Source organism: Larus michahellis, chromosome 8 (genome assembly GCF_964199755.1).
Source record: "Larus michahellis chromosome 8, bLarMic1.1, whole genome shotgun sequence".
Lineage (NCBI taxonomy): Eukaryota > Metazoa > Chordata > Aves > Charadriiformes > Laridae > Larus > Larus michahellis.
The window spans coordinates 18,000,971-18,136,995 of record NC_133903.1 but is presented as its reverse complement, the minus strand read 5'-3'; the positions used below and the strand labels follow the sequence as shown (position 1 = coordinate 18,136,995).

Below are 136,025 nucleotides of genomic sequence, written 5' to 3'. Positions count from 1 at the left end.
TCTCAAAATGTTTATCTTGGGAATAAAATACATCTTTTATGCGTGCAGTCGGCACCGGGGGGGTGGAGCTAATCTTAAAATCCATGTCTCTGTTCCGCCTTCAGCCATGGCTCTGGTACGGGCTTTGGCACCTGTGAATGCAGAGAGCAGGCCTGCTTCTGCCGTCTGGCAGCAGATCCTCCTGTCTTAACATGGGGGATGCAATTAAACTTTCCCTGTGCGCAAACGTAGCTTGATAGAGAAGTTTCCTATTTTTATTGCCAAAAAAACCAAGCCTACTGCTGAGCTGCATTGCACACAATTTCCTTGAGCCGCTGGGTGAGTGGTGGAGAGGGGAATTCAAGGAGGAAGCGTTGGGAAAGCCCGGTTCTCCCTGTAGAACGGCTCATTACATGTCCCTGATGTGTGTTTATGCCTGCGCGGCCTGCGGGAGGCTGATGGTGAGCTCGGGTAGTTGTCTCCTTGCTTTCAGGCATTCTGCAAATGCTGTGATACGAGGGCAGGTGTCCCCCTGTGAATGAGGGGAGTGGGAGGGTGTTTCCATGGGCACTGCCAAAGGACGGGGCTAATGCCTCAGCTCTCCCAGCGCAAGCACACCTGGTATAGGTAGGTACGTGTGCTGCTGTCTCAGAAACCTTGCAGGTGGAAAAATGTGCTCTTATTTCAGAAATAAAATGAAAACCTCCCTTAGCACAAAGCAGTGCATTAAAAGATCTCAGCAAATGGGGTTATTTTGCCTCCACTTCCATTCAGCGCCGGAGAGCTGCACCTCTCCTGCTTGTGTTTCAAGCTGGAAACAAGGCTGTCCAGTTGAAACTCCAGGGTGGACTAAGAGTGGTGTTAGTGGTCTAAATTCAGCTCTACGTAAAGTGGTGAGTACCCTAGTTCATTCAGGGTCCTGCTTTGTCTTTTGCTCAAATACTTTAAACTTTTCACAGGGAACTGCCTGTAGTAAGGGTTTCATCAGAAAGCTTCTACCCAATTCGCAAGCTCACCCTGCCTTTTCCGTAGCTTACAAGAGAGGGCAGGATCACAATCCACAGGCCAAAAGCTGCCTTTGGAAATCCATACGGAACAGAAACCTCATGCAAACCGGAATGAAAAAAAAAACTTCACAAAACAGTACTTGAAAACTGCATAGTTTTTCCTCTCTATGTATTGCATTTATTTTGCGATTTACTTTCCTCGCTAAAGCAGCCCCTCTCACCACGCTAATATTAATACTGCATGAAGTAAAAGTAACTTGTTTTTCTAGAGCTTTTTAAAGAGGGAAGGGTGGGTATTGTCAGAATTTCAGTGTTTGTTTGCAGTGACACACGATTTCCCCATTAATGGAGATAACTACCTGTCGTTAAAGATAACCAGTCTCAATTTCAAGCACGTCACAAACACACCTCCCCAGAGTACAGGTTCTAAAGTATAGGTACGCGCAGGTGCTGGGAAACCACCTTATGACCACCCTGGACTGAATGGATCTCAGCAGCTAAGCTGTCCTGGGTGTGAAGACAGCTCCAAACCTAACGTAGCTTTTAGTCTAGGTCAGGTTCTAAACCAGAGTATCTCTGTTTTCTCCACTCAGTGGAGGTCAGCCAAGCTTACCATTTTTTTGCTGTGGTCCTATATTTTTCTGAGTACCACGAAAGGAATGTGCATGCTGATGTCTAGGTCTAATACTAGCTCCACCTTGGTCTTGAACGTGAAGCTCGGCCCAGCTCTGAAAATTCTGGCGTGAACACAATTAACAAGTATTTGATGCTTTACCTGTAATTGGATTTTTTTTTGTTGTGGAAAAATAATGGTTACTAATTTGAATTTGCCTATGGGAACTTACTGGCAATCTTACAAGTTACATACTGGCTCTTCTCTTTCTGATTAACTTATCTCCCTTCTTCCTCTTCTATGCCCATATCTGTAAAACTGGATGGAAGTAAAAAATATATTTCTATAACGTATAGCTGTTCCTATCTGAAAATATGTCTAAGCCAACACAAATCAGTCAGGAGAAACTGTCCTTGGGAAGGTGTGTGAAAATTTTCTCTTCTTTTTACCTTTGCACTTTCCTTAGGGGTATCTTGGGTGGGAAGGAAACGAATAAAGCAGGTAAAAAGGCAGCAACTGAAAGAGTTTGGAGGGGTAGAGGGTGCTATGGGTGGAGAAAGGAGCATTTTAAAAAGGGTCTTTCCATATAGTACTCGCTTCAGGAGGGGAGGCTGAGGTTGGAAAGCTTGGTGACAAAATTATGTGCTATGGTTCTATCTAGTGCTAGCTGTAGTCTTGGCATAAGGGGGAGAATGGTTCGCGTTAGATGAGGTTGGGCAGGTGTACAGCTCACATGTCGCAGCACGTACTAAACAGAATAAAATTAATTTTGTATTTTAAAGCACAATGGTCTTGAGAGGAACATTTAGCTTGGGGCCAGGGAGTCCTACTTGAAACACCATAGTCTTTTCATCTTCAGTGCGGTGAGCAAAGCAGAGGAGATTCTCAGCAGCAGCAAACCAGGCTGTGGGCTCAGCAGTGGGATAGCTGCAGTAGCATTTCAGGCTCTCCAGAATTGCTTCCAAATTGAGTTTGTTCTGTGAGCGACTCCTTTCATCGCCACTGTAGCAGGGGCTGAACTTTAGAAATTGGGCAAACATGAGGACAAAGACAAGAAGCAAATTACCTTGCTGTTAAAAATGGCAATAATTTCTCATATGATGCTACAGCACAGCTTCAGTGGTCTGAACCCTTTGAAGTCGTGTTGGGTTTGTGACTACCATTAGTCCGTCCCCCACAGCGCAGGTGTGACTGCTGCAAATACTTGTTACTGAGATATTCCATGTTCATTTTTTCAGTGCAAATGAAAAAAAAAAAGATAATGCAGTTTTTAAAAGGTTTGTACTACATATGTTACGTGGCAATAAGAGTAGCTGCAGTAGCTGCAGGTTTTTGTAAGGTTAATTTGAAGCATTTGGGTTGGTGACTTCTGGGATTAGTGAAGTTCCACTCGTCGGAAGGATTTAGGTTTCTGTGTCTCTATTTATTGCACATGCAGCAATCTGTCAAGGGGAGGACGCCTCGAGATGGATCTTAAGTGCTTACATGGGTATGTAGTGTGTATCTGTCAGGGAGAACAGCTTTGGTGATGTTCACAAGAACAGACTGACTCAAAAGCCGTGTAGTACTTCATGGGTTTTTAAGCGCTCTGCAGTGTAATCCAATGAATAACATAGTGGCCAACTGGTGATTCTGTTTTGGCAAATGCCCTCAGATATTAACAGGCATAACAAAGGAATTAAAAACGAAAAGGGCTTGGAACAAAAATCTGCTAACTCAGCACTGCTCCTGAGAGTGAATACTGCTGGGATGTGTGCAAATTGACCATTTAAGCCAAACAGTCTAAGGAAATTGGTGCCGAGGTTAGATTTTTGACTCACTGAGCTTAAGTAGGACCATTTCTAGAATAAACTGCAAACAGCATTTCCAAACTTTCTGAAATGTCACAGGAAGAAAAGCAAGAAAAAGCCTTTTGAAAAAACATAATTGTTATTCAAGAAATATGAAAAATTTTAGAAGCAGAAATAAGCATTCTCACAAAATGCATTTCTCATAAATGCATTCGTCTCCGTTCCTATTTTCAGAACTTCAGATATAAGTGATGACTGTACCATGTTTACCTTTCTCCAACTACGTGCTCTGAAAAAGGAGGTCAAAAGAAAATTTATTGCAACTCTACCTTTATAAACTCAGGTCCCTGTATCTATAAAGCTAATACACTTGTAAGTAATTTTAAGTAGTTTGATAACCTGCCGGAAAATACGGATATATGGAATTGGTACTGTTATGCCTCATAGCCCGCAGGAATCAGTCAGTCACTCATTCCATCACGGAACGTGACATTTACACTCCATTCAAGGAAGTAAATATGAAAAGCAATTTGCATTTTGCATTAAAGGGATACATAGCAAGTAGCTGTCGGGTGAGCTCGGTGAGATTGAAATGACAGGTTCCCGAAAGAAGAGATGCCCTACAGGTCAGTATGGATGTGTGACTGCCCGTGCCAGGGGTGTCTGTGTGACAGTAGGCTACGGACCTGGGAACAGGGGGCTTTGCTTGAAGAGACTTTGACTCTTTCCCAGTTAGAACAAGATGCATTCGGAACAGGATCTTTGAGCAAATATTCCAGGCTTTATTATCTTGTTGAACCAGTCTGCCCACACTTGAAATGAGTTATATGCTTTAAGAGGGAACAATGGTTTTATTGTTACCACATACTTACTGATAGGCAATATGGAGAATTACCATGGAAATATAACATCTAACATCTGGTTTTGTCATAGGGGTAAAAGAAACATAACCAGAATACCAGTGTACCATTCAGACTGGGTGGCCATTAGGGTCTGCAGAAGAGCATCCTTTATCTGTGTCTTTATTCCTATTTGTAGTGAAGAAACACCACTTCTTCTCAGCACTATGCGACACATCTCATTTGATTCCTAGTCAGTACATCTAACCAAGTTTTAAACTCTGGAACAAGGCTCTAACTTAATGGTTTTTCACCATGGGGTTCAGTTACTTCCACGGGGCAAGATTATGTGGCAAATGTTTCTGTCAGGAGGCTTCTATTTGTTCTTGGCATCTGCATTTCCACCAGAAAACAGGGATCAGCAAGCTGAAAACAGCTAAAAATTGTTTATCATGTAATAATATATGTATTAGAACCCAGTGGAATGCAGATGTTGAAGATATTTAGGACTTGAGACAGCAAATGAAGAGATATCACAGAAATATCCAGGATATTAATTCAGATCAGTAAAGTTGAAGATCTCTTTAGAATTCAGTAGAATTTGAGGTAGAAAAAAATGTGTGCATTCAATGGTAATGGGGCTGCACTGAAATCATCCCTGACACTCTGGGATACTCTAAAACTTACCACGAAAAACCACGTTGTGGACGGCTGTCCAGTATAGCTGTAATTAAAAACTAGCTCCCAAGGTGGAGGTCCTCTTTGTTTTGCAAGACAAGATTGTGAATTCACTATGGAATGAGCATTAGTATTGCTCGAGGAGCTCTCTCTGGAAGTGGCATTCCCTGCTGACAGTCTGCAAGGGTCAACTGTCCTTGTCATTGAACGAGGCGACATGGCTTGCGTAGGTGATGAGCTGTACTGATTTTAAAACCATATGCTTTATGGCTACAGCAGAGTTTAGTCAGGGAGATAAAATAGTAAAACTGAACTGCAAATTAGAACTGCAGTTGGACGTTATAGCCATCTCTGATCCATGATTTGCGTGTGACCCTGAGCTCAGCGTTTCACCTTGGATAAAATACTCTCCGTGCTCTACTCTACCCAGCTGTTGAGATAAGTGTAATCCTGTTTTTTCACCTAGCAGGGATATTGTGAGACTTTACTTTGATAGCCACTGAAGAAAAACCCTATCCTTTAAATAATGGAAAGCATTTTATTTCATGATATGAATTTGTATCACCGTATGAATAGCTTCAGTTGATACCTGTGTGTGTGAGACTTGTGTAGTTCCAAAGCATGTAGTTCCAAAACATGGACAGCCAGCTAGATTAACACTGGAGTTTCCACATGAGGTGAAAACATAAGAATTTAAATATTTCTGCATTTCCTAGTGCTGGGCATCCTGCTGTAGAGTTCAGATAGGGAGATACTTGACTCATTTTATGGATGAGCTCTCTGACTACTTTAAACAGTTAATGTACGTAACAATTATAAGCTTTACTTTATACATCTTGCTTAAATTGGGATTCAACAAGCTGTTGAATAATTTATGCACAGTTGTTCAGCAGTAACTGGAACAAAGCTTTCTAAAAGATACACTGTCCTTCAAACACATCAATTATTTTTACCTGCAAACAACTTTTCTCTTCTGCTAACTCTCATCAGCAGCTGCTTTTGGTCTGCCACTGCAGAGGTGTGTTTAAAATCCTTATATGAAGCAAAAAAAGAAGAAATAAGGGGAAATGGATTGCTGCACAATGGTGAGGTTTCACTCCCAGAAGCAGAGGAGATGGCTTTATCTCAGCTGATTGAGCAGACTTCAAGTGAGGAAACTTGCTACAAGAGGGCTAAGGTTTTGCCAATCTGTATGACCAGGCACATTCTTTGCGCTGATGGTTGTGTAACGTTTGTGAAAGGTTTTTGACATGAAAAACATTAATGACTGTTCCTCTTCCAGTGGAGAGATGGGGGAACCCTTTGAACTACAGTTTTCAATAAGGCTTGACAGAAATGCAATAAAACAGCCCTTTGATTTGCAGTCTATGTCTTAGATGTTTAGACAAGGTATCACAACACCTCGCTTCTGTGGGGTAAGGCTTACTCACTAGGTGCTCCAAAGCATCCTCCCTTTGGCTTCTGCCCAGTGAGAATCTTCTCCAGCCATCATCTGAGTTTGTAGAAACCCGAGAAACCAGACATGCTATGCAACATAACCAGGGAGAACAAAATGGGACAGAAAAACACAGGGGTTTTTTTGTCATTACTGCCTTATATGCTTGATCTCCAGCAATAAAAAAACCAAAAAAAAAACAAAAAAAAAAACCACCAAAAAGAACCCATGCTTATAAAGTTTAACAAAATCATACCACTTTAATCCCAGCAATCTACTTTAACAACAGATTTGGGCAAATAAATTCCAGGCTTGGAAATTATGGTCCTTACAGTACAGCTAATGTACGTAACAATCATAAACTTTATACATCTTGCTTAAGTTGGGATAAAGATTCAGGTTGCAAAATTTGAGATAAATTATCTGATGCTGATGTTGTAAATGTTGTATAATTCATTACTTTAGCATAGCAAATATATCTTTTGTTAGATGATTCACTGCTGCTAAAGAAAATGTTTTGCTTTTATTATTTCACAATAACATTTACCACATTGTTGGTTAACTGAGAACAGAGAACATACTGTTTCCCATGAAGAGGTCTCGAAAAGAAAACTTGAATCCATTGCTTTCAATCTCTAAGGTTATTTTCATCATACTAGCACAGAGAATACTCTTGCAATACTCAGAACAGGTGATCTTCTCTAGATACAGAAAAGAACTGAGTATTGCACGGCATTTTGTGTAGACTTTTTCTTTTCTTCCTACCTGGAGTAGGGATGAGAGGATCTGAGAGTTGTGAATTGCAATTGAAAATCTTATGTTCGATTCAAATATTCTGCGATAAGTCAATCAAATAACGTTATTTTTTAGCAGGTTGCATCTTCATGGCCCATTGGCTCCCTACAAATATGTGTCCTTCTAAGCAAGCCAGCGGGGGGAGGGGGGGAGGCATGGAAAAGTACATCAGTATATGGTATACCTACCCAGAAAGCAGGGAGCCTCATCATCAATCTATTTCTAGACTAAAAATATATGAAATAGTATTTTCAACCAGCTTGTCAGCTATCAGCACATAGAGTTCTCCCAGTAAACATCTATGTTGCCTGGTGCCTAAGAACTAATTAGGTACAAGTATCGTGTCGTTGCTTACTGGAAATGTGTCATGTGGATAACGTGCATGTTATCCTTTGGAACTGGAATGTCCATTCTATAGAGTTTTGGGATGAAGTACACAGATAAAATACTGGTGTAGGGAAAGGAGTGGCCCTAAAATTAACTTGAAAAGTTGGGGAAAACACGATCAATAAAATTACAAATAGGTTCCTAGCTATCTTAGGTATATCACCACAATTCAGGGTATTTGCAAGTGGAATCAAGGAACCACAGGCTCTTTGCTCTGTGTAAACCTATCTTAGGAATGGTGTTCAGAGGCCCATCATAAGCCAGAAGCGAGGTTCCTTTCCCTTCCTGTGGCCCTATTTCCCAGCCTCCTCTTCCTCAAATTCTGAAAGCAAATCAAAGACAGACAGTAATTAATGCTGCAGTAGAGGGAGTTCTCAGGTCCTGCCTGATTTCTTAGGTGTCTGTATGTACCCAAAGATACTCTTGCATGTATATGCATTTAGCTGTTTTGAAGAAACATCCATTTAGCCAGGTTTTTTTTGAGGCTAAGCTGTCTTGCTGACATATCTCAGAATAGAATAAGGCATTTTATTTCTGCCCCAAATGACGGAAGAGTCCCTTTAAAGTGCCACAGAATGATAGGATGTCATTTGCAAAAAAAACATTATGCCAGAAAAAATCATTTTTTGTCTCTCAACAGATATTGGCCAAGTCCATCACTGCAACTTCCCTGGCAGCCACCAAATTGGAGGGACCAAACATAGAAGCTATGGAAAGGACCACAGATTTAGTTCCAGTGACTTGGAAAACAAGCATGAGGCACGTGATGCAAGGGTGAGCAAGCCTGAAGCTGATCTTGCCTCTGTGGCTTTCAGAGCTAAATATCCCTGCTGTGCTGACCTGCCCTCTGTGTGTTTCTCCAGGCCTCCCAAAAAATCAGCAGCAAGTTCTTAGCTCCAAAGAGCCCTTCTTGCCTAAGCTCGCTCAGGGTGGATGCCAGATGATGTTTTATGGAGAGGATTCCCAGGAGGAGACTCTGTCCTGCTTTAGGTCAACGTGGAGTGTCCTTTTCACTCAGCAAAAGGAAAGCATGCCCAAAGTGGGATGAGATGGCCTAGACAGAAATTAATAAGCTTTCTTATAACTTAGAAGACACGCAAAGGAGACTTCTCTCAGTAAAATGGCTGCCTTCAATGGAATCAGTGTTTTACCTCATGTTTTTCAAAACCTTAGGGCCACTTGTATATTTCTGGAACATGCAATTTTATTTAACTAAGAGGAAATACTAAGGCCAGAAAAACACTGGGAGTTGGCCTGTCTCCCCAGTAAAAAGTGATAGGAAATGGCCTCAAGTTGTGCCAGGGGAGGTCTAGGGTGGATATTAGGAAAAATTTCTGTGCCAAAAGGGTTGTCAAGCATTGGAACAGGCTGCCCAGGGAAGTGGTGGAGTTGCCATCCCTGGAGGTATTTAAAAGACGGCTAGACATGCTGCTGAGGGACATGGGTTACTGCTGGGTTTGGCAGTGTTAGGTTGATGGTCGGATGGTTGGACTCAATGATCTTAAAGTCCCTTCCAACCTAGATGATCCTGATTCTGTTTTGCCCTCACTCTAAGTAAACTGTTTTGTTAACTTTAGCATCTTTGTTGTTTCATAGGTCAAGAACATGAAGGCAGAACACTGCAGTGCAAATACCTTGAGCTTGAGCAAGAACTATTTTTCACCACCACAGGTACCAGTTATTTTCTGCCTTTGAAATATTTGGGGTCATTCTGCACTAGTGATAAAGGCAAAGCAGATAAGATGTTGCTAAGGAAGAAAAGACCTTGGGCCATCAAAGAAAACAAAATGTGCTATATCAGCCTGTAGATAGCAAAAAGACATGAGGAACCTAACTCAGGAAAACTGGGACGTTGCCTTAAAACTGCAAGTTTGCTGATTGTTACAAAGTGTTGAAAATAAAAAGTATGTGTCCTTTAGGTGAACTTTGTTCATTATAATGTGAAAACCACACCTCCAGATCTTAAGCTATACACCTCCTAGATGAGATCCCTTCTCACTGAGCATGTGTAGTAATTTAGGAACGTAATGTATCTTTAGTTCAAAGTGAGAACACAAGTAGCCAGTAGGAGTTTATTGTGAAATCATGAGCCGCCAATGATAAGTATAGTATGCTAATTAGTTGGGTTTTGTGAGATATAAAAGCTTATAACGTATAAGCTGAGGTGTGCTAGCTTTGTGGAGTTTCCACTTAGCACCCATCTCTGTGCAGACACGAAATAAACATATATCTCACCTCGGTGAGGTTTTTGCACACCGGGTCAAGAACACAGATTTGGGACAACACTAGAGAATGTGTCGCTTTTTCAGTCAGAGACGACAACTCCTTCACCAACCTTTCAACTCGGGCACGCTGAGGAAGTAACTCATGTTCTGAGGGCTGCTCTTCCCGCACTCCTTTCACGTACCCTGCGGGAAGAAAGGAAATTCATTTTGCCTAATACCGTAAACTCATTTTAAAATACAGAGTTTTGGAGCCGCCGCTAGTGCACGCTATTCCCCATCGCGACCAGTTTTTAAAACGATATTTAACCTGGAGCCTATCGCTGCTCTACTCCCCACCCCCCCCTCGCGGGTCCCCTCAGAGCGCGGCGCCGCCAGGGGGCGCCCCGCCTCCTTCCCGCTGCCGGCCCCACAAGATGGCGGCGGCCGGCGCGGCGCTGGCCCTGGGACTGGCCCTGGCCGCGGCGGTGCTGGCGACCGTGCTGCGGCGGCGGCGGGCGACGGCAGCGGGTGACGGCGGCGGACGGGTGTGCGTGGCGGTGTTGGGCGACCTGGGCCGCAGCCCGCGAATGCAGTACCACGCGCTCTCGCTGGCCCGGCACGGACGCGGCGTCGACCTGCTGGGCTACCTCCGTGAGTGAGGGCGGGCGGCTCCTTCCCCACCCTCAGAGGGGACGGCGAGCCCGGTTCGAGCGGCGGCGGGGGTCGGGGCCGGGGGGGTCGCTTCTCTGACGAGTCTCTCCCTTCTGGCAGAGAGCAGGCCGCACGGCGACGTGCTGCGGAGCGGGGAGATACGGCTGGTGCCCGTGGCGGAGCTGCGGGGGCTGCGAGGTGGGTGCCCGTGTGCGGGGTAGGGCGAGGGAAAAAGGGGAAACGGGATATATGTGGAAAAAATAAACAACCCGAAGGGGGTTCGGGCCTCCTTGCCGCGGGGGACGGTGCTCCGGAGGGGTGTGCTGGCTCAGCATCCTCGGTGCCTGCTTTAAACACTTCCCGATGTAGTATCAGAGCACATAAATGCAGTTATGATGCAGGCTGAAACAGAGAGTTTTGAAAAATTTAATTTTTTTTTTTTTAACCTTCCGTGTATGTATATCCATATCTTCCCCCCCTTTCTTTCTATTGCAAAACATAGAGTGGGTTTTTGTAGGAATTGTGACATGTTTGCTAAAACTGGGTTTCCTTTTTTGCAATGTACTGTTATTTCAAACCTTTCTCTGCAGAGCTGGCTGGTTCTGGATGAGGCCCACGCTTCTGGGGAGCTGTAACATTCATACCAGGTCTTTCTGTTGTTTTGCAGTTGGTCCGAAGCTTTTCCAGTATGTCGTAAAAGTCATTGTGCAGGCAATACAATTACTGTACACGATGCTAAAGATAGATAAGCCATCCTATATTCTTCTTCAGGTATGTTTTGTGTTGGAACTAATATTAATAAAAATAAATAGTACTACATGACAGGGCATTTGTAGCAGTCTCGGACATTGTTGTAATTATTTGAGAACTATAAATGGCCTAATCAATGTTGTAAACCTATATCAAACTATTTATTTGGCTCTGAACTTGGTTTTTTTTTTTTCTGTTATCAACTTATGTTTGTTCTTCCTCTTAATTATTGAGCTTTTGAACTTCATTGGCCTGGATAGTAGTAAAGGATAAATCCTAACAGAAATGCTAGTGTGTTTATTGTAGGGGAATATCGATCCTGATCCAACAGTAAAATTTGAAGTGCCTACCAATCATAGGACAAACTGGCAGTTCTATAGCTGGTGGAAACAGAATTGTCTTTGTTCATTAAGAGCCTTTAAAACGATGTAATTTTAATCATTTGATTTTCTTTTTTGATAGCTGGTAGTGTTTGTCACTTGATCACAGTCTTATGCTATTTTTATTTGTTGTATTTATTGAACAGAATCCTCCAGGCTTACCTGCTATAGCTGTTGCCTGGGTAGCATGTCTTTTCTGGAGAAGCAAACTGATAATTGATTGGCACAACTATGGATATACTATAATGAGCCTGAATCATGGAAAAAATCACCCGCTAGTACAAATTGCAAAATGGTTTGTGTAGTAATTTCTTCTTGTTTTTATAAATCATGTCGCTTTACAGAATTCTGAAGAATGGAAACTAGTGTGGAGAATATGATCAGGGAAGGGCTTTTTCCGTGAAGGAATTCTGGATTTTGCTGTGTTAAACTGCTTTCTATTTCAGAAAGCGCATTCTGTAAAACGCCTTAGTTATACACGTAGGAAGGCGATTGATGAAGTAGTCAGGTTGCTTTTATGTGCATATGCAAATTCTAGTCTTTATTAGAATGACTTTTTATGTACTGGGGTTTTTTATTCGCTAATGGCGCTTTGCACTCCAGCTCATCTTTAGAGGTCTGTTTCTTGCTGTATCTAATTGGTTACCTGTAGGTAGAGGTTTTAAAGGCTTTTGAGTGTGCTGTTCTTAGGTCTTAGAGGATAAGGGAGTTGTGCTGTATCCCTTCTCATACAGTGATATTGCTTCAGTATAAGGAGTCAATCAATAACTGATAATTAAATTTCAGCTACAGGGGGTGGTTGGGTTTCATTCGATTTTGTTTGTTTTTTAATTAGCATGGGCGCTGGTGGGCAGTTGTTGTTTGGCTAATGCAATTGCCTGCCTGTGGTTTCTAACTAAGATTTAATTTTTGTCAGGTATGAAAAGCTTTTTGGGCGTTTGTCTGACTATAACTTGTGTGTTACTAATGCAATGAAAGAAGATCTGTGGGTGAATTGCAACATAAAGTAAGTCACATACCTCTGACAAATTAGTATGTGTGTGTGTGAAATAAAATGAAAAATGATGATTCTGGATTCAGAGGAGTCTTACAAAAGCAACTTTCCTGAGCCCATCCATCACCACTGAAACACGTTAGCTCAGTTTTTTAAATGAGCTAGTGGAGTGTGGGCATTCAATAATTTTCATTACCCTTCATAATTAACACCCCGCTGACTAGAAGGTGACAGTCCAGGTGTTCTGGAAGTTTGCGGCCAAGCTGCCTGTAGAATCGGAATGGGGCAGACATCGCAGTGGTTTTTAACAATTAATCTGCTCTGCAGATTGTTCTTTTGCAGTTGGAGGGCTTTAAGATCAAAGTTGCTCAGGAACAGTTATGAAGTAAGTTCAGAAATCAGGACAATGATGTCTGCAGTGTTTACAGTTGCATTACACCCCTTGAATATTCACACAAGGAGGGGGTTCTTTGTTAGAGGATTGATATGTCCACCTTGGGTATTCCAGCAAACTTCAGGAATACAGAAAGTTGTAAGAGTCAAAAAATTAATTATTTTGCCGTATTGATTTACTTAATTACTTTCTGCATTACATTGTCGTAGCCTGTAACAGTACCATACACATTTTGTTACCTCTATTTTTTATTTAACTTGTGAATTTATTTCATTACAGGGCAGTAACGCTGTATGACAAGCCAGCTTCTTATTTTAAGGAAACACCATTAGAACTTCAGCATCGTTTGTACATGAAACTTGCCAAAGACTATGAGCCTTTTAAACCACGGTATGTGTAAGTAAAGCATGCAGTTATGGTGCTTATTTGAACGACATAAAGTTATTGCACTTAGTTACCAGAAATACTTTTGCATGGGGTCACAAGTTACTGAACATCAGCAGGCGGGGTGGTCCCTGTGTGCTCTCAGCCAGCAGCTGATGCTGTGGAAGCTTTCACGGTCGCTAGGAGAGGCCAGAATGAGTGAAATCGTTGAACTGGGCTAACACAGTGCTTGGTGTGTGAACTAACAGAAGTGTTTTATCTTTAAAGAAGTTGGCATAAGTACTGAGGCAATCTGTAATAGAATATCTCCAGGGTGCAACTCAGCAGTTGTCTAGTTCCCGTTGGAACTAGGTGACAGTGATTGGATGCTTCGTTAATAGCATCCCTTCATTTCACTTACTGCGGAGAGCTATCAAGATTTTGGTCTGTGTTAAGCATTCCTCTCTGTCTATGTGCAGGATGTCTCCTACAGTAGATAGCTTTGGCAGGGTGTTACTTTGTCAAAGTAATGCTTGAAAAAGAAATGAAGGCCATACTGTGCAGCAGTTTCTTTTCCGAAATGTCCACCATAGAATTATAGGTTTTGAGGTTAATTGAATGAATGTACTGTTGGCCTCCATGCCCTACTCTATGTTTCAGACAGAGCTGGAAAGAGAGGCTATTTTCTCAACTTATTCAGGAAAACACTTTGTTAGAAGGTGGAATTGTGCCTGTAGCAGTAGTGTCACTAGGCTCTTGGTAGCAATAAGAAAGATGAAAAATGGTCTCTCTTATGATCGGGTATCTCTGCCGCTCAGTACTGTAATGTCTGTGTTTCTAGAGAAGTTGAGCAGCAAATCTGAAACAAAGTGTTTGGAAATTCATGCCAGTTAAGCATAGTATTTCCTTCTGTGTTTGTTGTCTGTGTTTGTGTAGTCCGTACTCAGAAAATTCTGTTTCCGTAGTACAGAGGCTGTCAGTTCGAATGCTCAGAGGTCTGCCTTTACTGAAATGGATGAAAAAAATGGACACGTGATAAAAACCAGAGGACGGCCGGCTCTTCTGATCAGCAGCACAAGCTGGACAGGTTTGGAAACAAATTGTTTTATTTTTAATAATTAACCTCTGCTTAACAAAAGATAAAACGGGGGCTGTTTATACTTCCTCACTCCTGACATGCTATGGAGGCATGCTTACATCATCAGTGGCAGAGTTACTTTTTTCCTTCATTTGGCTGGAAGAATTTAAAGACGAGTTATATATGATAGGGTGGTTAAAAAGGAACGACTTTTAAAGTTGTATTTTAATTATAGAGATCCAGTCTAGAGGCTCAGCTTCAAGAATGATAAAAGAGATTTCCTGCTTCTTTTTTTAACTTTAATTCTAGACATACTATCTCGCGTGGTGGTGTAAAACAGACAGGGCAGTGTAAAACAGGGCAATTTCCACTTAATTCTGTAGCTTTAGAAACTAGACATTTTTAACTTGGTAGCTTTGAGGATGTGCAGTACTTCTGGCTTGTTTGTCTGCCATGTCGCCAGTGAGGGGGACAAATAAGTGCTGTGTGGGGTTAGAGACTTTTATTTATGAAAATAGTTACAGGGGATTTTTAATGGGAAAGCATGGTCCAGACTTAAATCATGTAGGTGAAGGTGAAGAAAATCTTGATTGTTGTTATTGGAAGACTATAATTCATTATAAATGGTAGAAATATGAATGTCCCTAATAAAGCTTTCTCTTTCAGAGGATGAAGACTTTTCAGTCCTTCTAAAAGCTTTAGAAGGTAGGTATGAAGGAATTTGTCTCCCCTATTCAAAGGGGAATGGTTGTATTCTGAACGGTTATGAAGGGTTTTGCTAAAGAGCAGTGCTTCCATATTGAAGTGACAGTGCAGGTGTCTGATTAATTAGCAGTGGTTTAAGAGTAGTAGTTGAAATGCAGAAGTGCAACATCTTGATTCAATTAGAGTAGTTGTCAGGGAGAACTCTAGTTCTAACTAGCTTGTAAATCTCATTTCTATTTTCTGAGCTATTACATATACTCTGTAGGCATCTGAAACAGGAAAGGAGGGAATACGCGTTGTCTTATGTTGTAGACTTTGCAGCTGCTAAATTGATATATTGAAACAGCTGATACAGTGTAGTAGAACAAATGCTTCATGAATAGAGCATTTTAAACAGACGAGAATTTATTTCTATAGAAGTCTGTCAATTTTAACTTTGCTAAATTTACTACTATTTTACTAGGTGTATGCTTGTAAAGAAATTACGTGAAGTAGGAAGCTAAATGATTAATACACTGCAACTGTTCTTAAACCAAGCATCTGTATATTTGTCAACTCTAAATGGTTTTTTGTCTTCTCCAGATTATGAGCGCTATATCAATGAAGGAGCAAAGCTTCCATCTTTAGTATGTGTGATAACAGGTAATAGTTTTTTTGCGTTAGAATTCTCTCAGTGCTGATACAGAAGACTTCATTTTCACTTTTGTTTTATGCTGACTCTTCTGTTGGTGGTGATGAGAGAGGACGGACTGTTGTCTTTATGTCTGGTTATAAGAGCAGTGATTTAGAGTTGGACTCTCACAGCCATATAATCATGGCACATAAAGAGGAGAAGCTCTCGGCCTGCCTGTGTAGTAGAGCTGTGCGTTACTCCCATGTTCTAAAAAATGTAAGCTCAACGTTGAGATGCTGCAGCAAAAAAACCTTAAAATCTGATCTTTGGAGTGTTAAGCAGAAAGGTTTTTATGTAGTGCTGGAAAAGAGGACCTACCCATTCAAACAAGATTTTGCCAAAAAGTTGTGTAGGCAGAATTAGTGCTGTTTGGTTAACTTGCTCATTAAGAGCAAACTACAACTTAGTGTGATTTTTTTTTTTTTTATTTTTTTTTTTTCTTTTGAAGGGCCGACTGTGCTGATGAAATTTGTCGTTATTTCTTGGGTTATCTTGGCTGTAGACAAAAGGCAGGTGAAGACTGTGGGATGTTGATGGCAGGCTCTTTTGAATACTGGGTAAACAAGATGACTAGGTTCACATTGCTTTCAAGGGGACTTCAGTCTTTTATGTGTCTTTATGGAGATTGTGCGTGGTATCTTTTTTGATGTACCTGATGCAGCAGGAGTTTGTCAGCCGTACAGTAGGATGCACAGACTATTTGCAGTCATCTTGATAAAAAAGACTATACCTCTTCCTGTTTTAAACAGGTAAAGGACCTCTGAAAGACTACTACAATGGACTGATAAATAAACTGCACTTTAAGCATATCCAGATCTGTACGCCATGGCTTGAAGCTGAGGATTACCCTCTTTTGCTTGGTAAATAATGGATTATGAAATAGGCTTGAGAATGTGTGAAAAACAACTTATTAAAGCTGGAGAGAGCTGATACGGATTTTGCACAGGAGCTAGTAGAATATAGTAAGCGAATTAAGTTGCTGGTTAGTGACGGTATACATGTATATTGTTCATGGTTTTCACTCATGCCAGCAAAATTGCTAAATTTCCCTAACTAGAATTTTTCACTGTTATCCCAAGGAGTCAGCATAGTATCTGTGTTGCTGTTTTAGCCTGGTTTTTGTACTCTTCGTTTCTTCTGACTGCGCTGAAAAAAAGCGTGCCTGTGCATGTTCCAGTTTACCTTCAGGGTCACTTCAGCAAATGAAATCATCGAGTTTTTTGGCTGAGCGACCAAGAGTGGCTGAAATTCTAAATTAATATGTCCTTGGAATAGTATTCCCTCAGCATGTTCATTGTATTAGCATAACGTGTGAGTAAGCTTAATAAAGTAGTAAAATACATATTCAACTGGATCTGCATTCTGCAGGGTTAGAGTCCGCCAATTTATATGGTTGCAAAACACTGTGTTTATTTGGTACTTTTAAAGTAATGAATATAATGTCTATAAAATCACACTGTAATTTCTCTGTTGTGAAATCACTTAACTGGAAGAGGTCGCTAGTGAGCCACACAGCATATCCTGTCTGAATTGTGGTGGAGTTTTTTCCTGTGCACTTACCCATTCTTAGCAGAGGAAGAGGCAGAAAGGCTGTTTTAAGATATGTGAAATTTTAAAATTGCCTTCAATTTCCTATGCGCTCATCTGGTATGTTTCTAAAGCTTGACTAATTTTAGTCACAAAATACATTGCGCTGCTGTTTTTTTTTCCCCCTGAGTGCTTGAAAATGAGTCAGTCTGGATGGTGTTGAAAATAGCTCGTTTTTAGCTTGGGCTACCCAAAGTAGTACATAAATAGAAAGGTTTACAGTAAGACTAGAAGAGCTGCTGTCAGAGAATTCAGCTTCTTGTCTCTTTTGTTTGCTTTTCAGGCTCAGCAGACCTGGGGGTGTGTCTCCATAAATCATCCAGTGGTTTGGATTTACCCATGAAGGTGGTAGATATGTTTGGCTGTTGTTTACCTGTGTGTGCAATATATTTTGATTGGTAAGAGCTTGCTTATTCTGATACAGTTTAAGGGGGTCATATAAAACAGTATTCTTACAAAGCAAGAGTTTAACAGCTTCTCCATGTATCAAATGAGATTCCAGTATTATGCCATAATAACTTTTTTTTTTAATTCAGTCAGATAACTTAGAAATCAAGGTTGTTTTACTTGAGGTCAGTTAAAAAATTAACACTAGTTTCTACAAAGTTGGGAGCGTTTAATGCAACCAATTGCCTTAAAAACCCACCCTGTAATCCTTTATTTCCATATATTCAATGTAAAGAAAGCTTCCTTCTGCATGGAGATGCCTGTGTTCTGGCAAGGGGTGAGTGTATGTATAGTCAGCCTTACAATTTACAGTCTTCTGGGGAAACGGTAGCTTTTATAAGTAACATTATTTGTGAAGATCTCATGAACTAGATCGTGGACAGATCTTCCTTGCAGGTTAATTCTAACGTAGATCATTGCCCTGATTTTTAATGTCCAGATGAGTGGCACTGTGGGGGTTGATGCTGGCTGGACACCAGGTGCCCATCAAAGCTGCTCTATCACTCCCCCATCTCAGCAGGACAGGGTAGAGAAAAGTATAACGAAAGGCTCATGGGTTGAGATAAAGACAGGGAGAGATCATTCACCAATTACCGTCATGGGCAAAACAGACCTGACTTGGGGAAATTAATTTAATTTATTACCAATCAAATCAGAGTAGAATAATGAGAAATAAAAGCAAATCTTAAAACACCTTCCCTCCACCCTTCCGTTCCCCTTGGGCTCAGCTTCGCTCCTGATTTCTCCACCTCCTCCCCGACAGTGGCACAGGGGGCCGGGGAATGGGGGTTGTGGTCAGTTCATCGCACATTGTCTCAGCTGCTCCTTCCCCCTCAGGGGGAGGACTCCTCACACTCTTGCCCTGCTCCAGTGTGGGGTGCCTCCCATGGAAGACAGTTCTCCACAAACTTCTCCAACATGAGTCCTTTGCATGGGCTGCAGTTCTTCACAAACTGCTCGATCATGGGCCCTTGTCACGGGGTCCAGTCCTTCGGGAGCGGACTGTTCCAGCGTGGGTCCCCCACAGACTCACAAGTCTTGCCAGCAAAGCTGCTCCAGGTGTGGGCTCTTCTCTCCATGGGGCCACAGCCTTCTTCGGGCAGCCCTCTGCTCTGGTGTGGGGTCGTCCACGGGCTGCAGGTGGATCTCTGCTCTGCCACGGACCTCCATGGGCTGCAGGGGGAGAGCCTGCCTCACCATAGTCTTCCCACAGGCTGCAGGAGAATCCCTGCTCCGGTGCGTGGAGCACCTCCATCCCCTCCTGCTTCACTGACCTTGGTGTCTGCAGGGTTGCTGCTGTCATGTATTCTTACTTCTCTCTCCGGCTGCAATTGCTGTTGCACAGTTTGTTTTTTTTCCCCTTCTTAAATACATTATCCCAGAGGTGCTGCCACTGTCACTGATGGGCTCAGCCTTGGCCAGCAGTGAGTCCGTCTGGGAGCCAGCTGGCATTGGCTCTGTCAGACATGGAGGAAGGTTCTAGCAGCTTCTCACGGAAGCCACCCCTGCAGCCCTCCCCTGCTACCAAAACCTGGCCACATAAACCTAATACAGGCACGAAGACAGAATGAGGGCCCTTTTGTACTCTAATGGTAGATTTTGATAGTCTGACATAGAAGGGAGAAACAATCTTTAAAACGTTTAAAGCTGCCCCCTTCATTGCATTTTGTCCGATAGGAAGCTGATATCTAGACATCCAGGATCATAATGTTACAGATATCCCAGCACGGTCTCTTCACATGTCACTGTGCAACTTTTTAAATGTGTATGTGCCACTCGCTGCTTTTTGTCTCACGTTGTCTTCTGTGCCTTTTGTTCACAGTTTACATGAACTTGTGAAACACGATGAGAATGGCCTGATATTCAGGGACTCGAATGAACTTGCAGAACAACTAAAGGTAAAAGCTTGACTGATTTTTTTTTTTTTTTTTTTTTTTTCCCCCCAGTAGCTATAACCACAAAGGTGCTGCCACAGGTGCATATCATCTCCGCATTTTGCACTCTCAGAAGATACTGCTTTGCCTGGTGAACGTTATTGGCCTCAATTCTATTTGAATACGAATCTGAAGCTGGCAAGAACACTTTAAATATTGTCATCGTTCACTATTTATAGGGCCAGGCCAAAGAGCGCTCTCTTACTGCAACATTGTACTTGGGGGTTAGTGTTGGGGAGGCTAGAATGAGCCTAAAATGTAATATGATGGTATTTTTCTGTTTGTTTTTTTTTTTTTTCTTTTTTTAACTTACAGATGCTTTTCCTGGGGTTTCCTACACTGGAAGGCAAACTTCACAGCTTCAGAAAAAACCTCCGTGCATCCAAGCAACTGCGCTGGGACGAGAGTTGGGACCAGACTGTTCTTCCTTTGCTTGGACAGAATGAATGACTTTTTGTGGGGGAGGACGGTGTCAAAAAAGCTAACACATTCCTGGAGCTGCATAGATTTGATAAACAGTGAATAAACACTTTCTATTGGCTATAATTGCAGTTTTGAACTACTTTGTCTTGAAACAAGTGTTGGGACACGCCTCTTCCTTTACAATTTGAGCTTCTCGTGTGCGTAAGAACAGTGCTGAAGGTGCAGCCGAGGCTGTTCGTTGTGTTCCAGCAGTGTAAGTCTTGAGGGAAGGCGTGGTTCCTGCGCTGAAGAGCTTGAGCCGTGCCCAGCGGACTGCCTGTCCTTCCTTAGCACTTGGGATGGATCGTCAGAAAGTGGGAGGGAGGTTTAGTTAATCAGGAGTAAAATCTGTTACCTGTGCTGCTTAAAGGTCACTTTTTGGTGAAGATACTTGAATACCTATATAAACTATTACCAGGAGTGCTGCTCTACAGTAAGCGCTTCAGTAGGTGATTTGGGCTGGTCTTCTCACAATCGGGAGACGCCTTTTATTTGCATTGTTTTATTTGAACTGAGGATACAGTGGGGGGTTTTATTTTTTCAACCAGTTAATATTCTTGGCTAGTCTTCCCTAGATGCGTGCTGAATATCCTCTGGTATGATTTTAGTGAGACAGAACCGTTTCATTTCAAAGTTGTTTTTCTTTCTACAGTGTGTGCAAGAATGTGAAAGCACAGCCACAGGTATGTGACATTTTATTGAATACTTAAAGGAAAATAGGCATTTCCATGAGCGTTGTCCTTGTACTGAAGTGAATACACCCATTTACCTTGATAAAGGACATAAAATTTATCCCTTTTTGAACAGCTGAATAGAAAAGGGAAAAATAAAACCAAAACATATTATTAAAGTGCGTATGACTTAATAAAAGGGCATTTTGCTTTCCGAGTGCTCACTCAGGTATACCCTTCAGCTTTTTGTTGTTAATACCGGTATTCGTATGCAGACCTAATGCTTACAAGATGCTTTTTTCATCACCTTTTTGATCATAAAAAAGATGTCAGTCATTTAAGGAATAAACGTGCTTGGTTTTATCATGTGGTTACTGCTCTTCAGAGTTCTTAGTTCGGTGGTGGTAGGTGATTACAGTGGGTTCTGCACCAGCGTTTTTAAAGCCGCTTACTGAGTAATCATTTAATATCTGCTTTTGTCAAGCTAAACAGCCATTTGCTCATCTTGCCTCTCCCCTCCTGCCACCGTGGTTACGGTAGGCACTCTCTTGTGAAAAAAGATTGGTGACAGTGATCTGGTTCTGCTGGTGGAAAGGTGAAAATAAGAGTCCACGTTGCTTACTGCAGGAGTTTGGCAATTTCACTACTTTATTGACTGAAGAATGATCCATAAAGATTTAATTGCTGGTTTGTTGGTGTTTGGGTTTTTTTCCCTACTGTTTTCAAACAAAATCCTGTCCAGTAGTTTGGCCATTCCCCTTTGGCTATTGACGTGCATGTGGAGGTAAATTAGGCACTTCTCTAATTAAACAGTAATGCTGAAAGCTTTAGAGAGGTTTCTTCTTCCTATAATAGAATTTTTTAGATCAGAAATGAGCCATCTGTACAGAACTTCTGAGTGACTTGAAGAATTTTGTGTAAGGGGAGATGAAGGAGCTCCTGTTTGGGATGCTGGCATGTGTTTACTCAATAAATCGTACCTTTGAATTCTTACTTCTCAGCAAGAGGTAGCAAAAACCCGGGGTGGGGTTACTTCTCTATTTCCAATTTAATCCTAGCAGGCATGGCCTCCTTCAGCTTGACGAGTAAGACAATTCTTCATTTCAAGTTATCTATCGTCCGTTTTCTCTCCATTATTACAGGAGTGGGATAAAGTATTTGTTCACTTTCTTCTAAGTAGCTTTTAAAACAAGTTACAGAAAAGGAAGTCAGGGGAAGGAGCAGCACATTTGATTTTCTGCTTCAGGACCACGACTGTCCAACAGGAAAATCATTAACAGATTATGGGAAGCTTCAAAGAAGGCAATTCAATTCTTCCTCCTTGCAGTGTACATAGAGCATTGCTACAGAATACAATTGTTTTTGCGTTTTCTGGCCAGTCTGAGAGGATGAGTTCTAAACAGCTAGCTGTGAAATTCATTTTGTGATGGAAATGGAAATCAATTCTGATTTTTGTCATCGCTGCAGACTAAAGATGCACCTGATTTACAGCAGAGACTATTACCTCCTCTTACTTGAGACACTATCTACTATATTCACGGTAGGTATTACTCATTTTTAAGATGACCCTTACTGGAAGTATGCAAGTATATACAGACAAGTATAAAAACCAGAGTAGACAATTACAGCTGGTTTTAATATTAAAAAATATTTATTGCTATGAAACATTGTCTTGCTCCCTTGTCAGTGTGAGATACTCATCTTGTGATCCTGAAGATGTGTCTCCATTATTTACAAATCAAAACACAGTTGAAAAAAACAAACAAAACAGTTCAATTCTGTTGTCTTCTACAGAATCAAAGTGCCGTACAATTAGGGCTTTTTTATTTTCTATTGCTTGAGGTTCACAGACACTTTTTGGGGCAGCAGCTTGCTTCCATGCATGCTGACAGTTACAGGAAGAAGCGTAACTCGCTTTGACAGTCTGTGCTTATAGTTGTATCCTCGGTGCCTCTCATGTACGTTTCCAGAATTCAAGATGATCTTGTTGCAAGGACGAGATGGCTCCTGTTGGTCTGAAAATTCTAATTATGTCATATTTGCCAAGTCTATATAAACAGCTGTAGAATAGTTACGTTTGGCTGCACGTCATAGAGAAAAATACTCTTGCTGTGGGCTGGAATAATCTGCCATCCGATCCCAACTTTATCTGTAAAGAGAAACATGGGGAATCGTATTTCTGCTTAATAAAAGGAAGGGCAAAAGATGCATGTCAAGCTCTGTAAGAAGAGATCTTTAGCATGCTGTTAAAGCAAGCTACAGGCAAATGCTTATCAGTATGTATTTTAAAAAACTAACAGTAATGCTTCTGCTATGCATTCAGCATAATTTTGTGAATTAACTAATTGCTGTAGACGATTGCTGTACAGCTGGTAGACAGCAGGAGACAGGCTTCTGAAGAGTGTATGAAGAAGAAATCCAAAATCCCTCCCTATTTTATTTAATCTCTCGATGGTTTTGTTAACCCTTAAAGAACAGATAAGATAAAGGTTTTAGGCTGCATCTCGAATGTTATCGCTGTGACAGCGCAGCACAGATGGCTTCTTTAAGCTTAACCCTGTTTTGGTTTCCTATCGCCACCACGCTTGCAATTCTTCTCAAGCTGGCACGAACAGATGTGAGCTGTGATAGACAGGATGGAGCTACATTCCAATCTCCTGACCAAATCCACGTGGAAAAGGTCTGCTTTTGGGCAGATCGCTCTTAAATCCAGCTCTAGGATAAAAAAAAATCTCACTATTGGACAACACCCATCACCAAAAAATGCTCCTGTTCATCTTTTCTAGGGATTAATTAATGGGGAAAGAGGCCAAAACTACTGATACACTTGATGAAAAAGGCACCTACCGAGTTCAGCCTGGAACAGGTGATACGTGTCTGGATTACGAACGGTGACAGCAATGTAGACCTCAGGAGCTTTTCTGGCCACTCTGCAAGCGGCGAGTTTTTGTAGCATACCAATAAGGGCTAAAATTATCTCTGGATCATATACCACGTCTGCACAAAAAGGAAAACATTCAGTGTTTATTAAGAACTGAGCAAAGAGCAGAATGAGAACTACAAAACAAAAATATCAAATACGCGTCTCGCAGGAGAATATGATTTTTGTAGTCAGGGGTTAAGAATTCCCAAGAAGAGATCTTGGAAAATGACTCTACTTTACGTGCTATGTGAAGCTGCCCTTGTCTCTACTATCAGCCCAAAATTGCTAAAAGTCGGTGCTCCTTTTTGTAAATGGATTGCCTGATAGTTTATTTAAGCCCATCCTAAGGGAGACAGCAAAAACATTGAGCGTTGGTACTCTGTCGTGACTGCCCTTGGCAGAACGAAATGGCATTGTTCAAAATCTGTATTTTAGAGGCTGATTGCGAAAGACTTGAACTGCAGCAAAGCAGAAACAGCACCGAAAGCTAAAACTGACCATTAAGGGGTACAAAATGTCAGCTTTTTACTAATTAGCACTGTGATTCAGAGATGTGTCAGCCTCCTGCTTGGGACTGATGTTCAAGAGGAGGTTGTTTACGCCACAGAGATGTCAAGGCGTGCGCGCGTACCGCTGACAGACAGACTGGTTGCTCTTCATGCAACGTTACCAGTAACAGCAAATAGTAGAGATATTTATAAATCCCCTTCTGTTTCGAATTGCTTTTCCTTCCTGAGTCCCGCTTGGGCTGGTTTGTGCATTCTCTGAGCGCTATAGTTGGCATTAGGTAACATACAGTGGCTTCATTTTACAGAATTTGCATATATAATGCATCGTGGGATACCTTTGATGGCAAAGACAGTATATTTTGTCATTTTTTCCCCCTGAATCCTTAGTATTTTTTCTTTTGCAAAGCCCCAGATCAGGGAGTAAAATCCTGTAAGCTACAGCTAAGAAATTTTACTATTGCTAGATTTTCCATTATTAGATTTTTTTTTTATAAACTCCCTCTAAATTTATATATAGGCAAGTTCCAAAAAATACTTGTTTGTGGAGGTTTTTTTTTTAAAAATATGTTGTCCCTCAAGAGAATGCCAAAATTGCCTGTTATTATTGATGAGGTTCTTCAAAGTGAGAGATTTATCGTTGTCATCTGTTTCTGAATTTAAAAGAAAAAATGCAGAAGGGAAAAATAATTTGCTTTTTGGCGTTATGTACGCAACTGCTGAGTATTGGAAAAAGACGTAACGGCGAAATGAACTGGGAGAAGATCCGTCGCTTCCAGCGATGGTAACTGGAGTAGGGCTGAGCGACTCCTGCACACAAATACCTCTGTGTCTCTCTCTCTGCCCTGCTCGTTCCCGCGTGACAGCGCACACTGAGGCATGATCAGAAAAATACCTGCCGCGATGACGACGTCAGGTTGAAGATCCAAGAGCTGTTTTTCTGTAACCGAGCCCCAGTCCAGTTCTGCAACAATGAGTCTGGGGTTTAGTTTTGGGTTTTGGTAATTCGTTGCTTCTTCCTCCTGGCCCTGGGGCTCTGTTTGGATATGACGGGTCTTTCCGGGCTCCAAGACGAAGCCATTCAAACGGATGTTTTCCGCCAGCTGCTGGAGAACAGCGGGGTGGCAGTCGCTGAATACATACGCCTTGGGATGGCAGGTTTTACAGATTGCAATTCCGGTGAAGCCAATCCCACTGCCCAGTTCCAAGACCGTCCTGAATGGTAATGGAGTAAAAGGAGGACTTACTAGGACTCTAAACTGAGTTAGGAAATCAAAACATTCTAAGTATATCTAAAGGTAAAATTAGTTACAGATTATTTCAATAACTTTTAAGTAAACCACCTACAATCAAATCTTTCTTTCAAATAACTGGGAGAGTTGAACACTGAAGATGGAATTGTAAGCATAAAAATGAATTACTTTTAAATATTGCTTTTGTGTATGGTACAAAGCATTTCCACCACAGGGATGAGATGCATTCCCACCTGCTTTTAGACCTCTACAGCATGGTTGTCCCCACCTAAACTGGTTGCCCAGTTCTTTTCATAGTCGGTGGAGAGAAACTGAGGCTTCAGCAGCACCGTTCCTTTCCTGGTGAGGTGGATATTTTAAATGAACTTAGCTGAATCTTTCCTCAGAAGTGCTTCTTCCTCTCGACTGCTTACATGCAAAGGCAAGAGGATGAGCTCAGATGTGCACACCTGCATGTCGATCATCTAAAGTCAGGTGAGGTGAATCCCATCATAGAATGGGTTGGAAGGGACCCTGAAGACCATCTCGTTCCATCTCGTGGGACACCTCCCACCACACCAGGTTGCTCCAAGCCCCATCCAACCTGCCCTTGAACACCTCCAGGGATGGGGCAGCCACAGATTCTCTGGGCAACCTGGGACAGGGGCTCACCACCCTCCCTTACAGCCAAGAATTTCTTCCTCAGATCTCATCTCAGTCTCCCCTCTTCCACTTTAAAGCCATTGCCCCTCGTCCCATGGCTGCCCTTCCTGATCCAGAGTCCCTCCCCAGCTTTCCTGGAGCCCCTTTAGGGACTGGAAGGGGCTCCAAGGTCTCCCCGGAGCCTTCTCTTCTCCAGGCTGAACCCCCCCAGCTCTCTCAGCCTGTCCTCACAGCAGAGGGGCTCCAGCCCTCCCAGCATCTCCGGGGCCCAAGTCATGGAGCGAAGCGCAGTGGTTAAAGTCACTGGCTAGATGGTGCGGTAGCCAAAATTTAAGAGCTTCCTTTGCAGAGCAGGTCAGACTGCCTGGTGTAATGGTTTTGATCTTAAAACCTGTCTTAAAATAACTACAAGGTTAGTCATTTCAGTTACTTGGGGGGGTAAATGTATATTATGAAGTTACAGTTGCGTAGCTCGCTCACAATTTGAAAATATCTTTCCCCATCCCTCTACCTGTGCCGCTGTCGTTACCTGTCCCTGAAAGCGCTGTTGTTCTCTATCGCCCATTGAGCCAGCTGAAGCGCAGCATCCCAGGTGATGAGCCCCGTGGTTCCTCCAGAGACGATGGCCACGCTCTCGGAAAGGGTGACGGGCTCTCCCGAGGGCTGGAGAGGACGCAGAAGACAAGAGAGAGACAGGTCAGCACGGACAACGGGGTTTACAGTTTATAATCACCTGGAAAAAGGTAGGATGCACTTTGGTTTTCTGGGGGGTTGCCTTTAACGCTGAATATTGCTTAGTTCAGATGATTAAAAGTGACTTATAACGATGTGGTGTTAGTTCTTACCAGCAAGTAGCTTTTGTAAGAGCGAGTGGATTCTTCTTCGTTTAAAATATCTGCCAGTGCGTCGTAGAGCTCATCCAGGGGTTCAGCTGCCGTAGCTTCATGCTGCGCGAGAGCGAGCGGGGCAGGTTCGGTACCAAATCCCCGTCAAACACAAAACGTACACACATTACGTCCCACTTCAATACATCCTTGGCTGTAATATTTTTACACTGAATGCTCTTTTTTCGCTAGTACAAATAATTCAGCTTGGCCCACAATGAAAAACCTGGCCATGTTTTCAAGAGGGGGGAAAAAAAAAAAAAAGTTGCAAGCAAGATGAAAAGTTAAGCACTACCTTTTTGATGAGTTCGGTTAGAAAAGATCTCCTGTACTTGGTGGAAGGGGGGTATTTTGCACACAGCGGGTGGCGAACGGTCTAAAACAAGAACAAGGAGTGAAACCAGTTACCGCGTGAGGATTTTATGGAAGGCAGAGAGGCGTTAATTGGCGCCGTGTGTCACGAAACGCATTGCGACTCATCCTGCAGCTAAAAGAAGTGATGCTGAGCCAGAAAATAAAATCTAGTGATTTCTGACGGGTTTGTTATTTTACAGCTCTGTGGCAGCAAACGCATTTTTTCACTTTTCAGCAAGTAAATAGCAAAACCGCATGGAAAAAGAGTCCGGTTTAGCGCTATTTTGCTTTTCCCTCCTCTCTCTCTTCTTTTCGGTTTGCAGCCTTATTTGCAATTTCCCATCCCCGTGCAAAGGGGAAGCCCCGTGAGGGCTGGTGCCTTCCCACGGCCACTGGGACCAACTGGGATCGACCGGGATCACCCCCGGCATCGCCGCCTCCTTGCCCCTTGGAGCAGGAGCAGGGCTGACTCGCTGTGTGGCATGAAAGAGCACCTGGGGCTTGATTTCAAGGCAAAGAACAGGTAAATAACAGGATGCGAAGGAAATCTGCTGTTCTGCTCGAGCACACTGGAAAACTGTGACACCGGGTCACTTATCTTTGTAATTATGAGCAAAACCAATTGCTTAAGGTAGGCGAGGTGGTGGTCCCAGGCTGCTGCCACAACACCACGCCACCCCGCCCCCCCTTACCTTGTGTAGAATATCCAGGAGCAGGGAGGAATCCGGTGAAATCCGTAGGTTTTGTTCCAGTTCCTAAAAAAAAAAAAAAAAAAAAAGAAGGTGAAATAAAGCTGAGGCTTCCTCAGACCTGAGGGCGGCCGCCTGCTCCCTGCCGGGCCGTACCACATCGTACCGGCCAGGGGAAGGAGCGGAGCTGCCGGGCCGCCAGGAAGCGGCGCTGGAAGCGGGTCGCCAACCCCGGCTGGGCCATGGCCCCGCGGGTCGAACGTCCCCGGCCTGGTGGCCACCCCGCGGAGGGGCGGGCGGGGGCTCGAACCCGCGACCCTCCCGTTGACAGCGCGTTGTGCTGCCGGCAGTACCCACAGGCCTCCTCTGCCCAGCCCGCTCAGGGTGATGACGCACGCGGACGTCACTGCCGCGTGCGGCGGCGAAGGACAGGGCGCCCGCGGGCCGCAGTGGGAGGGGGTCCGGGCCCGGCGGCGCCATGAGCGGCTACAGCGAGGACGAGCGGCTGCGGCTGCAGCAGCTCCGCGCCCTGCGGCGGCGCTGGCTGCGGGACCAGGAGCTGAGCGAGCGGGAGCCCGTCCTGCCGCGGCGGCAGCTGGGGCCCGTGGCCGCCTTCTGGGAGCGCTTCCTGCAGCCCGGGGGGCTCTGGCGGCAGCAGGTGAGGGGGGGACCGGGGGGACACGCACGGCCCCGGCCCCCCCAGGCCTGACGCGCCTCCCCGTGTTCCCCCCCGCAGGTGTTCAAGGCCTATGAGACCGGCGGCTTCGTCTTTACGCGGGTCCTTGTCCCCGCCTGGATCATCCTCTACTGCCTCAAGTACCACGTCATGGTGCGTGCGGCCTCGGGGGGGCAGCGGGGGGTCACGGGAAGGGGAGGAAATCGGGGGTTAAAAAGCCGTCTCGTAGAGGGGACGCTGACTCCACAAGTAGTCGCCCGAGGGGTTGTCTTCTTCAGGAAGAAATCCTTGGCTGTGGGGGTGGTGAGCCCCTGTCCCAGGTTGCCCAGAGAAGCTGTGGCTGCCCCATCCCTGGAGGTGTTCAAGGGCAGGTTGGACGGGGCTTGGAGCAACGTGGTGTGGTGGGAGGTGTCCCTGCCCAGGGCAGGGGGTGGCACTGGGTGATCTTTAAGGTCCCTTCCAACCCAGACCATTCCATGGTTCTGTGAACATGCTGGTTATGCATCTGCTGGTGGCTTCACACTGCCTAGTCACTGCTTCTTGGGTGGCACAAGCATAGATATTATTCGTGATGTTTTCTGGCAGAAACCAGAAGTTCTTTACGCTGAGGGTGGTTTGACACTGGCCCAGGTTGCCCAGAGAGGTGGTGGAGGCCCCATCCCTGGAGACATTCAAGGCCAGGCTTGATGAGACTCTGAGCAGCCTGATCTAGTTGAAGGTGTCCCTGCTCACTGCAGGGGGGTTGGACTAGATGGCCTTTAGAGGTCCCTTCCAACCCACCAGATTCTGTATTTCTATATTTCTATTCTATATTAACCAGCTTTGGCTGTGCTGCCTCCCGTGAGCCGGAAAGCTGTGTCTTAATTGTTGCTTTCCTGGAGGAAGGGTGACCCTGGGGATAACCAAGCTGCAGTGGCGGCTGGTGTGGGGAAGGGGAATGGCCAATAGAATCATAGAATTGCTGAGGTTGGAAGGGACCTTTAAGATCATCAAGTCCAACCATTAACCCACCCTGAAAAAAAACACTTCTAAACCATGTCCCTAAGTGCCACATCTACCCTTTTTTTAAACACCTCCAGGGATGGTGAATCCACCACCTCCCTGGGCAGCCTTTTCCAATGTTTAATAACACTTTCAGTGAAAAAATGTTTCCTAATATCCAATCTAAACCTCCCCTGACATAACTTGAACCTATTTCCTCTTGTCCTATCACTTGTCACCAGGGAGAAGAGGTCAGCCCCCATCTCTCTACAACCTCCTTTCAGGTAGTTGTAGAGGGTGATAAGGTCTCCCCTCAGCCTCCTCTTCTCCAGGCTAAACCTCCCCAGCTCCCTCAGTCGTTCCTCATAAGGTTTGTCCTCCAGACCCCTCACCAGCTTTGTAGCCCTTCTCTGGACACGCTCCAACACCTCAATGTCCTTCTTGTAGTGAGAGGCCCAAAACTGAACGCAGTACTCGAGGTGGGGCCTCACCGGTGCCGAGTACAGGGGGATGATCGTTTCCCTAGTCTGGCTCACCACACTATTCCTGATACAGGCTAGTATACGCTGACCACGGGACAGACCTTCCACTGCTACAGCCTTGTCTGGCTTGGGAGGTGTAATTTTATTAGCCTCAGGTGTTTCTTTAACTGGTGGGAAGAACCCGGCCCAGTGAGCCTGGTACTCAGTAGAGCTTGTGTTTTAGAATTGTTTTCCCCATTTTGGAACTCCTTTGTATTTCATCTGTGTAACACTCCTTTTTCTTTACCCCATCCCTTTCTTCTCTCCCCCCCCGTCTTTCAGAAAACGCCGCACGGTGTTGTTATGTCAAATCCACGGATATTCCCAGTAAGTCTATTAATACTTGTTTTGTCTTCCAGCTCGGTAAAGCAGGCAGAAAAAAGGGGTGACTTGGAGCGAAGCGTGGGTTTGTGCAGTAGCTGTGCAGGGAGAATTTCTAGAAGGATGAGCTTGGCACCGTGGGCAGGCTGCCCTGGAAAAGCACAGTTACAGTATTTTTGAGCAGTTTTCTTATCCTTAGAGCAGACAGTCCCTGTTTTGGGGGTACCTCCCTCTAGAGCAGCGAAGTTTTGAGTACCGGGCTGACAGCACTGCCCATCCTGGGTGGAAAAGGCAAACGTTTCCCTTACGGGATCTCCGGAAGCGACTGGAGCAGGTTCCCGCTGTGGAGAAGTGCACACAGACTGCTCGGGGAAGCTTTCCCGTTTGGTTCTCGCTTGGCTCCTTGTGCCCAATTTCACGGGGAGCTGAAGCGCTGGGTCCCTCGGGGCGTGCAGTGCTGGTGGAAGCCGTGGCTGCACGCTCCCGCTCCCCCGGAAAGGGGCAAGCCCAGCTGCGTGCCCGTCATGGCTTCGCTAAGGACAGGGTGAAGGCAGGCGTTAATTACTGCGCGTCTTCGCAAAGGGGTTTGGGTGTTCGGTGCCTCTGGGAAAGCATGGAATGACAGGAGCAGAGGTTGTCAGGAGTTGGGAGGAGTTTGGCGCTGAGCATTGTCAGTTCTGGCCACATGAGCTTGATCCCCGGTGTCCCTGAAGCTCTCCCACAGCCAGGTGTTCCCAAAGAGACAGAGTTATGCCACCCCCAGCTCGAGCTTTGGTTTGTGAAGTGGAGGGTGTCAGATTGTTTGGTCTTTACTGGTTTTTGGGCTGCTCCGAGCCGTTACTCGTTGCTTGGTGTAGCAAGTCGGTGGGCAAATACTCTCCTAGAAGTTCAGCTCTGCTGTTTCTACCAGTTGCACATTTTTTTGCATAACAAAACTGTACTTTTATCTAAAATAAAATTATAAAGAGTTCCATCCCTAACAACTGCTTAGCAACGTACTGAAGGCCAAACTCCGCGTCTCTGACGTCAGCCTAGTTACTCAGTCCAGTTAGGCCAGCTCAGTAGGCCAAGACAGCGCCTGAAGCTGTAACACACAGCAGTTGGGCATCAGACTGATTTATTTTTTTTTTGAGGGATTACGTAGCTTGTCACGGGCTGCAGGCCGTGGGTTTGGAGACTCGCTTAAAGCTGTGCTGAAGGTGCAGCGCTGCAAGTCTGATATATGTTTTTAAAACAATATGGTCTCTTAAACGTTCAACTGCTGTTCTGCAGCCGAGAAGAAAAGGGTAAAGCAAGCACAGATTTTGGATAATTTGGCTGTGGTGATGTTTCAGCATCCTGGGAAATGTTGAGCGAATGAGAGCGTTTGGAGTAATAAGATTATTTTTTTTTTTTTAATTGGGAAGTGGGGACAGTTCCAGCTTAATTGAAGGATTGTGCTGTGTGAAGGGAGAGTCTGGGTGTAGGGGAACACGCTCACCATCTCTCTCATTCCATCAGGGGGACAGAATTTTAGAGACGGGAGAAATTATTCCACCCCTGAAAGAAGAACCCGGTGAGCACCACTGATGGCTAAAAGCTGATTTCCTCCTTCGGCGCACAAGGCGAGAACTGCGAACTGCTTTCTCTCTTCTATAAAGGAGTCTTTATTCTGCATCGCCTCGGCTTTTCTGTCGTTTACTTTCTCCTTAGTTCCCATTATGCCAGTTGCTACTCACATGGGAGTTTCTTTTGCCTTCAGTGAGCATTGTTGGTGGTATTAATGGTGATTACTGGTGCTCTCCGACTCCCCTTCCTCAACGTTTTACCTGGCCTGACAGGATCTGGCAGCGGGACAGTGTGGGCCCCATAGCAGTAACGGGAGAGATGCTCCAGATCCCCGGGGATGGTGGAACAGTCTGCTCAAAGGAAGGGCGTCATGGCGAGCTCCCACACAGCGGCTGTCCTCTTCCAGTCATGCAGACCCTTTTCTACCCACCAGTTCTGGCAGAGACTTCCAGTGAAAATTAAGGGGGATGGCCTGTGTCATCCCACTTCTCTGCCAAGACAGGGTAGCAGAAGTGGCACTGCTGCCAAAAATTCCTTGTTGTTTGCCCTTTAGCACTTCCTTCTCTGCCCTTTCCGAGTTGGAGTCTTCCTGCCCCACGTAACCAGGGTGCTTTGTACTGGGGAAAACTGGCCTCTTGACGAGCAGGGAGTCGATGATCCTTATGGATCCCTTCCAAGTCCAGATACTCTATGATTCTGAGTATTTTGGTGGCTACTTTGGGGCTCGAAAGGGTTAAACCAGCAATCCAAAGGGTAACCTGAGGCACATAAGGGGAGGGGCTGGGATGGAAGCCCCTCATGGAACCATGTGTGACCAGTATAATCGGTTTTTGGGATGTCAAGGTGCCTGGCAGGAGCCCCTCTGCTGTCTGTTGGGGGGCAGCCGCGGCAGGGACTCGCACCAGCAGGGCCACGGCCAGCACAGGGGTAAAAACTCCCCTGCAGGTGAAGGTGATCAGGGAGGCCATGGACCCCACATTGAGCACCCACGCTCAGCCCGCAGCCCCCAGGTGCCTGCTGGGCCCGGGTGCCCCCCAGGCCCTCACCAGGTCCGCCTCTGTCTCTTTCCTCGGGTAAGAGGCAGCTCAGGGTGGGACGGCCGGTGGGGAATAAAGTGGAGGGGCAGCTCTGGGCTGTGAGAAGGCAATGGGATCCTCCTGGTCATCACTGGGGGGCTCTGGAGGGGGACACTGGGGAAGCTCAAGGGTCCCTGGGGGAGCTGGAGAGTCGGCGGGAGCTGTTGGGGGGCAGTAGAAAGTCGAGGGGGAGACTGGGGAGTCGATGGGGGCTATTAAGGGTTATCAGGGGGCAGTGGGGCTAGTAGAGGGGTTGTGGGGGCCACAGGAGGACTGAGACCTGCGCTTGCTTCCCACCACCATGGGGGTCCCTGCCCCATGGCCATGGGGGTCCCTGTTACTACCTCTGCCCTACGGTGTGTCAGTCCCTCCAGGGCGGAGATCCCCCGGAGCGCTCCTCCCCCAAAACTACGGCACCCCGAAGCGAAGCTTTGCCTGCACCAACTTGCTGCTGCTCAGCCTGGCCGACCACGACGCCAACGCCGACAGGGATGCTGCCCCTGGCCCCCGCCACCGCACGCCTTGCCCCAAGGATAAGGCCGAGCCCACTGCCCCGCCCCCCCCCGGTGAGTGAGTGACCACTGGGGGCACTCCCAACCCCGCTAATGGGAGACTGGCCGTGGTACCCCACATCTCCAAGGTCCCCCTGCAGGACTTCTGCAATGCTTGTGAGGAACTGGGGACTACGACACCTCCTGCGGACACCCCACACCCATGGGGATACCCCCAGGGCTCCCAGATTCCCCCAAGGAAGCCCTGACGCTTCTCCCTCCTCCTCTAGTGAGCGTTCTGTCACCTCCCACTCCCAGGAAAGACTGGGGGGATAAGTGACTTCAGATTCGTAAGTTCCCAACAGCGCGGACTAAGGTGAGATAAATCTCCAGGTCCGTATAGAAACATTTATTAGCTTCCCAAAATGGTTAGTATAGGTCTCAACAAGTCCACGGTAATTGGTGAGGTGTATAACAAATGATGGCAAATGGTGAGGTGTGCGTCGTGTTACTTAACAGCAGGTGTAGGACAACTTATGGCAAGTGGTACTTAAGGTCATTACTTCACAACTCCAAGAGAAAAGACAAACCGAGGGACAGAGAAAGGAAAAGACAGAGATAAAGAGATCACCGGTCCTGGTTCCAGCGTCTTTTTCAGGGAATCTTCCCAGGCATAATCTTCTTCTCTCTTGGAAAAATCTTCCCAGGTACGGTCTTCTCTCTTGAGAAGAATCTTCCCAGGCACTATCTTCTTCTCTTTCTTCTTGATTCCCCCCTAGGGGCACTTATTTTCCCCTTTTACGTTTGCTGAATTAGCACGGTCCGCCCCCCTTGCCGAGGACAGCCTCGTCTGAGGTTTCTCCCTTCTCCCAGGTGACGTGTAGCATGATTTGGGCGGAGAGACGAGTGCTGTAGTCATACGTGTTTACCATGATCTCTATAATCTTCATTAGCATATGCAGGGTGTGCACTTTCATATGCATTTCGTGGAGAATGAAGCAAAGGTCACTCATCGGACACAATGGCCTCGAGAACTGAGAACTAGCGAGCTCGCCACACGAGTGGCAGAACTATCCTGTCTTGACAAGACAGCTCTCCCACACTTTCAGGCGCCAGAAGGGTGAGCCTTATCAGTTCTTTGAAAGCCGGGCCTGCATTATTTATTTCCTTGCGAGCGTTTGAGGCATTCCATTGAGGGCTTGGAGGGCCTCCTGCCCCTCCGCAGGGAATTTACAGGCCGTCTCTTACAGGTTCCCACGGGACTGTAGGGAACCCGTAATACCCCCAGAGTCCCATGGACATCCCCACACCCCTAGAGCCACCCTGATGCCCCACGTCCCTACGATGTGGGTCCCAGGTGGCTGTTCTAGGCCACAGACTCAGTCCCATGTCTTGAGGCCATGTGTGGGTCAGCTTGTGGGGCCCCAGGCTCACCTGTGGGTTTTAGAGCAGATAACACTCCCTGAGTAGGGGGAACAGAGACCTCTCCCTCAGGTGGGGAGGGGTTTGAGTGTCAGGAGCCCACCAAAAAAAGACTAAGCAGAGAACACGGAACGTGTCCTGGCGCCGTTACGGCAGGTGCGTCCATCGCCCCGTCTCGCCCGTCCTGCTGAAGGCGACGGCTTGTGGCACGCAGCGAGCAGGAGGGCCGCCCGGCCGCTGGGAGACACCGTGCTGCTGACGGCCGATGTGCTCCTCAAATACAGCGTGGCTGCTGCCCCGGGAGCTCTGCACCTCAGTTACACCTCTGCAGTTCTTTGAGTCTTATTTCCCTCTTGCACTCAACATGGGTGATTCATTATCATAGAATCATAGAACGTGTTGGGTTGGAAGGGACCTCTAAAGGCCATCTAGTCCAACCCCCCTGCAGTGAGCAGGGACACCTTCAACTAGATCAGGTTGCTCAGAGCCTCATCAAACCTGGCCTTGGATGTCTCCAGGGATGGGGCCTCCACCATCTCATTATCTTGACAATGGAATCGAGTCTTTTGGGTTCCCTTAAATCCGTGTTTTACACACACACGTACACCATGTACATGCAGGAGTACATCTTCTATCCAGCTTTCTTTTGAGATACCTACTTGCTGAAAAGATATCACTCTGATCAGCGATAGATACGCATATACGTGTTATTTATTTAGCCAGGAGTTACATTTCTTTGCACCCATCTTGTTGCAAAAAGCCTTCCATTACAACAGCTCAAGGACACATGGAGGAAGACCTCCTCCCAAAGAGGTGATGGACCCTATGCCCAGCCCTTTGGAGAGCCATCAGGACCTCCTTGTTCCTCAGCTGCAAAGGAGAGGGTTGAGGGTTGAGAAAAGAGTCACTTGCTGGTCCCAAGCTGGGGTAAACTGGAGGCTGAGCAGGAGGTAAATGCTTGTTAAAAGCTTGGTGTCTCGGGAAACAAGGACAGGGAGATCCTCGGGTGGTTGAACACAGTAGCCCTTCCTCTCTTTCTCCCCTGCTGCGCCTTGAGCAGGAGCTGCTGGTTCTGGCACTGGCTGCAAGAAGTTGGCCAAGAAGCCTCCCTGTGCATCCCCTGGTCCTCGTCGACCCTGGGCGTGCCATCCTTCATGCTTGGTGAGCTGGGTCTGCACCAGGCCAGCTCCCAGTTGCTCCCACCCCCGGGGGGTATCCCGTTGCGTACCAGCTCAACGTCAGAGCCAGGCGAGCTCGCTTACCAGAGGAGGAGACGCTGAGGGTATGGAGCTATCTCAGCACCCACCTCTGTCTACGATGACATACAGTAGAACCTGTGAGGATTCACGTGACATTTGCTTGTCGGATCCTGACTGCGCAAGTCCATGGGGCCGGACAGGCTGCGGCCTGGGGCACTGGGAGAACTGGCTGATGCTCTTGCAGAGCTGCTCTCCATCAGGTTTGAAAAGTCGTGGAGAACGGAGGAGAGCCTTTGTGACAGGAAAGCTGGGGAGGGACTCTGGATCAGGGAGGGGAGCCATGGGACGAGGGGGACCGGTTTTAAACTGGAAGAGGGGAGACTGAGATGAGATCTGAGGAAGAAATTCTTGGCTGTGAGGGTGGTGAGCCCCTGGCCCAGGTTGCCCAGAGAAACTGTGGCTGCCCCGTCCCTGGAGGTGTTCAAGGGCAGGTTGGAGGGGGCTTGGAGCAACCTGGTGTGGTGGGAGGTGTCCCTGCCCAGGGCAGGGGGTGGAACTAGATGATCTTTAAGGTCCCTTCCAACCCAAACTATTCTGTGATTCTATGACTGGAGGAAAGCCAAGTTTTGCACCGTCATCAAAAAAGGCTCAGGATGACCCAGGCAGCTACAGGCCAGCCATCTTCACTTCAGGCCCCAGGAAAAAACATGGAATGAGTCCTTGTGGAAGGCATGGCAGGTGGAAGAGAAGGTGGGGAACGGTCAGCATGGAGTTATAGTGCCTGAAAAATGTGATTGCTTTCTGTGATAAGATGACGAGGTTTGATCGGGGCAGAGGAGGATGACGTTCACCTTGCCTTCAGCGAGGCTGTCAGTGCTACTAAGGCATTCCTTTCCAGGAACGCAGCTCTCTGGAATATTGATGTGCCGGCCGAATGTTTGATTCTCTTTATAATCAATGACAGAAACAGGAACTTACCTGGAATAACTGGAATCCTCCGTCTTTCTCCGTTGCTCAGGGATGAAGACGTGATGGACAGTGCAATTTGCATGCCTCAGTCTCTACATCTGAAATTCGGTGATGTCAATCCCAGTTCATGTGACTTCCTAACAGAGCACGCTGGCATTCATCCAGTACTTGACATCGCTTTGTAGCTGGGCAAAGTGTTTTATACGTTTATTCTCCAAATACAGAGGGCCAAGCTGCTAATGTGATTTCAGCCAGGAACGCTGTGCCAGAAGAGCTGGATGTCAGCAGCTGGGTTTTTGTACCGTGTAGATACGATGCTGGAACCCTGCACACTTGTGTGCATTTGCGAGTCTGCACACTCCGTTCTTCACTCGGTGCTATGCAGTCATACTTCTCACGTCTCAATTAATAATAATCATATGCGTAACAAAAGGGGCTTAATTCAGTGGCGTGCAGTGACATTTTACGTGCTTTGAGGATCCTTCCTTGTCTCCAACCGCGGCTCAGTAAGGGTGAAGGTACTAAGGATGAAGATGTCCGATAGCTCTGGTGAGACGTGTCGCAGATTTGCGTGGACATCTCGGCCACCCTCGGGTACCTCACGTGGCACCAGGTACCATTGTGCCGGCGCTGAATGGTGTCCAAATGTGTCACTGTGAGCTGAGCGCCCAAGCTCCCGTTAGTTTAGACGGTGAGATGTCTTACTTGAAAGAGCCACCATGGTGTCACCAGCGGTTTCTTTCTAAGCCCAAATTCACCCTTTCCCCATTGGTACAAAGTCCAGTTGGAGGCCTGAACCTACCGGTGTTTCCCAGGGGTCAGTACTGGGTCCGGTCTTGTTCAATGTGTTCATCAACGACCTGGGTGAGGGGACAGAGGGCACCCTCAGCATGTTCACTGATGACACAAAGCTGGGGGGGTGGCTGACACACCAGAAGGCCATGCTGCCACCCAGGGAGACCTGGACAGGCTGGAGAGGAACCTATTGAAGTTCAACAAGGGGCAAGCGTAGTGTCCTATACCTTGGGCGGAATAAGCCCCTGCACCAGCACAGGTTAGGGGTTGACCTGCTGGAGAGCAGCTCTGCAGAGAGGGGGACCATGGAGTCCTGGTGGACAGCAAGTTGCCCATGAGGCAGCAATGTGCCCTTGTGGCCAAGAAGGCCAATGGTCTCCTGGGGAGAATTAAAAAGAGCGTGGCCAGCAGGTGGAGGGAGGTCATCCTCCCCCTCTGCTCTGCCCTGGTGGGGTCTCATCTGCAGTACTGGGTCCAGTTCTGGGTTCTCCAGTTCAAGAAGGACAAGGAACTACTGGAGAGAGTCCAGTGGAGGCTACGAAGATGCTGAGGGGCCTGGAGCACCTCTCTGCTGAGGAAAGGCTGAGAGACCTGGGGCTGTTCAGCCTGGAGAAGGGTAGACCGAGAGGGGATCTCGTCAATGCTCGTTGATATCTAAAGGGTGGGTGTCAGGAGGATGGGGCCAGACTCTTCTCAGTGGTGCCCAGTGACAGGACAAGGGGCAATGGGCACAAACTGGAACATGGGAAATTCTGTCTGAACATGAGGAAAAACTTTCCTGTGAGGGTGGCAGAGCCCTGCGATTCCCCCAGTCCAGGAAACCCGCCTGTGAGTGAGGGCAGCAGGGACTGCTCTTCCCCTGGTCCACCCCCGAAGAACAAAGGGAGAACTGCTTCTGCAGCCTCTCGAAAAGCTCTGTCTGCAAATAAATGCATCGATAATGACTAACAGTTACATCTTACAGGGAGATGACCAGAAGCAAAATCTACCCACTTGGCTTTTGGTCCCTGCATCCTCTTTACAGAAGACTGACGGGTCTCCCAAACGTGTTCGTACCATAACTGCCTGCACAGAAAGCCTCGGGTGCCCTTCGGGAAGGTCAGCCTGAAGATAAAATTTCCCTTAGTAAGCAGCTGTCCTTTTTCATTTAGCAACCATTAATGCCCCTTTCCAAGAGCGGTGCATGAACAACGCTGCCTTTGCTGGAACGACAACCCATTTATTTCGCATGTCTGTGTGCCGGGTTGGCTTGGCTTGTTCCCAGCTGGGATCCCCTCCCGCCCTGTTTTCACTTGTGACCCCGGGAGGGGAGCTTCCGTGCGCCCTGAGCTTGGCAGGTGCTGCACCCACTGCTCCCACTCCTCGTCCCAGTGGGGCGGGATGGTTTGAAGGTGCTTCTTAAACAGGTTGAGTCTGGCAGAGGGCTGGGATGTCCGTGAACTCAAAGCGGGGAGATGGAGATTTGATGCTGGACGGAGGAGCAGACCCCACCTGTACGTACCCGGTGGAGCAGCAACACCCAAGGGCTGCGGTCCATGGGGGAGAGCTTTGGGAAGGGCCACCCAGGCTCTCCTCCTCCCCGCCGGCATGGCTCCTTGCGCTCCCAAGCTGAACCACAGCTGCACATGTCCTCCAGGGCTCAAGCAACTCTGTGCCAGTTTCAGGTTTGCTTCATGTGCCGCCAGGTCATTAAGAGCTGTAATTAGGCAGGGTTCAGCGCTTCATTCCAAGGCGGCTGGGCTGTGGGAAGGGCAGGAAGCCCGGCTTTGCTCAGCCCCGGGCTTCTGATCTCTGCGCCGGGCACGCCCCAGCCCTAATCCTCCATCTCCTAACGCTGGCGTCTTCCCCGGGGCAGCAGATGGGACACACCCAGGGGTTCGTGTACCCCAAGAAGAAAAGGTCTTCTCCATCTGAGAGCTCAGAACCAACAATGTGCCCATGTGGCCAAGAAGGCCAATGGTCTCCTTGGGGGCATTAGAAAGAGCATGGCCAGCAGCCAGGTCATCCTCCTCTTCTACTCTGCCCTGGTGGGGCCACATCTGCAGTACTGGGTCCAGTTCTGGGCTCCCCAGTTCAAGAAGGACAGGGAACTGCTGGAGAGACTCCCGTGGAGGCCATGAAGATGACTGGGGACTGGAGCATCTCTCTGCTGAGGAAAGGCTGAGAGACCTGGGACTGTTTAGCCTGAAGAACCATAGAATCACAGAATGGTTTAGGTTGGAAGGGACCTTAAGGATCATCTCATTCCATCCCCCTGCCCTGGGCAGGGACACCTCCCACCACACCACGTTGCTCCAAGCCCCCTCCAACCTGGCCTTGAACACCTCCAGGGATGGGGCAGCCACAGCTTCTCTGGGCAACCTGGGACAGGGGCTCACCACCCTCACAGCCAAGGATTTCTTCCTCAGATCTCATCTCAGTCTCCCCTCTTGCAGTGTAAAACCATTCCCCCTCGTCCCATGGCTCCCCTCCCTGATCCAGAGTCCCTCCCCAGCTTTTCTGGAGCCCCTTTAGGGACTGGAAGGGGCTCCAAGGTCTCCCCGGAGCCTTCTCTTCTCCAGGCTGAACCCCCCCAGCTCTCTCAGCCTGTCCTCACAGCAGAGGGGCTCCAGCCCTCCCAGCATCTCCGGGGCCTCCTCTGGCCCTGCTCCAACAGCTCCGTGTCCTTCTTGTGCTGAGGACCCCAGAGCGGGACACTGGAGAAGACCGCGAGGGGATCTCATCAATGCTGATCGATAACTAAAACGTGGGTGTCAGGAGGATGGGGCCAGGCTCTTTTCAGTGGTGCCCGGGGACAGGACAAGAGGTAACGGGCACAAACTCGAGCATAGGAAGTTCCACCTAACCATGAGGAGGAACTTCTTTCCTGTGAGGGTGGCAGAGCCCTGGCACAGGCTGCCCAGAGAGGTGGTGGAGTCTCCTTCCAAACCCGCCTGGACGCGTTCCTGTGCCACCTGCTCTGGGTGACCCTGCTCTGGCAGGGGGCTGGAGTGGATGATCTCCGAGGGTCCTTCCCCCCGCCATGCCGTGGTGCTGTGACAACCCCTCCAGCCCCAGGCCCCGACTGACCCCTCGCGCGGGGCCCGCCAGCCCCGGCCCGGCCTGGACGTCCCCCGCCCGAAGGGGGGGCGCTATCCCCCCCCGCGCAAAGCACCCTGGGAGTTGTAGTCCTCGCCCTCCCCGCAGGGCCCCCCGCTACCGGCCGCCCCTCGCCGCATCCCTCCGCCGCTCCCGCCGGGGGACCCCCCGCTCTCGGCCGCGCCCCGGCCTCGAACCACCGCTCCCGGCGCGCCCCTCTCCGCCGCCGTCTTCCGCTTCCTCTGCCCGGCGCCCCTCGGGTCTTGTAGTCCCCCCGCCCTATTCACGACGCGCTCTGCGCTGTTTCCGTGCCGTAGCGCCCGCAGGCCGGAACGGGGCGCTACGCCACGGCGGCGGCGTAAGGGCGGGCGCAGGGACTCCGGGGCAGGCCGGGCTGCCGGCCGAGCGGGAGGAAGGCGCCGGCGGAGCGGCCGGGCGCCGCGGCGGGCGGGCAGGCGGGAGGGAGGGGGTGGAAGTTGCCCTGCCCGGGGGAAAGTGCGGGGCCGGGGCGGGGGGGGACGACAGCAGCAGCGCGGCCGTTTTCATCCCCAGGTAAGCGGCGGCGGGGGGAGGCGGGGACGGGCCGGCCGGGGCCTCCCGCCGCGGCTCCCAGCGGCGCCGCCGGCTTAGGGCTTTCCCGGCTGGAGCCTCCGGCTGGGCCCCGGCCTCCCCCGGGCCGCCCCGCACAACCTGTTGCTGGTGGGCCCCAGCCCGGCTGGCCGCGGGGGGGCGACGGGAGCCGGGCCTGGAGGCCGGGGAGGCGCGGGGGGGGGAGGGATACACATGGTGCCCGGGGTCCTGCTGCTGAGGGGGAACCCGGCGCCGGGGGTCCCGCTGCTGAGGGGGGACCTGGTGCCGGGGATCCCGCCGCGGGGCTCTGGGGCTGCTGGGGGGGTCGGTGAGGTGAGCCGGGGGCTGCGGCTGCCCCCCAAGTACCTCAGATCCCTTCCTCCGGGTAAACCTCGTCCCGCCTCAGTTTTAACCAACTGGAGGGTCCCCGGGGAGACGGGGGAGGCTTCGTGCACCCCCGCGCTGCAGTCGCTCCCCGGCCTGTCTCCGCTCAGGGTAGGGGCTGACCGAGCCTCCCGGTGCCGCTCGGGCAGGGCGGCATCGCTGTGGCGGTTAACGGGCACGGCTGAGGGCCGGCACGGGGCCACGGCAGAGCTCCCGGCAGAACCGGGGACCCCCGTCCTTCAGTCTGCGCTCCAACATGCAGCTTAGAAACCCGTCTGCTGGGGGCTAAGCGGGGTTTTGCGCAGAGTTTCTGAAGCATTTGCGAGTTTGCCCTTCGGAATTGGTTGGCTGGCTCTTGTGCTTGGTTCTCTGAAGCATCCTAAGGCTGTTTGGGCCCCGATGCCTTGCCAGGACCCCTGGATTTTACCGCACGTCAGCTCAGCTGCAGTTCTAAGTGTGTCAGCCTACCGACCCTGGATGCAGAAGCCTGTTAGAGCAGCTGGAAAAGGCTCTGTATGCTGGCCGGCCTCTCCATTTTCTCAGCAGCTCTCCTCTCCCCCCTGCGCCAGCTGCTGGGGTACAGCTCTTCCCTCCCAAGCACCGGGAACCGAATGTTTTGGGGTGGTCATCTGGTGAACTGTTGGGGGAGATGGAGTGATGCACGCGCTGCGTTTGAAATGTCAGATTGTTTCCTCCAAGCCCTTTTTCAGATCGAAATCTCCGCTGGCGCTCAGCACTCTGTTAGGCCTTCAGGCCCGGGATGCGGATGGGTGGTTTTTCATGGTCGGACAGAAGGTTATCTGAGAAGTGCTTACTGTATGTGGGCTGGGGCGTTCGTGCGGGAACAGTGGTGCACTGCTGTGGGACAGTCAGGAGGTACTGGAGACCAGGAGATGCATTTAGAGAGAGCCAAGGTGGAGATGGCTGATGGAGATAGGTTGCAGATCCCAGACTGTTGCCCTTGTCGATCTGAACACAGAGATCTTGCCATACTTTGCACATTGTCAACTGGGATGCTTAGGGACTTGTGCTTCAGGGCTGTACTCTGTGGGAGATGCCACCTTTCCTAATCTGGAGCAGATCCGTGGTAGGAGGGTGGCCGAGTGGCAGACGGGCCTCCTGAGATTCCTTGCTGTGGGGGTGGTGAGCCCCTGTCCCAGGTTGCCCAGAGAAGCTGTGGCTGCCCCATCCCTGGAGGTGTTCAAGGCCAGGTTGGAGGGGGCTTGGAGCAACCTGGTGTGGTGGGAGGTGTCCCTGCCCAGGGCAGGAGGTGGCACTGGGTGGGCTTTAAGGTCCCTTCCAACCCAAACCATTCTATGATGCTGTGAGTCTGCTGGTGGCTTTTGCATGGCCGTTTCTTGAGACCCACTGTCTGGCTTGTGCCCGTGCGTGAACCAGGACTGAGCTCTGCCTGAGGAAGGAGCTGCAGTAGCGTAACACATGCCAGAGAGTCATCATTCAAATTACCGTGATTTTATGTTCATGGGAATATTAACTAGTTTAAAGTTGCATCAGCTTCTGTTTGTGTCCCAGGCTTTAAGAGTTGGAGGCAGAAGGCAAGACCCAACATTGCTCCCTTCCCCAGCTGGGGTTGGAGGGCTGGAGAGGCTTTTGAAGGTTTGATGCGACTTGCTGTGTTTGCGAAGCCATATTGCTTTGGCAGGAAAGGATGCAGCTTCCTTGAACCTCGTGACTTGGTGCGTAAGGGAACCCGAGGCATGGGCCAGGCATAATGTCTTTTGAGTCAGAATAAATATTGAAAAACGAACCAAAACTGCTAAAGTTGCACATAAAAAAGGTTGGGCGTCCTGCCCAGGCTCGAAGCTGTCTCCCGGTAGCGGAAGGGCTGGGTGACCCCATGGAGGGGCCTGGATGGCCTTATGAGATGCACTGGTTACCCCTCCCTGGCTCTCCTGGGCGCCCTTTATCTTTGCTCTGGGCACCCTTTATCTTTTCTCTGAATACTGCTGGCTTTGCAGAGGGAAACAGCCTGGGCCCTGGTGCTGCCTCAGCCAGCTCAGCGCGATTGGCTTTATCTTGTGGAAAATGCGCTGCTTTCATCCGTCCTGGAGATTTTGTGGGAGCTTGCCAAGTTTGCAGCGGTTGCACGTGAGGCCTCAAGAGAGACCCAGGCAGTCCCTGGGCCGGCCGACGCGGCCGTGCTGATCTCCGCCAGCAGGGACCTCATCAGGTGAGGTGCAAGCGGGAGAAATGCTTTTTTCCTCCCATCTTCCCCCTTCATCTGAGGCTTTTGTTCATTTCTGGGTTTGTTCTGACCCTTTCTGTGAGCGGAGGGATCGGGGAAGGAACGGATCCTGTGGCATTTCTCCGAGTGAGGGTCTTTTCGAAGCAGGGGGAGGCTGGAGCGAAGGGCTGGGGCTGCCTGTGGTCAGACCTGAGGGCAGGGAGAGAGGAGGCTGGTTTGGAAAGCGTGTGTCGGAGCCCGGTGTCCTGCCGAGGCGGCTCTCTCCAGTGCTGGCAGGAAACTTGTGAACAGCCCATTTGCTGGAACGTGGGGCTCTGAGAAAGGTCATATACAGTGCAGCCTTGAGAAAGCTGCTTATGCGGGTGGGACAGGTGAGTCAGTGGCTTCCTCCTCGTTTTCCGTCATAATCCTACTCTTCAGAGCGAGATGTGCTGCCTGCCTGCTCCCCAGAAGCCTCCTGGATCTGCCCGCGTTTGCCTCAGCCGTGCTGGTTGCTGTTGGACCCTGCCAGAGCACGCAGCTCTTCCCAGGCCACCGTCACCCAGCCAGGCAGGGAGGAGCAGGATGGATGCTCCTACCAAATTTCTTTCGTGCTGTCATTGCTATTTGGAGTGCTGTCGCTCGCCTTGTATTTAGCAATGGCAGCTGAGGGAGCCAAGGAAGGCAGAAGGGCTGTTGCCTGAGCACGAGAAACGTTTAACTCTTGCCTTCGCAGCTCCCCGTGCATTGGCAGCTCTCAGGTTGGGCTGATAGGAAATGCCGGTGGCGTTCCCGAAATTTGCTTGTGTTTGGTCGCTTAGAGGATGAGGAGGGTTTTTGTGTGCCATTTCCTCTTGCTCTGGAAAAAATGCTGCTGCCCTGGTGCCTGGGCAGAAGGGAGAAGGGGGAGCCCTGGAAAGGAAATAAGATCCAAAGAAATGTGTCACCAGCAGAAAGAGCAATTGTTTTCCTGCATTTATATTGCAGAGCGTCGTCCTGTTCAGGCAGCCGATGTTTGACAGCCAAGATAATACATTTATATTGATGTAATTAGCGGGACGTGGAGTTTGCTGAATGGCTTGGGGGCAGCATGCTTTTCAGTCTAATTCCGGCAAATAGATCAGGGAGGATTGGAAAGCTGCCGTGGGTTGCTAGAATTGGCCCTTTGGGTTTCTGGAGGTTGAGTACATAACTGCTGATATTTCCTATTGTGCTGTACCCTGCCTCGTTGAAAAGAAAATAACTTGAGGGAACACGGGGCTATTTTTGCCAGCTTGAGATGATCAAGTTTGATTTCTAAAAACTGAAGCCGAGTCTTTAGGCTTGCACATTAAAAAGAGTATTGCAACCATATCTGTGTCCCTCTCCAAATGCATGCCTGTGCGCTTTGCCAGTGGTGTAAACTCTAATGTGTATTCATAAAAATAATAATAATTAAAAAAAAAGAAATAGCTTTTCTGTTCCTGCAATGCAGCCCTGTTTGTAGCAAGCCTAAACGCTGTGGGTCTGATCAGCATCGGCGTTAGAGGAAGTGGTGATTGCACTGTGGCAGTGGGGCCAGGCTGGTTTCTCGCCCCACTCTTGGGGTTAGCAGCCCTTACCCAAGCCGCAGGGTTATCAATACATGCTCTCTTCGGTAAAATAGAGATCGAGACATTACAAAAAGCTGTCGTCCCCCTCCGGTGATACTGCCCAGCTGCATTTCTAACATGGCACTGCCTGCGGCACCAAAGTTTCCCCTTCAGCATCTTGTTCCCAGCGCCAGCCCAGATGATTTTGGTTTACTGAGGATATCACAGGCAGCTTCCCAACTTGCGTTGTGTTGTGTTCCTCTGACAGCAGAAGGTCCTTCTGCTCACGTAACAAAAGGGTTTGCAGAGGAGCTAACTCTCAGACAGCTTTGCCAGGGCACAAGTTAACTCCCCCGTCTTTGTGCTGGTCCGTGGAAGTGGGAAGACATCACAAGGGTCCTTGTGTGCTGGGCCGTATCCTCCCCGCTGGGGCAGCTCTGCTCTCTGGCGAGGCTGCAGCACCAATTGTGGTCAAGGTCTTGCTCTCCAGCTTGTCCACATCGGTCACCTGCCCGCAAGACTCAGGCCAGTGGGCAGAGCTCGGACAGTCCTTGGAATTTCAGCACAGCCAAAAGGCTTTATTTTAAGCTGCTGGGTGTTAAGCGGTTTCTCTTCCTAGCCCATGCGTGTGCAACCACGTCTCCTGCAAGAAAAATGACGTGGTGTCACATAGATTGATGTAGGCATTTGTGGTCCTCTGTCCTCTGGTGTTTGTCTCCGTCTCTTTAGCTCTCGTAAGCCTTAAGCCTTTCCAGTGAGCAGGAGCGGCTCGACTGGGCGCCCTGGAGAAGCTGTGTGCCTGGAGTTCCCTACCTAGCCGGTGTTGTACAGACCCTTAGGCTAAAAGAATCAGGCTGGTCCTTTTGAACCTTAGTCACTCCCTTATTTACTTTTTGCTGGTCCCCCAGTGGCGTCTCTTGCACGCTCTGGAACATTTGCTAGTTTGATTCCATTAGTGGCACGTGCCCAGATGTCCACCACAGCTCGTCTTTTCCCCACTGCCTGGAAATCTCAGGGGTGCAGAGCGCTGGAAGAGAAAAGCTCTTTGTGAATTGACCATAACCTGCCCCAGGGGCATCGTGCCGCACCTGGTGGTGTGGCTGTGGGGAGAGCGGGCAAGGTGGCGGGGGCAGAACTGGGTCTGTGGCTCTTGCGGGCTGCTGCCGCGCTCCCAAAGAGGCTCAGCGATCACATTGTTCTGGCTGAATCCTTCTTTGCTTTATTGTGCCCTCCCCAGTCTAAAATAGAGAAAGTGAGAGAGCGCTGGTGAGCCAGACAGTTATGGATAAGGGTTCTTGTTGCCTCTGTCTGATAAAAGCCCGTCCCAAAGGAGACAGTGCTTTCGCAAAGTATAAATTTCATTAAAAGAGGTTGTTTGGAGAGCAGAGAATATGAAGGGGGAAGAGGAAATGTCTTGGGGGAGGGAGGTTTGCCAAGGCGAGTACTCAAACGCAATGCCTTCTGGGGGTGGGATGGGCACATTTGACATAATCAGAGGAATTTGTACTTTTGAATATCCAGTCGATGTAACTGCTAACGATGTCCTGGCCATGCGGAGTAATTAACATCTGTTTCTTCATTTGAACATTCAGGCAGTGTGCCCCTCCAGACGTCCCTGCGTTCACATCCAGACCCCTTGGGAGATCCTGCCCTGTTGCTAATTGTCGAGAGCTGTCCAGAATCCTTATCGTTAAGATCCCGCTGTGCTCCTGAGGTGTTGTGTTACCTGCTACGACGACAGCTCTTGCCAGAATGCTAAGCAGCAGCTGCCGTCAGGGAGAGTAAGGCCAGTGGTGGGAACAGAACTATAAAGTCACCGCCAAAGGTTCTGAAACCACAAGTGAAGAATCTGAGTCGACCCACAACAGAGTGGCTCCTGTCTCCAGGCGGGACCGAGCTCCAGCCCGTCGCCAGCTGGATGCCGCGGGAAGCACAGAGGCTTCTGAGAGCTCAAGTTCAAGTGGATGCTGATTGAGTGACCTAAAATGTGAGGTTGGTTGCGTGCGCTGGTGCGAGATGCTGCTCAGCCTGGAGTCTCAGCAGCCATTTATTCTTACGTGCCTGCCTTTCCTCTCTGTTCCCCAGCTTGGTGCAGCAGCCGCTCCTCTGAACAGACGGGGTGTGCAGAGACCGTCTAGCATGCTCCTCCAAGCGGGCCGCTCAGCCGGTGCCGACAGCAGCCGTTCGATTCCAGGGACACCAGGCTGACCTCCCACCAACTGGGACCTGCAGAGCAGAAACCGTGTTGGGTAAGAGGCTTTTCTGACTGCAGCGGGCTCTGTGCTGGGCTGGGAGGGGCTGAAAGGAAAAAAAGCTTTTCTCCTCTGGTTCGTAAGCACGGTTACCCCGCTTCTTGTCTCCCACGCCTGTCGTACTTGTCTTTCTTCCTTGTTTTGTTTCCTTCTTTGAGTGTTTCCCTCTCCTCAATGTCTGCGTGCGTGAAGGCCACGTGCTCTTATGGGTGGGGATACTGGTGTCCCCTGGTTTTCTCATGGCGAAGGAGAAACTGTAAGAGTGGAAGAGAAAATGTGGGGTCTTCCAGGACGTTGCAATCTTAAGCTGTGGAAACTGTGTGACTGTCCCAGGGTGTGTTTGAGGCAATGCAAGGGCAGGGAAATACATTAATCTGAGAAACTCTGCATTGCTTTGCCTGCAATAACCACAGTGCTGCGGCAGTTCCCAGCCCAGGACTGGGACAGGGAGATGACTGTGGTGTACCTTATGTGGCTGGGCTGCTTTCAGCCTGGAGATTCAGAGCCTGCTCTGCAGAGACAGGACAAGGTGGTGAGAAGCCAGTCTGAGCTTGTACCTTCAGGATACGCTTGCAGTGTCCACTGCAGGAGAGCATCTGATGGTGATGGTCTTGCGTTCAAATGAGCCAGGCTGATGTGGCCCTATCCAGGCCAGGGCTTTGGTTTAATTGAATGGACACTGGTGTGCTGTGTGTTGGCTGATCTGGTCTGCCTGGATGCATATGGGCGAGCTGGAGTCTCTGTGCAACTTTGGTGTCCAGCTTCAGCAGAAGGTCTGTAGGAATCTCTTACCGTTCGGGGTCAATGAAGCCAGGCTGTGAGCACGGTGGTCTTTGAGTGGTGGCTGTGACCAGGCAGATGTCAGCTGAGATTTGCGCCATGGCTAGCTCTCAACTGCGGGAGGGATGAAGTAACGTTCCTGCTCTTGGGTTGGTTTTGATGCAGCCTTGGAGTGTTTTGTAAATGCTACTTCAGGTGCGCAAAGCCCTTGTTCCCGTTGCCTGACCCTGCCATGCAGCATGCCTTAGCCAGCAGAGCCTGGTGGAGGGAAGGTTGGGGGTCTGAAGCACCACAGGAGGTTAAGGCAGCTGGATATGTCTTGCAAGGCATTTGAGAGTGACTCCTGTAACGTGATCTCCTCTCCATCTGCCTGTTCGGGTTGACGTGGGTTCAGGATGCAGCCAGCTGGTCTGGGTTGAGGCCAGCTCCGTCACTCTGCGGGGAGGTGTCTTGGATGGCCCATTAGGGCTGGCTTTGCCGTAGCAAAGGCAGCTTCATTCTCAAAGCATCTGCATTATGTTTCAGCCCTCTCATCTTGGAGTACAGCATTTTCCTCATGTGATCATTATATTTGTTCAAATAAATGCTCTCATGGGCAAATATTGCTTAAGGCGTTGTGTAATTGAACACATCCTACAGTTTCAGCTATATTGGTGTAGCAGAAGAGGAGCCGCTTGTGACGGAGACAGTAAGCCAGTATAGCTCCTCTGGTGAGGAAAGGGGAGTATCATAGTGTCACTGTCATATGTAACAGCGTCAGGCACTCTTATATATGTCACTTCAGTTGTACCAGGTGTTATTCCAGTCATATAATTTCAATTACAATACCGTCTCCTAACAGAAATAATAGCACGGCTAACGACATCAGCGTGCAGAAAGATTCATGGGTTTTTTCAGGATCACAGAATCGTAGAATTGCCTCGGTTGGAAGGGGCCTGTCAGATCATCAAGTCCAACCATCAACCCAACCCTGACAAAAACCATCACTAAACCGCGTCACCTGGATGGCCCAGGACAGTACGGGTGTAATGTGGAGGAGGAGAGGGGTGAGCAGTAACGTGTTGCTCCCCCATCAGGTTATCAAACTGAGCTGTGCTAAAAGAGAAACTGTCCCCTCTGGGTTTCACTCTCCCTGTCCCAGCTTCCCTGTGCTCTCCTGGTTCCCTGTGCTCGCGGAGAAGGCGGCAGCCTCTTGTGCAGTTCTCGGCAATTCTTAATGCTTTTATCTCCCGGTTGTTTCTGATGGAAATGCCAAATGCCACTGTTGTCTGTCAGGCGTATCCTACCTCTGCGCTTGCCTGAGGCCCAGCCAGAGACGTGGTGGTTTAAATCTAGGCCAGCTGGTTGGAAACTGGGACGTGGTGTCCAGTGAAGCTGGGAAAGTCCAAATGGCAGGAGGAGGCACCCAGGAACTGCTGCCGCTGTGAAGGGCCCTTGTGGCTCAGGACGGGGCAGTGTGGTGAAGGCTGGGAGCTCTGGCTAGCAAGGGGTGCAGCTGGATGTGACTTGGACGAATTGCATATTTACTGTCTGTCTAATCTGTGTTAGAATTAAAGCTTGTGGCTGGAGTGTCTGGGGACAGTGTGCTCAGGGGACATCGCCTCCACCTCCTGTCTCTGAGACACTGCTTTCCACGTCCGTGCCCTGGGTTTTCACTGGCTGTGAGACTCTGCTTCTTGGTGCAACTCTCTTCCCCTCCCTTCTGCAGTGGCCAGCTCTTCATCTGCTTATCTGTCAGCTTAGCATGATCTGAAGATACAATCCCTGATGACCTTTTGGGTATGACCTTGTGTTTGAGTGATGCCTGGGCACCTCTGGCCCTCTACAAATTCAGCTTGACGAGTGATTGGGAGGAACTTCATGGGTCATCAAGTCCAGTTCCTTACTGCTGAAGACAGTCATCTTGTGCAGGTCATGAACTTGTCCAGGAACTAATTGTTGGATCTAACTCTGTTTTTTTTTCCCCGGTGCTTCTGGAGCAGCTGGTCCAGAGATCTGCTCTTTGAAAGGTTAGAAACCCTCCTCTGGCTTCCAGTATCCAGTTTTCCTGGGCTGGTTTATTGTACTTGTGCCGTTGCAGAGTGTCATCTTGCAGATGAGAGATGACTTGCAAATTCTTTTCCTTCCCTGGTTCACTGGAACTTTATGTCCTGCACCAGTGGTGACTCCCGATGCAGATTTGTCCTGAGAAATGTGTTGAAAGCTACTTTGTTTTTCCGTTGCTTCTTTTTGGGAGGTTGGTTTTGCTGGGCCCATTTATTTAAGTGTTGTGCTTTTGAGCATTTTAAGTGCAGGTGGAGTTCTGAGCTGCACAGTTTGTGAACATTAGCGAGTACAGAAGAGCACTTTTTGCACTACTGTCACTTCTGTCGTCTTTTTTAACGTTTGTCCTTGCTACTTGTGCCGTCTTGCCCCTTCAGGAGAGAGAGATGTTGGCAGAAACAGTTGAATCAAGGTGAACCTGATAAAGCAATGTATTGAAGAGCCAGTGCCTGGCTTTTTCTCGTGGCTCTTATTCATGTTTATCTCTAGCTGTGAATGTGCAATAACAACAGTTCTGTTCTGCACAGGCTGGCACAGCCTCAGACAGGAAGATCTGCTGTTTACCAATCAACACTCTGCTGTAAGTGAGAAAGGGGAAAGAAATGTTTTATTGCTGCTGGGTAACCCAGAGTGTAGTTAAACCTTTCTGAAAAAAAAAAAAAAAAAAGAGGAAACTAAGAGCACATGTGTTACTCAAGATGCATTTTTTCTGGCAAGAGTCCCGTGTGTGTGTGTGTGTTCTTCCTGCAAAGCATCCCTGCTTATGCTGCTTCCCTTTAAATCCATAGCATATTGGTGGCAGGCAAGTAAAAGCTTCCTGTTTTCATAATGCAACCAGGCTCAGCAAGCAGTCTGTCGAGGTGATTTTTCAGCCTGGCGTGTTTTGTAGCTGGGGCAGCCTGTGAGCTGAGTAGGATGACAGAACTCTGCTACGGGGATTAGAAATACGAGGAGGAAAAGATCTGGAAATGAGATCCGCTGGTAAAGCTTCCCAAGGTTGGATGCTGTTGGCTTGTCTTGTTTTTGTTTCTTCCCCTTGTCTGTCTTTCTGTGGCATTACCGCGATGTTGCTAATGAGATGAGCCGTGCCAGCCCCCACACGCTTTTGTTAACGCTGCACTCAAAAGTCAGCCACAATTGGCCAGTAAACTGGAGGATACAAGCGGCTCGTTGCACTTCATTGAAGCAATGTTAATTGACTTAATGGAGCACCAGGGTTTCAGAGATTTGGTTGTGGGTTTGGTTTTTTGTTTGTTTTTTGAATGTGTGTGCATTCAGACCCTTCTTCGGCAGTGCCTTTGTTGCTATTTTCATGTTTATTCAGAAAAGGACCTTCCTGCTCTACAGCTGTTGATGGAGATGGATTTTGAAGTTCACCCTTATTTTGAAGAAACCTTCCTGTCCACTGCTTCTCCCTCTTTTTCTCCCTGTAGCCTGTAATTAAGGTGTTGGTTGCCCTTTCAGATCTGTATAATCTCCTCTCTCAAAGTGACCGTGATAGATTTCCAGTAGCTCACTGGATAATCTATCACTGGTTTACAGCGTCCTGTGCAAGGAAGAAGAGGAAACTTTTGTCAGACTTTGATGCTAGTTGCTTTGTGGCTAAGCTGCCTCTACAATAAATCTACTTTTCCTATCAATCTTTTGCTTCAGGCTTTGGACGCCTCTTCCTCTGCCTGCATACTTATGAAGAGTCAGTGCTGGGCATTAAATGCAGCTCAGCCCAACTTAGCTGCTGTGTATGAGTTTCTCCTCTGTTAAAGTTGAGCCAGAACCAGTTTCAAGGCAGCTGGAAGAAGGTAAAGATCCACAAGCTTGCCTTTGCATGTTAATGTCCGTGGCCAGAAAGATGTGCTGCTGTTCTGGACTTTGCTAAAGCGTAGCATGAAGCGTGAGGTCCTGCTCTGTGCTGGTCTAGGACTCCAGGTTAAATTATCTTGTTACGTCATTAACAGCCCATCTGGAAATCTGTTTCCAGGCAGCTAACTTCATCTAATGGTATCTCGGCAAGTAGCGCACCAATCTTGTTTCTCACTGTCATCTGGAAAACAGCTCATTTGCAGCTTCCAGTCCCTTAGATTTCCTCTAAGGCCAGAGCATCTGACTGGCCTCTCTCCTCTCAGCCCAGCTACCCCACGCCAAACATACAGGTGGGTAATTTTTACCCTTCTCCCCATTTCCCTCTCCTCCATTTGCGGTGCTTGTGCGCTGCCTGTCGCCCTAGTGCCTTGCGAACCTGAAGACCTCTTGGCCCTGGGAGGTGAGCGGTGCTTTCTGAGCCACAGGACTATGCCCCGAGTGGCACAGGGAGCTCCGTGGTCCAGCAGGAGTGTTGAAGAAGCCTCCCACGTCCCAGTTGAGCGCACCAACCGCTGGCCTGTCCTTCCTGTTATAGCTATGCCTCTGTCTGTCCTTGGAGGTACCTTCCCACCCCTCCCTGCCAGAAGCTTTGCGAGGAACAGGAACTTGCTGACACCTGAGTTTCCTGCCAAGACTGCAGCACTCGGGCTGCCCTGTAGTGCTGGCTTGGCAGGTGAGGACAGGAAGAAAGGGCAGGAAAACTTTGTTTCTTGTCACCAAGACAGGAGCTTCGTGCAAGGCGCCTGTTCAGCACAGAGCATCCCATTTTGCTCGGTGGCTTTACAACAGGGGTCCCGCGGGTGATCATGGAAGCTCTTGCTGCACTTTGAGCCGTAGACCTCTCGCTGGGTCAGTGTTTGGCATCCTGGATTTCAGTCTGTCCTGCATCTGTCTGAGGTGGATGGCTTGTTGCTTTTCTGTTCTTTCCCCCCTGCCTTGTGGAAGAAGAGAGATTGTTCACCCTTCCTCCCCAGGGGTTATTTCTTTTATCAGGGTCACCTCAGCCTGGTGAATACAAGTCACGCTCTGCTTGGAGCCCGTACCTGGCTTTGCACGTCCTCAGGTGCTGCCACCCTGCCTCGTGGAGCTGGGACCCTGCTGTCTATCACTGCTGTGCACTCAAATGCTTGAGCTTCTTTTCCTGGCGTGGTTGGCACGGCCCACCATCAGGCCTCCACTCTGCATCCTTCTTCAGTTATCCTGTGCCTGGCCTCTTCTGTGACTTTGTAACCTTCCTGCGCTGATGTGTCTTATGCTGTGTACCGTACCCATCCCTGCACGCTGTTCCCTGCTTGCCCCGGACCCCGTGAGCACGTGTCTCCTTCGGTGGTAGGTGGGGAGATCTCCTCCCGTGCATGGTGGCAAGATTAGTAGAGGGGCATGTCTTCATGATGAAGTGACAGGCTGAGAGAGTTGGGGGGGTTCAGCCTGGAGAAGAGAAGGCTCCGGGGAGACCTTGGAGCCCCTTCCAGTCCCTAATGGGGCTCCAGGAAAGCTGGGGAGGGACTCTGGATCAGGGAGGGCAGCCATGGGACGAGGGGGAGCAGTTTTACACTGCAAGAGGGGAGGTTGAGTTGAGATCTGAGGAAGAAATTGTTTGCTGTGAGGGTGGTGAGCCCCTGTCCCAGGTTGCCCAGAGAAGCTGTGGCTGCCCCATCCCTGGAGGTGTTCAAGGGCAGGTTGGAGGGGGCTTGGAGCAACGTGGTGTGGTGGGAGGTGTCCCTGCCCAGGGCAGGGGGTGGAATGAGATGATCTTTAAGGTCCCTTCCAATCCAGACCATTCTTGTGATTCTATGAAGTGGTCTCCTCCAGCTTGATGCCCCAAGCCAACCGCAGCTCCTCCAGCTGTGCTCATCTGCCCCTGAACTACTTTGTGTTTAGGATGTGTGAGTTCCATCCAGCAGTCCCCAGAGAGGAGGCTGCTCCTGCCAGGGGTGTGGGTGGGTACTGGACATCCAAAGCTCTTCGGGAACCCTCGTTTCTCCCAGCAAGCAGCAGCCTGCATGTGAGTGAGAGCAGAGAGCTCCTCCTTTGCTGTTGAGGGTGGTACCAGGTCCCAGCCTGTCTTAGTCAGCCCCCAGGCAGGGGAGCTCACTCAGCAGAGGGAAGAGAAGGGCTGGGACTTGCAGCTTCAATCCTAGAAGAAAGCCTCCTGCTATGTGGCTTCCTCTGGGCACAGCTTTTGAGGGATGTTTTTCCCTCAGGTATATGGCGTGTCTTCTCCTGGGCCAGCTGCTGGCCCAGCATCTTGATCAAGAGCTGTCTGGTGCGTGGGATGTCTGTGTTTTCATTCCTGGATCTTACCTGGAGCAAGGGAGTAGCTCAGAGGTGACTTTATTTATAGGCTGGGGGAGTGGAGGAGTTAATGAAGTGACAGAGTCTTGTCCCTGAGTCTGGGTGGCTGAGAACTAAGAGAGACCGGAAGACTCAGGCAGGAGCTGAGCTGGCTTGTGCCACATGGAGGAATAAATTAATAAGAAAAGGAGGATGGGGGATATCCCATCACGAGGAGGGGGCTCCTGCACGTGGGACCAACTGGGGCCAGTCTGCCTTACTGGCTTCCTCAGCGGGCTGGAGCAGCTCCAGGGACCTCTGTCTCGTCTTCCTGCTGCCTGCCAAAGGGAAGAGCTCGGGGAGGATCCTAGGAAAAGTTGATCCTGCAGCTTCCTAGATAGGTTGAAACACTTGGGCTAGTTGCTTTTTTTCTTTTTTTTTCTTTTTTTTTTTTTTTTTTTTTTCTCTCTTCAGAGCCAAAACCTACTTTGGAGCCAGAGGGAAGGAAAGGGGGTTGGGCAGCCCCAGATCCCCACCCTTCCTGCCTGTTTCGCTCTGGGTGGTGTGACAGAAGAGCTGGGGCCCAAAGGGTCAGACTGGTGGCGAGGAATAGGGTTTATCTGGAAGCATCCAGGCTGTCCTGGCAGCAGGAGGAACCTCCATGGGAAAGCTTTGCCATCCTGCACTCGCTCTAAGTGCCCGCTGCTCAGGGTGCCAGTGGGGCAATTTGAGGAAGGGTCTGCATCGCATCCGACAGATCAGGGCGAGTGGCTGTGAAGTGGCTTGGAGGTGGAAACATCAAATCTGGTTTTATTTTGGAAGCGATATTTTGGGAGCAGTTAAATAGTGTCGATTGAAACCCGGTAATTATTGCAGCTGCAAGGGGTGAAAAAACCAAAATCCAAACTCAGCATCTTGCTAAGGTGCTTAACTGTTAATTTCCATGAGCGAGATCCACCCTTCTCAAGACACTTCACACAATCTGTTCGCATTGTTGCTTCCTCTCGTGATTAGATAGGTGGAAGCAGCGCTTTATTAATTAGGAGGAAAATCCTGCTCCCTCCTGGCAAAGCAGAGCAGCTCTTGGCACTTTGCTCCCTTCCGCGGCTGAAGCCTCCCCGGTGGAGCACGGGCAATGTGCAGGGCATCTCCCTGCCCGGTGCGAGAAGCTCCTCAAAAATAAGGCTGTCTGCTTCCAGAGAGGCTTCGTTCTTTGTAGGCTTCTTTAACTGACCCCTTCCCTCGCTAGGGTGTAGTTTTCATTCTCACCTTTGCTTCTTGCAGGCTCTTCGTTTGCTTAGCATTGGCCAAAGGCGATTTCTGGCCCAGCGTGGCGAGCACGTACAGGCTTTGCATCCGGCTCTAACGCTGCCGCTCCTCCTGCTTTCGAACTGGTTCACCCTCTCCGCTCCTTGGGCCGACGTTCCCCCCTAAATATTGTTTATCGGCTGCTCTCACCTGGTGGCAGGGGTGACCCTGAAGAAAAGGATTTACTGCTTTGCCTGGAGAAATCCGATTTCACGCCACGCTTGCAGCCAAGCAGCCCACTTTGACCAGACAGTCTTGGAGATCGCTACGACTTAGCCGGGTTATCCTCCACCTATTTATAGATCCCTTCCTCTCCCCAGCTCCACCCACCCTGGGGTTTTACCGCACCGCTTTAAAACAAGACTCCCGGCCTCTCCTCTCCCCGGTGCAGACCTGGTGGAGGAGGATGGAGCAAGGCACGAGCACCACATTGGGAGCCAGCAGTAATGCGGGCAGCAGGCATGTCTCTCGCCTCTCGTGGTGAGCTAAAACTGGCGGTTCCGTGTGGAGGAGGAGGAAGCAAAGACGGGTGCTGCTTTTCCAGCTTGAGAATCAGCTGAGGAAGTGGTCTCGAACCAGCCTGTGGAATTGCTTTATTTGGCAGTTTAGCTCTGCTCAAGGCTATTAACTGACTGAGCATCCTGTCTTCTGTTTAGCCCAGCCTGCGGTGAGCTGCACGGGGCTGTGTTTCTACCCATCTTGCCTTTATTTATTTACTTTCTCGTGGTAGAACCCAAGTCTTGAAGTGAGAGACGGAGTCCGTTTTTCTAGCGGGTCTCGTAGTTGCAGCCCCCGCGCCTTTGCTGCCGCTGTGCTCGCTATGGGGGAGCCGTCAAGGGATGCGGCAGGAAAGGCAGAGAGGCCGTTGGTGTGGGACAACTGGTGTCTCCAGTTTGACTTAAGCTGGAGATACTTGGGAATACTCTTCCCCTCACATCACGTGGGTTTCATTTAGCCAGAAAATCAGATTAGTTACAAATTAACTGCTGGAATAGCAGGAAATGAGAGGGGAAGCGCCAGGGATCCATTTTGGCTGGATCTGCAAAAATCAGTGAAATCTTGCTGTTGGGCAGGTAGCGGGAAGCAAAGTGCGGAGATGCGATGGCTGACGCACAGCAGTTTGTCAAACCAATTAAAACGAGGAAATCGATGGAGGGAAAATTGTGTTCTTGGGCTTTTTTTTTTTTTTTTTTTCAGTTTTATTTTGTTAGTCGAGGCTTTGCAGGTTACAAAAAGACCACGGCAGAGCAGTTAACGTTCTCCAGCTAATGGCCTAATGCAGGCACGTTCCGGTATTAAGCTCGTAGCAAAACTGCACCTGCTCCTTGAGCAGCCGCATTTGAGAGTCTGTTATCTATCAAGGCCTTTCTTGATCCCTTAGAACAATCCTGGGATTGAAAAACTGTATTTTAGGAGTCTTTGTTTCAGCCTTTTTACTGCCCAAAGTAGTTTCTTCGCAAAGGTCTTTCTACGGTTCATTCATCTGTAAATCCTGGTGGGTAATTGAATAAGCTCAGCTGTGCTAATTTTTTCTTCTTCCTCCTTTCTTCTTTTTTGCTCTGTTAAATATTCCCTCAGTCCGTTCCTCCTGACACGCATCCAGATTGCCGTGCCTTTTTCCTTTAAGGAGAGACATGTGTAGCTTTAAACCTCTTTGAATACTAGAGGACACGGAGTGTTTCTGTGGTTTAACTGTGAGGATGCTCAAAGAGTAAATTCTGAAAAAGTAGGAAAGAGAGAAGGGAGAAAAGGAAGAACAGTCAAAGCCCCAAACCTGCTTCTGTGGGCAAGGGGATGCTCAGGATCAGCTAAAAATTGGTGTGAGCTGAAAGGAAGTACGTTATTGCACCGTCACAGAAAACATACTTGTGCAGATACCCAGTCTCTCTGCTTTCAGCTTTACTGTGGTGTTAGTGGGGAACGGGAAAAGAGGGATATTTTATTTTACGTACAAGAAAAATAAAATCTCACTGCATACAAGCCATCAAATTGTCCTCCTCATAGCCGAGGTAACTAAAAGCCTGGTGTGCCAGTCGGAGCCTGGAGCTTTCAGAATAACCTTTTTGTGTGTGTGTCATTCCCAAGGGCTGCTGGTTTGGGGTCCAAGGGAGACCTGCTTGTCCCCTTTTCTGCTGCTCTACTGTGGTGGCGAGGGCTTTCTGCTGGGCTCTGGTGTGCTCTCCTCCGCTGGTCAGGCTCTGCCCCAAGCCTGGGAACTCCAGGTGCTTAACTGGGGAGAGCCTCTTCTACAGCCCCCGTAACTCCCCGTCTCCAGGCAGCAAAAGCTGGATTCGGTGAAACGGCCCTTCCCATCCCAGTGAGTGCTGGGATGGGGGTCCTGGTCAGAGCATGTATTAATAGGCTGCTAAAAATGGAGGGTTGTTGCTTAAATCATACCTTATCTTTCTCTCTTTTTTTTTTTCTTTCCTTTTTTTCTCCCCTTTCTCTTTTGTTTGTTTTGTGTTTGTTTTTTTGTTTGTTTTTTTTTAACTCTTGATCAGAACCGACCTTCCTTTCTCCAGTGTGTTGGGATCTTTACAGCAGCCCATGCCGCAGCGCCTCGCCTGTTCCACCCGAACTGCCCGTGCCACTGGCTTGGACCTAACCTAGGATAAATCTCAGCGTGGCCGGGGGCGGGGGGGAACCATGGGGAGCTCTGCCTCATCGCTGGCCGCAGAGACGGAGTCGGACCATGGCTTCACTAGCACACCCTACCCGGGGCACCCAGCCGTGAGCTGGTATAGGAGTAGTCACAGTGGCCCCGTTTGGGAAAGTGCCCTTATAACGCGGCAGCATCAGCATTTACACCACCGGGTGCGAAGGTAAGGAGGAGGGGAAGGAGCCTGCTTACCTGCTTACCTCTCAGCTTGAATCCGGGATGGTGCGTTTGGGAAATAAGTTGCTTTGCATCCTATTGGGTGTCAGGTCCTTTCATTCAGAGGCTCAGTTCAATTCCTCCTGAAAGCTGGAGGCGAATTTCCACCGATTTGCGTGATGCCAAGCCATGTCCTTTTTACAGGGCTGCTGATGTCTCCTGCAGAATGGACTGCAGGATTCATCCCAGCTCTTCCTCACACACCTAAATTGGGAAGGTGGCTGCCTGGGAATGGGATCTCAGTTCCTTTAATGAGTTTGCCCTGTTCTTGTGGCTCCTCTTCTTTCCCACCGCCTCACTACACTGTAGGTGTCTGTCAGCCTGAAACCACGACAGTGTCACAGGCGGAGGATTGTCATTCCAGGTTGGGTGGTGATAAGTAGCAAGAATTTCTGAAGTCAAAAGAGCAAGAAAAGCTGTTTTCATGCAAAAGCAGTGAAATGCTTTTCAATACCAGATCCAGGGGAATGAAAGACACCAAAGCAGCGTTCCTCTGAAAAAGAGCTCAGTGTTTCCAGCCCTCTGTTTCTGTCCCTCCTTGATAAAATCAGCCCCTCAAATGTGTCTCTGAGGCATTGCCTCTGCCCCTTCCCCATCAGCCACTTGGCAGTGAGGAATTTTTCTTCATGTTGGAGGACTGGCGTCCTGCATTCAGTCTCTGACAGGTTGAGAGGTATGTCAAAAGCATCTAAAAATCCTCTGCCCGGGGGCTTGGCTACAGAGGCTGCCGTGTTTTGTGCTAATAATATTTGAGCCTTTGCCTAATGCCTGCTTTGTGTAGATTCCGGCCTGGTTGGGTGTTTGTACTTGCTTGAGTCTGTTTGGAGCCGCTAGTCTTTTAGGAATAGCTGCTTGCTTCTGAGTGTCCCCGAGCTGTTGTGGCTTTCCACTGGAGGCGTTTGCTGTGATGGCCATGTAGTATCTGTCGTGTAGTCCTCGTTTGGTTTTTTTTGTTGTACCTTTCTGCTGCCGCACATCCCAGCGAGGCTGCCTCAGGGTGTCTGGTGCACGACTCCGGGAGACCCCCGGGCAAACAACGTCCCGCTTTGCTCCTTTGTAGCCCTGTCTTGGGTTTCCTTGTTGAGCTGGTAACGGTGTGAAACCAATTAGCTGTTGTCTTTGCTCTCAGTCACGGACTCGAGTTCCTAGCAATGCCCAAGAGGCCTTTAAAAAGGCTGTTTTGTGCAGTTCACGGTGTCTGTTGCTGTGTGGACCAACCTTTGTGGCTGGCCCACGGTCCTGGTCGGTCATCTGTGCTGTGTAGGTTTGTCCCCTCTTGTTTAGAGGGATCCTGCCAACAGAGCTGAGTCCTTCCTGCGGGATTATTCCTTCCCCGCTGCTGGTTTGGCCTCTGTTGCCTTGAAGAGTTGGGGAAGGTGTGGGTGGCTCCCACCACGAGATGAATACCCCGGTGTGGCCGTATGCAGCCGGCGCTGGGGTTTAGGAGCTCCCAGTGCAAAGGTGGCACTGAAAAGGTTGTGTCTCTGCAGCCTCATGTTTGCCAGCTGAGACCCCTCGTGATTCTAAGTCTGTAGCTTGGAGAAGCTTGAGAAACCAAGTGAAATCTTGACATGTGGAAATAAATTTCCTGCAGAGCCAGCCTTCACGGTGGAGCGGATGTTGGGGCAAGAACAGGAACTGCCGGTCTCAGTGCAGATAAAGCCGGTGTCCTGTTAGGACAGGAGTGGTTTTTCTGATAATTATGTATTTCCCCTGCTAAAGGGAGAAGAGAACTCATCCTGGCTGAGTGCTGCATGGTTCCTGGAGACAGGAAAATCACTGGCCGTGATTTGCTGAGCAGTGAATTGCGTGGGAAGAACTCGCTTTAGGCAGCGATTATGGAAGTGGGTTCAAAAGACCTGCTGAGATCAGCCAGGCTGTCAGGCATCAAAGTACCCGCTGTTCCCATGGCGAGACGGGTGAAACAAGAGGGTGAAGAAGCAGCGGATGATTGATTTCCAGAGAGGAACAGATAAATATAGTCCTTTAAAAAATTAAGTAGATCAATAGAACAAGTCCAGGTAGGTAACCCTGCCTCTGAATATCCTCATCCCTGGAGTTGTGTTGGGTAGGAAGGAAGTGGAGTACTGGGGAGTCAATTTGAGGCTGGACAGGAGTTCTGGGATAGACTTTGCTTTTCCTGCTGATTTCCTGTCCCTGCCTGTGGCCGCCTTTGGAGCTGATAATGCTTTGGCCACTCTAGAGCGGCACAGAGCCAAGCCTGCTGTGCTCTGTCTCATGCCTCGGGGATGAACGCAGACCTCCCTTGGCAGGGAAACAGGGACGCGAGTACTTTCACGAGTGACTTTGGTCTGTACTTGGTGGGGGAATTCGGGGAGGCTTCCCTCATGGTTGGGTGGGAATAATCCATGCTGTTTGGCTTTTGAGATTCTAGAAGCTGAGAGGAGGCTGTGTTGTCTCCTGTGTTGTCTGGGTGAGGCTGGTGCTCTGGAGCTGCCTGTCTGCTGGAGACAGGTGGACAGGGAGGGAGAAGGAAAAAGGGCCTTAATGGCAGAAGCAGTAGTCTTGTGACATCCAGATTCGAGTCCCTGGTCTCTTCTGGGCCAGGCTGCACAGTCTCTTTCTATGTGTCAGCGTCGCACCTTTTAAACAGGAGCTCGTTCCTGCCTTCCCAAGCATGCCAGGAGGACATAGCTACTTGAAGACTGAAGGTACCGAGTGTTACGTGTGTGTTTGTTAGAGGGATCTTATTGCTGAAATCTCTGTTTAGGGCAAAGATGTTCCTTTCAAATACTTCCTTGGTAGCTGGGTGTAGCCAGAGAAATTCTGGCTTATTTACAGGTGCCCTTTGGTGGCTCCTTGCTCATAAGCTTAAAGGTGTTTGGCCTGGGCTGTTGTTGGATGAGAATGTTCAGCTGAGCCTCCAGACCCATCACGGCCGAGCTTCTTGCCATGACAAACCCTTCATGAAGCTGACAGCAGCAAAGTGCAGTGCCACAAGTCCAGGTGCTGGTGGTAGGACATATCTCCTACCACCAATTGCTGCTGCAGTTGAATCGTTTGGGAGGTGTGGGCTCATGGTTGCTTCTCCTGCTGCTGGAAGTGGTGGTGGCAGCTCTTCAGTGTCCGTCCTTCCATATCAGTAAGATGTTAGGAGGGAATTAGGGCACTGGACTGTCTCCCAGGTGAGATTTAAGGGAGCGTTTCTGGCTCACCTAGTCTTCATTCCTCAGCATTCATAAAGAGGGACAACAGGGTCCTGTCCTGGTCAAATTCTTGATGGGACCCAGAGAAGAACGGGATCTTGATGGGACCAGTAGAGAGATGGGTCTCTTCCCGGCTGGACCTGCTGGGTTCCTGTGGCCCTTCTGGTGAGGTCCCTGCCAGAGCTGAGCACGTGTTAGCACCAGGCTGGTGGGCCGGGAGGGTTCCTGGTTTGCAGAGCGCTTTGGAAGTCTTGTGAAAGGTTCATGGCACTGAGAATTGCTTGAGTTCACTCCGCTCAGGAGAGGCTTTTTGAAGAAAGCGTCGCAAGATCTGCGCGGCTGAATCGAAGCGTCTCTGCCCACCACTCAGTTTGGCTGATGCTGTCTGAGCTCTTTCCTTTGCCAGAGAATATGCATTTTCTGGGGTTTCCCGCAGCATTCTGCAAAGGCTTGGTATTTTTCTATAAAAGCCTCTTCAGAATGAAATACCTCTGGGCCTCAATGGTTATGCAGGGAGGATCAGACTATCTTTTTTTTTTTTTTTAAATGCTAAAAATATATAAATCTGTCTGCTTTTAGAGGGAAGCAAGGAGACTTGCTTTTGTTGTTGGCAGCTGGTGGGAGGGTGCTTGCTGAGCCCCCCCAGCTCTCCAGAACCATCACTTAATTCTGGAGAGAAACCCAGAGCGGGGCATCCGTGACCTCGGTGTTTGTGACCCCCGTGGCTTAAATGTGTGGGGGGAAAAAAAGCAAGTCAAAACCGCTGGGCAGCATCACCCAGTCCTGTCTCGGGGGCTTGGAGCCATCTTGAGGCTGGTGGAGATGTTAACAAGGGGACAGTGGCATACTGGTGGGTCGGAGGGGGGATGCGGTGGTGTGCAGCCCCTTCCCTCCCTCCTGTGTTGTGGCCCTTCACCTCCAAGCGCGGCGTAAGCAGAAGTGGCGTCTGGAGGATGTGTTTCTTCTTGGGGAAACCAAGGCCCAGAGGGGAAGTGAGACATCTGGGAAGAGACGGAGACCTTATAGCAACCTTCCAGTTCCTAAAGGGGACCTACAGGAGAGATGAGGAGGGCAGCCATGGGACGAGGGGGAACGGTTTTACACTGCAAGAGGGGAGACTGAGATGAGATCTGAGGAAGAAATTCTTGGCTGTGAGGGTGGTGAGCCCCTGTCCCAGGTTGCCCAGAGAAGCTGTGGCTGCCCCATCCCTGGAGGTGTTCAAGGACAGGCTGGAGGGGGCTTGGAGCAACCTGGTGTGGTGGGAGGTGTCCCTGCCCAGGGCAGGGGGTTGGCACTGGGTGGTCTTTAAGGTCCCTTCCAACCCAAACCGTTCTATGATTCTGTGAAAAGCTACTGGTACAGCACCAGGTGACGCTGCAGGGTTTCCCTGCTTCTGTTGCCTGTCATCGGATCTCAGGTCCGACATCAGCCTCAGGAGGTCTGGCAGCCTCGGTGGGCCAGTGTTGGTGCTCTTTGGAGTACAGTTACCATGACAGAGCTGGGGCTGGGGCTGTGGGTTGGGACAGGCACAGCTCCCTGGTTTTTATCAGCAATCCGCTTGATTTTGGGCGTGCTCAGAGAGTTGGTTTTGCACCTTGCAAGAATCACAGACTGGTTGAGGTTGGAAGGGACCTCTGGGGTTGAGCTGGTCCAACTCCCCTCCCAAGCCTCCATGCAAAGAACAGACACGTGTGTGGCTGTGGAAAAGCTGGGGATAACCAAATCTGCTCTGACTCTATATCCCCAGAGGAGGGATGAGGAGGGGAAAAAGGGACTACTCTTCCAAACCACAGGGGTACTAGCATCAGCTCCGATGCCTGTTCATCACACTGGAGTGGAGCTCGTGTTCCCCGGGTGCTGCAGTGAGGTGTATGCGTCCCCGTGTGGGTTGTGCTCCCTCTGGAAGTTGTTGTGGCGTGGAATCCCAGGAATCACCTGGGATTTGGTAGTGCAATGCTGCTGCAGGTTGTCGTGGATACCTGCTTGATGGGAACGTTGGGCTTGTAACTGTTTGCTCGCCAGTTCTCACCCAAGCATGCGGCAGCTGGAATGGTATCTTGCTCAAGAAAGTGTGCGGTGCCAAGGAGTTGGCAGCGTGGTGTGCTGTTTCAACCGCCTGAGGCTTCCAGTCCTGCCCGTCCGCTTTCCACGCTGGCTGCTCCAGCAGTCCGCACACTTACAAAGCCTCTTAGTTGTTTAAATTGAGACTATTTATAGCTCTGGAGCTGTGGAGAACTTGGAGGATGGTGCAGAGTAGCAGAGACCGAAGTTCTGGATAGGTACACAAACAAATTCTCCCTTTGCTCCCTGTCTGCCCCCCAGCCTTCCCCATCTGCACTTTCCACACGTGCAGATAACAGGGCAATCCTGCCCGCTCACCCTCTCCAAAGAAAGGGCAAAATCCAGGACACGGAGTCAATCGGAGCTCGTGTGCTCGTCTTACCCAGTGGGGCTGGCTAAAATCTGAACAGAAATGTCTGAAGCCCTTGCCTGGACCGTTGCTGTCACAGCATGGAGAGCACAGTGGACCTGTCCCTTCAATAGTGCCAACCCTAAGAAAGGAGAGCAGTGCCTTTGCCTGTTTTTGGGGCACTCCTGACACTGCAATAGCTGAGCACTCATGCTCCCAGGGATGTAGGTTCAGGTCCTTTTCCAAGCGCAGGCGTTGGGTAATTTTGCTTTGGTGCTCTCAGGACGCCACACTGCATGAATCATGGAATCACAAGAACGGTTTGGGTTGGAAGGGACCTTAAAGATCATCCAGTGCCAACCCCCTGCCCTGGGCAGGGACACCTCCCACCACACCAGGTTGCTCCAAGCCCTGTCCAGCCTGCCCTTGAACACCTCCAGGGATGGGGCAGCCACAGCTTCTCTGGGCAACCTGGGACAGGGGCTCACCACCCTCACAGCCAAGGATTTCTTCCTCAGATCTCATCTCAGTCTCCCCTCTTGCAGTGTAAAACCATTCCCCCTCGTCCCCTGGCTGCCCTCCCTGCTCCAGAGTCCCTCCCCAGCTTTCCTGGAGCCCCTTTAGGGACTGGAAGGGGCTCCAAGGTCTCCCTGGAGCCTTCTCTTCTCCAGGCTGAACCCCCCCAGCTCTCTCAGCCTGTCCTTACAGCAGAGGGGCTCCAGCCCTCCCAGCATCTCCAGGGCCTCCTCTGGCCCCGCTCCAACAGCTCCATGTCCTTCTTGTGCTGAGGAAAAAGAGGATGAAGAGAGTTAGCATCCAGCTTTGGCCGTACCTAGATCTGTGGCCCTCTCCTCTTCATCTCTTTTGGGAAGAGATCCTGAAGATGCAATTTTGCTGTGAAGGAAACAGGCCTCTTGTGCTCTGTGCAGTGGCAATGTGTGGTAGGAGGGCCTGGTAGAGCCCTTTGGTGCTCATTTTGTATCAGGCATGTTTCCAGATGCAGGTTTTGGGGGTGGGGTGGGAAAGGGATTGGTAGGTGGTGAATTTATTTTTGTTTTTTATTTTTTTTAAGAGCAGAGAAGAGTAAGAGGAGCAAGAGCAGGGATTTTTTCAGAGCAACCCTTCTGCATTGCTCCCCTGACTTTTTGTGGCTGCGGAGGCAGGAGCTTGGTCTAGTGTTGCATGGAAAATCACTTGCACCCCGGAGAGATGTCACACAAGTAGCCTGGGGCTGTGAAGCGGTCTCAGTCCTCCAGAAGGAGCTGATGGATGGATGCAGTGACAGCAGGAAGCTCAGGAGCCTGGCTGAGCTGCTGCAAGGAAGGAGAAAATGTAGGAAAGTGTATGTGTGTGGGTAATTTCTTCTTGATACTGGCCTAGGTTGCCCGGAGAAGCTGTGGCTGCCCCATCCCTGGAGGTGTTCAAGGGCAGGTTGGAGGGGGCTTGGAGCAACCTGGTGTGGTGGTAGGTGTCCCTGCCCAGGGCAGGGGGTTGGAACTAGATGGTCTTTAAGGTCTCTTCCAACCCAAACAATTCTGTGATTCTTTTCCCAGGGTCACGAAAAAGACCTCGGGTGGAAACTACAAGCCCACCTAACGTTGTGCAGCTTCTGTCCTGGAGGGAGATGGGTCTGCATTAACCTCATGCTCCTGCTGTTGTGGGCCATTGAGAGGGGGGTGAGGGCAAGAACCGCCTCCTGTTTTCTGCCCGTGGGGCAGGCAGGGAGCTCCTTGCCCCTCTGAGCTGTTCAGTGCTGCCCAGTTCCAGCCGTTTCTGTGTTCCTTCCAGCGCTCATTGCTTTCCTCCAAAATTATCAGGTACTAGTTGCTGCAAAAGGTACATGCTGGGATTTTTCTGATGGGTGACAGCTTGACACCAGTGGCTCTGGGCTCGTGTCTCCAACTAACGCGATTCAGAAATGGGGAAAAATGGGAGACACAGAGCTGCAGTCTCCCTTTGCTCGCCTCCACCCGCCGCTGCTGGCGGTGGCACTGAAAGGCTGCGTTGATGCCATCTCGGCTGGAGGCTGGTGCTTGTGCGTGGAGGAGACAGAGGGGAGCGCGTACCCACAAACCCTCTGCAGGCCTTTGTTCCCTCGGGTGAAACAGCCGCCCCCCCTGTGCGGGGCTGCCACAAACAGAAGGGCAGTTGTTTGGGGACACGGGGAGGGAAGATGAGCTGTGGTCTGACGCTGTTTGCATTTGGTGAGCTGGGGCTGCATCTGCCTGTCCCTGCCCAGGGATCCACAACCCGCCCGGGTAGCTGTGCTGTGTATCAGCCGCTCTCCTCAACAAAGTGCCCTGGGCTTTTATTTGAATTGGGTGCCTTCCCGTGCTTCTCGTCCTGCCGTGCCTGCCAGCCTTCCCGCTCTGCCTGGTGCTGGCAAGGCAGCCGTAACGCAGCCGGCAGCCCGTGCATCTCACAGCATCCCTGCCCGCAAGCATCACTGAATCCCTGCGAGGGGTAGGTGCTGAAGGTCACCGTGAGGAGGTGCGAAGAACTGATCTGAAGAGAAAGAAGCTGCTCCTGCGTTACAGATGGCATTTATGAGGCTGCAGCAGGACATTCAAACCAGAAGGAAAGTGGAAGTGAAGTGTGAACGCAGCCCCGCAGCCCTTCTGGATGGCGGTGGGACGATCAGCAGGAGAGCCGGGGCAGCACATGGGGTGAGGATGAGAGTTTGGGCTACGGGTGCTTGAAGGCTGCCAAGCTGGCAGCTTGCGGGGAGCCGGAGGGGCCTCGCCTGCCCTTGCCCAGAGCAGCGCAGAGCTCAGCTTTGGCTCCAGACGCGTGGGTTCCAGCCCCGCTGCTCCCAGCCCTCAGAGTGGTATCGCATCCGAGGGCTGGTAATTACGTAGAGCTGAGCTCCTGCATTTCACAGCATCACAGAATGGTGGGGGTTAGAAGGGACCTCTGGAGATCACCCAGTCCAACCCCCTGCCAGAGCAGGGTCACCCAGAGCAGGTTGCACAGGAACGCGTCCAGGTGGGATTTGAATGTCTTCAGAGACAGAGACTCCATCACCTCTCTGGGCAGCCTGTGCCAGGGCTCTGCCACCCTCAAAGGAAAGAAGTTTTTCCTCATGTTGAGGTGGAATTCCCTGTGTTCCAGTTTGTGCCCATTGCCCCTTGTCCTGTCACTGGGCGCCACTGAGAATAGAGCTTGGCCCCATTCTCCTGACACCCACCCTTTAGCTATTGATGAGATCCCCTCTCGGTCTTCTCCAGGCTGAACAGCCCCAGGTCTCTCAGCCTTTCCTCAGCACAGAGATGCTCCAGGCCCTTGATAATCTCTGTAGCCTCTGCTGTCCCCTCTCCAGCAGTTCCCTGTCCTTCTTAAACCGGGGAGCCCAAAACTGGACCCAGCACTGCGGATGTGGCCTCACCAGGGCAGAGCAGAGGGGGAGGATGACCTCCCTCCACCTGCTGGCCATGCTCTTCTTGATGCCCCCCAGGATGCCATTGGCCTTCTTGGCTCCAATCTGAAGTGCAGCAGATTGACTAGAGCAAAAGGAGATGTCGGGAGGCTGGTTCTTGCCACCTTGCAGGGTGGAGGGGACAGGGTGTCCGTGCACCCCAGCCTTCTGTAGCGTTCCCAGCTGTGAGTGGAGAGAAGGTGGACACAAGCAGGATGTTTCATCTTCCTGAAAACCTGATTTTAACCTGCATACCTTGGAAAAGTGAAACTATAGCTAGATAGGTAGGTAGGTAGATAGGTGGGTGTGTGTGTGTAGGTATGTATATGTATTTTTCCTCCTGTTTCCTTGGGCCGCCAAGGAATAGACACCTTTTATTCAGAGCCCTGGTGTTGGCTGCCACGTGCCCCATGGACTTCTCATCAGACCTGTGCCACCAACTGCAGCAAATGGGTCCTCTGTAACCTTCCCCGCTGAGGAGCTGAGGCTCCTCCTGCTGCCGTACCCCGCAGCTGGGGTGTCTGTCTGCGGGAGGGACAAATATGGAAACACTTGGTGCTTCTGAAATGTGGAAGAGATTTTTTTTGTTTGTTTTTTTTCAGGAGCTGCAGGCTTGCAGCCGGTGGCCCAGAATGGACTGATGACTGATGCTGTGCTGGTTTTGTGCCCAGCAGCCTCCATGGCACATGCAGCGACGTGTGTTGGGCACGTCATTGCTTTACACACCCCCCCGGAGCATCTCCTAGCAAAGCCTGGCTTGTTTTCCTTGGGTTGTCTTTTCCTACAGCAAATGTTTAGATGCTTTGCGTCCTTTGGACGTGCTGGGGTGGGCACCGCAGCCCCTGGCTCTCCCAGTGCCTGTGTTGGAGGGACTGTGGTGACGCGGTGGGGATGGCATGGCAGCTGACAGCCCCCATCTGTCTTGTGCAGCGTCTCAGCTTGCTGCAGGCGGGGCACGCGTGCTCTCCCTCTCCTCTGTCCCACCTCTGTAGGTTGACAGTGATGTCCTTCAGGTTGTCCTTGAGGAGCATGTGTGCTGAGGTTACCCAAGAGCTGCCGGTGACTTGAAGAGGTTCAGGAGCTTTAACTGAGGGCGGGAGCTGCCCTCCTTGGTAGAAAGGGCTGCGTTCTGCCGCGGGGAAGGGACACTGAGCTGTTAGAGGAGCCCCAGCATGGATTGCCGTGATGGCAGGATGCTTCTCTGTGACAAGTAGACACGTGAGGGTTAATTGCACGTGCTCAAGCCAGGAGCATCTTCTAAATTCCAGCTGTCAAAGCACTAACTTAAGTATGTGTCATCTTTACGAGGCAGTAAACAGTACTACAGTCTGAATTACCGAGTCCAGAGGCCTCCAGGGTACAGTATAACTCCTAGGGGCTTCCCTGGTAATTACTGCCTGACTAACTGCAGGAGAAGTCGGCCAGATGTGTTGCTGGCTCAGTTAAGGTGGCAGTAGCTCTAGAGCATGGGACATGAACAGAAGGAGCAGGTTGGGGTGCTGGATGGCCCTGTGGCTCAGCACAGCGTCGTTCTGCTCTGCTCCTGGCCCTTCCAGCCCCACATAACCCACCCAATCCTCCGAGGAGCCACAGAAACCCAACTCGGCCACCTGAATCTGAGGCCAAGCCTGGGTTCCTGCGTTGAACCTTTGTTTGATGGAGCGGTGGGATTCTGAAGTGGTGCAGAGCTCTCGGGTCCTCCTGGAGCTCCTTGGCTTGCCCACGGGTGATCTTCTGTGACATTGCAGCTGCCCTGGGCTGCCTCGAGGCGCTGCTCACTGCCATGTTGCATTGGGGACAGTGGGGCAGGAAGGTGCAGGAGAGGGTTTTGGGCTGGTGGGGATCACAGCATGCTGAAGGACTCTTCTCACTGGTGGCTGTCCCACAGAGGGCATAGGTCTGGATCGGCTCTGCACATCCAGGGTTATTTTATACGTGCACACTGGAACTGAGGATTGGCCCAGGGCTGTCCTGGAAGCCATCGGTGCAAGGAAATGAAAATGGCAAAAGGAAGCATTCACAGCCAAGCCACAGTAAGATCAGTGTGTTTTATCCCACTGAGCTTCTTGGGAACTGTTGATAATTGTCCCTTCTAAAGTTCAGGCACATGAGAAAGAGAAGTAAATGACCTTTATAGGTCAGCTGCACACACGCAAATGGATCCATTGCTGTTGGTGGGACTCAGCCTGTGCACTGGATCTCACCTTCTCTCATGTCCCTTGCAAGAAGGAACTGGGCTCTGTTGCTGGCTGGAGCCCCACGAGAAGGTACTTCGGTAGCAGGGCTTGAGAGCTCAGGGATGCCTGTGTTGGATTGGTATTTTGGACTCTCATTAAATTACCCTGTGGTGTTTTCTGTAATGAGATGTGAATCCTCGAGGCTGGCCTGTCTCTCTGTGTAAAGAGCAGGAACGCTGAGGTGGTGAAAGACCAGTCTCCTTGGATGTAATCCTGAATTTCCTCCATGGTTTCAGCAGCACGGGACAGAGCAGCTGGCTCAGGGTGGGGTGAGTTTCCCTGATGTCAAGAGGAAGCTGTTCCATTAAAGTTCCCTAAAGAGGTTTTGCTTTTGATTTTTTTGAAGGTCACGTATCAGCATCCAGTCCTGCAGAGCAGAGACAGGATTCCTTGAGAGCTGCAAGGCGCTCTGACCTTTCCTTGCCTTCTCCTCAGAGGAGGACTCCCCTCAGTGGGGGTCTCGGTGGGGGAATTCTGTGGCTCTTCGCACATGGAGGGATATTGATCCATGACTTCGGCCTTTTCCCTGCAGATCTGCTGTGTAGAGCTGGCAAGCTCCTGGAGGTACAGGCGGTAATTTAGCTCACCTCAGCAGGTAGGAATGGTGTTTAACCAGTGCTGGAATGAAAAGGTAGAAGGCAGGGGGTGACATTTGGGGTGAGGGTGTCCCTTCTCCTCTCCTCTGGAGCCTTGGTGGCTGCAGTGTGGAAGTTCTGGGATCAGCCACCAGCCTGTGGATGCCCTGGACCTTTCGTGCCATTCTCGGCCCTGCTGTATTTATTGAGCCCGACGCTTACGCTGCTGTGGATGGAGATGGATGGATTTCTATTAACCGTACCTTCCGTGTGCCCCCCTGTGATGCAAGCCCAGGCATTAGCATTGCAGGAACTGAAGGCTGGAGCGCAGCAGCTGGAAATGCGGAGTGATTTATTCAATGGAGATGTGAGAGATGGGAGCAGACAGCTTTGGATTTTGCTCCTGATCTGTTTCCCCTCCCTCCCATCTCTTTCGTTCTCTCTTTCTCTTCCCCCACCACTCTTCCAATTTTATTTTAACAGCACTACAAATTGCAGCGTAAATCTTAGCTGAGCAGCAATTCGGGTTGGTGGCCACCAGTAAATCTCCTCTTTCAGCCTCCTCCCCATGCGAGAGGGAAGTTGCACTGGGAGTAAGGTGAGTCCCAAGTGTGCCTGGTTTACAGTCCCATCAGGTTTTATCATAGAATGGTTTAGGTTTGAAGGGACCTTAAAGCCCACCCAGTGCCACCCCCTGCCCTGGGCAGGGACACCTCCCACCACACCAGGTTGCTCCAAGCCCCCTCCAACCTGCCCTTGAACACCTCCAGGGATGGGGCAGCCACAGCTTCTCTGGGCAACCTGGGACAGGGGCTCACCGCCATCACAGCAAAGAATTTCTGCCTGAGAGCTCATCTCAGTCTCCCCTCTTGCAGTGTAAAGCCATTCCCCCTCCTCCCCTGGCTGCCCTTCCTGATCCAGAGTCCCTCCCTAGCTTTCCTGGAGCCCCTTTAGGGACTGGAAGGGGCTCCAAGGTCTCCCCGGAGCCTTCTCTTCTCCAGGCTGAACCCCCCCAGCTCTCTCAGCCTGTCCTCACAGCAGAGGGACTCCAGCCCTCCCAGGATCTTTGTGGCCCCATTTTCCTGGCTTTTTCCAGTTACTGTAGCATGTTTAGCCTTAGTCCCACATCTCTTTAGTCCTGGGAAACAGGAAGATTCTTCTCCCACCACAGCCTCCAGTGCTAGCACCTGGTGTGTTGGAAATGGGTGTAAGGGATGCTATCATACATTGAAAATGCTGTTGTTCAGGTGTGTGACATCTAAAGTTGTTCCCTGTTCTGAAAGATAAAAGAAGGTGGTCTTCACCTGGATCTGTACTTCCAAAGTACCCTGCATACCCAGGTGCTCTTGTTTTGGGATGCGGAATGCATGTGTCCTTTGCAGGCTGTGCTGGGAAGAATGGCGGAGCATAGCCCTGTGTGGTGTGTGAAGGGCAATGTCTTTGCCATTTGATTCGCACAGGGGATCTATCTGCACGCTCCCACCCCAGGAGCCGTTTGTCCTGGCAAACGTGTTTCCTAGCTGCCCGTACTGTCTCCATGGATGTGTGCTCCATCTGTGTTTGTAGCCCTCCTTCCCCACCACGCTTGAGCTTGGCCACCCTGCATTGAGGCCAGGTATTACGAGGGTAGAATAAAAGTACAGACCGTGCCTTCGTCTGGAAGCTGGCTGTGAAGCTTCAAAGGCATTTTCCATCTTGGGTTCTTAAAACACGGCGCAAGTGTTGAAAGACGCCAGGATAGGTCTGCCTGATGTCAACGAGACTTGCTTTTTGTGTGATGTACCGGTGAGAAAACCAAGGTGCAAAGGGGACGGGCATCTGCTGCAGGAGTGTCTTAAAAACCAGGGAGGTTCTGGGGGTTTGGAGTAGCTGGGATTTTTGCGGAGGAGAAGCACAGTCCCTGTGTTGTCTAGGGACCGCAGGGCTCTGACTCCAGATGGCCACCTCGCCCTTGCCCCGCTCTGTTCTGCAGGGAGCACAGTCTCTTTTGAGGTAGACCACAGGCCCTCACTTAAAAAGAAATTCCTTAATTGGCTTAAAGACAGAGAAATGAAAACAACAAGTAGAGCTGCTTCTTCATCCAGCTTGCTTTCCTCTCCAGGGGTTGCTTTTGAAGTGATTGTTCAAACACACCTCAGGTGTGGGTAGCTAAATGGGGGGAATCAAGTATCCTTTGGTCCCCAGAGTCCACCCTCCTTGCTGAAGCTGTCCCAGCTCCTCAGATGAGAGAGCAACTTAATGAGTTCAGTTTCTTACTCCTTGCCTCGCCGCCTCCCCTCCCTGCTGAGAGCGGGGAAGTCTGTCTTGTAAAACATAACCGTAAAAATCAGCCCCATCGGTGCTTTCTTTCCTTCCCTTCCCGCTTCCTCAGGTTCGTAGCAGTGAAAGGGCTCCTTCTCTTTCCGTGCCTCCATGCTGAGATCTTCCTCCAAAGAGCAGCCTGTGCTCCGATTCTTCAGGGCCTGTTTCAAATGGGGCCTGGAGAGAGGTGATGAAGGCTTATTTGAAGGATCACCATGCCCAGGTCTCTGAGCTCCTCCAGTGGTACCACGGCTGCTTCTTCTTCACCTGGGGTGAAGGACATGTCAGCAGGTTTCTGGGACAGCTTTCCCTGTTGGGATCCTTTCCTACCCCAAAGAAACTGGGCTGCTGTGTTGCAGGATACCTTTTTTCAGCTGGGCTAACCCAACGCATGCGCAGAGCCTGCTGTGATGTGTTAGTGAAATTGGGGTAGTGGAGACACTCTCTAAGTAGCGTGTACTACCTACAGTACGTACTGTACTGTGTCCAGCTCTGGAGTCCTCAGCACAAGAAGGGCACGGAGCTGTTGGAGTGGGGCCAGGGGAGGCCCCAGAGATGCTGGGAGGGCTGGAGCCCCTCTGCTGTGAGGACAGGCTGAGAGAGCTGGGGGGGTTCAGCCTGGAGAAGAGAAGGCTCCGGGGAGACCTTGGAGCCCCTTCCAGTCCCTAAAGGGGCTCCAGGAAAGCTGGGGAGGGACTCTGGATCAGGGAGGGCAGCCAGGGGATGAGGGGGAATGGCTTTAAAGTGAAAGAGGGGAGACTGAGATGAGATCTGAGGATGAAATTGTTTGCTGTGAGGGTGGTGAGCCCCTGTCCCAGGTTGCCCAGAGAAGCTGTGGCTGCCCCATCCCTGGAGGTGTTCAAGGGCAGGTTGGAGGGGGCTTGGAGCAACGTGGTGTGGTGGGAGGTGTCCCTGCCCAGGGCAGGGGGTGGCACTGGGTGCTCTTTAAGGTCCCTTCCAACTCTAACCATTCTGTGATTCTATAAGCCATTCTGTGATTCTATAAGCCTTTTTGCACCTACCCCTGGGGTGCTTTCTAGATTGGAGGGAGCACGGAGCTCCCTGCCTGCCTCGGTCCTTACGTGCAGGCAGTGCTGGCCGTGCCCAGTCTGTCCTTAGCCAGGGCTCCCCAGGTTGTAGAGGGAGCAGCCACAGCTTGATCCAGCATGAATACTCTGCTTCCAAGGACCCTGTGTAGCTGCTTCAGCGCCTGGTTAGATCCTGTTTAACCTGATGTCTGGCTCTGGCCGTGTCCTGGAGATTGGACCGTCATCCTGTTCAGGGGGTGGCAGAAAGGGAACAGGAGTCCCGATGATCTCCTGGGCTGGTATAAATCTCCTCGCTAGCGCTGCAGGACCTAGTGTGATGTAGGTGAGGAGCTGAAAACTCATTCACAGCCCTTGGTCTGCTGTTTGCAGACAGAGGTGGTTCTCCGCTCCTCTGTGGCCAGGCGCTGGTGTCTGGGTGCTCAGAGGCGCTGGTAGCTCTCTGAATCCCAGGCTCAGATGCATATTTTGTTCTCTTAAGATTCCCCCCACATACATAAACAAACCCTTTAATAGCTGTAATAAACCATATGCCCCTGTTATTTAAATAGAATAAATAAAGTTGGAAAAGCCTCCCAGGAGCATCTGGAACTTCACCACCTGTGGAAAATCGGCAGTTAAAGGAGCTGTATCCGTAGCGGAGAGCGGGGAGAAGAGCCCATAAAGACGGTGTCAGTGGAAAAAGAGGAGTGTGTGAGAGTCTTTCATCTTCCCGTTGGCAGCGCTCAGATGCGGCTCCAGCTGCTTTCTGTTCTGTGATGCAGGGAAGTGTGTGCTCCCACACTCGGTTATCGCTGTTCGCAAGGAGCAGGTCTGGTTTGACCCAAAGGTTTGGAAATCATTATACTAACAAGGAGGAATAATTCAGAGGATGGTGAAGGATCATTGCCAGGACTTGAGAAATTCATGTTTGGTTGCTGGACTCGTCTTAGACTTAGTGGTTGGGCAGGATCCTTGGTCTGTCAGTGCCTGTCTAGATAAGAGATCCCATGGGAGGAGAATCCAAGGCTCTTCCAAAGCGCCGCTGTCTGTGGCAGGCGCAGGGCTGCACAGGTATGTGTGGAGAAGCATGTGCAGGTGTGAAGTCTTTAGTTCTTTCAGATGCTGGCACTCTTTCTTCGGCTGCAGTGGGAAAATCATTCCCAGTTGCGTCCAGGCTTCCCCAGATGGTGCGTGGAAAGAGGGAATCTGGCAGCTAGGCAGGAGTTGCAAGCTAAGGAGATGGCCATATCTGTCCATTCGCTGGAGACCAAATGGACGTTGGAGTTATGTTGCTTCCAGAGGAGGCTTCTGTGCTGCTGCCTCTTCTCTCTTGGTAATCCAGACACCTAACATCCCAGATCCTTCTTGTTACAGCTCCGCTACAAGTTAAGAGCTTCGATTTCCGGGCCTCCTGGACTGTGAACACTCCACGGCCAACTTGAACGTTGCTTACAAACTCAAGACGCAAATATGCCCATCCTGCCTGTGCTGCGTTGCTGGGCGCTCCATACCACCGTGTCTCATCCCAGAGGCGCTTGTGCCCAAACCTTCGACCCCTTTCGAGGCTGAAGTGTTGAGACGTGAACCCTCTAGAGAGGGGTACACCAGGGGTGTCCCAGGGGTGCCGCGCTGTGTGTCCCGGTGCCGCGTTGAGTCGCTACTCCTCGCTGGCAGCCCTGGGTGTGGACGACAAGCGGCAATGGCTGGCTAGCACACACCGTGCTTGCTTGCCACTGGGATCCCAGCTGGGTAGACAGGTATCTTTTGCAGCCCGGTTATTCTTCTGCATTGCTGATGGTCTCCCTGCGTGAGTGATGCATATATCACTTGACTGCTGGTACCCTCCCCTCTCCGCGCCGGCATGTAAGGCTCCGTGTGGTACACCAGCTTTGACAGAAAGGGCCAACCCCGCTGCAGGCTTTCACCGTTTGTCAGAACAAATTGCTTCTTCCTCCTATTGCGTGGAGGAGATGCTGGTTCATTTGCCCTGAGTCTGAAGAGGACCTGAGGTGGCTTCTCCCCTCCTTGTTTTTCCTCCTCCCCCCGAGCCTGCAAGGAGAGCAGAGCCTGCTGGCTGCAGCACAGCAGCAGACACCCAAACCCACAGCTGATGCAGCAACAAATTTTGTGCAGTCTTGCGTTCATCTGCTTGACCTGACAGAACCTGGGAACAGAGCTGGAGACGGCGCAGGTGATCCAAGATCAGGAAAGGCTGGAGCTGTCTGTGAGGTTGGTGGGGTTTATTGGTGTTGAAAGCCTCCACTCTCCATGCGGGCCCTGGTACCCCAGCTGACCACGCAAGCCCTTGGCCCCACATCACCCAAGGTCGGCAAAGCGTGGAGGGACATGGCTCCGGTGCAGCAGGCTGCATCAAGCCTTTGGGAAAGTTTTTTCCAGGACCTGGTAGTGAATGTGAGTGCACTTGGAAGTTGCGTGTGGAGCCAGGGACTCAGTGGAAAGAGTGAGCGTGTGCATGTGTGGGCAAACTCCAACACGCAGGTCATCTGGGACGTCGTCCTGGGCTTCTGCTCTGCGCGTCAAGATCCTCCTCTGGGACTGGTGTTCTCTGGAGGGGTTGCAGATGTGGTTCCTGAAGTAGAAGAGAGGACATTCAGGTTTGCCCTCTGCCTTCTGATCTCCTCTCTCCAAAGGAGTTGAGAGATAGCAGGGCTTGCTGGTTGGTGGCATTGGCTCTGGGAGGAACCTCCATCCTCGCCTTTCCCCTCGCTGCCCGGTGACATTTGTAGTGTGGCGGCGGTGGCTTGATTACCATGCCCCGATCCGACCACGCGAGCGGCTATGGCTTGGCCGACTCGGATCGGCTCCAGGGATGTTGGGAGTTGCCAGAGTTCCTCTCTCTTCCTCTGTCCCTTGGCAATCTTTCTTTCTTTCTGCAGATCAGTGCAAAGCTTGTTGGCTGGGTTATTAAGCGTGAGCTGCTTTCCTCGGGCACAGGACTGGCTTAGCTTTTCATTAAGGCCGGTTAATCACCCTGAAGAGAGCCTGACAGCCGCTGGCGATGGACCACAGTGCCCTGCTGCCTTCTCTCTTGCTGGTGGGTGCAAGGTCCTGCCCACAGTGCCCCGAGCGTGGCTGGTAGCTGCAGGGGGGTCACTGGGTGGTCTGGGACAGTGGGATGGCGCCGCTGCAGAGCTCGGCAGTGTGGGCTTGGGCCCTGGGAAGTTTCCTCGTTCGCAGCTCTGCCAGGAGCCAGGACAACGGCCAAGTTAAAGCCCCAGGGGAGGAGGAGGCGGCCAGGGGCTCTGCATGCCCACGCTCTCCTTAGTGTCAGACCTGAGGGAAAGACGAGTCTTTGTCTCTCTCTCCAGCCCAAATGGTACCAAGCTCTTGACGACTGTTGTTTTTTTCCTAATTGTACCTTGGAGCTATGCCTTGATTTATTTCTTTTAAAGGGAGAATTTAGGGAAAAAGATGGCTGTTTCTCAAGCAAATAGCAGCCTGCCCTGTGTAGCTGATTACAGGCAGGGCTGGGAACTGGTGAGACAAGAGAGGGGCTTGGCGGCATTCTCCCACCTCCTTCCCCGTGGTTGTGCCGGTGTTGCGATAGCTCCCACCACCCCACAAGCCCTGCGGGGCCACGCGAGGGGGCAGGCGGTCCTCTCCAGCCTTGTATGCCTTCCTCCAACAGCGGTATTTTGCCTTTCTGGCGTCAAAGGCAGCAAACAGCTTTGAATTTCCTTTTCATCCTGGGAAGAAAGGATTGAATTTACTCTCTGAAAGTACAGGGCGGTGTTTTGGAGCTGAGCTGGTGGCACTGGCTGTGAGCATGGGGTGGAGCTGCTCACAGAGCATCACCCGCAGCTCCTCAAACCTGTCCTGTGCCACGCTCTTCAGACACGAGACATCCTAAGAGATGTCCTCTAGTCCATTTTCTCCCACATTTCATCTGAAATCCTTAAGCTTTGAGCTTTTCTTGGCTGTCCTTCCCACTCTTCCTGACCCGAGCATCGTAGATAATCATTGATACGAAGCTGCCCCCATCCTGTTGTCTCTGAGCAGACGTTCCTGTGGCCAGTCTGCAGGGTTGGGGAGCAGATATCTCACTCTGGGCTTGGTGAGAAGGGCTGCTGGCAGGGCCTGGGGCAGAGCCAGCCCAGCAGGCCTGCAATGGAGATGGTTAAGGGGCAATAACAGAGGAGGCAGCTCAGAAGACGACCCCTCGACCAGCGGATTTGAGGGAGTGGCACACATCCTTGATGTCTTCTCAGTATGTCAGCCTCATTTAAGTCTCGGCGATGTGTTGAAGACAGCAAAGTCTTGCCCTTCTTCCTCGCTGGGCAAAAGACATGGTGTGAAGGGGATATTCCGCAGCCTCCCTGGATGCCATTCATTGGCTACTGTTAATGCTCGGAGAGAGGCATTAACCCTACACTGCTCTTCCTTGGGATCTTCTCCTGGTTCATTACTCTTACCAACTTTAGTCCCATTTTTAAAGGGCACAATTTCTGTTGGCTTCCTAAATTAAAACTTGCCACGATTTGAAATGATTTGGTGTAATAGTAGTAGTAAAGAACATCATCTTCCCAGCTGTTCCTCCCCAGCATCTTGCTTGTCCTCCTAGATCTGGTATGTTGGTCATGAATCCTCTCGCTGTTGCTCTTGATCTCCCCTGATTTCTATACATCTTGTGCTAGCCTAACTTCAGTGGTGGCTTGGAGATCCTGATGGGACTGGCGTCTTCATGATGTGTCCTACTCACGTGTTCAGGTTTAAACTGCTCACCAGTTTGTCCAGATCAGCAGGGAGCCCTTGTGACTGCAAGAGGAGAGGCTGCCTCCAGGGTGCGATTTGGCTTCATGTTGCTCGAGGTGTGTTTGTCCTCGGGTTCCTGTGGGCGCAGGAGGCCATTAGGTGCTCCTGGTGTCTCCCACCCTCTTCCTGCCACAGCTTGAGGTTTAAAGGACCTTACTCCATGGAGGGGGTGTGCTACTCATAGATGAAAAGCTGGACGTGAGCCAACAATGTGCACTTGCAGCCCAGAAGGCCAACCGCATCCTGGGCTGCATCAAAAGAACCGTGGCCAGCAGATCCAGAGAGAGGATTCTCCCCCTCTGCTCTGCTCTGGTGAGACCCCACCTGGAGTACTGTGTCCAGCTCTGGAGCCCTCAGCACAACAAGGACATGGCCCTGTTGAAGCGGGGCCAGAGGAGGCCACGAGGATGATCCAAGGGCTGGAGCCCCTCTGCTGTGAGGACAGGCTGAGACAGCTGGGGTTGTTCAGCCTGGAGAAGAGAAGGCTCCGGGGAGACCTTGGAGCCCTTTCCAGTCCCTAAAGGAGCTCCAGGAAAGCTGGGGAGGGGCTGTTTGCAAGGGCATGTAGCAATAGGACGAGGGGCAATGATTTTAAACTAGAGCAGGGCAGGTTCAGATGAGACATTAGGAAGAAGTTCTTTACAACGAGGGTGGTGAGACACTGGCCCAGGTTGCCCAGAGAGGTGGTGGAGGCCCCATCCCTGGATACATTCAAGGCCAGGCTGGATGAGGCTCTGAGCGACCTGATCTCGTTGAAGGTGTCCCTGCTGACTGCAGGGGGGTTGGACTGGATGGCCTTTAGAGGTCCCTTCCAACCCAACACATTCTATGATTCTATAGCTCATCCCAGAGGATTTGATGTCCTCACTGGTCCCTGCTGGGTGTGTGGTGGGATTGATGGGATTCTGTCAGTCCTGATGTTGCCAGGGCTGTCTTTGCTCTGTAATAATCTTTTCTCCTGCCGTGTTCAAAAGGTTCAGAGTGTTTTGGGCTGAGAGTTGAGGCTGAACGCTGCAGCCAGGCATCACTCCTCTTCTGCCACATCTGAACCTGTTTGGCCTTTGACCGTAGCCTGTCTTGCTGCCTGGCAGCTGAACCGCTCTTCCCCACACCCCCATTCACCTTTTTTCACTTCATCTGTATTACCGGCCAGGGAAGGTGTCTCCCAGGATTGACCCTTGATAGGCTCTTGAGAAGTTTTACGAGCTGCCTCAAGGCAGGGAACGATTTATGGGCCAGGCAGGGAATGATTAAATAAGTTTTTGGAGCCCCTGCCGTTCCTTCAAAATCTTTCTTCCTAACCAAGGGGGTCTTTTCAGAGTTTGAAATTTTTTCCTTCTTTTCCACAGAAGCTTCTCCATATGTGAATAATTGCAGACTCCCTCCTGCTGGGGCCGTGGAAGTGAAACCGCAACGCACATTTGTACTAAACCTGTTCTCAACATGAGCGAGCAAGCAGCACCTCTGGCGCCCGCGTTTGAGTCTTGTCCCCGACTGCCGGGGTGTGGGGTCAGCCCTCGTCCTCGGTGCCTTGAGTTTTTGTCATCTCCGCATGGACGGCCAAAGGTCCAGGAGGTTTGGTTGGTGGTGGTGTGCTTTGCCACCTGCTGGATGCTGGCTGGAGATCGCTGTTGGACTTGGACCAGCAGCGGGTCGTTCTCATGAAAACCTCTCAAGAAAATATAATTCCCAACTTCCCTTTTGCTGCTTCCAGAAAAATCTTTCCCCTGGCATTGCTGAAAAGATGAGTGTGAAGGGCCAAAAGCTGGATTTACGGCACCTCTCATAATCCTTTGTGTTACCCCATAATGTTGGCGAGACCCCCTGCCCTGTTTGGGTTGTGGATGACGTTGTCTTTCAGTTTTTCAGCGTGGAGGTCTCTGTTTGGTGGCTGGGTGTAAAAAGCTGTATTTTTCAAACCTTTCTATACTAGCCAATCTTGGCAACAGGTAGCTCTTTTATTCCATAGCAGATGTGTAAGATGTGTCAGCTTGGTCCGTGGGATTGATTTCAATGGAGTTTGAATCTTCCTCCCTTTTAGGTGCTCATGAATTTTGCTGGACAGCTGTATTTTACATGGGAAGCTTTCTGGGACGCTGCTTAGACTAAAGAGGGAGTGTAATTATAAAAAACAGGCAAGATAACTGAACCAATTTTTACCAGGCTTTCTAAAGAACAAATCTAGTGTTCTCTAGGTGCCTTCTTGCTCCAAGCATGCAAGAAGCTGAAGCTACAAGTATCCAACCTAACTTGTGTCCGTCAGTCTTCGAGGGTTCAGGCCTTTCTGGTCTGTTGGTCTCTTTTAACAAAAAAATTAAATTCTTGAATTCTTGTGTTCCATTTGCTGGAGGACTGTGGGCCTTTTTCCGCTGAAAGAGCAGCTTTTATGGGAGGTGCAGGCACCCTGCGGCGCTCCCAAATGTTTTAGCAGAACCAGGGTATCTACACAGATCCTTTGCGCTTTCTATGCCTAAGTTACACCAATTTCATGCAACTGTGACAAAAGCATGTAAAACTGGTGTGCCTCTTTTGTGTATTTGCTCTTAAGCGGGTTCAGATATCCACTGTATGTGGATTTTAGTCATGTAGGCAAAGTAAGGCAAGATATGGATTGAGGCCATTCAGTTCGTCACCACCTTGAGCCAAATCAACATATTAAGACGTTATCGAACCTGTTTAAGCATATACAGGGTACGGTGCTGGCCTGAGTTAATGACAAAAATTTTCCTCGCCTCGTATAATACTTGGGTGCAACTGGAGCTTGATATTGTTTGCTCTTAATTTGCCCCAGATACCCAAAAGACCAGGGGAATTAGGTACAGAAGAGGTGAGTTGAGTACAGGCACGGTGGCGGCAGCAGCGCTCTGCTAAATTGGTTTCTTTGAAGTGAACTGCGATTGCAACTGCCGAAATTTCCCATGCTTACATGCAGGGAGGCAAGATGAGGTTATTAATTATACCAATGGGCTGGAATTGATCTTAATGAGAAACGGTGTAGCCTGAGAGGAGCTGAGGCTGTGCTGGTGTCTGTCCCCAGGGCTGGGGCTCCAGAGGGACCTTCCCAAGCTGTGTTCCTGCCAGCCTGTAGGACGATCCCATGCCACTGAGTGCCAGTGGAGTGCGTTCCCAATCCAGAGTTTTGAAGAGCTCCCATTGCCGTTGGCCATCTCGTCTGGGTCCTGCATCCCAATAACCTTGGGATAGGCATAGGAGGTGCTTCTTTAGGGTGAGACACCTGGTCCCTCATCAAAAGCTTGTGAACCCAGAGCTTGTGAAAGCTCCTGACGTTTGAGCGAAGCTAGAACTCAGACTTCGCTGCCCTCCTTGAAGTACTTGGTCTGCCTCTTCCTTTCGTATCCCCAGGGATTCTTCTTCTTGCCCTGGCAGAGATTTGGGTGACCTGTTCATTAGCAAAGGAGCCTTTGAGAATGGTCATGTCTCGGCGTGCCTGTGCCTCACAGCGCTCTGCAAGCCAAACTGGTTTTCTTCTGAAAGCCAGTATCTTACAACACTGAAGCAATTAAGGTATATTAAAGGCTAATGATGCACGTCCTGTTTTTCTCACAAGGCAAGCCTTCCAGATTCTGATTCTGCTTTGATGATTTGGCATGAAGAACGATAAAAGTTTCTTATCTCCGAGCCATCAGTTTAGGATAACGCTGCCTGTGTGTCCTTAGCCTTGGAGGAAAGCCAGTGTGAAGCATCCTCCTTCCAGACGTGTGTCACTTTGCGTTCCTGCAGCGGCACTGGGCTCCAGTGACCACATGTTCAGATGGGTTAGAACCCTTCAAAGACTGCTCCTTCTCCCCTTTTTCCTGGGACAAATCCAGAAAGGTATTTCAGCTGTGAAGAGGACTCCCCAAGCAATGACGGTCTCCTCAGCTCCCTTCCTTTGTCGAAGCCGGATTTCGATGCGTGTTGCAGGAGCTTTCAGGGTGCTCCTGTCCCAGCTGTGCCTCTGCTCTCCTCCCGTTTCCCACCCTACTCTTGACAGCTTCCCTGGGGCCTCTTCGTGGCCGGCAAGGGTTAGAGGAGCATGTTCTCTGCCCCACTTGCACACTTTGCAAGCAGTTGTACTTACAGAGCCTTGGAAGGCCTTTCTTCCCCATCCTACACCAAAATGTCCCCCCTCATCCTTAACATCTGTCTGTCCTAAGACAGGCAAGGCCTGGTTTTGGGGAGGTGACGGCAAGGTGAATTGCAGGGAAAGCTGCAGTTTGAGAGCATGTTCTGTGGTTTTGTTGGCTGCCGCACACTGCTGACTGAACTCCGTACATCTGGGGCCAGTGGGTTTTTTCTCAGCCTTCTCATTAGCAGAGTTCAGTTTTCCCCTGGGAACTTCTCATTAAAACTCGCAGCCTCCTCTCTCGCTGGCCGGTGGAGCACATCCGAGCTGGCAGAGGACATTGGGAGCTGTGTCCAGGCTGGGAAAGCAGAAGCTAAATAGAAACTGTGCAAGAACCCCCTTGAGGTTTGGTGCAATGGGACCAAGAAATTCCCAGGAACTGGGGTGCGTCATTAGCTTGGAAAACTCTTAGTGTCTAGCCGAGCCTCTTGGCACCTTCTGGGGAGGGTTGTGTGGTGTTGGTGGATCTTTAATGGCGCAGCTCACCGTCAAGTGCTCACCCTTACGTGGTCTCCTGCTGCACAATTAGGCTTCCCCCCCCTGACCTTGATGAGTGATTCTCCTCTGTCACCGTTGCTTTATTAAACACAACAAATCCAGTTGTCCTGCTTCAAGCCATTCAAGTTATTACCAGCGGAAAATGCTATTTTCTGCATAAATGTAATTGTCTTGCCCAAGTCAGCGTCACTGATACTGCACTGGGGCTGGGAGGGGGTGACCTCCAGAAAGAGGGGGAGTCCTGGCCAGAGGAGGGTTTGGCATGGAAGTGGAAGGGGCTGGTCCCTCAGCTGTTTTCCATTCCCGTATCTAAGGTGGTTTCCTGGGAACCAGTTGACAGTTTGTCCTGGACTGACTCTAAAGAATGAGAGCAGATATAAATATATAATAAAGCTCTGGAGCACTCAAAAATTAATATTTCAGGATCAAGAAATCTTTATTTCATCAGCTGCTTCAGCAAAAGGAGGAATGTGTGTAGTTGTAGCCGTTGTGGTGCCCTTCCACCAGACTGAAGGAACAAAGGGAATGGTGCAGCCGGGAGCTCGGTCCCAGCTGAAGGAGCTGCCTGGTGTGAGATGGGCGTTGCATGAAGAAAGTGGTGTCCTTTTGGGAGTTGTTTTTTCTTTCCTTCCTTGCCTGACCTCAGTGTGATGATGAGATCCCAGTGCTGCTTCATAGAAGGGGCTGCGGGTCCTGGATGCTACAGACCAGGTCTGCTGGGAGGCACTTTTGTCCTGGACTGGGCAGTGGCTTGCAGTGGTGGTGCCTGCAAGGATACGAGACATCAAACATGGTGATAAGCTATTCTAGCTCAAGCTACTCAAGCTATTCGAGCAAGAGTTTCTTTAAAAATCAGGTTTGTCTCTGTAGTTACCAGAAGGCTGAACTGCTGGTGCTTTTGAAGTTGATGGGTTCCTGCTAAGGTGAAGCTGTGTTTTGTAGAAGCTTTTCAACCAAGGCTCGCTTAGCACTTTCTCAGCTCACAGTGGAGGATGCGAGCCACCAGCCCCGTTCTGCGTTGCTCAGCCCCATCCTGTACCAAACGCTTTCCTGGTGCTGCACAAGAGGAGCAGGACCGCAACCCAGAAGGTGTAGCGAGACTGCAGCTTGAACTCCTAAACGTACATCCAGTTTGGGGCAAAAACCTCGGCAAACTGGAGCAAGTTCAGTGGAGGGGCACTAAGATGTCAGGGTGCTGGAGCCCGTGTCCTGCAAGGAGAGGATGAGGGAGCTGGGCTTGTTCAGGCTGGAGAAGAGAAGGCTTTGGAGGAGGTCTACCCATGGCTACAGGGACATCACCCACAAGACAGAGCCCGGCTCTTCACGGCAGTGCGTGGTGGGAGGCCAGGAAACAAAAAGCGTAGGATGAAACAGGAGAGGACCAGACTGGATACAAGGAGAAGCCTTTTTGGCTCATGGACGGTCAGTCAGTAGAGTTTGGTGCCCAGAGAAACTGTGTAGTCTCTGTGCTTGGAGGTTTTCAAGACCAGACTGTATAAATCTGGGCAACCTCGTGCGATCTGTTAAGAATTGCAGCTTGGAGCAGGAGTTTGGACTGGAGACTCCCCCTGAGGTCCCCTCTGACCTGAGTTATTCTGGAATCCTCTGGGATCCTCCGTGCTTGCTCTTGTGGAAGTGGGGTGCTGCTTTTGCTCACAGGTGGAGAGGTCCAGCAAGGGCCCCTCTTTTGTGGGCACGTTTGTGCCATTGCGGTGGGCCTGCCTGGCACTGCCTGGCATGGTTCCTTTGATAGGAGCCTCTAGGAAAGCACGGGTGAGCGCAGGAGAGGTTTTCTTTGCTGTCTCTGCCCTTGCTCAGTCGATCATCCCTGCTGGTGCAAAGTGGGAGAAGAGGGCAGAGGGACAGGTCCCTTCTGGTGCTTTGGTTTTGCCCGCACCTCTCTGGAAGTTGGGTGAAGGTCACTGGTACTGAAGCCTGTGTGATTTTCTTGTTTCACCTTGGTGGAGTGGGAGAGGCAGGATTTGGAAATACTTATGCAACCTGCCCTGTTTGTGTGATGCTAGCACAGAGCTGGTGACACTTCTGTAGCCCCTCAGGGTTGAGAAGTGTGAATCAGAGCCTGTTTTTCTCCTATAGAAATTTGTAAAAAGCGGAAAGTCCCTCTTTGTGGTGTTCCTGTGTTGCTCTGCCAGTATATCTGCTGCAGCCTTCCCCTGGTCCAGCCTACCTGCCCTTGCCTGGCTCTGCAAGAGTGAGTCAGCTCAGCCCACAGCATCTCCTTGCCTGGGCTTCACGACGTGTGGGCCACCATCCCAACCCACCTGTCCTTCTGACCGTTCATCTTCCAGAGCGATGCCGTGCGGATCCTGACTGCGCCCCCCCCCCCCCCCCAACCCCCTTCTCGCCCAGGCGTGGATGTCTCCTGGAGATGGGGTAGGTCGGCGCGGGAGATGCCTCAGCAGTTCCTCTTTGAGGTCAGAGCACGTTGAAAGGAGGAGTTAAATAGAAAACAGCTGGACGGGGAGGAGGGGGACCGATGCGCAGCTCACGGACAATCCAGGCAGGATTTTGTTTGGGGAGTTTGTGATTTTTCTTTTTCTTCCACAAAGTTCTAGTGCCTTTTCTTCTATTTGTCAAAGAGGAGGATTTTGCTAGAATGCATTCTGTTTCAGGGAACTCGGGGTTTGTACGCTGCTGACTAGAACAATTGATTTTTATTTATTTGTTTATTTACTGCAGGAGAGAACTGAAGCAGTAAGTCTTAAGGCTTTAGCTGTTCTGGAAGAGTTTTATTTAGAGAAACAGCCTGATTCTGTTGCTGTGTGCAATTGACACAAGCTCATATAATCCTGTCGCTGGGGTGGGCTCTGCAGCGGAGCCCTGGGATTTCTCGCTCCAGTGCCCAGGTCACCATGGGCCATTCGCTCTGGCAGTCCAAGGTGCTTCTCTCCAGGGCTGGTTGCCATCTCTTGCCCCGGCGCTGGGCTGCACATCACACAGGCTTGGCACGCCACCAGCTCCCTGCCTCCAGGAAAGACGCAAACTGCAGGTTTTTGGGCACTTCCCAATCTCGCACCCTGCCCTGTTCCTTCCTGTCTTGCCCTGCTCCAGTGAGGCTTCAGAAAAGCCTTTGGTCCCAGATGATACCCAAAGGTGGTGGAGACCCCTGGCTTGTTTGATGGCTGTGTGGGAGCCTGGGCTCTGTAGCACCAGGACATGCAAGCTCGGCAGAGACTCCTAAACTCATCGCTCAGCAGAGCCCTCGGAGGGGGGCATCACTGTCCCAAGGTGGGTTTAGAAGGTACCAGCTGGTACCTTTGTAATCCCTTCCCTGCCTTGTCCTAACAATTCTGCCCCATTTCAGTTAAAGTTCCTGCAGGTCAGAGGGAAGCAAAGGACCACGATATCCCTGCAGTGGCTCTCCCTTCCCTCCTGATGACAGCCTTCCCTCACCACCTCTGCGCTCTCAGAAATGGTGTCCAGAGGGAAACAGTCGCACACCCTTCGGGCAGCTCTGCTGCCGGATCCTGCCTGCGAAGGCTGCCTTGGTGTCCCAGCCAGCGTCCCTCTCTAGAGGCTCTCACCTCGGCACGGGGCTGTCTTTGGCACTCCCAACTCCACACGGCAGTGAGGTCCCCTGGGACCTGGTCAGCCCGCTGAAAGCTGCCTACTCGGTTGAGTACTTTCTATATTCTTTTTAAAGTATTATAATCACACTGTTGTGACTACCAAGGTAGGTGCAGTCCTGCCAACGTGGTGGTGTCTCCTGCCAGCTGATGTGCGCCCTGTCTCGATTGGGTATAGCTACTGCGGAGGGAAGCATGGCCATCTGGGGCCAGCCCTGTCCATGCTGCTGCAGGTGTGGGGTCGCACGGCCTTTTCCCTTTCCTTGTTGTGTGCACCCAGCAAGAGCCTCTCACAGATCTTGTTCCTCTCCTGGTCTGAGGAGACCTTATAACAGCCTTCCAGTCCCTAAAGGGGCTCCAGGAAAGCTGGGGAGGGACTCTGGATCAGGGAGGGGAGCCATGGGACGAGGGGGAATGGTTTTACACTGCAAGAGGGGAGATTGAGATGAGATCTGAGGAAGAAATTGTTTGCTGTGAGGGTGGTGAGCCCCTGGCCCAGGTTGCCCAGAGAAGCTGTGGCTGCCCCATCCCTGGAGGTGTTCAAGGACGGGTTGGAGGGGGCTTGGAGCAACGTGGTGTGGTGGGAGGTGTCCCTGCCCAGGTCAGGGGGTTGGCACTGAGTGGTCTTTAAGGTCCCTTCCAACCCAAACCGTTCTGTGATCCATGCTGCCAGCCCAACCAGCTGCTGAGAGCTTGTGTCGTCATGTTCCCTGTAAAGAGTCCCCTTCTTAGGAAAACCCCTTCTGTGGGTGGATGACTTTGCCAGGTCGCTGTGGAGCGGCTGTTTTGAGAGGAGCTCCTCTCCTGCCCAGGCGCCTGGGAAGGTGGCAGGCGATGTTTCTCAGTTGCGTTTTCTGGGGCTGGAGAGCATGTGTGTTAGCATACAGCAGATGGGCCCGGTGAAGAGCTGGTGGAGACAACTGTATTTCCTCACGCAGGCTCATTGCCTGCCGGGAAAGGAGCCAGCCAGGCTTTGTAGGGAGAAGAACAGAGCTTGGACAGGCTGCGGTTGGGTTTCTCCTTCAGCCAGTTCATTCCGGAGAGGTGTGGGACAGAGGCAGGGCTTGTATTGTGTAAGGATGGACCAAAGGCCAGCGTTCAGCCCAGCCCTTCCAGTCTGGTGCCCTCTGTGATCTTTGGACCATCAAATTAAGTCTGGTGCTCCAGGCAGAGATTTGAATTGTCCATCAGTCCCAGGCAGGAGTCTGGTGGGAGCAGGCTGCAGTCTGGTGTGCTGCCAGTCGTCAAGGCTGGGGAACCAGTGGCATGTAGGGGACAGCTGAAGATGCCTGTCCCATGTCCTCTCCCATGTTTGTGCGTCTCCCACTGGCTTGCAGGGAAAGCTGTGTGGCTGCCGGGCACCGTGATGTGGTGTAACAGCTGTCCCGGGGAGAAGCGGGCAGGGAAGTGCTCTGCCAGAGCTTGCCACGTTGGTGGCCCGGCCACTGCAAGGTGTCCCGTTGTTCATTATTGTGGCCAGTCCACCTCAAACCACGGCACAAGGGGAGCTACTGACCTTTGAGAGAAGAGCTGATCTTTCTGGGAGGCTTTTTGGTTTTCCTGAGAGCTGTCAGTGGAGAAAGTCAAGCAGATGGCAATCGCAGCAGTGGGCAGGATGGTGTCCCTGGAGCGGACGGTGTTGGGAGCCGACTCCTGTGCCGTGGGGGAGAGGAGGGAACCGGGAGGGGAACAGCGTGGCCAGGGAGCGATGACAGCTCCCCAAGGCCGGTATCAGAGCTTGGGGCAGAGCATGGGTGGTGGCATGGCACAGCACTGCAGTGTCCTGCCTTCCGCCTCCCTTCCTGCTGCCTGGAGCTTGGATCTCCTGCCCGGCCAAGTGAAACCGTGCTGCCTTCCCTGAGCCCGCAGCTCATCGCCGATACCGCATCAGGAAGGTCCGGCAATGCAGCGTGTCCCACTGTCCCCTCATCTACTTCTCTCTTTTAGGTTATCCTGGTCTTTCCTTTCTCTGTATTGGTATGGGAAGGGACAAGGCGATTTCTTCCCATGGTCCTGCGACTGTGTGGCCAGAAGCTGGGTAGGACCGCAGGCGCAAGAGCGACGTGTGCGGCAGGACGATGGGTGGCTGGAGGGTGCTGCTCTGCAATAAGCAGCACGGCATCCACATTTAGGGCTGGATTTTTTGGAGCCAGCTCTCTCCAGCACAGCATACGGTGGGTAACAGCACGGGACGCTGCAGGAGGACAGATGTGGATGGCACCGGTTGCTGACAGGCTTTTGCTGATGCCTGTGGTTTGATGAACCTCATCCAGGAAGATGAACGGATGTGACAGGAGCACAGTGCCCTTCATGGCCCTGTTGGCTTCTCCGCCTCTGCTGGAGCTGGGCACGCAGCTCCGTCCCTTTCTCTCTCTTTGAGGAATGATCTCCCTTTCAGATGGCTGTGGGCATGGTGCTGCCACAGGGGAGAGGACTCTTCAGTGGCTCACAGCTGTAGGACTTCAGGCAGAAAAATCAATGTTTATATTTCTCTTACCTGGGAAAGATTCCTTAAATAACTCCAGTAAATAAATACCTTGTAAAGTTCGAACTATGAAGGCACGGTATATGAACCAGAATGAATTTTCAAGCTCTCTCTTGCAATGAAATAGATTTCTTGGGTTTGGGCTTTATTTAGAGAAACATTTGATTTAAGAAGAGAGTTGAAGGTTGTATCTGATCGCCTTGTGAGGGGGGGCTGCTCTTCTGATGGCTGTGGGGCACGGTCTGGAAATGTGGTCCGATCCCTGCTGCCGAACTATTCTCAGGAGAGTTTCTGGTGTACCCAGCCAAACGAAGGGTCACTCTCCTCCTCCCCAGGGTGGCTTTTACTGCGTCCTCTGTCCCCTCCAGACCCCGCTGCTGCAATGCAGTCTGCTCAGCTGCCTTGGGAAGCTGGTTGTGCAGGTGCTGCTGCTCGGGATGCTGGAGACCAGCCAGGACCCAGTTCCCTCACAGCCTTCTGCACCTGCCCTCTGTGGCAGAAGACTTCTCTCCCTTCATCGTTCCAGCCTGTGTTATGGTTGAACCTGGTCCTTGAAGGTACGCTAGAGAGGCAGCCAGCGATGAGCCCGCTGGGGTGCAGCCCCCATGATTTAGGTTGCTGGTTCCTTGGCCTGGGATGCCCTGAATTTGCTGTTCCCAGGAAGAGCTGAGGGCTCGAGGTGGACTCGGAGGCTTCTCCTGCAGGGTCGGTCCTGCACCGGGGTGTCAGGCAAGCAGGGCAGGGTGGAAGGGGCTGGAATAGAACCAGCTCAGATGGAGAGGAGCTTATCTGGCCTGGAGCTTGGGTTCAAGTTTGGGGCTTTAGACTTGGCTGCGTTATCTGGGAGCAGGAGCGAGCGCGTGGAAGGAGGGCTCTGGGCTGCACATTGGCGTGGAGAAGAGCTGGTTTGTTGTTGCGTGAAGGAGGAGGAAGCAGAAAGGTCTGTTTCAGCCCCACCTTTGCTCGAAGCTCCAGGAAATCATCCTGAGCAGGGGACAAAGGGCATCGTGCAAGGCTGGGGATTCCTTCTGCCATTTGTCAGCATGAGTGCAAGCGTGGCACTGTCTTTCTGAAAGCACCAGGAGGGCCACGGTGAGGGAGAGCTGCTCCCTGCAACCTCTAGAACGAGGTGGCTCTGGCGTGTGTTGGACCCCTTCTCCCATCAGGGTTTCAGGCATTCCTGGGCAACCTTGGAGGTTGAATCCGAGGGGTGGTGCTGACGGCAAGGGTCTGTGGCCTCTCCGCTTCCCAGGTAAGTGGGGCAGAAGCTGGAGCTGGGACACGGTGCCCTCCAAAGCCTGCTGATGAGAAACGCCTTGCCTCTGCCCGAGGTTGGAGAGACCAGGAGCTTGTGCTGAGCTCAGAACCTGCCGCTGAGCGGTCCCGGCACCGCTTTGCCACGACCCGCCTCGGCCCCGGCGCAGAGCTGCTGCCGGCAGGCTGGCCAGGCTTCTTGGCCCCAAAGCCTGTAGCACCACTGTACACCACAACATGCTTTTCTTTGCTCGGTGGTGCCTGGTTGGGATAACACAGTTGTCCCAGTGTGGATAACTGGTGTGCCTGCAGTGGCAAGCCAGAAGGAGAGGAGGGAGGCGGGAACAGAAAGTGAGAGGTGGGCTGGAGGGACACCGAAGGAGGAAAGAACTGACCCTGGGACAGCAAGAAGGCAGAGGAGGGTGTCACCTCCTCCAGAGAGTTACAAACGAGCTGCAGATGTATAAAATTGCGGAGGCTGGGCGCGGAGACGGTGTACTTGCTCACCAGGGTGCATCTCTTCCATGAAACCGGAGTCAGTGGGGTTGCAGGGCTGTTTCTTGTGCTTTTCCTGAAGTGTTTTGGGTGGAAGCCAGTGCGTTGCCGTGCTCTTGGAGAAATCGGCTGTCGGTGCCAGAGGAAGAAGTGCCTGGAGAGCAATGGCTGGATTGCTGGTTGTTGTCTTCCCGGAAGCAAGGTACCAGCCCAGCGTGGTACCTCCGCATACCGGGTGGCCCTGGCCTCACGCTGTCTTCTGCTTTCTTCCAGCCACTCCCACTCTCCCGGCTCCATGGCTGCCGTCCGCGAGTGGTCCTGCACCCGCTGCACCTTTCTGAATCCCGTCGGCCAGCGGCAGTGCTCCATATGCGAAGCCCCCCGCCAGAAGCCCGACCTCAACCACATCCTGCGGCTCAGTGTGGAGGAACAGAAATGGGCTTGTGCCCGCTGCACCTTCAGGAACTTTCTGGGCAAGGAAGCCTGCGAGGTATGTGGCTTCACCCCGGAGCCAGGGCCCAGCGGCTCCCCCTTGCCCGTCATCAACGGCATCTTGCCCAAGCCCGCCGTGCTTGTGGAGCCCAAGGGCACGTCCAAGGAGGAGGCTGCCAAGGCAGAAAGCAGCAGTGAGGACTCGGAGGGGAAGAGCCCCGATGAAGCGGAGCTGGAGAGTGGCTGGGCTTGCCAGCGCTGCACGCTGCACAACACGCCGGTGGCCAACTCCTGCTCTGCCTGTGGTGGCCCACGCAAGCTCTCCCTGCCCAAGATCCCACCAGAGGCGCTGGTCGTCCCTGAAGTCATCACCCCTGCCGGATTTCACATGGCCCCCTCTACCCCGCAGCCGTTGGTCTCTGCAGAGATCTCTGACGGTGACGCCGCAGCCACCCAAGGCCCAGTGGCTATGGAACAAGAGGCCCAGAAGATACCACCCTTCAGTCCCTTCTCCCCGGGGCTCCAGAACAACCCTGTGCCCCGAAGCCGCCGGGAGGTGCCCCCTCAGCTGCAGATGCCGGGGCCCGAAGCCTCCCAGCCCGTGGCTCAGGGCGCAGCGGGGCAGAAGGGCTCTCCGCAGGGTCAGGCCAGGGCTGCCCCGGCTGCCCGCTTCCAGGAGCTGCTGTCTAACAAGCGGCTGAGCGTGCTGGAGGAGGAGATGGAGGTCAGTCCGTCCCACTGGAAGTGCAGCTCCTGCTCCCTGCTTAACTCCGCCGGGGCCAGCAAATGTGAGGCTTGCAGTGCCCAGAAAGGCAGCGACACCATCAATCTGGTGGGGGACTCGGTGAGATTCACCCCGTGCAGCCCCTCCAGCCCTGACTTCACTACCTGGTCCTGTTCCAAGTGCACCCTCAAGAACCCCACCCTGGCCCAGAAATGCAAAGCCTGCGGCTCCTCCAAGCTGCATGGCTTCCAGGAGCACGGCACGCAGGGCGAGCCCTCCCCCCGCTGCCCCGACTGCGGGGCTTGCGACAAGGGCGGCTGCTCCTCTTGCAGCAGCAAAGCTCCGTCCGCCCGCAAGGTCGCCCGTCTCTTCCCGTCCCAGCTGCCCACCGGCCAGGAGAGGCCAGGCCAGTGGGCTTGTCCCGCTTGCACCTTGCTCAATGAGGTGAAGGCCAAGCACTGCGTGGCCTGTCATACCCCGCAGCAGTACGTGGCCCAGCGCAAGGGCCTCAAACCCCTGAAGAGACGGGAGAGCATGCACGTGGAGAAGAGGCGGCAGACGGACGAGGGAGAGGCCAAGGCCCTGTGGGAAAACATCGTGACCTTCTGCCGGGAGGTGAGTGCTTGCTGAACTTGTCTTGCTCCTGGTTTCACTGGGAGGGGCCCCCTTCCTGCCTCCCCCATGGGTCTAGGGCATGGCTTGGCACAGGCAAGCTGCCTTCCGGGTCTTGCGTCCAGGGAAGACCTTCGCCTGCAACAGCTAGATGCTGGTTATTAATACCGAAATGTAATATTTTAAATTGAGACAAGATAATCTCTGGGGGGAAGGCATCCAGTTCGCTCACAGTACAAGGGTGAGGAAGTCTTGAGTGTTAATTCTGAAACCTAGTGATATTTTAAATCAGCGAGAGAGAACATCTGGGTTGAAGGGGACGTTCTTAGGTGGTCAGTACCACCTAATTCCCTGTCCAAGGGTGGGGGTGCCTGGGAAAGAGTGTGTCCAGGTTTGCCGGTGGCACCGCTGTCTGTGGGCAGCAGCTGTGACGTGTGTGGGTGTAGGAGATGCAGGGATGCAGCAGGCAGAGGCGCAGAGCACTGGCAGGGCTGCGGACAGAGGACACTGCTGCCACTGCCAGCAACGGCAGGTTGGGCTTTGGCGTTCTTAGTTTTGGTGTTCGTGAATGCACAACTCTAGCTGCAAATGTCTCATCCTGTTTTGGGAAGGACAGATGAGGTTTAGCTGTACCCTGGCTCCAGGCGAGGGTCTCAGGAGCACACACTGTCACCTTCTCCCACTGTGAATTAGCTGGCTCGATCTGTTGGGTTTCAGTCTCAAACAGCACTGTGATGGCCCCGTTTTTTTTCCCGGAGTGGCATAAGATGCTCCTGTGAATGCTGCTCTTTCTCTGCCCTCTGTCTGGGGGAAGCCTCCAGCTCCTCTGGACCAGATGGAAAGGGAATTGCAGTCCCATTTTGACATACGGACAAGGCTTTTTCTGCCTGGGCCTGAGGAGTACGTCCATGCCTCTGCCTCCGCTGTGCAGACTGGGGACCACAGAGATGTTTGGCTCAGGAGGGAAGATGTTGAGAATGATCCCGGTTTGGGGTTCTGGGTTGTCTTTATAGCAGAGAGGCCCTGATTCTGCTTATCCCCCTCTTTTAAGCAAGTGAATAGCCTCTTTTGTAGGCAGGGAACATCTGTTGCAGTTGACCTGATGGTTGAATTATGAGAGATGGCCACGTTAGATTAGCAGCTTGCCACTGCCTTGTCCCATCCGGGCAGCTCTCGCCTGGAGCCGTGGCTGAGCCCATTCAGCTCGCTGAGCCGGCAGTAACGGGCTGGTAGATCTGCGTGGGCCACCTCCTGAAAATCCCTCTACAACTTAGTCACTGCTGTGTTCTGACACTGGTTATGGTAAGCCAAGGGCTCTGCAGGTCCAGGGGAGCAGCTGGCGGCGGTGGTGGGACAGTGCTGCTCCTGTACGCATGCTTGCTCTGCTCTCAGTGTGCCTGCGACCTCCCACCAACGCTCCTCTTCGGGCTAGCGTGTAAGGCAGCCTCCAAGCTGCCTTCCCTCCGCGGAGTTTCCCAGGCTGTTCAGCCTTCTCCTGGAGGAGGGCGTCAGGCCGGCCAAGTTCTCCTCCGCCTCTTGTCCCCCTGTCCCAAGTCCCATGGAGCAGCCAGCCTTGCTGTGCTGCTCCCTGCAGCGATTTCTGCTCGAGCTCCTGCTGTGGGCTCTCCCTCCTCTGCTGTTCCAGGGTTGCCTTTTCCAACACTTCTCAGTGTGTGGTCCCCGCTTTTAGCTTTACCCTTTCTCTTCCGTCTGGGAGGAGAGCAGAACTGACCTCTAGCTGCCTCTGTGCCGGGCATCTGCTTCCCTGTCTTGTGGTGTCCCCCTCGCTTGCTTATCCCGCTGTCTCACACTTCTGTCATTAACCATCCTTTCCCCCTTTCTGAATAACAGCACGCATCAGCACGTTCTGCGCAGCTAGAAAGACAACCCAGGACTCTTGCTGTCGGTGCCCTGCTCTGGCATCTCTGCCTGCAGAGCCTTTCCATGTGCCGGGGGAGGCCCCAGCTCTCTTTTCCTTCTCTACCCATCGGAGAGTTGGCTACTGGCAGCAAGGCCACGCTGGGCAAGGCAGCAGCCTTCCTCAGCCCGTGCGGTCCCGGGGAGGTGACAGCAGAGAACGTCATGTCTCAGGTCCAGAATGTCATGAAGAGGGTTGTTGGCAGAGCCCGGATTTATCCCCTTGCAGGAGAAATAAGCAGGGCTCCTCGTCTGGTACCATCTGTGAGCAGGCTTATCGCTGCCCGGGCACGAGAGGAGTTACCGGCTCCTCTCCCTGCTGCTCTGGTGCTGCCCCTGCAGCTCTCGTGCCTCTTCCCCTCCATCTCCAGGGGTACTGGTAGTGACAACTTCTCTGAAGCGTTTAGAAATATGGGAAGGGAGACATCACTTGATGATCAGAGGGCTGGAGCCCCTCTGCTGTGAGGACAGGCTGAGAGAGCTGGGGGGGTTCAGCCTGGAGAAGAGAAGGCTCCGGGGAGACCTTGGAGCCCCTTCCAGTCCCTAAAGGGGCTCCAGGAAAGCTGAGGAGGGACTCTGGATCAGGGAGGGGAGCCATGGGACGAGGGGGAATGGTTTTAAAGTGGAAGAGGGGAGATTTAGATCAGGTATTTGGAAGAAATTTTTCATTCTGAGGGTGGTGAGCCCCTGTCCCAGGTTGCCCAGAGAAGCTGTGGCTGCCCCATCCCTGGAGGTATTCAAGGCCAGGTTGGACGGGGCTTGGAGCAACCTGGTGTGGTGGGAGGTGTCCCTGCCCAGGGCAGGGGGTGACACTGGATGGTCTTTAAGGTCCCTTCCAACCTAAACCATTCTGTGATTCTATGATCACGGTATAAAGGCAGTTAGCTTGTTAGGCAGGCTTTCCTGACACTGCTGGGGAACTGCACTGCTACGGCTCTCACATTGCCACCATCATCATGCTGGTGGGGTCTGTGGGCCTACGTCCAGACTCCTGCTGAGTGCTGTCCTGGCGAGACCCTGGCGACAAGGGCGAAGGCTTCTTCCACCTCTGCTGCTTGGAAAAGCGCCGCAGCGACTCCACCGGGGACAGAAATCTTGCCATGCCCCCAGGCTGTGACTCCAGGACTGCTGCCCTGTTCTGTGTACACATGGGGGGAGCTGGGGAGCCACATGGGGCTCCTGGGGAGCCCCGGCTGCGCCCCGAGAGGCTGGGATGTGGCGAGGTCAGGTTGCTGGCTGATACGGCAGAGAAAGCCGGCAAGCCCTGTGACGCGTCCTTTTTGGCCCGCACCAGTATTTGAACAGTGGTATCTATTAGCTGAAAAACACCCTTCCGCAAAAGAAGAGCTGGAAGCGCTAATTGAGGCACCATGTAGAAAGCGTTCATGTAAGATTACGACAAAAGAGGGGAGGACAACTACTAGTTTGGTGTGCATTAAAGCTAATTTAAATTAGAGCTGGCTTTTGCTGGAAGAACTTAAATTTCATTTCATTAACAACAACAACAACGCAATCCCGGTTCCTATTTCACCCTGTGGTAAACTGTCTGAAAAAGCTGCTCTTCTCCCCTCGGTGAAGTTCTGTGCTTCCATCCTGCCTCCGTGGGTAATACCCGCACGATTATCTGCCCTTCAGTCCTTCCTATTTTATTTAATACGCAGCAGCTGGCCCAGACGGGCTCGGACATGGGATGCCCTCGCTCGGAAATTGCTTTGCCTGTTTTGTGGTCTGGCTGAATCCAATTGCGAAACCTGCCCCTGACGTCCTCCCTGGCTGTGCCTCGGGGGTGGCATGGGACTGCCAAGCCCAACATGTCCCCTCCGGAGCAGGGACAGCTCAGCCCCTTAGCACAGGGCTTGCGGTGAGGAGCGTTTGCTTGCCAGGTGGCTCCTGGCAGGCTTGCCTGCCTTGTCACTGATAGAGGCAGCCAAGGTCCCCCGCCGTCCGGCTTTTAGCACCAGCACAAAGCGCGAGACGGTCCCTGCCCGGGGAGGTTCCTGTGAAAGAGGAAAAAGGCAGATTTGAGTGGTGGCCCGGAGAGGTGAGCTGGCTCGTGGCAGGGCTCAACGCTGGGCCTGACCCGCAAAACACATCTGTGCCGTCGCCGGCAGACGCCAGCCGGCCACAGACCTGCTCCCCAGCACAGCGTGGGAAGGGGCTGTCTGGGTCAAACGGGAGTACTGGGTGCACCGCGCTCACTCCTGGGGGTGCAGTGGGAGGTTTTCCAGGCCAGCCCCATCCAGGAGGCCCCGGGGAGCCGTGTGCCGCACAGCTGCACACTGATGCTCTCCTTGCCTTTCGCTCTCGCAGAACAAAGTCAATTTTGTAGATGACAGTTTCCACCCTGGGCCCAAGTCCGTGGGATTCCCGGAAGGCGACAGCGTGCAGCAGAGGGTGAAACAGTGGCTGCGACCCCACGAAATCAACTGTAGCATCTTCAAGGACCGATCGGTGAAGTGGTCGGTGTTTCGGACGCCCAGGCCCTCGGATATCCTGCAGGGACTGCTGGGAAACTGCTGGTAAGGGGGACCGGGCCGGGCTGACACCCTCCTACCCCTTCCCCCTTTCCCCCCCTTTATCCAGCTCCAGATCAGACCCCTCAGCCCTACTCAAACTCGTGCGTACCCCCAGGCGCGTACCCCATCCTCTTCCTCGCCCCTTCCCAAGCGGCTGCGGACCACAGTCCCCTGCACCACAGGGCTGGGCAGCTGCCTGCCCGTGTCCCGCTGAAACATGTCCCTTGTCCCGTGCCACCGGCAGGTTCCTCAGCGCCCTGGCCGTGCTGGCCGAGCGGCCGGAGCTGGTGGAGAGGGTGATGATCACCAGGACGTTGTGCCCAGAGGGTGCCTACCAGGTGCGGCTCTGCAAGGATGGCACGTGGACCACGGTGCTGGTGGATGACATGCTGCCCTGCGATGAATGCGGGTACCTCCTCTTCTCGCAGGTCAGCGGCCCTGGGGAGGGGGGGACAGGGGTGCCGGGAGGGGGCGGGCAGTGCTCCAGCGGCAGGGGGAGGCTCGTCCCCAGCTCTGCTAGGAGAGAGGACTGATGGAAAGAGTGGGAAGAGATACTTGCCTGAGGTTCGCCTGAGGCTGCGTGGGGTGTTTGCAGCTCAGGACCCTGCTTTTTGCCGCACCTTCAGGACAGCTGAACTCATTGAGGCCAAATCTATTTAGGCCCCTTTTGGCATTTTCCAGGCTGCCACGGAGGAGTTTCATTTGCAGTTGGTTTTCCCTCACTCCTCCCTGCTCCACGGTCACTTCACTTGCAGGAGAAGCCGGCCTTATTCTTCACAGCGAAAGGAAAATAGCTTAACCCGTGTGTTTTGCCCTGCGAGGGGCTGAGGGAAAGCTGCTCCTTTCCTCTGCGGGGAGGTCTGGCAGCTTGGCTTTGCCAGGGAGGGACTGTGGAGAGGGAGGGGATCGCGTGACAAATCAGCCTGTTTCGAGCCAGTGCCCGCCCGGTTGCTCTGAGCACACTGGGGTGGCATCTGCTAGGATTAACGAAGCTCCCTCAGCCACTTCGGAACGTCACTGCGCGTCCTGCCCTGCCCTGCCTGCCAGGCCCAGGGGCGCTTGCTGGGATCGTGTCCATGAAGGAGACTGAGAACGTCTTTATTGAAACCCAGGCAGCAAAATCTGCCAAAGAAAACAAAGTGCTGCTGTCAGGAGGAGACAGAGACTCAGGACTGTCGGCTTGGACTTTTGTTCTGCAAATCCCAATCCTCTTTTAAAGTACTCACAGCCCCGAACCGCATCAGGTGCAGGCGTCAGGACAGGGCTCCGGTTGGGGAAACGGGACCCAAAGATGAGTATTTTGGGGAACTTTGATGTCGGCACAGCTTGCAGAGTCTCCAGCTTGTTGGGGGCTCAGTACCCTGTGGCCTCCACAGCGTGGAGGTGACTCGGTCCTGGGGAAACTGCTAATTGCGTCGGAGCTAACGGGCAGCAGGCTTGGCACAGTTGGCTCCTGAGCCCCGCTGACCCCAGCTCCGGGCAGAGGGGCAGGGACTGGGCAGGGGCTGTGGGGGCACGGGTAGGGCACTGCCAAGCCTGGGCTGCCCTGGCCGCTTTCTCAGCAGAGGGGGTGATCAAACATGATCTGGGTGGCAAAACGATTGCCAGCACTGCTAGATGCCTGTCCGGTTAAGGAGAAACTTTGGAGAGGGGAAGGAGTTATCTACGTCTACATTAGTAGCCAGAGAGGATCCAGTCAGACACATCGCTTTCAGCATAAGATTTGCCTGTCTGGGTTTTTTTTCCTTTTCCATCCGTCTTTCCTCTCTTAAAATTTCAAGTCTGCTTTTTTTTTTTTTTTTTTGAAGATTGACGGTTTTCACATGAGCTGGTTTTGCCTCGCCTTTGTTTCCAGGGGCATCTGAATCGTGACGAGATTTTTCTGCCGAGTGTTTAGCCGTGTGAGCTGAATGTGGGGGCTAAAAATGGAAAACCAGAGAGTTTTAAAAATAAAGGAAAACCAGGCTCTTACCAAAACTCCTTGGCTGCCGCTCAGGCAGAAATAAACAACACTGATTTTGTTGAGCGAGGGACTCAAAAAGCAGTGAAAAGCACTTGTTAAGCTTTCTTTATCCGTTGGAAAGAAATCTTCGGTGCCCTCCTTTCCTCTGCCAGCTCTCGGCTGCCACCTGTGAGTTGTGCACAGTCACTGTGTACCGGTGCTTTTCCCCCACTGCTCTCCAAACGCTGAGTACTCAGCCTGATTTACTGGGGACCCAGAGGCCGGCAAACATCTCCTTGCCTTCTCTAAATGTCTCCTTGCCTTCTGTCCTCGTACACCTTCCTGTTCGCGTCCTGGCTGCAGGCAGGGGCTGGAGCCGAGGTGTCTCCCCCCAGCCCCAACACGCCCAGGAACGAAGGACGGCTGGTGACGGTACCCTGTGGCACATCAAGGACCCGCAGTGGTGGCTCGGATGCAGTGATGAAGGCTGAGCCCGTATTGCCGTGGCCGATGGAGGCTTTGCAAACCTCCGGGTGTGTTAATGCCGCTTCTGCGTTTCTCCCTGAATCCGTAATCAGCCTAGTGATGCCAAGAGCCTGGCACCAGAACAAAGCGACTGCAGGGAGAGTTTCTCCCCTGCAAAACTTGCATCTTGTAATTACATCTTGCCACCGTCCCTGTGCTGAAGTAGAGGACTTTGCCCCTCTGCCTGGCAGTTTTTGGAGCTTTTCCTTGAAACGGCATCTCTGTTCCATGGGTGAAATTTAATCGGCCCCATGTCCGTGTGTGCCCTAGGCAGCCTCCTCCGCCAAAGGTGTGTTGGGTTTGGTTTGCAATGGCGTGCCAGTGAAAGGCAGGTGTTCCAGCTGTGCTCGATATCCTTTTCCATTATTAAACCTTCTTAAATCCATGTTGAAGCAGAAGGAAAGGACTGTTAGTCCCTTCCTAGACTGAAGGGGACACCCACCCCTGCCAGCCGGACTGCCTGGGCACCCCAGGGTGCAGCTCTGGAGGCATCCAGACCTCTTGGATGTTTTCCCAAGGGGAATTAAACTGGGCAAACAAAACACTGAGCAGGCAGCAAACGGGTTCACCCTTGGCCCCATGCGGACAAGCTCCTGGTGGCTTGGCCTTGCTGCTCCTGCCTCTCTGTCTCCCATGGCTGCGGGAGGGCTGGCAGGGCTGGGGGAGCAGGGCTTTGCCTTGTCTGCGCGCGCTGCCTTTGCTTTCCCATCTCCTGCCTGGGGCGGCTCCTGACGTGTTTCTCCCTCTTTCCGCAGGCCCAGAGGAAGCAGTTGTGGGTCGCCCTCATTGAGAAGGCGCTGGCCAAGCTTCATGGTTCGTACTTTGCCCTCCAGGCGGGGCGTGCTATCGAAGGCCTGGCTACACTAACGGGTGCCCCCTGCGAGAGCCTGATGCTGCAGGTCAGCTCCACTAACCCTCGCGAGGAGCCCATTGACACTGACCTCATCTGGGCCAAAATGCTGAGTTCTAAGGAGGCTGGGTAAGACGAGGCAGGAGGGCGCCGTGGCAGGAGCATGGATGCTCGGAGAGGGGGGCAAGGGGGGCCGCTCTCGTTCGTAGAGGCTCGGAGGAGCAGCAGGGCTAGTGCATCACCTGAGGTGGAGACCACCACCCTTGGCATTCATCTGGAGCGTTGGCAGAGCTCCCTCTCTAAGCTCTAAGAAATTATTTCTCCTTTGTTTAACTTTCATATGAATTTAAAATCCTGGTGAACTTCCCTGCGCACGTTTACTGCTGTCTTGCGGGAGTTTGGAAGTGGCTGGCACTGAGCCCGCTTGCTTTTGCTTTGAGGTGTTTTGTATTCTTAAATGCTTGACCCTGCACGTATCTCCCACCCTTACGTGGCATCTTTGCTGGCCATGCCTGGGCATGACTATAGGCAGTCTGTAGGAGACAGAGCAAAAGCAGAGACCTCTTGGCCATCACTAGGAGGAGCAGGAGGGCAGTTAGGTTTCTGGGCTCTGCGCGGTGGAAATCAGAGTGATTTTTGATGGCTGAAGGGGAGGGTTGCTCCTGCCAGCCTGAAGTGCAGGGCCACATGGGAGGCTGAGAGGTCCTGCACCTGGCTGGTGCAGACCTCCTGCCCCAAACAGCCTGTCCTCCCTGCTGCGGCACGGGCCGGCTGCCTGCAAAGTGGCTTTCCGTGTGGCTGAGCCCTGCCAGCCAGCAGAGATGGGCAGGACCCTGGGGCCTGGCAGAAAATGGGTGAGGTTTGGGCAAAGCCAGGCTGTGCCTGGGCAGAGCTTTCAGCACTGCAGGTGAGGGCACTGCTCGGAGAAGCTCACCACGGAGCCTGGGTTGGAGCGTGCAAGTGAGCGGGTGGAGGGAGCTCACTGCTGCCCAGGCAGAGCTCCTGCTGGTGAGGCCGGGGCTCTGCTCCAGGGAGGTTTACGGTGTGGTTGCAGAGAGGGAATATTCAGGAGCCTCCTGGGGGGTAAGTCTGTCCCGTGCCTTGAGCAGTAGGGACGAGCTTCCCCGCCTGGCAGGACACCGAGGGTTTTGCTGTCCCCCGTGCAGGTTCCTCATGGGCGCGTCCTGTGGCGGAGGTAACATGAAAGTGGACGATGTGGCCTACGAGAGTATGGGTCTGCGTCCACGGCACGCCTACTCCATCCTGGACGTGCGGGATGTCCAAGGCTTCAGGTGAGTTCAGGATGAATGCTGGCGTGGTACAGCAGATATTCCTGCCAACTCTGGGGACAGATAATTGAGTACACTCTGGACAAGACCTTGGGGACTCTCTGGTGTCCCATCCTCACGGCCAGCAAGGGCTGTTTCACCATCTCAGGGTGTCACATAAATGCTGTTGTCATAAAAGCCATCCTTGCCTGGCACTGGCTCCACGTCCAGGGCTGCTCGGCTCCAGGACGCATGATGGCGCAGAATGGTTCACCTGGTCTTCTCACAAGTTGTAGAGGATTGACTTGAGCTCTCTCAAGCCAATGAGGCAATTAGGACATCCTTCTCACCTTTAGAGGGGTGGGCGGATAGAAAGGGGTGCCACCCCCGACAGCCTGGGTGCTGTGTGAAGCCCCATTTTCATCCATGTCACTCCTGAGCTTGTGCAGCTCCGGGCACACGCTTGGAGCCCCTTCCCTGCTGAGCCCTTTTCCCCGCAGCACCTGGCTGGAGGCCTTTTGGGCAGGGAAGGGCAGAGGGAGCTGCAGCAGGTCCAGAGCTGCAGGACATGGGCGTCTGGGGCTGCGGTGGAGATGGCAAATCAGTTCTGGGATGCTGTGAAGGCTTCGAAAGGCAGCAGCAGAAGTGGTGTGTTCCCTCTGTGAGGGACTGGCTGGGTGTGCAGAGCTGGGAGAGCGTCTCGGAGGCGATCTTCCTTGTGCTCTCCTTTCTCCTGGGCCTCTGACACTGTTTTTCCCCGTTTCCCAGGTTACTGCGGCTCCGAAACCCCTGGGGCCGCTTCTCCTGGAACGGCAGCTGGTCCGACGAGTGGCCGCACTGGCCGGCTCCCTTGCGTCATGACCTCATGCCCCACGGCAGCAGCGAGGGTGTCTTCTGGATGGAGTACAGCGATTTCATTAAGTACGGTAGTGCCCAGAAGGCTGCGGGGCGGGAAGCCAGGCAGGGGACAGGACGTGGGACACGGGGGTCATAGAATCATAGAATGGTTTGGGTTGGAAGGGACCTTAAAGATCATCTCATTCCACCCCCTGCCCTGGGCAGGGACACCTCCCACCACACCACGTTGCTCCAAGCCCCCTCCAACCTGCCCTTGAACCCCTCCAGGGATGGGGCAGCCACAGCTTCTCTGGGCAACCTGGGCCAGGGGCTCACCACCCTCACAGCAAACAATTTCTTCCTCAGATCTCATCTCAATCTCCCCTCTTGCAGTGTAAAACCCTTCCCCGTCGTCCCATGGCTGCCCTCCCTGATCCAGAGTCCCTCCCCAGCCTTCCTGAAGCCCCTTTAGGGACTGGAAGGGGCTCCAAGGTCTCCCCGGAGCCTTCTCTTCTCCGGGCTGAACCCCCCCAGCTCTCTCAGCCTGTCCTCACAGCAGAGGGGCTCCAGCCCTCCCAGCATCTCCAGGGCCCCATTTTCCTGGCTTTTCCCAGTTACCATAGCATGTTTGGCAGTGGGGTTAGAACTACATCATCTTTAAGTAACCAGGTTACCCAAAGCCCCATCCAGCCTGTCCTGGATCAAGACAGGGCCGGGCATCCCCAGGGGCGTGCCGGTGACCTACTGGTCCCTGCTGCTCCTGGCTGCATGAGCTGCAGCGTGCTGGGGTGGGGGATAGAGCTGTGCACCTACCAAGGACCCCGCCGAGTCTGAGCCCAGCTTCCCCACAGGTATTTCGACTCCGTGGATATCTGCAAGCTCCATTCGGACTGGCACGAGGTGCGTGTGCAGGGCATGTTCCCCAACAAGGCCAATGGGCCGGTGACGGTGACATCGCTGACGGTGTTGGAGCGTGCCGCCCTGGAGTTTGCCCTCTTCCAGGAGGGCAGCAGGTGAGATGGGCAGTGCATGGGCTGCAGGTGGTGACCCGGACCCAGGAGAAATCCCAAACACATCACCCTCTCACCCTGTGCCATCCCCTGGGGTGGCAGAGCTCAGAGAGGGACCCCCATCGTCATTTCTCCAGTTCTCAGGGTCTGATCGTGTTTTAGCCAAAGCCCAAACCCTGAACACACGCTGGTTCTTGGGGCAGTGGGAGGACTCTTGTCTCGGTCCACCATCCTCCCCGTGGTCTCTATGTGCTCTGCGAGGTGGTGCTCGGGTGACGTGTTGACCTTTCTCCCCCTCCCGACGCAGGCGGTCGGATACGGTGGACAGCCACTTGCTGGATCTGTGCATCATGGTTTTCCGGGCCACCTTCACCAGCGGCAACAAGCTGAGCCTGGGCCGGCTGATGGCTCACAGCAAACGAGCCGTCAAGAAGTTCGTCAACTGCGATGTGATGCTGGAGCCGGGCGAGTACGCCGTGGTGTGCTGTGCCTTCAACCACTGGAGTGCCACCTTGGCAGGCCCCGCCACCACCCAGGGTAAGGGGCTGGGCTGCCCCCACCACGGCGGTGCTGGGGGAGACCTTGGCGGAGGCAGAGGTGACAAAGCTCTTGGTCTTCTACACCATGCCTGTGTGTACAGCAACCCAGCAGCACCCTGCTCCCAGGCGTTGTGGGCTTGGTGACAGTCTCACTGATCCCCTCTCCTTCCTCTGTGTGTGTCTCCACAGCATCCAGTCCCACCAGCAGCCGACCGGCCACCGATTATTCCGGCTATATCCTAGCCATCTACAGCTCCCGCTTGGTGATGGTGGAGCAGGTGGAGGCGCAGCCCACCACGTTGGCGGACGCCATCATCCTGCTGACCGAGAACAAGGGCGAGCGCCATGAGGTGGGTGCAGGTGGCATGGGGCAGGGCCTGGAGGGGGGTGATGCCGCCCACGGGAGCCTGGACCCTGCCCCTCCGCTGCGTCCTCAGTCTGGCAGGGGTCAGGCAGGGCTGTGCCAGCGCTGGCTGCCACCTAGTCCCATGGATGCCGTGCTCCCTGGGGCAGCATGGAGCACCCCAACAGATGGGCAGCCCTTGGCTGGAGGTGGAAGATGCTGGTCCAGGGGCCGAGATTCAGAGGCAGAGGTGCCCTGAGACTTCATCCCCCTGACCGTGCTGTTTGCCCCAGGGCCGCGAGGGAATGACCTGCTACTACTTGACGCACGGCTGGGCAGGGCTCATTGTGGTGGTGGAGAACCGGCACCCCAAATCCTACCTGCACGTCCAGTGCGACTGCACCGACAGCTTCAACGTCGTCTCCACGCGCGGCAGCCTCAAAACGCAGGACAGCGTCCCCCCCCTGCACAGGTCTGGGGTAGGCAGGGGTGGGTCAGCGGGGGGGCGGGCAGGGGGTGGGCAGGGGGCTTGGAGCAAGGCAGAGCTGGCGGGGGGGGGGCAGAGGATGGGATGCTCCCCGTGCTCTGCAGCATGACCTCAAGCAGGGGAGGCGATGGCGCAAGCCGGGGCCTGCCTTAGGAAAGGGCTGGAGCAGCTGCACTGGGTGGGATGTGCCCTGGCCCCCGGCAGGACGGAGCCCAAGGTAAAGGTAAAGATTCCACCAAGGACTATGTTCTTGCTGGGAGGTCCCCAGTGTGAGTGCCAGGACTGCTTCTGCTCCCGGGCTCAGCGATGGTGCGAGCAGACCCCAGCACGGACACTGTAGCTCCACACACAGGGCTTTTCGTCAGGAACCCAGCTCCTTGCAGAAGGGCTGTGAGAAAACATCTCGCATGTGGCCAGCAGGACCGGGGCGGTGATCCTCCCCCCGTACTACGGCACTGGGGAGGCCCCGCCTCAAATACTGTGTCCAGTTTTGGGCCCCTCACGCCAAGAAAGAGACATTGAGGTGCTGGAGTGTGTCCAGAGAAGGGCAACGGAGCTGGTGAGGGGTCTGGACCACAAGTCTTGTGAGGAGCGGCTGAGGGAGCTGGGGGTGTTCAGCCTGGAGAAGAGGAGGCTGAGGGGAGACCTTCTCGCTCTCTACAGCTCCCTGAAAGGAGGGGGTAGCCGGGGGGGGGTCGGTCTCTTCTCCCAAGGAACAGGCCATGGGACAAGAGGAAACGGCCTCAAGTTGTGCGAGGGGAGGTTTAGGATGGATATTAGGAAAAAATGCTTCACTGAAGGGATTGTCAAGCATTGGAACAGGCTGCCCGGGGACGTGGTGGAGTCGCCAGCCCTGGAGGTGTTTAAAAGCCGGGCAGGCTTTTGGTCTGAGGGTGGTGCTGAGGGACGTGGGTCAGCGGTGGACTTGGCAGTGCTGGGTTAACGGTTGGACCTGATGATCTTCAAGGTCTTTTCCGACCTAAACTGTTCTGTGGCTCTATGGATTGCCTGGCCCTGAGCCCCTTGCTCTCTCCGCAGGCAGGTGTTGGTGATCCTCTCCCAGCTGGAGGGTAACGCCGGCTTCTCCATCACCCACCGCCTGGCGCACCGCAAAGCCACCCAGGCCTTCCTCAATGATTGGATGTCGACGAAGGGCACCCACAACCCGCTGCTGACGCCCGAGGTTGCCGGGCTCCACGGGCCTCGGCCCCTATGACGAAGCGCCTCCCCCTCCCCGCTCCGCTCCCCCGTTATTTTCACCTGGGGTCACCCCCTGAGCTGTCAGCGTTGAGCCGTGGGGCAGAACCGGAGCATCACACCCAGCACTTTGCCCTGCGCCGTGGGGCCGGGGCGAGCTCTCAGGGCCAGGACCAGCTCTGCCCGCCGCCCCGGCCCACCCCCCCGGCCCCCCACGCACTTTATGGAGGAGCGGCGGGGGGCACGGGGCCATCTCAGGATCCCACCTGCCCCATACCCGCGCTGGGACCCTCGGCCGGCCCCGGGGGGCTGTGGGAGAGGAGGGGGTGGCTGGAGGTTGCTGTCAAGGCCCTTCACAGGCACCACGCTCAGGACTCTGCCCCCTCCCGCGGCGCCAGGGCCCTGGCGCTGCACAAATAAGAATATACCTCTGACGTCTGTCCGTCTGTGTGACCCTCCGTCTGTCCCGGGGCCCTTCCCACTGTCTTGTTCCCCGCCTTGCCCGTTGCTGGGACCAATGTGGCACCGCAGCCGAGCTGGGGGGGTGCTGGGGTTGCCCCACGGCTGCTCGTGGCGGGGATCCACTGCGGTGCCCGGACCCCCCCACCCCCATCCACCTCACCCGTCCCGGGTGCCCCCCAGGCCGTGCCCGGGCAGGGGAGGGGGAGGAGAGGGCGCTGGGTTGTTGTAGAAAGCTGCCGCTGCTGGGTTTTCACCGCACCTGGGGGCAAAAAGCAGAGGTGCCCTCCAGGGTGGGGAGCGGGGCCACAGGGCGATGCTATGCCGGGATGGGGGGGGGGCCTGCGGCAGTGGGGACCCCCCTCAACTTGTCACACCAGTGTTACTATGCAAAGGCGGCCGCTGAAAGCAGTGGCTGGAGAGAAGCCATGCGGCCCGAGCTGGGCTCAGCCCCCCCAACCCCAGGCACTGCGCTGCGGGGGCGAAGGGCAGCAGGTACGGACCCAGGGCTCTGCCGTGTTGCCCTGTGCTGGGGGGGACACAGTGATTTTGGGAAAGGAGGTGGGGGGGAGCAGAGAACCCCATCCTTCGGAGGGTCCCGTGGAAGGCGGTGAGCACAAAGCCAAGGCTTGCACGAGCCTGGGGGGTGCTCCGTGGTGGGGGCTGACACCCCCCCACCTCCCCCCCCTGCCCCCGAAAGCGGGGCATCATGGCTCTCTGTGGGTGCGCGCGTGCGCGTGTGTGTGTGTGTGTGTTTTGGGGGTCCCCCGGTGTCACCCTCCCCTTCCCAGGCTGTGGGGACCTGCACCTGCGGGGTTGTGGGGGGGGGACGTTGGGAGACGCTGGGCCCTGTGATGGCAGGGACCGGGCTGGGCAGGGGGACGTGCGGGCTGCGTGTCCCTCTGTGTCCCCCCCCGAGGGGTGGGCAGGGGGTGCATTGTCGTGGCACCCTCCCGGCCTCCCTGGCCGGGTCTGCTGAGCCAGGCTCTGTCCGTATTTCTGTTTGTTGGTCTGTTTTCTCTCTTCCCTTCTCCTTCCTCTTTGGGATGATTTGTCCTTCACTTTTTTTTTTTCTTTTTTTTTTTTTTTCTCCTCTCTGTCTTTCTGAGCTGTGAATATTTTTAACCCTGTAAATACTGTCCAGCTCTTCAGAAACATAGGATATTTTATCAATTGTAAATCAGATAAGTAATCCCTGTATGATACGAATTATCCATGGGTGGTTTTCAAACTCAGGTTCTGATGGACCAAATAAAGTTTTGTTTTTTACTGAAGCTGCCTGGTTTCGCTGCGCTGGGCTGCGGCACCGCGGGGGAGGGGTGGCGGGGAAGGGCTACCAGACGCTGCCGGGGGTCTGAGCAGTGGGAGGGACAGGGGGGAAGGGGTGCCCTGATTTTTGGGGTCTGAGCAAAGAGTCTTGAAGCCATTTCCCGCACCTGGGTCAAGGCAATCCCAAACACAAATCCAGGCTGGGTGGAGAAGGGATGGAGGGCAGCCCTGAGGAGAAGGACTTGGGGGTGCTGGTGGACGAGAAGCTCAATACAACCCGGCAGTGTGCGCTGGCAGCCCAGAACCCCCCTGCAGCCTGGGCTGCATCCCCAGCAGCGTGGGCAGCAGGGCGAGGTGGGGGATTCTGCCCCTCTGCTCCGCTCTGTGAGACCCCCCTGCAGTGCTGCCTCCAGCTGTGGGGCACCAACAGCAGAAGGACACGGAGCTGTTGGAGTGGGGCCAGAGGAGGCCCCGGAGATGCTGGGAGGGCTGGAGCCCCTCTGCTGTGAGAACAGGCTGAGAGAGCTGGGGGGGTTCAGCCTGGAGAAGAGAAGGCTCCGGGGAGACCTTGGAGCCCCTTCCAGTCCCTAAAGGGGCTCCAGGAAAGCTGGGGAGGGACTCTGGATCAGGGAGGGGAGCCATGGGATGAGGGGGAATGGCTTCAAACTGGAAGAGGGGAGATTTAGATCAGGTATTTGGAAGAAATTTTTCATTCTGAGGGTGGTGAGCCCCTGTCCCAGGTTGCCCAGAGAAGCTGTGGCTGCCCCATCCCTGGAGGGGTTCAAGGGCAGGTTGGACGGGGCTTGGAGCAACGTGGTGTGGTGGGAGGTGTCCCTGCCCAGGGCAGGGGGTGGCACTGGGTGGTCTTTAAGGTCCCTTCCAACCCGAACCATTCTGTGATTCTATGGAGTGGTGGGCATCCCTCCATCAGTGCCCTGAAAGTGGAGCTGAGCAGCAAAACCAGAGTGAATTTGAGTTTCAGGTTTCTTTGGCTGCGTTTCGGGGGGGGGGGGCGCGGGGGGCGTGTGGCAGGAAGGGCCCCACAGAGGAGCAGAAAGGGGTGAAAATAAAGCGAAACCCAGAAATTCCCGTAAAACCGAGCGGCGGCCGCGCTCTCCTGGGGCCGGGCAGGGCCACACGATGGCCGGGAGAGGGCAGCCGCCGCCTGGCCATGGACCGCTCCCCCCACCCCCACCCCCACCCCCCGCCTCCTCCTGCCTCAGTTTCCCCATCCTCATCGCCACCGCCTGCGGGCTGGCCGAGGGGGTGCGGGGCTGCCGGGGCCGTGCCCGTCACCCACCCCGCGCCCAGGTCGGGGAATAAGGAGCCTTCCGTCTCCATCCTCCCCACCACCCAGGGCAGCACCCCATCCTCCCCCCCAGCATCCCCCGCTTTGGGCCGGGGGCGAGCCAGGCTGGCGCTGGGAAGAGCTTTCCGGCTGAGCGGAGGCGACCGGCTGCTCGCCAGCCCGCTCTCGCCCGGGGTGGGCACCTTGAGACCAGTAGGGAGAGACAGAAGGAGAGGATTTCGGTCTTTCTTACAGCAACTTGTAATAGATTTTTATTTTTTTTTAATTTTTTTTTAATTTTTTTTTTTTCCCGGGCGAAACATCTTTGCATTCAGGAGGCCCTGTCACAAGCCATCAGCCTCAGCCGGGGAGAAACAGATGGAGAGTTAATTTTGGCGGGCAGGGCACCTCCGAGCTCCCCTCCTCTCCCCTCGGTCTGTTCAAGGCGGCGGAGGCAGGATTTAACCCTCGCGGCTGCGCAGCCCCTCGCCTTGGCGGGCAGGATGCCCGCGTTGGCCCCGCTCCCTCCCGGGGATGCTGGCTGCCTTGGGTGGCTAAAACCCACCCAGCGGAGTGGTCAACGGCGTCCCCCCCGCATTCGCTCACTGCCAAGGACACCTTTGGACATCTCAGCCCAGTGACCCGGTGGTGGCCCTTGTCGTGGTGGTGGCCTCAGCTCTCACGTCGTGTCCTGGCCAGCCCCACCCCAGCCAACGTCGGCGAGCAAATTCTGCCGTGCCGGAGCTCCCCAGGGACGCTGGGGCACAGGGTGGGCTGTGCATGGTGGAGGGTGCAGCATCTCCCAGGATGGCAGCAATGCTGCCCGTGGCCCCGAGCCACCGGGTGCCCTCAGGACACCCCAAATGTCACCACCCGGGCAATGGCTGAGAGCGGTGGCCGTGGAGGGGAGGGAGGTGAAGTCAAACCGTAATCGTGGCGATTCACAAGGGTTGAGCCGGAATTAATTGCTTTATAAGTACCCGTAATTGTGTGTCAAAAGATCTAATTGGGTCTGAGACATGGGGTTGTGGGGAGTCTGTGGCTTCATCAGTAAATGTTGTCCCTTGACCCCGCCATGTCTCGGGCCTGAGGTCCGAAGGGGGAGGTGGGGATGGCCATGAGAGCAGTGGGTCAGAAGCAACGGATGGACGGAAGAAGGGTCCTGGTGGGGGAGCTGGAGGAAGAGTGACGTTGTACTGACCCGTATGACCAGCAGAGATACTGGAGCACATGTGTGACAATGCAGGCAGGGGGCTGTGCCGCTGGGCCCTGCCCTGGCACGGCTGTGAGACCCTAATCAAGAGCCTGTGGCTCAAAAAGCCAAGTGACAGCACAAGTCACCCTGGGGACACCAGGTTGTGCTTGGTGGGACAGGGTGAGCGGTGCAGGCTGCCGTGGGCAAGTGAGCCCACCACGCTGCCGGCCGCTCCTGCTGCCCATCACACCGGTCCCCATTGATGCCCAGGGCTGATGCTGCTCCACGAGGAATGCTGGGGCAGGCGAAGGCGTGTGTTGTCCCCATGGATGTGGCCACCATCCCCTCGACCCGCCGGAGCCCGGGGGTGTCTCCCAGGGCTGGAGGTGGGAACGCGGGTCCTTGCCGCAGGGGTGGAAGCCGGCGCTGGCTGCTCGTCAGGGCCTGGCACGGGCACCGCCGGGGCTGCGCAGGGAGGGGGCACGGCGGGGAGCCAGGGCTCCAGCGCTCTCCGTGATTCACTCTGACTATAATGGGAGCTGCTGGTGAATATTTTATGGCTCCCACAGGGCAGATAGAACATATTGTGCATTTTACGCCACAAATCTCCGCCTAGAGACAGAGGGATGCTTAAAAATAAAAAAAAAATTTAAAAAAAAATTAAAAAAGTTAAAAAAAAAGAGCAGCACCAGGCGCTGCGCCGGGCTGGAGGTGGGGTGCCAGGGTGGGGTGTGCGGGGCCACGGCTGCCCACCCCTGTCACCCTCCCGGGCTGCGCCCTTGGTGCCCCAATCCTGGCACCGTCCCTGTGGAGGTGGGTGCGTTGCGGGGGCAGGAGCAGGCCTCTGCCCACGGGCTCTGCGGTGGCTGCGGCCGCCCGGCCGGCCGCCCCGGGCCAGGCCTGCCCGCTCTGCGGCTCTGCGGCGCAGGAAAAGTGCTTTGCCCGGGGCTGGAGCGCTGCAGGAGGGGGCCCTGCCTGCACCACCGTCGCTTGCGCCGGCCTCTGCCTTCCCCTTCGTCAATAATGCAGTCCCTGCCCCGGACCCCCCGCCAGCACTGCCCGCAGTAATGCATCGGGGACGTGAGCATCCGCCCCAGCGCAGCCAAGCAAGAGGATCTACACCCCCCGCTTCAAACCCCCACCCCCCGGCCCCCTCCTCATCCTCAGCTGAGGCCGATGCTCTGCCAGGAGCTGGTGAGCGATGGAGACCCCACCGCCTGCACTCTCCTGCATGCTGCCGCAACCTGCAGACAGCAGGGTGGGGTTGTTTTTTTTGGGGGGGGGGGCTGCTGCCTGCAAGGTAACCCCACACCAACCCCGGCACCCCCGGAGGGAGCGGGTGCTGCTGGGGCCAGGGTTCCTGGATGGTCCGGCTCCACAGGCCACCGTGTGTCAGGAGGGTGGCTCAGGCTGGGACTCGTGCCATGCTTTGCAGGGGTGAGCTCGGGGTGCCGGGGTGGTTGCCCCACTGGCCGTCAGGCAGGGAGCCACCCGGGAGATTGCTGGCAGCTGCCTGCACTGAGCTGGGCTGGGCCGGAGCTGGGGGCGCAGCTCGGAGCCCCACAGCAGGGGGGAGGAGGAGGAGGATGGCAGCACAGCCACCCGTGGGTCAGGGCCAGCCCGCGGGTGCCTCTGTGGGTGCTGGCAGCCCTTTGCCCCCCCGCACCATAGGGACCCCCGACTCCCCCCACAGCCACCACCCGGCAGGGTGAGGACCTGATGCTGGGGGGGGGGGAACGCAGTTGGACCTTCAAATGGGGGAGAACCCCCCCGAGGTCTGTGCCAGACCTGGGCACCCCCAGCTGCCCTGGGGGCAGCCCCCCGACATGGCCATGCAGGTGGCGGGGGACACACAGGCAGCCAACCAGAGAGGGCCAGCCTGGGCCCCCGCTGCACCATGGACCCCCCAGTGTCCCCAGTACCGCCCTGCGATGGGCGAGCAGAGCCCTCCGGCATCTCCCCCCACCCCGAATGTGGGTACGGCAGAGCTGCGCCCTGAGAGTGGTGGAGGGGGGGGCTGCTGTGGGGTCCTCACCTGGGGGTCATGGGGGCGCATGGCCGGGTGGCTTCACGGCAGGGCTGTGATGGCATCCTGGTGTTGGGGGGGGGTGTGTGCTGCCCCCGGCTGGGTTTCCCCAGGGCCGAGGCTCGGGGTGGGACGCAGACACTCGCCCTGGCTGCAGCACGAGCAGGGGCAGGCCATGGAGAAGACTTTGCTGGATGAAAAGCAGAGCCCGGATCCCCGGCAGCTCCTCTCCTCCTCCTGGCCATCCCCTCCATCCCGAGGTGCTGGGCGAGGGTCCGGGGCCGGCTGGCACAGCTGGGGCTGCGGTGGCCGCGCCGCCCGGGCTGTCAAGGGCTGGGCTATCGAATCTGAAAGCAATTAAAGCCATCATCAGCGCTCGCTCGGGGCTGGCTCCAGGCTGCAGGGAAGCTGCCACAACAGATCATGTGTTGGATGCTGCTGGCCCGAGGACCCGGCTTAGCCCCGCGCCGGCTCCCACCCGCACCCCGACAGGCGCCGGTGCCAGCCCCCCATGCTGGGGAGGGCGAGAGGCCACGGTGAGGGGCCACACGTCATCCCCAACAGGCAGCCGCTCAGCCTCGGTGCATCTCGGATGGGGTCTCGGCCACCAGCTTTGGCCACCGGCGTGGTCAGCGCAGGAGGAGGCGATGGCAGCGCTGGGTGGTCCTGAGGGCGCTGGGGAGGGCTCGGCCCACCCCGCCCCCAGTGCTCCCCACCTGGGACACAGCAGGGCTGGGGGGCCGGGTTGCGCACAGCCGGGGGATGCCTGTGCCGCCTTTTCTCAGCAGGGTGGTGGGAACTCACGGCCCACGGTGACGGTGACGATGGGGACAGCCCAGGCAGGTCATGCCCTGGGACGGGGCGGGGGGCAAGAAGGGGCAGACCTTGACCCTGGGGGGTGCCGCTAAAAGCAGGGTGGGCCATGGAGGGGTGCCACGAGGGGGTCCGTCCCTGGGGTGGGGAGGGGGCTGTCACCCAACCCCTTCCCCCCACCCCGACAGCCCCCGATGGGGAGCGGTGTGGGGACCTGCCCACCCCATCGCGGTGGGGCTGCGGCCGCCTGCCCTCCGTGCCCCGGCTCCGGGCCTGATCCGGCCGCTCCACGAGCAGCTCCCGGGGCTAAAACCACCCCGGCGCTGCCAGCGGGGCACGTCGGGGCCGGGGCAGGGGGGGGGGTCCCCCCTCCTCGGGCACCGCACAGTTAAGCAGAAGTTTGCTGGTATGGAAGTTGCACATTGTCTTGAGGCACATTTTCTGTTTTTTCACTTGTGAAATATTTCTGTCAGAACCAGTTAATGTACAAATTAGCAGCGGTGGTCTCTCTTACGTCTTCTGACTCACTAATTTGACAGGGGGTGTTTCGGTGGCAGAGCTCGCTCTTGACAGGCAAACGGGAGGTCAGGGACCCGCGGGGGGAGGAGGCAACGAGCCGCGGCTTCCCGGGGAGGGGGGGGGGTCTTCTCCTTCTTAGCCCACCCCACCACTCCCCTCTACCCACCCCGGCTGGAGGAGTTGACCCCAAATCAATTTATTTTTTTTTTTTTTTCCACAAGAAAGGCTCCTGTCCTAGGTAAGGAAACGGGAAGGGAGCCCGGAGCTGGGGTGGAAGTCCGGGGGGGCCGGTTTTACACTTTTGGGGTCCCGCAGGCAAACCCGAGGTGCGCGGCAGGATGGAGCCAGCAGGAGGAGGGGACGTGGGCACGGAGAGGTGTCCCCCCCATCCACGGCCGCAACCTTCGCCTCCCTCAAGCAGGACTCCAACGCTGCATTTGTAGGGTGACACCCCTCCGCCAACAGCCCCCATCCTCCTCCTGCTGTTAGAGAGAAACTAATTGATGCTCACATTATCTACACACACCATCCCTCCACCTCGGGTTATCGATGAGCCAAGGGGCTGCACAGCCCCCTTTATTTCTTGATCTGCATAATTGGGCTGTTAATCAGTGGGGAGGGGTGGGGGGGAAACACCGCTGCTGGGGGGCCGGAGGCACCGGCTGGGCATCGTGACAGTGGAGGGGAGTGGCCGGAGCTGGCCGTGCCCCGGAGACACGTCCCCGGTGTTGAGCAACGCTCAGGACCATGGCGCGCAATCTGTCCCCGGGCGAGAGGCTCACGCGACAGATGGACCTCGCGCTGTGCCCGGGGGGGGGGGTGTCAGTGGCTCTTTGGGCCGTGGAGGGACGCAGGCTAAAAACCACCAGCTTCTGCTCTTGCCACCCTCCTCTGATGCCCAGCGAGTTGGCCCAGGACGGAGCTGGGCAAACACGGACACCTCCTGGCCACGCTCCTGCTGGAGAAGGAGCTTGGTGGCCGCTCTCTTCAGCCATGGTCTCCCGGCCGTATGGCTGCCAGGGGATGGAAACGAATCCGGGAAGGTGCCCACCGCCAAGGGAAGGGCAGCTCCAGAGCACGCTCGTGCAGCTCCACATTTTCCTCTTTCTACTGATGTTTGCTGAGGGCTTTGCTGGGGGTTGAGCTCTCCCTGCTCATCGGGCTTACTCCTAAAGACATAACCCTGCCCCCCCACTGCACCAATGCTGGTGTTGCATCCCGTGACCAGCATCCTCCCATGTGTACCAGAACCCTGCAAAATCCTCCCTTTTTGGGTCAGACAGGGGGCCTGGGTGACCAGAGCTGGTATTTCACATCAGGCAGCACCCTGAAGAGTTTGGAGCTGTTGCGTCCTGCAAAGGTCTCAAACCAGCCAGACGGAGTGGTCCGTACCTCCCCTGGGCTTCAACTCCATTTTCAGACCTTCTGTTCCCCAAACTAGACCCCTCCCCGAGGTGTTGCCCTGTAAGAGTGAGACGCCAGCCTCCAAAAGCAATAATCAAGAAAAATCAGTTTGATGCCATCCTGCATGGAAACGGCGGCTCAATCCAGCCTCTTCCAGGAGGCCCTTGGCAGCACCGTCGAGTCTGGAAAGGAACTGGGAACTCCTCATTCTGAATAAAAAAAATAAATGGAAGTTTGCTTTCCAGGGATGAATCTGTGCCCAGTTGGCAGCCACAACCAGTCTCCGGTTATGTTGGCGAGGATGCTGGGGCGGTTGCTCACCCAGTCCCGCGCCACGACCCGGAGAGACTCACAACCCTTGGAGAAACTCCGCTGCAGCATCGGCACCCTCCTTCTCCCGACATGGTCAACTTCTCCACCAACCTGCCCCCGCCAGGTGGCACGGCAGCCACCCCAACGCCTCTTGGCAGCATCGTAGAGATGTTGCACTTCTCCCCGTACCCAACAAGGCCTGGTAGTGAGCTGGCATGAAAACCGCCATGCTTAGCCCAAGGAAAGCTGCCTGCTCCAGCTCCCGTTTTCTAGCTGGCTTTTGGCAGGAGTAGTTGGACAGGTGAATGGGAGAGAGCTCGGGATTACGGCAGCAGCCTTCCCCTCCCAGCCACATCCGATCCTCCTTGGGGCCGCCTGAGATGCCACATCACGGCAGGGTGTCACTGCAAGGAGACACCCTGATGACTTGCTGCCCGTGGCACAGCGCGGCGGCTCGGGGAGGGGCTCTGCATAGGACTCGTGGTGGCTTTTAGAGGCTGCAGGGGAGCTCCGGCGGGGAGCAACCCACCTGCGGGAGACACTTAGAGCTGATGGATACCCCAGGGCTGTGGGACAGATCTCCCCACACCCAACCTTCTGCCAGGGCGGGTGTCAGGCTCTGGGCAGGGGTCCTCAGGTCCTTTGCCAGGGCGGGTGTCAGGCTCCGGCTCAGGTCCTCTGCACCCCAAGGTGCCCTTCTAACCATGCGGCTGCAAAGGCACCCACCACCCCACCCCACCCCACGCCTGGTCCAGCTCCCCACCCAGCACCCCCCTGGCTATGTCCCACCAGGGACAGGGAGCAGGACCGGGGCTGGCTGCACCCCACGGAGCTGCTGGCCGGCGTCCCCCTGCGCAAGCGAGGGGCCGGGGGAGCCGTGAGTGCCGAGCACCAGCCCAGCCGCTGCCTGGGAGGGAGCTGCCGGATGCAGAGGCGGCCGGGGCGAAACAGCTCAGGCAGCACAAATCGACTGTGACAGCCCCAGAAAGGCTGAGCCCGGGGGTGCGGAAAAATACAAGTTAGTTTCCTTTTCCTTACCATATGCTCCCCTTCAGCTGTGGGCGGCACGATAATTACTGCCATCCACCATGCTGGTCTAGCTTGTCACACAGGCTGCCGGCTGCTCCGCGGCGAGGGCTGAGCACAGCGTCGGGTCCACGGGCAGAGCCTGCCCCGGCCCCCAAGCGTGCCAGAGAACGGGATTTGGGTTCCTGGTCCCCAGGTTTGGACCTTCTCGGCACCAACGGCATCAGCCTGAAGGCAGCAGAGGTGGGGAGCAAGCTGCAGAGCCCTTTTCCCCCGGCAGTGTCTCCTGGGGGACATGTGCCACCTCGCCGTTCGCGTTGGCGTGGGTGCCGCTTCTCCACCAGGCATCCCCCAGCGGCGTTGTGGCCGGGTGCGAACATCTCTGTCTCCTTTAGCAGGACGCTGCCAGGGAGGTCCCGTGCTGGCTCCCACGCCTGGCTGCCAGGAGACTCTCCAGGGCCAGCTACTGCTTGGGCAGATTAGGAGACAAGCTCTGCAGAGTACCCTAAAGACCAGGGAGGGGGGAGGCTTTGAGCAGGGGCTTGGACCAGACCATCTCTAGAGGCTCTTCCAGTCCCAAGAGCTGCAGCTCTGTTGGTGCCATGCAGGGAGGAGCACCGTGCCCCAAAGAGCGTGCAGCCACCATGACGTGCACCGTTCTCCAAGGCAGGAGCAGGCTGGGGGCTGGCAGGGGCACAGCTCTGTGCCAGGACACCCCCAGGACCACAAGGTCCACACAAAATAAGATGGAACTCTGCTCCATCCAACCCTACTGTCCCCTTCAAAACCCAACAGTGACTCTTCAGGCCTCCCAGTGCCCCACCAGTGATATCCCTATAACAAGCACTCATGCTGGTGTCCTCCAGGACCGTGTAGACCAGAAAGCCTGAAGCCTGACTGGTTCTCATTACCTTCAGTGATGTCATGCTGGGGGAGGGACAGGTTTGTCTTGGTCAACCCATGAGTCGCGCTCCTTGTGCGTGGGGAAAATGGATCTTCATTCTCTCAGATTCTGTCTGCCACAAACACCAGCTTCTTCAGTCCCTTCATTCAGGAAGGGAAGGATGATCCCCATGGCCGTGTTGCCTCAGTGCCTCTTTGTACCAGATGTGGACCACAAGCCCAGTATAGATGGCTGCTGGTGGTGAGGAGGTTGGTTTGTCACCAGAACAGCCCCTCTTTCCCCAGCCTTCACCAGCCCAGCCTCTCAGGTACAAGGTGGGAGAAGGGCCTCGGCACACACTTTGCATCTTGCACTACTTGCTCCTCACTGTGGACCATGGGAGTGGGATGGGGACATGGCGTCACAAATTGGTGCAGTCCCTCCAGACTGTCACAGCAGTGTATGTCCAGCCATGGGCTGAGCTCCCCATTGCCACAGCAGCTCCTTCTGTGTCTCCTCTGGTGCAAACAAAGCCAACGTCTTCATAAGAGTCCTAAAACCCGTCCATCATGACTTTGGATAGCACGTGTGGGCCATCTGGCCCCTGCCTCAGTTTCCCCATCACATCAGACCCCTTTCTCTGGCCTCAGCAGCATCCCACAGGCTGGAGGTGGGATGCGGAGGGGACAACTGCAGCCAAAATGCTGGAAGATGCAACAGCTGAAAAAAAAATAATCCAGACCCTGGCAACCTCCCTGGGATCCCCTCGGAGGGTGTGATGGGGAGAGGAACAGATCTGGCCCCTGGCTGAGCCGTCCTTCCCCAGCCCTGCCCCGAGGGCTCGGCTTCGCAGGGCATCCACACGGCAGAACAAAATTTAGGAGATCTGAGGTGCCGCAGGCTCGGCACCACCTCGAGGGGTTATTTACAAGATGAACTTTCCCACATGCCGAGCAGGGCTCTCACTTTCCTTCCCGTGTTTCCAAAGGAAAAAAAAAAAAAACCAAACCCCAAACGAAAATCCTAAACCCCGTCTTTCCTCCTCTGCCCCATCGCTGGGAGGTCCCCGTGCCCGGCGGTGCCCGCGCCACCCCTGGCTCTGCCCAGCCGGTTGAGTGAATCGCTGACTCTTTAACCGGTTCTGCGGCGAAGGACCTTAATCGAGTCACCGCGCCGGGGCTGGGATGCTGATGCGATGTGACAGCCGCCCCGCACACCTCCCCGAACGCGGCCGCTCAGGGGGACGGCCAGCGCGGCACCCCGCTGCCGGGGCGCGGGTGGCAACGGGGCTTTCGGCAGTGCCGGGGTGGGGGGCACCCAGCCAGGGAGGGCTGGGGGGCTTGGGGCCAAGGGGGGCTGGGGAATCCTTCGCCATCACCCAAGCCAGCCCTGACGTCACTGGAAGGCGGTTTAATATCCATCAATCGCACGGAAAATCGCATGTTTGGCCCCAGAGCCCTCCTCCCCATGCCCCCCCCGCCCCCCCCCAGCTGCCTGTCCTATTTTGAAGGGCTCATTTTCGCAGCACTAATGAAAGCGACAGCCGTGCAGGGCTGGTATTTGGGGTTATCAGTGAGAATATTAATGGCTGGTGCTCGGGCGTTAACTCTTTGCGAGGCCAGCCAGAGGCCAGAGACGGGCTGCTGCCGCCGCAGAGCTCACCCGCGGTGGAGCCTGGTCTCCCCAGAGCCGCGTCCAGGACTAGGGGTGGGATGGTGACCCCCCCTTTCCAAGAGGTTTTAATTGCCCGTTTTCAGCCCCCGGGGAGGCTATTGACCCAGCTGCCTCCTGGTGAGGAGGCTGGAGATGCAGAGAGGTGGAGGCTGTAGGGATGGCGGTGGGTTCTGCTACCTGGTGCAGCAGCGAGAAAAGGGCTTGGGGACCAAGGGACCTCCTCAGAGACCTGGGGGAACAGCAGCTGCCAGAGATGACTTGTCATAACCAGGATGTGGGCAGGGAGAAGGGATGGACTCACCTTGTAACCAGGAAGGCTCTGGCAGGCTGAGCATGTTCATGTTTGGCTGGAGATGTTCATGGTTGATTGGGATGCAGACTGCCCCACAAGGGCTTTGCAAAGACCTGTGAACAGCTGTTGAAGAACAAACACGTCTTAGAGACGACCCTGTAACACTCATGGCTCTTACCTCCGTCACCCCACCATTGGCATCTCATTCGGTTTCAAGACAACTCAGGTCACATCAATGCCAATGGAGTTGCCCACATGAAATCAGCCAGCCAGCCACCGACTCTCAGTGGGACCTCAGGGCATCTTCTAGTTGTTGATTCTGCTGGGCAGGGGCTTGCTGCAGTGGTGAAGGGGTGCTCGTGGTGGACACCCCACAGTGCACAGCCTGTGTGATGGCTCCTTAGGAAGAAAGTATCTCCTTGGGCTGCATCTCAGCAACAGACAATTCTGGTCCTGAAGAAACCAGCTGAGAAGCTGGCACATCAGCCTGTCATCACACAGGCTAACCCTGCCAAGGAAGAAGGGACAGGAGAGTTGTACCGCGTCCAGAGACACCAGGCAGCAGTTGCTCCAGTTCCTTTGGAGATCCAGACCTGGTGTAAACGGGCCAGAGAAAACACAGACTGATTCTATATCAACACCTATCCAAGCTTTGAGTAGGCTAGGATTCGCTTGCAGGTTTCTTGGTTCTGCCATCAGTTGTGCTGGTGTAAAATCAGGAGCGACGCCGTGAGCGCCAGCAGAGCACCAGCAGTGACAGGTCACGCCGAAGGGAGGACCGTGTTTAACGGGGGGAAGAACAAGCCACCATCAGCCTCCAGTTAGGACATGAGGTTTTATGGCAGGGCCCCCTGCGCGTTCAGGAGCTGACTGCTCGTCTCTAAAGCCCCCTCTAATTGGATGCATTTAAAGATGCCTCCTGAGCTGTCTTTGTCTCCTTGCAGCCAGCAGGACACACGTCCCTAAAATGACACCAGCTAATTAAGGCCGTGGAAGCCCAAGAACTCTTCTGTGCCTTATTTGTTATCCGAGAGCCTGAGGCAACACTGAGGCCAGTAGAACCCTGACAGGCAGCTGGGGAAACCTGGTAATGACAGGGCCACCAAACCAGTCAGGGAGAAAGAGGCAGAAGAGCAGAGAAATCAGCACCGACAATAACAACCAGCCACTCTAATGGTGCCGAGGTGCCTCCTGTGCCTTGGAGAGATGGGATCAACGAACCAGAGAGCTTCCTCCCTGCTCCTCACCTTTTTCCAGGCACCTCCGGGCTAAATGGGATGGAAGGTGGGGGGGTGGCAGTGGGAGGGCACTGGGGATGGAGCCTGCTGCATGAAGGTCAAGAGATGAGTCTCTTCTCAGGCTGTTTTTGTGCTTGCCGGGAAAACATAGCAGCATCTCTCTGGTTTGGCTGGAGAACTGTCCCACTCACCAGCTGCCTGGGATGTGAATCTGGCAACCCCTTTCTATTTGCCTTCAGGAACTAGAAACCAGGGCAGAAGGTACGTGCTTAATATGCACGTATGCAAGGCTGGACCTGGGAGAACAGTTCATAAGAGGACACCACCTTCCTGCCCTCCCTTGCATACCTCGTCCTGGTGTTCTCCTCCCTCTGCTTCTGCCTTCTGAGAAGAAACAACTCCTGCAGCATCCCTGGGCCCATTCCCACCTCCCTCACCCTGCACTGTTTGCAAGTCCTCAAGAGCTGCCTCTGCACCTCTTCAGTGTGGTGGAACACACACTAATGCAAGGATTAGCATCAGCTGCTCTTCACAAAGGCCACACTGCTGGGAGACCCCTGTCCGTGGGGAAGGAAGACGGCAACTGATGCCCAGGGACATTGAAACTCATGCACTAATACCAGAACTGCTCCTCGTCAAGGCCTGGGACAACCACACTCATGTCCCCCGGGCCCTCAGCGCCCCCACCCCGACTGGCCCTCACTAACACCAGCCCCAGCAGAGCAGCCACCCACACCAGCACCCGTCAGAGAGCCAGGCACCTTGACCCTCGCCTTCCCAGCAGTACCTGTTCACAGCCTTGTCCCCAAAAGCATGGTCCTGACCTGCTGCCAGCTCTTCAGCCTCCAGAGGAGAGAGAGGACTACCCCTATTGCTGAGTTTATACTGATTTCCCCAAGTGGAAACACCTTGGAGTTCATCACCCACACCCTAGGAGACATCCATTATTCCATCTCCATTGACTCACTGGGGACATGTGCCTGCTGGAGACCTCCTTTACAGCACGTGCATGCAGTCCGTTGTTCCATTTTTTTCTGACAAACACCATATCAGGGAGAAAAAGAGACATTTCTTGTGTTTTCTGCCATGCCCGTGCCATCTGAGCAAATACTAGTAGTGCAGTAACACGTTATGGTTAATGGCTGTCACGGTCTGCTTGTCCCTTTGGCCACGCTCTGGTGAGAGAGGGGCTGCTGGGGAGTTTCTAGCTTTTGTTTTGAATTGCTCTGAAACAAAGCCAAGGAGAGGTGTCTGGAGGGGTGAGGGTGTTCAGGCTTTCTAAAAAGGTTTCCCCAGCAGTACCTCATGGTCAAGAGAAGCTGGTCCTGCAGAAACGTATGGTTCTATGTCAGCCCTCCACCGATCACTTGAGCTCCACATCTCATGTCTCGTTTGTGCAGAGGTTGGATGAGATGGTGGCCTGTTGCTAACACTGGTGGTAACTGGCTGGAAGGAAGGTACCCGGTGGGCTCCTTGGGGGACAAGACAGCTTTGTGTCCGAAGGTGGAAGGAGGTGCAGAGATCTGTGTGTAGCCAGCATTTTCCCTGGTCTATGGCCAGTGGGAGCAGCATCCCTGCACTCGGGGTCGCTGTCGAGAACTGTTTCCAATGCTGGTTGTCCATCCCAGTTTCACTGGTGTGAATTGTTATTTGAACCCTTTGGGGCACCATTAAATTCAGCGCTGGCCAGAGCAAGATGATACTCAGATTGTACCTGAGTGGGGTAACCTTGAAATAAAGAAGATAAAGGGTGGGAGAGGGACAAACAAGGCTTTCACCAGCACATATGGGCATTTCCCTGTCATGTCCTCATTCTTCCAGCAGAGACCTCACCATGCCATCCTGCTGGCCCATGTCATCCCATTTTACTGTGCTTGGCAAAGGCACCACCAGCGCCAAACCCAGTGTAAAGGGGGCCTGACCCCATCTGGCCGATCGCGCTGCTCACTCCTTGGAAAAGGGACCAGTCCTGACTGCTGGGTGCGATCCCAGTCTGGAGAGGGACACGGCACCAGGCTGACCTTGGTGGCCAGAGCAGACCAATGGACACCAGGGGATCAGGATCTGCAGAGACCTGTTTTGCCATGACATCCATCCATTTATTATAACTAAAAAAAGAAAATCAGTTTTGGCTGTTAATCATGACATTTTTTTTCCCTAGCAATAAGCAAGTTGGGGGAAATCGATGTGCTCCGGATCAGTGCTGCAGCAGGGTGGTTGTCTCAGCTCTGTGCGGAAGTGCCATGTGCCTGGAGATGCTCTGGGGAGCCTGCAGCTCTCCCAGGGACCATGTTACATTTTTGCCTTTCTTCTTCCAGTTACTTCTGAGTCTCTGAGCAGCCAAAGCCTGGAGTTTACATTATATGACAGAATAAAAATGTCCTATGGGCAAGGGTCTAGGAAATCATACAAATAGCAATTTACTAATTTCATGCTGCCCATATAAATCCTGAAGGCCTAGGGGTCTGGGGATGGGATGTGGAGCTTTTCTCTTTTGGGGCAATTAGTTTCAATCCAGCCTCTCTAATGACTGAAGGTTCTAGCTCACCTGAAGGCACTTTAGTGGCCTGCAAGAGAAGGGCCAGGGTCTCTGTGTCACTCAGGTCTTTGGATCATCAAACTCATCTCTCCAAGTTGGGCTGTCATGGGACAGCTCAACAGGGTTTAAACCTTTAAGACAGTTCCTGTGTAACCTGCTCTAGGTGACCCTGCTCTGGCAGGGGTGTTGGACTAGATGATTTCCAGAGGCCCCTTCCAACCCTATGATTCTACGATTCTATGAAAAGATTCATGACAAAGATGGAGCAGGTGAACAAAGGTATGGAGAAGCCTCAATGCCCAACCTTTCCATGGAAATTGTGGTCCCAAGTGACCTTGTAGAGGCTGCTCACGGGCTTGGCTGCAGGGTCTCTACAAACAATTTTTATCCAGGCTTGGCCAGCCACAACGAGGACCCACAAGCCCATCCAGCAGCCACAGCAACAGTGATTCACCCAAATAAATGAGAACATTTCTGTTCTGAGCTGGTGTCCACAAGCTGCAGGGCTTCCCTGGTAGGAAGGCTCAGAGCTCAAGTCCTCAGACTGCTCCCCCTGCATGGAGCAGGACCTTGTTGCTTCCCTGGATTCCCAGGACTATTTTGCTGAGGAAAGGAAGCAGCAGGAGTCAGGGTGTCATTTATTTTGTTCTTATGGAGGTGACATTCATGGGGCATCATTTGGAGTCTAAATTTCCTCTGGTGCCAGTGAGGGTTGAACATTTCCCCACGTGAAGACAAAAGGAAGACGCCGGGATCCTCAGAAAAGATTTGGGGGCCTTTTGGGGGTATCTCTGACGTGCGCGTGACCTGGGGCTTTTGGCCAAGACCTGCCTGGAAACCATCCCCATGGGCAGCTGAGAATAGACCCTTGGGAGAGGCAATTGGGAGGGGTAAGCAGAGGTTTTTATGGAGAAGAGATGGGGTGGGATGGATGGACTTTCTTTCCCTTCACCTAAGGCCTCCCTGAGGCTTTTGTTTCTCACTGCACAAGTCCCAGCAGAAAAGGCCGTTTTCTGGGTGACAAGTGGTACACAAACAAATGGCAGTGCCCCTGTACAGGAGTTTTCCCCAGGGGAGCAGGAGTGACAACGGTCCTGCAGCAGAGCAACAGGATCCTCCAACAGCCCATCGCTTACTCCCAGCTCCATGGCTGCACTTCCACTGTGTTGGCTCCGCCAGGTATTTTTCCTGTGGCTTTTGCCAGGGGGACCGTCATGCTGCAGGGATGCTCAGCTCCAGTTGGAGAAAACCATCTCGCAGCTGCAGACAGGCATTCCCATCTCTTGCTTTCTCCGGCTATTGAAACAAACTCTGCACTGTCATAGATTTGCCACTGAGCAAGAGGGCAAGATCTCACCTGCTGATATGTGATTTTTTTTTATTTCTTTTCTTTGCTTGGATTGCTAGGAGGCTGAGCCATGCCTTCGGCTAATTTGTTGTCCAGCGTGCTTGTCTTCTAACAGCTGGAAGCGTCTTCTCTTCTGGAGCACTTGCCCCATGCAAATCAGGTTGGTTGAATGAGAAGCAAAGAGAAGTAGTGCGTTTGTGCCTCATCGCAGTGGGACACCATGAGGGTTTTGTCCCAAAGACTTCCAAGACGTCCAGCTTCCTAGGAGAGGCCCGGGTCCTGTGGGTGGCAACAGGATGGGACCATCCAGCCCGGCAAGGCTGCTGAGCTCCCACACCTCCACAGACATGGGGTGCCCGGGTAGACCCCACTGGCTTTGCTTCACCCTCCTCCTCCTCCCCCACAAAGCCACTCTCGCCTTACCTCTTACGAGCTTCATTCGTCCAAGTGTGAGAACAGCCACCAGCATGGGATGCTGCGGGAAATGCAAACCCGGAGCACATCCCCCACCCTCGGTCACCCTGCCCCATCCCCATGTGTGACAAGGAGCCGTGACCGTCCCCCTCCAACCCTTCCTCCCACCACCACGCCATACACGGTCCCGCCATCCCAGCTCCCACCGCCGCCGCTCCCCCTGTGGCCATCAGCGCCGGGACGGCTGATGGACCCTGACAGTGCTGCTCTTTTTCTCACCACCCGTCGGCTGGCTGTGAGCAGGGGACCCGGCCCACGCAGATACGATGCCGTGTCGTCCCCACCCCCCCGCTGCCCCCCGCGGGGGGTTGCGTTGCACCGAGCAGCTGTTCCACATCACATCGCGTCGTGCCGCCTGAGACGATGGGCTGCAGCACTCGCGCCGCTGACACTGCGCCGGGATCCGTGGAGCCTGGCGGGACGGGGATGTGTCGGCGCAGTGATGGATCCGGCTGCCGGAGACCCAGGGTGTGAAGGTGCTGCAGGAGGGGTGACAGGAGCGGGCAGGTCTCTGCATGGCGCAGCAGCCCTCACCCAGTCGCTGTGTTGGCCCTCATCCCTGCCCTGCAAAACTCCGCTTCCCTCCTCTTCATCCTCCACCTCCACAGCTGCATCCAAGCACACTGTACCTTTTCTTTGCTATTCTTGGCTCATCCAGCCTACGGCCAGTTCTGGCCTGCAGCATCTTGCTGCCGAAGACGGAGGGTGTCCAGTGCTCCTCCACTTTGTGTCCAAGCCTACTCTTTTTGTTTTCAGATGCCAGCCCTCCCCTGCAGGGAGCGGGCAGCTTTGCAGAGCCGACAGCGGGTCCACCCTGGACGCAGCAGTCCTTCAAGATGGGTGGCACATGAGCCTGGTGTCAGGAGCTGCTCCAGCTCCTGGAGAAAGGAGCTGGAAGATGTTTTCCCTTTCATTTCGGATCCTGAGAGGGGGTAAAGCAGTGCCACGGGCGCAGTGCAGGTCCCGCAGCCCGCCGGGGGCTGCACAGGAGCGAGGACACGATGTGGATGCTGCTCCTCCAAGCACAGGCTCGCTCGTCCTGGCCTTCCTTGGGCAGCAAAGCTGCCCGTCCCTGGCGCTTGCAGGAGTACTGCAGTCTCACTGCACAACTTATCCATTTTTAAAGAGCACACCTCATAAATACTTTGTAAAGCACCTTCTAGCCAACGTGCTTTTTTTGATTATGTTTTTTCCTCCCTGGCTGCTTGGAAGGGATGCTCACTCTCCCTTTCCTCTCTGGTCTGCGGCTCTTGCCATTATCTTGTACACATTTGCTGCTTTGAAGTTACCAGGGCTCTGCCTTCAACGCTCAAGGTGAGCTCTGGGAGGTGCAGCATGTTGTCCCCCGTGGTGGGTCCCAGTGAAGTATGGCAGCTCTCCCCTTCACTCCTGCACCCTTCCCAGCACCCTGCAGACACTGTCGGTGTCTCCCTCGGCCCCGCTGGGTGGTCCCAGGTGAGCGGCTTTGGGCGCCTCTGGAACCTCACCTGGACCTTCCTCACCACTCCTCTCCCAGGCGGCCCCCTTCCCTGCTCTCCACCTGGGGCACCTTGCAGTACTAGGAGTGCGGGACCTACACTCTTCCCTCACTGCTGCTCCCACTTCTTCACATTTGCCTCCAATTCTGCTGTTTTTCAGTTGGTTTCCATGTTCAGTCTAAAAAGCAGGTGAGTGGTGGAGCAGGAGAAGATGACAACCCAGGCACAACTTGCCAGAGCTGACTCCCTGCCTGGGAGATGTTCCCAAGCCAGGGTTTGGCTTGTTCAACCTGCAGCAGGTTGTTCTTATCTTTCCCTCTTTTCTGAATCAATACGTTGCATGGTACCTGACCAGGCACTTCCAAAGCAGCTTGCCACAGAGCTATTCTCATCGTTAGCCAAATTTCATCCTCTCCAAAAATGTGTCAGATGAGCTGAAGGAAGCCTGTTCTCCCCAGATCGTGTCAACTGACATGGACTTTTCTCTAATTCCTCGCTGTATGGCTCCAGCAACCCTTGACTTGGCCAGGCGTTGATATCCGATGAGCAGCCAGGTAGCTCATGCCAGTTCATCCCTGTTCCCTGCTCCCAGCAGCTGCTTCTCCACTGGCCCCTCTTCCAGTTTAAAAGTAGTGCCGTGGTTTTATGTTGCTGGCATAAAAAGAGCAAGGTTCACGCAGTCATGCTGGCTCTCTGAGCCTTCAGCTTCCCAAGTGCTTGGTCCCATTTCAACCAAATTGGAAAAAAGAGTCAAAATCTCAAAAGTGGTAAGAGGTTTTGTGACGCTTAGTCTGAGAGAAAGACCCAAAGTGCTGACTCATATTTCTAAAGAAATGCTGCCGCGCGAAGACATCAGTATCTTCTGGAATCACTACCAGGTCAACCAGTGTGTGCATGGCAGGACAACTAGCACCAGTGCCCCAGGAGATGCTGCCCCAGGTCCCACGGGCAGACGATACAACAGGGAACAGGGATGGGAAGGTCTGGGGGAGGTGGAATGAACAGGGCTGGAGGACAGGAGCGTGTCCTGGGGACAGAGGCTGGGGAGCGAAAGTGAGGTGGGAAGAGAGTGGGATGTGAACTCTGCAGAGCACCTGTGTGGCTGCAGCTGCTCATGACATGGCTTTTTCTGTCTATAGCCACCTTTGCTGGCTTCTGAGCCTGGTTTCTTCTTCTTCTTACCTGGGTGATAAAACGGTCCCAAGTAAGTTGTAGAGGCTCTTGCCATTTTTCTGCTTCTGATTATTTTTTGTGTGCGTGTTCTTATTTTTCAGCTGTGATGGTCTCACTCTTGTCCAGAGCCTCGCCTCTGCAGGCTTTGGCACCCCCAGCCCAGGGAGGACTTTCCCAGGTGTGAAAGGGAAGGTTTCAGAGCCTTTTGTTGTTGCTTTCTCCTTGCCTTGGTGTTAATGGCTCTTGAAGGCAGCCTGACTCCATAAGGCAGCTCAGAGTAACCTGTGCATTGAGCGGACACCCTTGCCCCTGGGCAGGACCCGCCTGCGCGCAGGGTCAGCTTTGCCGCTGTCACTGCGAGACATCGCAAGGGTCTGTCCCGGTGACCGAGGCTGTCGGTTGCAGCAGGTAAGCTGGGGAGGATGGGGTCTGTGGTCGGCGCACAGAGCTCAGAGCTTTGTTTCTGCCTTGCTGTTGGCCAAGGACCCATCTGCTGTGCCTTTGGTTGGGAAGTTGAGTTTTGGCTGGAGATCCTGCCTCTGGCATGTGCTAGCCATCCCCAGAAGACTGAGTGTGGGGCAGAGAAGAGGAGCAAGGGGCACACATTTGAGCCTGCATCTGACAGGAGATGTTGCAGAACTTCCTGACTAGGCTGGTGGGAAGCAGCTCTGGAGGGGGATGCAGAAGAGCAAGTCCTCATTTTGCTCCTCTTGTGGCTTCAGGACTGACGAGGAGACTCCTGGAAGAAGGGGCTGGAAATGAGCACGTGGAATAGGTCCCTGTTGTGCAACTCTAGGATTAGGGGTGTCCCTCAGCAAGGACACTTCTTTGAAAGCAAGGGAGGTGAGACCCCAGCTTGGTCCCTCATTAGAAAACCAAGCTGTGTGAGATCCATACACCCAGAGGGGAGGCAGGGCAAAGGAGACCATGCCCTGCCTTGTGCTCCGTTTTGAAAGGAGTCTGGGTTTTACTGGGGTAGTGAAAAGCACCTTCCCAAAAAAGCAAGTGTGGCAAGGTCCAGAAGGCAGAGGCGTTCCTCTGAAGGCTGAGCTTCAATGCAAGTGGTAGGAGCATCCCAATGGGCAGACAGCAGGATCAGCTCTGTCTGCAGCAAGAGTCCTGCAGATTGGTGGCTCCTTCTCTCCCAGCCACCAAGAAAATGGCCAGGCCACCAAACACAGACCAAAGCTCAGTCCCGGGAGAGTTTTGAGAAGAAAGGAAGAGCAAGCAGTCAAAAGACCTGCCAAGAGGAGCACTATTGATATGCAAGTCACACGCCCCCGTGAAACTCTGCCAACCAAAGACCTGTGGCAACAAGGACATCTGTGAAAGCATTTAACAGCGATGAAACAGAAGATTGGACGGGTAAAAATTCACAGATTTCACAGATTTCACAGAATGGTAGGGGTTGGAAGGGACCTCTGGAGATCATCCCGTCCAACCCCCTGCCAGAGCAGGGTCATCCAGAGCAGGTGGCACAGGAACACGTCCAGGCGGGTTTGGAATGTCTCCAGAGACGGAGACTCCACCACCTCTCTGGGCAGCCTGTGCCAGGGCTCTGCCACCCTCACAGGAAATAAATTCCTTCTCATGTTTAGGTGGAACTTCCTATGCTAAAGTTTGTGCCCGTTACCCCTTATCCTGTTGCCAGGCACCACTGAAAAAAGCCTGCCCCCATCCTCCTGACACCCACCCTTTCAGTATTTATAAGCTTCAGGTCTCTCTGTCCAATCTCATCTTTTGGAAGATGTGGTACAAGTGATGGTGCAACCAGGTGAGCTGAACTGGGATGGCGCAGGCTGGGTCTTGTGCCAAGCCTTTCACAGCTGCTATGCTCCTGCAGGGATTTGAAGAGACCAACCCTTGACCAGAAAAACAAAGCCAACAGTTCCTCTCCCCGAGTCAACGAGCACATCTGCACCCACGCTGTTAATGCGCTTTCCGGGCAAGTACATATTCTCCAGTGGTCTTGGTTGCACAGATTTTATTCTGAAATAACTCTGGCTACATGGTATATGTACAAGATAGAGCAGATGATAGATACATCATAATGATATATTGATATATGTACAAGACAAAGTAGCTTCACACAAACAGAATGAAGACTTCAGCTTTCAATTTTTTATTACTCAGATCATTAACTACACCGCCTTTGCTCAACTTGCTGTCCCAGGCATCTTTGATTAGGGCAGTCCTTACTTTATTGAACTAATGGCATGCTTTCCTCTTGAATGCTGCTACGCTGTCCTCATTCTTCCACTCTGTTCTCCAGGTTTCCATACCAGAATTAAGATGCCACTCGCTGCTGTTTTGGAAGTCCCTGGAAGATCTGCGTGTCTATTGTTTGAAACATCTTTGGGAGCCGATGGAAGAGTGAGCAGCTTCCCTCTGATCCGATCCAGCCTGACTCTCCTGTGTTTTGTCCCTAACGCGATCATTTGTATGTATCCAAAACGAATACAGGATGGGGATGAAGCACTCCGGCATCTGAATGTCAGCAAGGCAATCAGAGAAGCTGCAATTTTAATGATATGGCAGAAGTCACTTGTTTAGAGCCTGATTCGTGATGCTCTATTACCCATGACAGCTTATGCTGGGACTATATTTGCTTCTGCTCTCACCTTCCCACGTTTCCTTGGATAATTTTTATTCCACAGCTTTCTTTAACTCATCTGCCCTGATTTCCAACTGTCCTTAGTTAGCTAAGAAATGCAGAATTAACCCTTCTATAAACTGTTTTGCTTTTTCAATGCTTTTGTCCCCTCCATTCTTAAGTAGAGACCCAGCTCCACCAGACAAAGGTGGCATTTGGCAGCTCAGTCACTGAACTTAGGGATTTACCTCCCTCCAGCCACCCTGGGTGTTGGAAACCAGCTGGGAATTTCCTGAGTGTCTTTGCCATGTTTCCTCTATGGAAACACCTTTCACTAGCTTTGTGGTTGACAGGTTCTTGTCTACTAGACAAGTGGTTATAGCTACATTTACTGCTTGGTTTGGTGTTAAGCGATGTTATAAATAAGAACTACTAGAGGGATTACTGTTCAAATCCAACAGGAGGGTTGTTACGTTGCTAATTCTGCCATCTAAATTGAATGGTAGCTAGCTGTAATTAGCTCTAATTGCATTGAGTCTAATTGCATCTCCTATGACTTTGCATAAGCCGTTGAGATCACCACTCTTCGTGGCGGCGCTCCCTTTTCCCAGCTGGTGGGCTCCTCTCCCCGGGCAGCCCCGTGCCCTCCTCGCTGCACTCCTCCGCTCCCGTGAGCATCCCCAGCCCGCTCCACAGGGCTGCCAACATGGAAATGTCACTGCCTGCGCTTTGGGGGCTTCCTCACCAGCGCCGTAGTGGTGAGGGAGATGTCCAGCTTGTCCTAACCAGTGCCAGGGATTTCATGCCTCCTTTGCTGGAATGTTTTCCTTGAAACTCCACTGAATTGGGAGGAAAAGGGAGCTTTGGCTTGCTGTAATTCCCAGCTCCTGATGTTGAACATTTGAAAGGACTGCAGCTGGACTCGATGGTCATTGTAGGTCCCTTCCAACTCTTCTCTCTTCTCTTCTCTTCTCTTCTCTTCTCTTCTCTTCTCTTCTCTTCTCTTCTCTTCTCTTCTCTTCTCTTCTCTTCTCTTCTCCTCTCTTCCCTTCCCTTCCCTTCCCTTCCCTTCCCTTCCCTTCCCTTCCCTTCCCTTCCCTTCCCTTCCCTTCCCTTCCCTTCCCTTCCCTTCCCTTCCCTTCCCTTCCCTTCCCTTCCCTTCCCTTCCCTTCCCTTCCCTTCCCTTTTCTCAAGAATGGATAAAGTGTTTTACAGTCATTGCAACAGCACTTGGAGCCAAGACATCCCCCCAGATGTGAGGAGACGTCTGGCCCAAGGTTGGGACCTGGGGTGAGAAACTGATGTTTTTATCATTACACAACGTGTGGCCTGTTGGCAAAGTTTCCCCTCTGCAGCATGTATGTCATGCTGGAAAACTTAAGGCTGGAAATTTAATTGTTCCTGTGCTCCTATCCATCACCAGAAACAACCCAGTTACCATGGTCAGCTGAAGCTTGGAGTCCATAGCTGAGACCATAATGTAGAGGTATCTACAGAGAAAGACCCATTGCCTGATCTCCTATGCACCCTTCTTCTAATTCTGTCCTCCTACCTCCACTGGAAAGACTAAGTCTTCTGCCCCTTTCTAAACACCCCTGAAGGTGCCTACACATAGTTTTTGCCCAAAAATGAAGACTGGGCTTTCAACTGCAGAAAGACTCAGGTTGTTGCTGATTCTCAAAGCCAAGCTGGTGGTGAGATGTGTCTCTGACAGGGTAGCTATGGCTGGTGGCCTGGGGTTTCCAGTTCCTTGGTTTCTGGGATTACATGGGTAACACTCTGAGGAGCTTTCCATCAGGAAGACTCCAATTCTTGCATAATTTAGTAGGTAGCTCCCCAGAGTTGATACAACAATCCCAAGGTTGTTTTGTGCCCACAGTAAATTTGTGATAGAGGATCTCAAGAGGTATTATTGGAAAAGCATCAAAAACAAATGCCAAGTGAGGTGAACTGACATTCTTAGTACCATCTAAAGAGTGAGTGAGTGGCCTATAAGTACCAAGTTTCCTCCAGCCCAAGAAATCACCTCTTCAAGCACAACTGAATGGGACGAGTGGAGAAAGTCAAGGGCGGTGACTTCTCTCTGTTAACCATACGGTACCTGCTTCAGAAGAACAGTAAAACAAGAGCAGTTCTCGTGGCTGTGATTTCCCATCAGCACCGAATTCACCCACGATGAAGAATTCAGTGTGATGGAAATGTCAAGAGGGGAGAGGAGAAAAGGGGAAGATGATACCCATAGGAGGAGAAGAGGGAACTGCTACGCTGTCTCACCAAGTCCTCAATGCCTGACCTGTTTCTTGACTCTGAGCACCAGCAAGCGGCTGGGGTGGCATTGGGACTGCTACAACCTCTTCCCAGGTCTGCTGCACCTTCAGCTATGGTCTTGGACAGGTCTATTTGTCCTCCTCCCTCCACTGTGGTACCGTTACTGATAATGCCACCTTTCGGGACAGCTTTATGGCATCATTAATGTTTATTAAGAGCTTTGAGGTTCTTGGATTGGGAGGGCAAAGGGCTGTTATGTAGTGGGCATCTCCACAGAGCAGTGGAGGTGCCCACCACACAACAGCCCTTTGTTTCTCTCTTCCGAGACAGTTTAGGACCCTTGGCCTTGCTGAGTTAACATGTTGCTGGTCTTCACCCCTTGTTGCTGCTGTTTTTTTTCCCCCTCCCTCTTGCTCTCACTCCCCCTTTCTCTCTCCTCCTCCTCTCCCAGCTCCGTAGCAGTTTCCTCGGGAGTGTTCAGCTAGCTGACACATTTGCCACAGATGGATGGTGCACACGGAGACAGCTGTCACTCCCGATTTGTGGTCCACTGCGTGACAGCAGGACTGATGCCTTCTGAAAGGCCGTCTCGCGGAGCACATGCACTCTGACATTCTTCGAGATGAGCCCTACAGACACCTCTCAGTGGACCTCGGGAGAAGCTGGCAAGCTAACCCTTCCCTCTCCCCCTCCCCGAAGCAGCCTGCAGGCTGGAAGAAAGCAAGCACTCTGGTGTGCACACACACACGCGCGCACGGCCAACCTCCTTGGGTAGTTCTGTGCCACTACTGGTCTGCCAGGTCCCAGCCCGGCTGTTTGCTCCTGATGCTGGTGTATGAAGTGAGGCAGGTTGAGATTTGCAAGAGGGAAAGGTCACCAGCGAAGCTGCTCTTTTCCCCTTTTCCGCCTTTTTAATTGCAGGAGGGAGGGATATGGGCTCCAATTTCATTCTGTCAGAGCAGCTGCCTCCAGCCTCTTGAGTTCCTCTGTCACAGCAAAAGCTGATAGACTTTGCAGCACCAGTCCCTTCAGGCCTTTGTTTCCCCCATCACTTTTGGTGGTCTCCATCACCAATGGTGGTGTCCATCACCTATGAGGGTCTCGATCATCTATGGAGATGCAATTGGAAATATGCAATATGGAAATTCCCCTTCTCGGCAGGGTTTTTCCCCTTACCTCTCCACCCCAGCACTGCACACTGTGGTGGGGCAGGCTGCCATAACAGGACTCTGGCATTTTCTACGGAGGTTCCTCTCCCCAGCTGGAGGCCAACTGCAAGGGCAAGGCTGACTTAGGCAAGACTGGCTCCTTTGAGACCAAAGCCCTCTGACCTTGGCCAGGCCGAGGCTCGTAGTTTCAGGTCCCAGCCACCCATTGATGTGTCCTACGCATTGAGTATACCCGAGTATTCAACTCTGAGGCCTTCAATAAAACTTCTGGTGGGACTCTCGGTTGGACAGACCGAGTGAAAGAGAGGAAACAGTCTTTAGCTCTGGGCAGAAGAACAAAATCTTTCAGATGCTAGAGTCCATGGGATTGGGAACTGGTCCTGCCTTTGGTCCTCAGAGAAAAAACTTCCTTCCAAAAAACAGATACGCACAGATGATAATTGTCCATCTGACTTGCGGAAGGTTGTGGTCATGGGAATAAGTCTTCCCTAAAGGGAAACAGAAAGTTTGAACTAGATCTACAGAATATCATCTGGGCCCCACTGGAACTGACCTGAGACTTCCCCATCTTGTTCAGTGTTTGAGTCCTATCCCATGTTACACAGGAACCTGGTGGCTGCACAAGGTCATGCCAAAAGTCCTTCTAATAAGGTCTCTGGGTGGTGTTCAACAGTAGAAACCCAGAGGAGAGGACAAAAGCAGAGCATGAGACTTCTCTTGGATACTCTCTAAGCCTATGACCAGTCATAGCTGAGGGACTTTGTGAACCAGTCATGATTTTTCTGTATTTAGTTACTTCTGGTGGAGCTCCCATCCCAGCAGTACCTGGCTAGGTCTCCTCACCCATCCGCTTCCAAAGTCTTTATGAGCCCTTTGTAAACACAGGAAGATTTACAAAACTGCCAAGGACATTAGTTACCCTGGTTGCTTTGATCCCTTGACTCCTGTTGCCAATCCTCCAGAGCGGGCTGAGGCCATTGAGTCTTGCTCAGCAAGACACAGAGGAAGTATGAGTTTGCACCAGGACTCAGCTTTCCTGGGTCCTTCGGCAACAAGAACAGTGTCTTCCATCACGCTAGTCATGAAGTCACAGCAGTTCAAAGTGAGCAGCAGGTTAAGGACACAGGGGGGTTGTGCTCCAAGTGTGTTGCCTTTGAGCTTTAAGGTTGAGGGCAGCTCTGTTCTCTGGGCAAGGACACCTCCAGCTCAGTGAGAGGTCATGCCAAGCTGGCATCAGCATGAGATGAAGGTTTCTATTCAGATGGGACGGTGAGCCTGGGAGGGAAGACGGGGCACTTACCCGGTGCAAAAGCTGGCAAAGCATCTCCCTGTGTGGCAAAATATTAGGAAAAGTAAGGATCCAGCAAGAAGCTCCATCATCAGACCTGCAAGTTCAAGATTGCTGAAAGAGTCACTGAAAACCTTAAGAAGAGGCTGAAATGCACCCAAGTGCAGTTGAAACTAAGGAGAAAAGAGCAATGCCATTTCCTTCGTGATGAGAGCAACCCAGAAAGGCAAAAACCTACTGTGTCTCTGGAATAATTCACCTATACCTTTCCATCAAGCCATCTCTAAATAAGGCTTTCTCACCCTAGAAGATGGGACCTCCCAGGTCACAAGCTAGCAGCAGTGGCTGTGAGAAAGGGTCCTGAGAGGGGACTGTGCTCATCTGCTGGAGAGAAGGAACTATGGGCTCGTATAAAGTCTCAGGAGGTTCTGGTCTCAGCTGGTACCCTCAGCTTGATCTGCCACACAGCAGCGAGTCCCTGGAGGCTGGTGGTCCAAGGTC

At 52.9% G+C, this 136,025-nt stretch overlaps 4 protein-coding genes across 14 annotated transcripts; 3 read left to right on the top strand and 1 right to left on the bottom strand.

Moving 5' to 3' along the window:
• The first annotated feature begins 10,144 nt into the window (after positions 1 to 10,144).
• Positions 10,145 to 21,506, top strand: ALG1 (ALG1 chitobiosyldiphosphodolichol beta-mannosyltransferase). Of its 3 annotated transcripts, none has more exons than XM_074598947.1 (13): positions 10,145 to 10,378; positions 10,506 to 10,576; positions 11,046 to 11,149; positions 11,655 to 11,803; positions 12,425 to 12,514; positions 13,176 to 13,286; positions 14,225 to 14,346; positions 15,004 to 15,042; positions 15,625 to 15,684; positions 16,465 to 16,575; positions 17,586 to 17,700; positions 19,572 to 19,647; positions 19,999 to 21,185. In XM_074598947.1, the coding sequence occupies exons 3-13, from the start codon at positions 11,111 to 11,113 to the stop codon at positions 20,131 to 20,133; spliced, it is 1,047 nt and encodes a 348-aa protein (XP_074455048.1). In that variant the 5' UTR covers positions 10,145 to 10,378; positions 10,506 to 10,576; positions 11,046 to 11,110; the 3' UTR covers positions 20,134 to 21,185. The 3 variants fall into 3 exon arrangements, with proteins under 3 accessions (XP_074455048.1, XP_074455047.1, XP_074455046.1); XM_074598946.1 differs by having other exon boundaries at positions 10,147 to 10,378; positions 10,499 to 10,576; positions 19,999 to 21,506; XM_074598945.1 differs by having other exon boundaries at positions 10,148 to 10,378; positions 10,499 to 10,576; positions 13,176 to 13,292.
• A 939-nt stretch (positions 21,507 to 22,445) lies between these two features.
• EEF2KMT (eukaryotic elongation factor 2 lysine methyltransferase) lies at positions 22,446 to 28,547 on the bottom strand. Of its 2 annotated transcripts, none has more exons than XM_074598948.1 (8): positions 28,224 to 28,547; positions 28,071 to 28,133; positions 27,320 to 27,400; positions 26,986 to 27,087; positions 26,670 to 26,803; positions 25,141 to 25,460; positions 23,664 to 23,813; positions 22,446 to 22,965 (listed from the first exon to the last, which is right to left on the bottom strand). In XM_074598948.1, exons 1-8 carry the CDS (start codon positions 28,545 to 28,547, stop codon positions 22,865 to 22,867), a joined length of 1,275 nt encoding a protein of 424 aa, XP_074455049.1. In that variant the 3' UTR covers positions 22,446 to 22,864. The 2 variants fall into 2 exon arrangements, with proteins under 2 accessions (XP_074455049.1, XP_074455050.1); XM_074598949.1 differs by having other exon boundaries at positions 28,234 to 28,442.
• Positions 28,546 to 32,222, top strand: NDUFB6 (NADH:ubiquinone oxidoreductase subunit B6). The gene is made up of 4 exons (XM_074598950.1): positions 28,546 to 28,725; positions 28,804 to 28,896; positions 30,528 to 30,572; positions 32,067 to 32,222. The coding sequence occupies exons 1-4, from the start codon at positions 28,546 to 28,548 to the stop codon at positions 32,133 to 32,135; spliced, it is 387 nt and encodes a 128-aa protein (XP_074455051.1). The 3' UTR covers positions 32,136 to 32,222.
• Positions 32,223 to 41,567: 9,345 nt separating this feature from the next.
• CAPN15 (calpain 15) lies at positions 41,568 to 108,529 on the top strand. Of its 8 annotated transcripts, XM_074597474.1 has the most exons (17): positions 41,568 to 41,696; positions 47,447 to 47,846; positions 47,940 to 48,103; positions 52,583 to 52,728; positions 56,348 to 57,038; positions 58,873 to 59,193; positions 91,871 to 93,368; positions 97,593 to 97,801; positions 98,043 to 98,226; positions 101,021 to 101,244; positions 102,282 to 102,407; positions 103,152 to 103,304; positions 104,072 to 104,233; positions 104,538 to 104,767; positions 104,959 to 105,119; positions 105,406 to 105,584; positions 106,638 to 108,529. In XM_074597474.1, the coding sequence occupies exons 6-17, from the start codon at positions 59,018 to 59,020 to the stop codon at positions 106,813 to 106,815; spliced, it is 3,480 nt and encodes a 1,159-aa protein (XP_074453575.1). In that variant the 5' UTR covers positions 41,568 to 41,696; positions 47,447 to 47,846; positions 47,940 to 48,103; positions 52,583 to 52,728; positions 56,348 to 57,038; positions 58,873 to 59,017; the 3' UTR covers positions 106,816 to 108,529. The 8 variants fall into 8 exon arrangements, with proteins under 8 accessions (XP_074453575.1, XP_074453577.1, XP_074453574.1 ...); XM_074597476.1 differs by lacking the exon at positions 56,348 to 57,038 and having other exon boundaries at positions 47,447 to 47,841; XM_074597473.1 differs by lacking the exon at positions 56,348 to 57,038.
• The last annotated feature ends 27,496 nt before the right edge of the window (positions 108,530 to 136,025 follow it).

What these genes read in the sequence shown, in the direction of transcription:
- ALG1 (XM_074598945.1), top strand. Translation starts at nt 10,162, where the DNA reads ATGGCGGCGGCCGGCGCGGCGCTGGCCCTGGGACTGGCCCTGGCCGCG. An exon ending in TGGGTGAATTGCAACATAAA is followed by an intron (nt 12,515 to 13,175) that starts GTAAGTCACATA and finishes ATTTCATTACAG; the next exon opens with GGCAGTAACGCTGTATGACA. An exon ending in TTTAGTATGTGTGATAACAG is followed by an intron (nt 15,685 to 16,464) that starts GTAATAGTTTTT and finishes TGTTTTAAACAG; the next exon opens with GTAAAGGACCTCTGAAAGAC.
- EEF2KMT (XM_074598948.1), bottom strand. Translation starts at nt 28,547, where the DNA reads ATGGCGCCGCCGGGCCCGGACCCCCTCCCACTGCGGCCCGCGGGCGCC. An exon ending in CCCCTGGCCGGTACGATGTG is followed by an intron (nt 28,134 to 28,223) that starts GTACGGCCCGGC and finishes TTTTTTTTTTAG; the next exon opens with GAACTGGAACAAAACCTACG. An exon ending in CCTGTTCCAGGCTGAACTCG is followed by an intron (nt 22,966 to 23,663) that starts GTAGGTGCCTTT and finishes TTCTCTTTACAG; the next exon opens with ATAAAGTTGGGATCGGATGG.
- CAPN15 (XM_074597476.1), top strand. Translation starts at nt 59,018, where the DNA reads ATGGGGAGCTCTGCCTCATCGCTGGCCGCAGAGACGGAGTCGGACCAT. An exon ending in CTCTTCCAGGAGGGCAGCAG is followed by an intron (nt 104,234 to 104,537) that starts GTGAGATGGGCA and finishes CTCCCGACGCAG; the next exon opens with GCGGTCGGATACGGTGGACA. An exon ending in AGCGTCCCCCCCCTGCACAG is followed by an intron (nt 105,585 to 106,637) that starts GTCTGGGGTAGG and finishes CTCTCTCCGCAG; the next exon opens with GCAGGTGTTGGTGATCCTCT.
- NDUFB6 (XM_074598950.1), top strand. Translation starts at nt 28,546, where the DNA reads ATGAGCGGCTACAGCGAGGACGAGCGGCTGCGGCTGCAGCAGCTCCGC. An exon ending in GGGGGCTCTGGCGGCAGCAG is followed by an intron (nt 28,726 to 28,803) that starts GTGAGGGGGGGA and finishes TCCCCCCCGCAG; the next exon opens with GTGTTCAAGGCCTATGAGAC. An exon ending in GCCTCAAGTACCACGTCATG is followed by an intron (nt 28,897 to 30,527) that starts GTGCGTGCGGCC and finishes CCCGTCTTTCAG; the next exon opens with AAAACGCCGCACGGTGTTGT.